Consider the following 108,290-nt stretch of genomic DNA (forward strand, 5'->3'; position numbering starts at 1 on the left):
GCTGGCACTTTGAATATGTGTATGAGGCTGTGCTTTCACAGAGAGGTTCAGCTCAGCAGTGGAACTCTTGCCTCCCTTCATCACAGAGCGAAGTCGTTCAGTTTCTCTTAAAACAACAATGATTTAGCTGCTGTAAACACCCTGCTCCCAACACCCAAAAATCTCCACAGCTCTCTGCACGCTGTTAGGAGGCGTACCTGCCACACTGACGAGCTGAGCTCCTTTCCTGCTGCTGCACGCCCTCTGTGCCTGAAAGAGAATGAAATGATTCGAGTTCTCACCTGAGCTGAAGCCAGCGGGGGGGGGGCCAAACCCCCGTGTGGGGTTCCCCTGCTGGGAGGCCTCCACTTTGAATAGCGTCTTTCCTCTAAATTGCGCCCTTGTAGCAGAACACACAAAATACCATTAGAAAAAACCCCGTCTGTGACTCACACACGCTCACTCACATCTGAGAGTCTCCCTTCAAAGAGCATCTATAAAGAAATGCTCCGCTCCCCCGCAGGCGTCAGCCAACCCGAGCCTTCACAGCAACGGAGCCGACCGCGGACCGAGGGTTATACGACGGGCCTCCTCGCTCCACCCCGACAACCCTTCCGTTCGTCTCGGGCAAACCAAAAGAAATATTTTGAGTTCTGTGATCAAAGGGAGCTGGAAGGCAGGGCTGGGAAGAAGGGATGTCATTTCTTTTCTGGCATTCTGGTGCTCTGCTCCGTGTCCATGAAGCCTTCAATATTCTCCAAGGGAACACCCCTGTCAAAATATTGCAAAAAACCTTTTCTTTCCCCTCTCTCTCCCTCTCTCTCTCTCTCTCTCTCTCTCTGTCTCTCTGTCTCTCTATCTCTCACTCTCTCTCTTACTTATTCTTCTCTCTATTCTTCATCCCTTCTTTTGGCCCTCTCTCTTTCTCCCTCTCTGCTCGTACATGCCTACCTTGATGACAGAGGCCAGTCTGCTTATGGAAGGTGTTTATCATTGTTCTCAGGTAGGCAGCGCAGTACCTGGCTCTGTCTTTAACTTTGTAAAGAGCTTACAGGAAGAAGTCATTTGGCTTCATGGTGACACTTGGCAGTAAAGAGTTACTATTTCTACGGTCATTGTGCTCCCCTATACATTTCAAATATTGAATCATCTTTCTTATTTTGTGCCAGCAAATCCTAAATAGACATTTGTTCTGTCATTCTTTAAAACGAAAACACTGCAAGCTTGCTTTACATGTGGTAGTACAATTGCTGGTTTCTGCGTGTGTGCAATAATGCTTAGAATTAGAAACAATTTCTGAGTAAAAGCAGAAATATATGATTTTACACGTGAGCTTTGCAACCCCTTAGCCAGAGGTGTACTCAACCATCAAAGTACGCCATCTGGCAGTGACAATGGCAGTTTATATGGCCAGGGATACGATTAAGAGTAAAAACACTCTGGTCAGAGCACCCCTGAGATCAGGGAACATTTGCTCCTTTCCAGTCCAAATGCTACACTACAGCCTAACTTACACCTGCTAGGGTGTAAAACTTTGTTTTTTTCAAAAACTCTGCTTTGAATAATTTATTCACCATTTTGACACATAATGGAATTGCATGTCTTTTGACCTTGGCAGCCCCATGTTGATAAAACTGTTTTAGTACATTTTTAATGGTTTGTTTTAAGTGATGAATAAGTAAAGGACAGATGGAACAAGATGTTCTCCAGGACAGAGCTTTTTCACAGGAGACTGTCACCAGATGCAGGGAGGTGTGAGCACAGTTTGTTACATTACAATCCATAACATGAAATAATGCCCGCACCAGTGCAGCTGTTCTCGGATCAGTCACATGCAGATCAGTCTCAGATTAACTGTATGCAGGTTGGACTGCTGGGCGCCCTGTCACCTTCACAAAGTCGGTCGCAGCACCCCACGGCTGAGCCTGTTTCTCTGGTCTTCGCTTTAGGAATGTGTTGCCCGCTCTCAAACTCTGCCACCTGCTGGCCGTCCTGCAAAGCGAGCCAGGCACCCGCAGTGTATTTTGTGTCCCATTTTGGGGAGGCGGTCTGAAACAGGGAGCTTTTAATGCATGGGTGGGATGATGGGGATTACTCTGCCCCAGCAGTCTTTTCTCTCTCTGTGGCCAGTTCCAGACAAACACCCGTGTTTCAGCGGGAGGGGCCAAATAGGACTGCCAGGCCCTGCCCCCTGTAACCCTCTCCCCTGTCATTACCATTGGAGCATTGGGCCGAGCCGTAATCCAGGGCAACACACCCCTAGCTCCATTGCGTCACCACGTCGGAGAGCGCGCACTAGGTCAGACGCATTCAGGGAAACAACAACAACCAGCTGCTGTACTCTGTAAGCTGGTTTTGTGTGGAGGAATGCATTATCTAATGAAATGAGACGATGGGGATGGAAAACAGTCAGGTGCTGTGTGTGAAAGTGTGTTTTTGGGCTTTGTTTTGGCCATTAATGTTAAACCCAGGGCACCCCCCACACACACACACACACACACACACACACACACACACACAAAACACGCACACATACGCCCCCCAACTACCACCAACTGGCTCAGATAAGAACAGATAACATCAAAGTGCAGTTGGGCCCCGAGCTCTGTGTTCTAATTAATCCCTGTAGTCAATAACAACCCCGAATCATACAAAAAATTTATTTAACAAGTACTGACGAAAGATTTTTCAGCTTTCATACACTGTCAAATAAAATACAAATGAAAAAGAACATTAATAAATTTTAGATTTTCTTCAACAGCGCACAGCAGAAAAATAATAGTGTTTTTCTGAGTTTATGAGTTTGTTGTCCTTTGAAGTTATTCTCCTTCAAGATATGTTCTGTGCGTGCGTGTGTGTGTGTGTGTGTGTGTGTGTGTGTGTGTGTGTGTGCCGGTGTGGGTGTGTATGTAGGCATCCATATTTCCACTTATTTAAACATGGGTCCATGTAATGTTGCTGGTGCCACCAGAGATAATCTTTTAAATCCATCAGTCCATCAGTGTTTGAAGCTTGTCAGAGAGAATCAAAGAGACATTTACAACCTCTCATGTTTCTCTCACTTGTTTCTTGTTTTTCCGAAGAGCCGTTGCTGTTGATGTTGATGAAGGGCATTTTCCACAGGTGTTCAGCGCAAACTAAGGTGTTTTCAGAGACAGTGACAACATAAGTACAAAGGTAACACTAAACAGTGCTAAATGCTAAATAAGAGAGAAGGAGAGGGAGGGGAGACAGAGAAAGGGAATGAGAGAAAGGGAGATAGAAAGTGATTCAGAGGGAAACAGAGTAGATAGACTTCACCTTCCATCTCTGTCAGTTAAAAAAAATCTATGTTTGCTTGTCTTATTAGAGTCACGCAAATCTTCAGATGTTCACATGGATGGAGAACTTTGCAGCATTATTAAACAGCAACTCTGCATGACAATATTCTCTCCACAAAATGCATCCCTGATATTGATGATGGTGTGAGTATGCTCCGGTCATTACATAAGTGATTACATTCCTCCCTCAGCGAGGGGTTGTGGGTTATTTTTTCACACGGGATTATCACATCACACCCAGAGCCCTGAACGTGCGATTATCCCAGGCCTCTGCTTTCTGAAGATGAGCCAGAGAGGAACATATTATACTGTGATTGCTGATGCACTCTAATTAGTTTTGATTCACCTGTAATGGAAAAGCCAATGGGGGGAACAGAGAGCTCAAAGCTGTGTCATTATGTAATTTCTGATTTCACCGACGTTGCTGTCGGTGCAAAAAAATACCATTGAGTAAAATCAACAATAATGCCCAGCTTTCCTGAATCAATTCACTGTTTGTTGATTGAAAAGTTATCACAAGGATGGCCGAAGAAAATGCAAGAGAGAAGGACAGACCATGAAAAAAACTGGAGCTAGTTATGAGATGCTGTTGGCTTCATTTTATGAGCTGCACACTATATATTCCCAGGCATTGAATAGTAGTTAGCGTTCCTGACGCCCGTTGCTGCCACTTTGGTAGTGACTATTCTCTTTACAGTGGTGTAGACAGGGACAGAATGTCCCTACCCCAGTCATATCTCATCGAAATTTATGCCACATCTTTATCTCAGACATTGCTTTCAGAGTAGTGCTAGACCTACCTGGCACTCATTATTACGAGTTCATGGTCGTTATTTTCCAGAGAGACACAGAATGCCTGAAACATTTTAGGTTGCCATAGTTTCTGCTCTGTTGAATGTGAAACAGAGAATAACAAAGCAATAAAAACATGCGTGTGCGGGTCTGTGTATGTCTGTGTCAATTTATATATGTGGTCTGTGTGCATTCAGAATATTTATTCATCAAGAATTCTGGTCTACATATATAGTACACTTTACCTTCTCCCATTTAGAAAACAGTGCAATTGCAAATTAATAAGTAACTTTCCTTAATTCTTTAATGAGTATTGGTCTAAGACTTAACAGTGGTGCTGGTTCCCCCAGAGCATATCTGAGATGTCCAATCCAAAGTCACACAAGCTACATAGACACAGAGGCCAGGGCGAGTCTCATGTTCAATGTGTGTATCTTTAAATACAAAAATAACAGCACAAGTATCAGAGTCTCAGACTATAAAACATAGCCTCTACCTTCCTCTGATTGGTTGACAGACTGTACATGTCCTGAATACGAAAGTCACTGACAGAACTTTTGTCAGATCATCTCAGCTACATTCTGGCAAGGATACTGTTGCCATGGAGAACTGCGTGCTTCTTTCGTGGGCATTGCTTTATGTTTGTCTTACTGACATTGTTAAGCAGGGCAAATTACATTGCTTGCAACTGCAGCATCTCATTCATTTATACAGCTGGATATTTACTGAGACAACTTAGATTAATCACTTTGCACAAGGGTACAACAATAGTGGCCTGCCTGAAAATTGAACCAGCAGCCAATAAGGTTATGAGCCCAATGCCTTACAGCTATGCCACACTACTGTCGCCTGCAGCTGCTTTGCGTTACCTGTTTGCCTATAGCCCCACCTGGTGGTAATATCTGCGCACTGACACCAGTTTTGATTTTATTTGTTTTGTCTTTCAATGTGGCTGGGGATGATAGGAGGTTTTCAGTCTCGTTATGACACTAAGGACCCGGTGATAATGTTTTGTTCATAAGATTAAGTCTATTAACCTTTTCACACCTAAGGTGCACCTGTGACTGATTTAAAAAATGATTTAGAAAACAATATTTCTGATATGTCTGAGCAGGAATGAATTTCATCTAGAAATGCACTTCAGCAGGAATGGATGAGCATGATAATGATAATAATAGTTACACTGAAAATCACATGTCTATCCCAGGGACAATCTGGAAAAGGACAGGACATCTTCAGGGTCAGTGACATTCAAGGAGCTTCAAGCTTTGTCATGGACACAGTACCCAAAGGACAGCTGAAGGACCAATATAGAAAACAATTCTTGAGACCAAATAAATAAGCAGATATCACATCCCAGCAGATGGTATTATTTTCAAGAAAAAAACTATTTTTAATTGACCAATTAATGATATTAATTTACCAAGCGAACAATTTACAAATTTGTTGAGAAACATGCCATGTCATACAGCCCTACCTCTTAAAATGGTAAGCTCTGATAGTTGCACTTATGGTGCACAGAAATGTTGGGTTGTGTTTGTTATCATTATCATCATTGTCATCATCACTTCAGTTAATGACAGAACCGGGAGGTGGACCTGTGGTAAGGGATTGCTGTTTGAGTGATGCTGCTGCCACAGGCGATGAAGCTTTTAACCTCTGTAGCTTAGCAGTGTGCACTTCAGATTTTTCCAAAGAGCTGATGAAGGGACTGAGCCCCGTTCGCACTCGGGGGGCTATCTGAGAATCCTTCAGCTTCCTCTTCAGGGGAAGGGTGTGAATGCCTTGCTTACTCCCAACCCAGCGCTGCAGAGTCTGAAGGTGGCCAGACCAGCCTGCCGCCGCGGCTAATGTTCCCCTGGGTCTCCGCTCGCATCACACCCTGTTCCCCAGAGCCTAGCTGTCGTTGGACAGCATTGTTGTCTTTGAAGAGGAACAGTGTGGCTCACTGGGAGAGGGGCTTAGTCTTACAGGGCGAGAGGTGTTGGTATTTGTTGAGTGTGGTCTGTATCCATGCTGTCTTCCTGGCAGTCAAGGAATGTCATGGCCTATGAGACTCTCTTATTCCTATCTATATACCTGTTACACATATAGCCCTGTTATACCTGCAACTCAGTTACAGCTGTAGCTCTGTTACACCTGTAGTTCTGTTACACCTGAGATCTCTTACACCTGCAAGCCTGTTACACCTGAGATCTGTAATACCTGCAACCCAATTAAACTTTCAGGTCTATTACACCTGCAGTCCTGTTACACCTGAGATCTGTAATACGTGCAACCCAATTAAACTTGCAGCTCTGTTACACCTGCAGTCCTGTTAAACCCACATGCCTGTTACAGGAATTATGCTGTACACAAAGTTGTGAGTCTTTTGGGAATGAAGCCATTGATGTGGTAATTTAATAAAATAAATACATTTTACTCTGTTTAATATTTTTAAGGGTATGTCATGTGTGAAGGGAATGTTTTGAATTTGTGAGTGATGTGTATTTCTTCCCTCGTTTTCAAAAATGCTCCAATGTAACAGATAGAACAGTCTGTACCCTCTCTGTCACAGTAGCTACCTCCCTGCCTCGGTGCTGCAACCTGATCACCCCTTCCTATATCTGGAGCAGGGCTCCAGCTCTTCTATTGGCTGTACTGCTAAAATTGGCATGTTGACCCCTGTGAAATGCATTCTGGGAATATCCCGTAACTCAGTTTGCCTTTTGGGGTCATTACCATGTGGTCTGTCATGATGGGATGAGGTCATAAAGGTAGGGTCATTTTTCCTGGACCCTTGACTACATTAGGCCATAGTGGCTTTCCCAAACCGTCAGCCCCCAGCGTCCACCAATGAGCTTGATTCGTTGCTCAGCTGTTGTAAACACAGCCTGTTTAGTGCTGTTGACTGTCCTGTTTTCAAACTGATTCTTGTTGTTTTTGGGTTGTTTGTCACAGCTGTGTCCAATGTGATGCCACCTTCATATAAAGCGCACTCTGACCAGTTATTGTGGCAATCCACCAGAGCTAACGGTACAGTCACTGAAAATAATCATTAAAATAATGACATTCACAATTACTACAGTAAAAGTAGAGTATAGTAAAGTTGTGGGAAAATAGTGTGATATGTTCACACAGTAAAGAATGAAGGCAGGTTTTTAAGACGAGATAGCGCTCATCTTAAGCAGATAGACCCCGTATTAGACAGAAACATTATATTGGCATGCATGTTTATTGAATTGGTTTGTGTCTTGTTTAGATTAGATTTATGTTCATATTATTGCCAGAATGGAGAGAACGTGTGACCTATGTGAGTAAACTGACTGAGGTGCACGTAGGGCCCTATTTAAAGGCAGGCGAATGTCCAAAGGTGCGTGAGAATGTGACTGAAGCTCAACCTATGGTGATGAACACCTCATCCATGGAGCCTCGTCCGTGGAACAGGAGAGCATGCATTCAACAGAGGGGACATTAGTCTGGCTGGCTGGGGCATAGGTGTTCTTGCAAAGCCCAAATCTGACCCGTCATTGTACAGGACAGTTAAGGCCATGAGTTCCAGCTGGCTTGGCCCGCGGCCGGTTTGGCTCAAGGTCAGGTTATCTCCCTTTTTTTCTCTATTACACAACCACTGTGTTCCCTATAAGACAGGCACATGACTGATTACAGGCTGGCATGGGGCGCTCGCTCGCTTGCTTGCTTGGAGTTGGACTCCACTGTCTGTCATGTCATCGGGTCGTAACTTCTTTCCCGGCGTGTCCCTGGCTCCTTTGCATCGGACGAGCGCCTGACACCAAAAGTTTATGAGTGTCGATGACAGGTATCGAGGAATTAATACAGCCCTCCATCTCACAGTGTGGTGTTAGTGTAGTAGTAATGCTGCATTGTAGCAATGATGTTAGGGTGGGCTTAAAGGTGAGGTGATGATTTATGATAAACTGAATGAGGATGGGTGGCCATACTGGGAACTGAGCATGTTGTAATGCAGAGGTGTCTTTCAGCATGCTTGTCGGTGTAACACACAGTTGTACCTGAAAGGAGAGTATTGCAGAGGAGTGTGTGTGTGTGTGTGTGTGTGTGTGTGTGTGTGTGTGTGTGTGTGTGTGTTTTAATACAGAGCTTGTGTACAAGTGGTGAAGGTGTGAAGTTAATGCTTTATCAGTTGAAGACGTGTATAACAGTGCATAAATCAGTTCCATTGAGACTAAAGAGCATCAGTAATATATACGGTGGGTATATACCTGGGGCATCTGCATGTACATAAAACTCATACAGGTATCTAACCACAGTGTGCAGGCGCAGCTCCTCAGTGTGAATATTACTGTGGGTTGCACTATGATTCTGGATGTGGGTTTATAGGGGCTGCAAGTCTTTGTGTCTCATCATTTACACAAAAAAACACTTAAAGGTCTCGATCAATTAATATTTATAGGTACTTAAGAGCTAATTCATCACAGTCAATGCAACTAAATATCCTGTCTGCATGAGTAATTTGGGGCTCAGATGAATAGAAACATCTTTCTTGAGTCCTTCTGATGGAGGAAACAGTTCTAGTAACGCGTATCTGTTACAGAACATGCTTCCGCGGTGATGTAACATCCAGATCAGAACTCTGTTAATTGCTCGGTCAAATTCGAGAGCTGAGCTGGAACGAAAGCCATCTTACACCGTGTCTCTGGGACCAGGGCTAGGAATCACTGCTCTAAGCGATGCCAGCTGGATTTGGGTTCTGAGGCTCAGGATTTCAGCCTTTACTGGGCCTATCAGTGCAGAATTTCCTGGGTCTCAAAGTGACACCGCAGTCTGAAGATGGCCCAGCCTAAATGTTAGTTGGGTCACCATGGGAGGGCGTGGAAGGGCAGCCATGTCAGGGGGCCACCTGACTGATCTGTGTCCTTTCAATTGTCTAAGATTTGTGGACCATCTCCAGAAATGTGCTCTCCTCTCCTTGTCCTGCCTATTTCCTGCTCTGGACACCAGTAATGCTAATGTACTTCCTAATGGTTACTGACTATTTTACTCTTTAAAGCTAGGCCTGTATACCACACTGTCTAACCGTTACATCCCTGCGTGCTTTGCCTTGTTCTGTTCTGTTGTGTTTCCCGTATGTTTCGGGATGTCCCGTGGGCGGATGGCGCCAAATTGCTTGCTCCTCCCGCAGACGTGCGATTGGGAGTTCCACTCTATAAAAAGGGCGTAGTTCTGTGTCGTCGGGGGCCAAGCTGCATCGTAGACACATCGTACTGGAGCCACGCCTCGCCGCCGTTGTCGTCACAGCCGCGTTCACCGTACTCAGAATGAGAGTCTGAGTTGACGGCCTGAGACGCGAGGCTTGCCCTGTTGTTGATTGACTTGCTCACAACCGGCAGTGGTTGTGTACTTAGTACTTAGTTTTGCGAGCCTTAGTTGTTTTTTTTTTGCATAATAAATACTTTAAAATATACCGAGCCTTGTCTCGCCATTTTCTTTTTCCCGGCAGTGCCGTCTCACCCCTTTTGTTCATGCTCCTGACCCTAGACAGGGTTGTGACACTAACGAAGAAGGAAGCATTAACATCTCCATAAGATGATGACCAGATCTACCTCCCAGCCCTTTTTCTGCTGGTTCTATCTTCACACATTACAGCTTCACTCTGAGTGAGCTTGTTCCAACACTGTGGGAAGTCAACCTTAATGTACACTTCTATGTACACAGTGTACACTACGGAACACGCATCATATCTACTGTGGAGTGTACACTACTGCATAAAAAAGAGTGTACAGTAGTTTAAACTGTAGCATTGTTTGATTCAATGTTTTTCTATCCTTGTTAAAAATTTCATCACTTTCTCTCTACAAATGTAAAAGAAAATTCAGATACTTACTGTACCTGTCAATAATTTTAGGATATAAGATTTTCATGTATTATAATCTATTAAAATGTTTAACATGCCTAAATTATATATAGTTAAAGGGAAATTGCTGATTTGTGCATTCTTTGGTCAACAGATGCCACACATTCCTGGGACTTTTGCTAAAAGTGTAACATATCTTGAACAATTTTAAAAATGCAGGGGTATATATATAACAAAGAAATTAATGAAAAAACATCACTAAGACAAGCAGAAGAATCCCCTCAGGGAGATCACGGTTTGATGTTATGGTGCATGAGCAACACGTAAATCAAATCAATGATGCTATAGGAACACAAAGTGATCTGAATGTGCCTTATGAGAAATATCCTCCCTTACACTTATCTGAAGCTTTCAGTTATGTTGTGAGGTAACATTTATATCACTGAATGCCAGTTAATTAAACTGACAATGCAGTGACCAATTTAATTTCTGTGTGCTCCCTCTGACACCAGTCAGCTTTTTAAAGACTGAAAACATGATTAACCTGAGATTGCAAAGTTATTATATCACTACAGGAGGAAAAAAGACTGGAATAAAGAACAATAATCATTAGACATTTTTACACACCAATAAGTCATTGATTCCTAGCAATTAAATTAGCCAGTTATAGTCACAGGTACCAGCTGTAAACATTCTGTCTAACATAGTTAGCCACATATCTCAGGCCCGTTTCAAAACCACTTTTGAAGATAGCAAGTCAAATAGCTACTCATCTTTGCTCATTTGAATAGAGGATAAAAGTTTCATTGTGCAAGCACTGATGAAGTAACATTTAAATGACAGCGATATTGATATTCTGCATTCTAGCAAGAGAGATTAACTAGCTAACCAGGCAGCCAGTAGCCATCTGCCTTGCAAACAACAAGCAACCAGCAACTACATACTTTACTGGCTGACACTTTGTGCTGTCACCCAAGAACCAATATAATGGAGAGATAAAAAAGGACAAATTCACATCAGTTCATTTCTAGCCGCTAGGCATGTGCAGGGAGTGAAGAATCTGATGGATGTGAGTCTTATTCTGTCTGGAAAAGCTGATAATGGGCATGAGTGATTAGGTCTGCTCCTCCATATATAATAAATTAGCTGATTTGAACAATTCCTGCTCAAAAATTATGTCTTTACCTAAGTAAAACAAAAAGGACACAATCATTTAAAAGACACAAAAGTGTCTATTCACAAGCAGGAAAGAAAGGAGTTAAAAAAGAGAGAGCGCTCCCTTTCATACCATGGGGAAAATTCCACAACATTTACACCTCAAAGGGCACAGGAGGGGTGTGGTGGGGTAGTTGTTTGGAGGCCTGGGGTGGGAGGTTAACCCCCGATGTTCTGTTATATCACATCGGCATCGATCGGATTACAGTCAGGTATGTCTTCGCTGTTATCCTGGGGTTGGTTGTAAGTGTGTGCTTTCGTTAACGAATAAACATGACCTTGTTTGCCGTTAAACTTTGCTCTCTGTCGAAGGTGGGGCACAGCCATTCCAGTGAGGCTGTTTGTGTCGGCGGTGCATTAACTACACGCCCACCGAGTAAGCAACACTGGACAAGATGTTCCTGTTTTTGGGACTGCTCAATGACAAAATTTCCCTTATTCAAGATAGGGGGTGGGGGGGGGGGGGGCATCACCTGATTTATAGGCCTTTTGGCTTGTCAAACCGTGTAATGGATAACTGTTAAGTAAGTGTACATGTGTGCCAACAAAGATCAAATTAAACTGCATCCCCAGTCTCATATGATGAGCCAGGTAATCCCATGTTGACAGGAATGAAAATTCAGCCAAGGCTCTTCTTTGGTGAGTTTTTGGTGCGCCGGGACAAGCGTCTCTGTCAAATTATGTGAGCATACCCTTGTGTTTTCTAAAAGCGGGGCAACACTCGTGACTGGGGAGCTCAGGAGTCCAGCAGTGCCGAAACCATGAGGACTATTCCATGAATCCCATTGCACCGGGTGGTGGGGCTCTCGTTTTGCAGAGCAGGGCGGACAGATTTAGCAGGGGGATGAAGCGTGTCATAGCTGGAGTAACCCACCTGAGCCAGCTCTGCACACAGAACAAGCCTCTCTCTGCTGTTTTCCTGTTATAAATGTGTATGTGACAAATAAAGTTTGTGCATAATTCACAGAATAATCGACACCAATCGCGTAATTAGAATAAATGATTATGCTCGCGAAACACCGCAGATTGTCTGAAATTTGTGTGCTATTGCGAAAACTACAGCATGAGATTGTTTAATTAACAAGGATGGCAATTTGAATAATTAAGTGGCAAGTAATTCCAAAGCTTTCTCTTAAATGTTTCACATTATAGCTTTCTTGTGTTACAAAATTCAAATTACAAAACAGAGCAAAATCTAGTTAAATTGATTTAAATTACTGAGAATAAACTTTTAGGTTAGGTTGAATGCAATGAACAATAACGTTTAGAACACAGACCTCACAAAAGCTGTGATGTGTCATAAGCATTTAACATAGTTTAAATCGATAAATGTCATCCTTGTTAATTAAACAATCTCAAGTTGTAGCTTTCGCAAGCACACAAACTACAGACAATCTGTGCTGTTTCGCGAGCGTAATCATTTACTCCATTGTGAACTCTAATGTGAATTATTTGTTTTATTGTTAATCAAGGAGGATAAAGGGGGACAGGTTGAAAGTAATGATAGATTTAAAGGTAATGTTTGGGCTTCCCCTGTTTCCAGCTCACCAGCCGCCACTGATTATTGGAATTTAACAGGCTCTCTAATCACAGCAGGTTACATTGGTTACCGTTTTTTACAATGTTATCCATTTATACAGCTACATATTTACTGAGGCAATTGTGGGGTAAGTACCTTGCCCAAGGTTACAGTAGCAGTGCCACGGTGGGGAATCGAACCTGCAACCTTTCGAGTCCTGCTCCTTAACCACTATGTTACACTGCCGCCACAAATTAATTTATCATTCAGCACAAGGTTTACGAGTATGTGTTGCTTTATAAAAGTTAACCACCCCAGATGGGACTCGAACCCACAATCCCTGGCTTAGGAGGCCAGTGCCTTATCCATTAGGCCACTGGGGCGCACACATTTGCTGCATTCATCATAATAGTTGCAATGTGCAATGGGAAGACAGTGGTTTTACCCACTGCAGGAGTCACAGGGCTCATTTCTGGAGAATTCTTCCCCAATGTACTCCTACTTTCTGTAAGCTTACACATTCCCATGTAGTAATGTTGTGCAGATGATACAGTGTCTGTACTGAGTTTTGGGTGAATACATGGTTTAAAAGATAAGTTTAGTATAAGTAAGTTGCCTTGCGTATCACCCTCGTCGCTGAAATCCAAGGCACATTGATAACAGAATGGGAGGCAATCTTTTATGCTAATGCTAAATTTTGACTGTTGAAGACCACAGTTTTCCCTGCACCCAAGTGGTTCTTCGCAGAAGTTGGGGAATCAATCATGCTTCAGCTTCTGCTGCTGAGCCCACTTCTGTGTGGGCTAGGGTGGAGTTTGCCCCGGTTTGTTTGTGTGCAGGAAGAGTCATCGAATAAACACGACCCAAATTTCCTTCCTTCAAGAGGTGGTGACGTGACACCTGGAAAATGCTATGAACTGAAGAATAATGGTCTGCCTTGGCTTCATGGTCACACTGGGAGCTTCACACATGTAATAATCATATCTTCAGCTTTCCCAGGTTCTATCAGTTTAATCATTATGAGGTTAGCCTTTAATTTGTAGTTTAATTCCTACACTAAGTTGTGTTTTTGACCCTGAATGACTGCGCATTACTAGAAGGCCAAAAGACCATCGCGGTCAGTGGGGAGGTTGCCGCGCCCAATGGAAAATGCAGTTTCCAGGGCCAGATTTAGAAGTGTTTCCTTTGGTGCTGGCCGGGGCTGCTGTAACCAGAGCCAGCTGACCATTGAATGGGTCCCTCCCAGGGTCCACAGTTTGAGACATACCGTAGGGCTATTTGAACACATCCACATGCTGTCATTCAACACCTACACAAGACAGATTCATAAAAGAAAATGGACATCCTAATCTAGCTCTCCTTCCCATTTGAGAATCTAAGTGAAAATGTGACAATGATATCACATTTCTAAGCTTGTTTAATAATTTTGTAGTTATGTTGTATACTGCTAAACAGATCGTCATGCTGGGATGGTTACAGCAGTTTTCTAAAATGAGAATGGACTCTACGTTGATGTAATATCAACTACTCCTTCCAACCCTCATTTGGCCAGGCTATATAAATGGCATGGTCAGTAATGCCTACATGTACATTTGATAACTAGTCACTCTTTGTACTTTTAAAGTTTCAATCAAGCCACGCAGTACTGAAATACATGAAGGATTAAATATATTCCATTTTGATGGTTGCACTTAAGCTTATATTTGTGGACTCAATAGTATAGCAGGAAGAAACCATAAGTAGTGAGCCCCTTGTCTTGTGATCCCACAACGGCTCCTGTGAGCTGGTGTGTGTAAATGGAATATGTTACAGCTCATAAGCCACAGTGTGTGTAATGGTAATGTGTCTTAGCCCCTGTGTGCTACAGCGTGTGTAATGGTAATGTGTCTCTTAGCCCCTGTGCGCTACAGCGTGTGTAATGGTAATGTCTCTTAGCCCCTGTGTGCTACAGCGTGTGTAATGGTAATGTGTCTCTTAGCCCCTGTGCACTACAGCGTGTGTAATGGTAATGTCTCTTAGCCCCTGTGCACTACAGCGTGTGTAATGGGAATGTGTCTCTTAGCCCCTGTGTGCTACTGCGTGTGTAATGGGAATATGAAAGAGTTCCTGTGTGCTATAGCGCGTGTAATGGGAATGTGTCAGTGAAACCCCACCCACTCTGGACGCGAATGCAGCCGAGGCCTGAGGAATCCAGCACACAGAGAGGGACAGCCGTGATATCCAGAGCGTGACTGCCACCCGTGACAGCTGCAGCTGGTGGCTCTGTTTACAACATCACCGTGCGCTGCATCGCCAAACACCAAAGCTTATGTGTGTGTGTGTGTGTGTGTGTGTGTGTGTGTGTGTGTGTGTGTGTGTGTGTGTGTGTGTGTATGTGTGTGTGTGTGTGTGTGTGTGTGTGCGTGCGTGCGTGCGTGCGTGCGTGCGTGTGTGTGTGTGTGTGGACTATAGTGAGTCTGAAGTTGGGATCCCTTCTCCACAAAGTGCAAATGTACGGGGAGATTGGCTCTAGTTGGAGCAGTGATGCTGAGCAGAGACAGTACAGCAGGAACAATGCCCTGTGGAGGAAATGGGTTTACTGTAAGTTAATGAGTGTTTATCAAAAAGTAAAGTTCAGTATTAATTTCAACATGGCTGGTGCTCGATCTTGAGGTGTTTGTGTATGCAGCCCAGGATATCGATGTCTACATAAACACGGCCTGGTACACTGAGGACTCGTGCTTCCAGTATTCTCACAAACAGGGACCGCATGCACACTGAAAAATCATTATAAGGGAAAAGGGTCTTGTTTTTGTAAACTGACACCACCTGACCTTTCAGACACCATATAGAGGGAAGAGGCAATGCTTTGAGTTATGAGCCAACGCTCAGCAGAGGTGGAGCCAGCACAGGGCGTGCCCAGAGAGTGAAGGGTGACGTAATGCCAGCTCTGTCAATGTCCCGGGAGCTGGGTTCTGCACCAGAACACTCACTGTTATCTGTGGAACCCACAGATAAATTTCACATGCTGCAAAAGGCTGACCACTCCTTGAAGCCCATGGCAATCAATGATTGTAACTGTATAGTGACACTAAGGTTCACTCTGGAACACTCTGGAAAATCAAAATTACTGCAGATGCAATCCGTGCCTCATTATAGTCTACATGTAGTCTGCTATCATTGTTGAAATACCACAGCCCCTTTGGCCTTTGGAGGACTGTCATTCTACTGAGGGTCAGGCTCACAGTGCCACCTCCCATGCTTATCGCATCTCACACGTCCCGCTCTGCCTTTGGCTCAGTGATGAAACTTGCATTCACAGGCTGTTTATCATTGTGGCCAGGGTGACACCGGTTTCTCACAATTCTCCACAGATGAGAGGAAACTGGCCCCCAGCCTGTGCGTGGCTGTTGCAGGCAGGAGGAGCCCAAATGGCTACCTTTGACCACAGACCATTCTGATTTCCTTGTGCTTACCATCAGGAGCTGCCACTCAGCTTTGGTGGATCGTGGGTCTGTGGGAGCTGGTGCAGCAGGTTTGAACAGGCCCTGATGTGCCGGAGCAAGAAGGGTCCATCCTGGCTGTGGGTGGCGAAAAGTTGAGGCAGAGGTCAGGGTTACTGCTCTCCCTACTGCTGCTGGCTAGGCAGGGTACAGAGACATGAGGCATGTGAGCAAATGGTGGGTGGGGCCTGACTGAGGCCCCAGAATAGCCCCACCAAGGGTATAAAGAGACCCATCCCAGCCGGCAGGACTCCCCATAATTGAATGTAGAGGGCACTGCACAGCTTGAGAACCATCGGGGATCGGCGAAACACCACGAGAGAGATTTTGTTTTTGAACTGTTTGTTAATCTTGTGGAGAACTCAAGGAATCAGAGAAACTCATTAAAAAAAAGCAAGACTCAAGACTCTGGGGACTTTACCCCGACTGGATTGTAGTTTCCAAGGATTTTTCTTTCTTACTTCTTGTGGCCTGGTCGCCGAAAGGACAACGACCATCACCAGCTGTGGGAATGAAGTATAATCTCCAGTCCTTAGTGTCGCAGTACACACGATCCAGTCATTACACACCTACACACTACACACCTACACATTCCACAACCACGCACTACACATCGGGGCGTTACACGCCAACATATCACACACCTACACATTACACACCGACATATTACACACCTTCACAGTACACGCCGAAGCAATACACGCCTAAAAATTCGACATCTACACATTCCGCGACAGCACGTTACACACCAACGTCGTTTCAGGCCTCCAAGCAGTATGAGCCCGCGAACTACACGCCTACGCGCTGTGTGACTTCTTCCGTGCTGCTGAAGCCGGCTCGCGCCGTGCACTTTCCCAATGACATAGTGTTCCAGGACCACGTCCGGCACGGAGACCTGGAGCAGATCGGCCGTTTCCTCAGAGCCAGGAAGGTCCGGCTGGACACCATCTTCCACTCGGGTGAGTGAGCTGGCTCCCGCCGTAGGCAGCTCGGGAATGTGCAGCCCTGGGGTCCAGTGTTCAGAAAGTAAAGCATTAGGTGACTGTCCTCAGACACTGATTCCACTTGCCTCAGCAGTCACTGCATGGACTGGAGGGTTTGTCTCCTAAATCTCCTGCCTGTCCTGGTGTCATCACATTACTGTATACTTTCAAGGGCATTCTCCTCGTCTCCACACGCTGTACGTGTGAAGTGCGGCTTATACATTTAGGTGGCATTGATCAAAATGCATTTATTTCGAGAGACTCTGAGATACCTCTATGTGATTCAAAAGGCAGAATAAGCTAAAGGAAAAAAGCTAAAGTGCTGGTGTTGTTGTGCTGTACTGTGATCTATGCAGTGCAAATGGGCCGTACCCTAATAAGTGTACCCTGGTCAGTGTAGCTGTATGGTACCCTGCACGTAGCTGTCACGTAGCATACCATGAACCGCGCTGGTGTACCTTTGCTGACCTGTGCTATTCACCAGAGCCCTATCCTAGGCTTTGCAGCATTGTTGTGCTGTGCCCTGTGCGGTACTGCTGTAGCTGTGAAGTAATCCGATCTGCGCTGTGCCCTTCTCTCTGCAGGCATGACAGCGCTTCACGAGGCCGTTCTCTCAGGGAACCTGGAGTGTGTGAAACTGCTGGTGAAATATGGCGCAGACGTCCACCAGCGAGACGAGGACGGGTGGACAGCCCTGCACATGGCCTGCAGCGACGGCTACCCACACATCGCCCGGTGAGACGCCCCCGCACACACAGACACACGCCCAGTGAGCCAGTGTAACGTCCCGGTGAGACAACCACACACAGTTTTTTTAGTAATGCTTTTTGAAAATAATTTATCAAAGATGGACTGTAACCATGTCTACCTTTTTCATGATCTCAGCACTGTGTTTTACACTGACACTTGTTTGAATATGCCTATTTGTGTCCTTGTTTTGTAGAACATTTCATACTGTTGTGTTATATGGACTTTGCACTTGCACTTTGCAAGTCACTCTGGATAAGAGTTTTTGATAAATGACAAAGAGGTCTGAGTTCTCTACCTTCATCTTTTCAGTAGTTGTGAACCACAACAAGTCACAGCACAAGTATAAAGAACAGGGCTTTTCAAAGTGGTTTGGCCTGCAGTTGACCAGCATGACTGCAGTACATAGTGAACGGTGTTGCTTTCCCTGCTGTAGGTACCTGCTGTCTCTGGGGGCCAGTGTGGAGGCAGAGAATGAGAGCGGGGAAAAGCCTGCCGACCTGATAGACCCAGAGTGCAGAGAGCTGGTCAAGCTGTTTGAGGTGGGCTGTGTCTAACCCCACCTGGAGGCACTTGGATGACTGCGTCCCCTGCTGCAGCCTCCCTATCACCACTGGTAACAGAACAGACAGGCATGAGGGACTCGCCTCTGGACCAGGACCACGAGCAAGGTCCACTGGGGTGAGCGGCCGCATCTTGTGCCACACTGAGCTGCCGTTCTGATGAGCTGTCTTTCCTGTCACCGCCTGCACTCCTTTCTGCTGTCTGCAGACAGCCAAGTAAAAGAAAAAAGCTAGCTTTTTAGTGTTTATACTTGAAAAGGCTCAATGTGTTAAAATGGCAGTGTATGATTTATGTATGGTGCTTTTCCCATACTGCTTTGCACACGTGTGCTGTACTTAAATGGTGGACACTTTTGTAAAAGCTGTGTAAGCCTGTTGCAATGCCCTGAGACCTGAGGCCTGCTGTGATGTCATTTCCAAATTTGTACAGTGCACCACTCCAGCCACCAAGCTCCCGTTACACTCTGCGTCACACACCGACGCACCTGCAGGTCCAGGGTGTCTAAAGCGATTATCTGTCAGGGCAAACTTGGCCCAGCGCACAACGCCTGGCTCACGCTCTAATGTTATCTACACAGGACCCGCTGAGTTGCCCACGTCTTAATTCTGCTGTAGGGCAGAACTAATAAAGGACTTTAGAATTCAGCATTTGGGGGGGAGGAGTTTATTGGTTGGTTTATATGTGTTTATTGGCACTTTGCTGTGTGGTTACAACCAGCCCAATGTCTGTCCCCAAAATGAACATGTACTCAGGACTGACAGGCCCGGAGCTCCTGACTGGCCATGCCTTCAGTAGAAAATGGAGTGTGGTTCCGCTCTGCTGGGCAGACTGAAAAGAGCACTGACATTTTTCACCGTGGGCAACAGTCAAAAGCCAGCGACATGCCGTATTGCTCCACAGTGGTGCTTTGTTGTTCACAAATACAACTCTCCTCCTGCACTGTGGCTGTTACTGACTGGAAAAGTGACAGTATCACTGAAGTGTATATGGTGTGTGCTGAACTGTATAAGTCTTACTGTTTTTTATTTTACAAAATACACTTTTTCATAAATAAAGTTGTGTTTCTAAATAATCAGTCGGAAATATGTGGTCTCTATTTGTTTTCTGATAGATGCCTGATGTCTAATTCATGCACTTGGTCTCAGTCCTAACATAATGATCCATAGTTTTTTATCTTACAGTTATCTTATCTCAGAGATACCCCATATGTAAAAGCAGCATATTTTAAGTTAATAATTTGTGACCTACAGAAACATGAAACAGTGTGAGATACAATCTTCAAAAATGATGTGTCCCATACTTAGCTAATTAATCAGCTATATCCAGTATTTATATGAAATGATCTGTCTCTAAGCACAGCAAAACCAAAACAACTGAATTGCTTCTGTAAATATCAAAAATGAAAATGTAATCATTTAAAACTTTTGCCTGAAACAAAAAACATAAAATATAAAGTAATTGAAGAGAAATAATGTGAATAATTTAAAAGTAAGTAGAAAAACACGCACACACACACACACACACACACACACACACACACACACACACATACACACACACACGCACACACACACACACACACACACACACACACACACACACACACACACTTTGTGTAGAAACGTCATTCTTTGCTATTATAGTGTTATTGTAGATTCTTGTAAGGGGATCTTTTTTTTTGCTTCATAAACTTCATAGGCTTATATCCTCTGTATGCAACAAGGGGTACACGCTGTCACAACTCATGGAAAAAACAGGAATTATTCATACCACAGTTTCATCCTCTCCAAAGATGTTGTGACTAGAAGAAAAATATCAATTTACATTTCAAATAAATTCTAACCAACGCTTTCAAACTCCACATGATTTTCAAGGCTGGAGAGTAGCGTCACCTTGTGGTACGCTACATCAGTTTTATTCTGTCTGTTTGCAGTGGGTGTAAAACAAGAGTATGGCTTAACTATTACACGGTTAGCTATAGTTATGACACAACATAATGATAACTTGTACGTATAATATCTTATTATGCAAAGTCAAAGAGAGCGGGATTTTTTTCAAGAGAGATAGTCATAAATCCATGTCTACACTGGCCCCATAAAAGCGTAAGCAGCATCCATCAGATCTTGAATTGAATGGCCTGTTTTCATCATTACAAAGGTACCAGATCAATATTCTGCAATAAAGCTCTGCAAAAAGATGCACAGGAGACTATGGTCCAGGTGGAAAATGTGTCTAGGCGGTGATCCATTATCAGCGCCATTTTTTAACAATGCAATATACTGATGTCACTAAAAGTGAATCGAGAAATGCTGAACATACCAGTAAGCAGTGTAAAATATGTTTTATTTCTGTTGCTTAGTGTTGAGGTCTAGGGAGAGACACATTTTTGAAGCAAGCACAGCTTACTCACTGTATAAGAATAGCGTATGCAACATTGTATTCTTTTGTTTTCATTGTGTTATTGTCTAATATCCTCATTAATATGTTGTTATCGCCAAAGTAATGGTAAGAATTGTGACAAACACAATTATCCTTGAACAGCTAACAGGATCGGCCGGGTGCTATGAGCCTCAAAATATGGCGAGCCGTAGCGTCAACATTGGACGTTACCTACCATTCCAATAGGTAAATGAATATCGGTAGGGACCACCAAAGAGATGGATTTTTGGGACCACTCATAATCTGCACCTGTTTTCTCCTTCCGTTCGTTTTTCCCGGAAGGAATTGGTTGGCATTGGCAACGTTGCGGCTGGCGGAGGCCTATGCTACCCCACAACAGGCAAATTCAAATAAACGGAGACAAAGACGTTGTTGGTGGCTAGAATCAAACAAGAAAATTAAACGGTTGTCTTGCTTTAACTTTAATCTACGGCAATCTCCTGACTTGCGATCTGGTGAGGGACAGGACCAACTCAGCACACTGTCTGCAGTAAGAAATAAGTAACGTTACAATGTTGCTTGCTAGACAACGTGTCTTTAAATTCAGTTCGCGCAGCTGGTTAGCTAACTAGCCGATTAAACTAGCAATGTTTATGTGGCTGGCTAGCTACAGACCGTACAGTGCCGGTCAGGTAGCTAGTCAGCACCTGAGAGACTTAATGCAAGTGGTCCTCTTGTGAGAACATGCTGTACGAGATCCCTCTCATCGTTTACGGCTGAATGACTAGCTTGTTGGCGAACTGTTAGCTAGCTAATTTATTTGTTTAGCTAACAAATCAGTATTCCAACTGTGTTAGCTAACTTGCTAACATTAGCTGGCTAACTCCCGCAGCGTTTCCCCTGTTCATATGTAGACTGATGCTCAGCTAACTACGTTGTCATTCACGCTCATAATTAGCCAAGTTAGGTACCGATACACAAGTAGATAATTCAGTTTAAGAGTGGCTAGCTGGATGGCATGACACTGCCTGGTGTTTTTTTGGCACATAGCGTAAATTAACTGTCAGTCAAATGTCGTGCTTTGTTGTCAAGCTACCAGCAACCATCGTTTTACTAGTTAGTTAATGCTAGTTAACATGTATGTAATGTTTGAATAGCAAGCTTTTAATTGAGTTTGTCGAGTTTCAGTGAATCTGTGCAGTTGAATTAGCTAAATAAACAGCTAACAAGTGAATGAAATTTTACTAAACGTGGCGAGCTGGCTAGCTACCATTAAGAGTTGTATCGCATCACTCATATAGCTGCCTGGCTAGCTAGGTACACATCAGCATAGATAATTGTACTTGACAACTGGAAACAACACAAGCATTTGGTAAATTTATCACCAGTTATTAGACATGGGGTTAGAAACATTTTTGTTGCTGCTGTTATTGTTTGTTGTGTAATGCATAAATCTGTGGTTGTTGCTTTCCACCAGCAGAGAACGATAAAAAAAACAAAGAATAGCCTGTTCTGTCTGAATTCCCACAACCCCAAGAAGCGAGAGGAGACAGGCCAGTTACAGATATGACCAGGTGAGGAGAACAATGTCTGCATGGTTATGTAGTTAGACAACAATATTAATTTCTGTATTCCAGTGTGCTGTGGAAAACATTAATAGCCAGTCACTTAAAAAATTCCAAATAACTTGAAATGTTCATCATAGTATCTAACCATTGGAGTTAAGGTTCTGCATGCCCTTCCATTGTATAAATGTATAAACCATGATACTAACAGAAAACATTTTAGGGGTCTCCTCAGGTTTCACTGTTGATTGCTGATATCATTGTACTTTTCAATGATCAGGGGGTGATTGAATTCTTCTGTGTTCTCACAGCTCCTCAGCACCCAGAATGCTTCACAATTACAGACGAACGTCAAGCCCTCGGTCCCCCACAAACATGGGAGAACTGTTCACCCCTGCACATGAAGAAAACGTGCGGTTCATCCACGACAGTAAGTCAAACAGGGACAGGAAGTGTGATTCAGTCAGAAACTAGGACAGAATGTACAATTCTGTCAGAAACACTGTGTTGTTGGACAAAGGAGTTTGTCATTCTCATAATTTGTAAAATGCACAGGTTAAAGTATTCAGTTGTGCTACTGAAAAGACATGGGACAAGTCAAAGCTTATGAGTTAAACCTTGAGTCAAGGTGTTTCTGCCCTTTACTGGCACAGCTGTCTCACTGAAACGTAAAGACCCGTCAACAGGCAATTGAACAGCCAGTTTTATTCCATTAAGTTTAGGGCAAAATAAATAAGTCATAAATAATATTCTTAAAGTCTTTTGTTGGCACAAATACCTTCCCACATGCACATTTCTTTAGAAATGCCGGTATACAGAAAGGCTCATGTTTTCCACGTCTCCCCAGCCTGGCAGTGCGTGCTGAGGGATGTAAGGTCCGTGCAGAGCTGTGAGCGCAGCGATCGAGGCCCCCAGGAGTACGTGGAGAAGAACCCAAACCCAGCCCTGCACAGTGAGTGCTCACGCAGGGGTGTGTGTGTGTGCGTGTGTGTGTGTGTGTGTGTGTGCGTGTGTGCGTGTGTGCGTGTGTGCGTGCGTGCGTGCGTGCGTGCGTGCGTGCGTGTGCGTGGGGGTCTGTCTCGACATATGCATGCATGCATGCTTGGCTCTTTAACTGTGAAACCACAACAGCAATCGTTTTTAGCACAAGCAATCAAGATCAGGAAATGCCCCCTACTTTATTTAATACTGTGCACTGTTGAAACTGGGGCTCACAGTACTTTGTATACAAAACAAACAAAAAAAATGTGTGTGTGTACATAAGTATAAGGACAGCCAGTATGACAAGGATGTACAAATACAGGTTATAAAGTGATTTTGTCATGTTTTTCTTTTTATGGTGCAGAAATAGCCATGAGATGTTTGGTTTTGTGTGCAGTTTGTAATTTGGTTTGCTTGTGTTCATCATAATCCACCTCCTGTTCTCTCTGCAGCATTCACACCAGTCGATTTGAGTGACATCAGGAAACGGAACTCACAAGACTCCAGGAAGTCTTAGTCCTCTACGTTTTTCTATGTTTCGGCCACTTCTTTTCAGGAAAATGCTCTTCCTTCATTCATCCACCAGCCAGCCAGCCTGACAGCCCAAGCCCAGAAGGCCCTTCCATCCTCTGCCTAGCAGGCGAATGGCCTTCCCCTGACCTCCTCCTCTCCCAGCAGATTGCCAGCCATTACCCCATTCTCAATACCTCTGGAGGTGTCTCTCCACCTGCCCCTATCCACTACCTCCTTCTACCAAACTGTCTGTCTGTGTTCTGGCTCTGCCCCTGGTTTTGTCCACTGGGGAAGTAGGAAGAGCTGCAAGGCTGGCATGTCATTTTCAGGGACTTTCACTTCTCTGTGTGATTTCTTAAAAAAAAAAAATAGGAAAGATGTCAGTGGGACAGAAGTGGAGACTCATGGGAAAGTAGCGCCAATTAGCTGATAGTTGAGAGCAAACAGTAAACCACACACAACCAGACAAAACAAGGATTGCAGAATCTTGCAATAGGTGGATTATAACTGGGAGGTCCACACTTTTTTAGAAGGAATTGTGATCTCATCTCAGTATATGTTGCTAATTTCACTATTCCTGAACAAAAGTATGTTTCCCTAGTATATCGCCATCAAGCTTCTCTAGCCACAAACAAAAATCAAAAGGTAATGCACACAGGTTTGTGCAGTTGGACTTTGGTGTGGTCTAGCACAGGGAGGCGCATTCAGCAGAAATTCTAGTTAGTCCTTAGTGAGGAATGGAAAAGTTCTGGTCCGGGTACACCACTCATCCTGACAGATTACCCACACTTCCAGGATATTTTGCCACAGTAGAGTTACTTTGGTTAGGTTTGTTGTTCAGTTGGACAACACTGATCCCTGATCAGAGCCTTCTGTCATGTAAACATTTACTGTACTCTTCTTGTAATTTAACCCTAAATATTTGCCCTCTGTCCTGTCAGAAGAGTCTGTAGTCCCTCAGATCCATTGAAAATTGATAATTTAACCAAAGTACAAATTTGTCAGTGACTCCTGAGTTATGTTACCCTGGGTTCATTGTCCTCATGCATGTGGCATAAGGCTCGCAGTTCTTAGTTGCATGGTGTTGGCTGTGTTGTTTGACTCTGTTGTTTTGCTCAACAAGCACTCCCTGAATAAATCTCCCCTGGGGTAGCTGAGTTCACCCAGTGTTCTCTCTGGGTCCATGGGACATCCTCACATTTGTGTGCTGCACGCTTCTGCTCCCAAACCATGCAGGGTTCCCAAAGGCACTTCATTAAGTGTGTGCCTCCCACTGGGACAGTGCCAGGACTACCGAAAAATCTGGGAGAGTCTGCCAGCACCGTACGGTTTGAGTTTCCACAGTCTTTTAACACGAAGTGTGGCAGTATACTGACCTACATGAGGTCACATGTGGAAGGGATCACGCTTTAAAAAGTTCTTGATTCTTCAGAACTGTGGCAGTATACAGCATTGGTGGAAGAAGTGGTTCTTGATGTAGTGGTCATGTTTTTTTTATTTTTATTTTATTTTGTTCAATACATAAAAAAGGAGAACAAAAACAATCACTGCTGGTAGCAGGTAGTAATTCAAACACATGTCAAGGTACTTCATGTTGTAAGGTAACCCCCGTCCAAGGCCTGGTCTGTGGGACCAAAGCCACCCAGATTTTTCTTGGATCACAAGAGATAAAATTCAGTGGAAACACAGACCCAATGAGCATTACATTTGCCTGTCAGATGCTTTTATCCAGGGAAATGTACATTTTGACATGTTAGTTGTTTGTATGGCAGGATATTTACTGAGGCAATTTGGATTTTGTCCCCCAGGGGGAATCAAACTAGTACCCTGTGGATTTTCCAGCCCTCCTCCTTACCACCATGCCACACTGATGTAGAAATGTGCTCGTACAGGTTGGTGCAGAAAACGCTACTCAAGTGTCAGATAGGATTACTCCCATGTGTGCTGGAAGGAGATGGAGAGGTGTGAGCTGTAGGATCAATACTACATGCAAAACAATCCACTTGCAGGTACTAATTGCAGATGTGAGCTTAAGTTGCTGCTTCCCAAGTGAGTCCACTGACCTGGAAATGTCTTCATCTTTTGGGAAATTGCTTTGAGCCACATCCATCATTCATATATGTTTAAAGACTGTTTAGGAGCGTACTATGAAATGGATGTGATTCCAGCACATGACCCTGAGATTTTCTTTCCAAATGTTGGCATTCTGTCCACAGAAAATAAGACGAGAGGTGGAAGTTGTAAATTTACACACTTTTCACTGTCCAAACAGGAAGCCTTTTATTTGGAAAGAAGGACCAATGCAATTGGGAAAAAATGGTTTGTAACTAGGTTTGTGCCCTGTAAATAAAGCTTTCTTAAAATGTTGTATGCTGTCGTCATCCATAAGTTATTTTTTTCTGAAATGTGTGTGAAATGTTAACATTTACTTTCTAATTTATGGAGAAAGTGAGGGATATTTTAGAAAATAAAACATATGCCCCTTATGGGTAACTCGATTGCTCCGCATATTTCACAGTCTGTACCCTGTTCATATACATGTTCGTGTGTGACTCTTTAGCCCTCGATCACGTATTGTCTTGTCAATGACTTGAATATCCACGTTCTTGACGCCAATACCTAACCACCCTAACTAGTCGATCCAGGCATTGTTTAAACTGGAACTTCCTGTATAAATACCGTGATTGCCACAGTGTGCCACGTTCGCTGCTAAGGAGAAAAAAAGGTTGAATCACAACATGGCCTAAACAATATAGACATCGTGTTCATAACTGAGGGCTATCAACTTGCCTAACAAAGACGATATTCTCCCTTTTTCTTGGTTTGGTCTGATTGGCATTCTTATGTCTGTGGTCACTGAATAGTCACTACAAGAAAACATGGACTGCTGACCCTTGTTCAAAAGAAACACCACTATAAAATATCCTATTTAACTTGGTCAAGAAGACCATCTAAGGGCCAGACCGCGAAAACACGGTCATGGTAGACAAGCGGAAGCTGTGCCTTCATTTTGACGTAATTTCCAGCAATTATAAAACCAGCTACAGCGCCCATACCGTCATCATTCCGTAGTTTAGCACGACCGCGCGGAGAGGTGTGAGCGATAGCGACTGTAGAAACAGAGTAGCTGAGTGTTTGTCTGGGGTTAGTTAGCTAACTGCAGTTTAAGCATTAGTCTAGCGTCATCATGGCTGATAAGATGGATATGTCTTTGGACGACATCATCAAACAAAACAGGCAGCAACGTGGGGGTGGAGGAGGCCGCGGAGGTAGAGGGGGCCGCGGCCGGGGAGGTTCGGGCGCGGGACGTGGTGGCGGCGTCGGTCGACTCGGAGGCGCCGGCGGAGGCTTTGGGGGCCGAGGCGGAGGATCAGGCCCTATGCGGAATCGACAGAACCTGATCCGGGGCAGAAGCAGACCAACGCCGTACAGCAGGGTAGGAGAAAGAAAGGAGTAGGCAGAAAGAGGAGAAAATCGTGCCACCTGAAAATGCCTGGGTGAAGTCATTTTTTTTACTCTGGCTAGCTGAAACGATAGCTAGCCAAATCCATGTAGCTAGCTAACCCTGGAATTTCTCTGGAGTCTTAATATGAAGGAAAATGTCTGGCTGTTAAATTGATCACCTTGAAGGATATTTAATGCATAACGTGTTCCTTTCCCCCCCAACCCGTTTGTTTTATCCTAACTAGCTAGCTATTTTTTACAACGCATCGAGGAGTGATTAACGTTAGCTAGCTGGCGTACGCAGTCTGCAGCGCCATTTTGAAATCTGGATCTTCAAAACAACCGGATCTGTTCTTTAGCATGCGATACATATTTTTTTTTAGTTCTGTCACAAGTTTGTCCACTACAAACCGCTGCTTCGGAGAGTCATTCATCTTATTTCATAACATTTCGGTGCGAGCACAAGTCCAGAGCTGCCCTTTGCAACCTCTTGAATGAATGAATGCCTTTGTGCAGATTTCGTGATTCACAACAATCTGCTTTTCAGAGGCACCAGTTCGGCTGTTACCATTTAGCAGATGATGGCTAAAAGGACTTTTAGAACCCCACTATCAAGAGGTGAACGGCATAGACCGAGGCTTTTCTGTAAGGTCTGCAAACAAAATGGCGTAGCCACAAAATGGACGCTCAGACAACTGGCCGCCATTACTGAAGACGGCAAAAAAGTGAAGTGCCACAGAATTCGCCAAATGCATTCAGAAGGTTTTTCCCAAGAAAACCTTAAAGGACTTTAACGATTCGGCCAAGTATGCTGGAGCCGAAATTTGACGCCGGCGCATGGAATCCAGGAGGCAAGACCTTGCTGCAGTGAGATTGGGCCCGGCAGGAATCTTTTTTTTTTTTTTTTGCTCCCAGTGGATTCCCCTCGATCACGGAATCTACACCCGGCGAAGGAACGTTCGCGGCCTTGGCTTGGCTCCTGGAGTGCTCGTGGCTGATCGGGCGGCAAGCAGTTTTCTGGGGAAATTGGGTACTAAGTTGGGAGGGTCGAATTGGCAAATGGGCATGAATGAGTAGCGATGGCACTAACGATGTACAGCCTAACCGCACCGCGTAATCTGCAACCCGCGGTGCTCTAGTATGATTCTGATGGCAGATATTTTTAGATGAGATGATCTAGGGAGCATGTTTCTTAGTTAATACCTTGGACAGCTGTCTAATCTTAATCCAAGGTTGTGTGTAGGTGATCAGAACTATCCTGTACAGCGGTAGCTAGCACAGGTGACACGTTTTTTTTCTTAGTGGGTTGAATTTACCGCGATATTATTGGCAGTGTGGTTTTGTTTTGTCTGATTTGTAAACCTGGTCTAATGTCTAAACGTGTTTTTTTGCTCTAATGCTTGCTTGGGTTCCTGTTCCTTTGCATTAGCTGGGGTGGGCAGGGCTGCGTGCGGTGTGGGACAGCCGTGTTCCTCCCGTTTGCACCTGCCCACGCGGGCCGGCTTTGTGACTGGAATGGCCCGGGGAGCCCGCAGTCAGCAGGTGCGTTCTGTTTGGTCTCTTCCAGCCAAAACAACTCCCGGACAAGTGGCAGCACGACCTGTTCGACAGTGGCTTCAACACCGGCGCGGCGGGTGGTGGCGCAGGTGTGGAGACGGGGGGAAAGCTCCTCGTCTCCAACCTCGACTTTGGCGTCTCGGATGCAGACATCCAGGTAAATTGAATGCTGTCTGTGCTCACGTTTGGTTTCCTTTATAGTAGAGTTCGTGCTGTGAGGTTGATGATTGGAGTCCCTGTTCTGTATTGATTCCTGTGGTAAACGTATCACAGTGGCCAGTAGGTAACGGTGCTCTTGTCTTGATGCAGGAGTTGTTTGCAGAGTTTGGCACTTTGAAGAAGGCAGCGGTGCACTATGACCGGTCGGGCCGCAGCTTGGGCACCGCAGACGTCCACTTTGAGAGGAAGGCGGACGCGCTGAAGGCCATGAAGCAGTACAACGGCGTCCCGCTTGACGGTGGGTCTAGCCCTTTGAAATAGGCGCTTAAACACGCCTTAGGCCATGCTAGCTACGAGAAGCAATCAAGTGGAAAAAGCCTGTAATAGTCCTAACATTCTTGTTTCCACAGGGCGACCGATGAACATTCAGCTGGTCACGTCGCAGATTGACACACAGAGGCGGCCTCCGATGCAGGGGTATGTTCCCTGGCCTTCTGCGTCGGCCGTGCCTGAAGTGGGATCGTTCTACTCGCCAGGTTTTGAAATGTGACCCTGTTTAATTGCCTTTCTGTCCCTGTAGTCTGAATCGAGGGGGTGTGGGCATGAACCGGATCCGTGGAGGCGGATTCACCGGGATGCAGAGACGGGGTCGTGGAGGTGGGACCAGGGGCAGAGGAAGGGGCGGCAGGAGCAGCAACAAACAGCAGCTCTCGGCCGAGGAGCTGGACGCCCAGTTAGATGCCTACAATGCCAGGGTGAGGACCGTCAACTGTTACCAGGCCAAGGGGGAGCTCTGCATTACCCCATTTAAACCAGTTGAAGGGACCTGGTCTAACGCTAAGCCTTTGGTTGGCGAAAGTCGTCTAAATGGATTGTATGTGAAATGGGCATATGTGGGTAGTATTAATCTGAGGAAGACAGTAGTCTAATCTTGCAGATCTGTTTAGAGTGACTCAACATGTCAGTAATGAGCCTTAACAGATGCACACCTGTGCACAGTACAGCATCAAAGGGATGGTTAGTTTCGTGTGAGCGGTAGCAAGTCCCTTATCTTTCAATATGGATAGATTATTTGTAAATCCAGTTGTCAGATTGAGTGCTTTCCATTTGATTGTAGACATTGCTGCTTGCATTGTGATTTAAGTCAGTGCTGCGATCCTAATAGCCAAATCCACACAGTTGTGAGAATGGACTGCAGTGCAGATAGAATGTCTTGCACAATGGCATTCTTTGACCGTCAGTTGTCACTCTGGTGCCCCCTTGTGGAACCGTTAAATTAAAACCCTTTAGCCATACTGCTTCCTTTGCTTCCAGTGGTTTGTGTCTTGACCTGTGGCATCCTGATTGTTTTGCAGATGGACACCAGCTAAGAGCCCTGTCTCCAACCGCTTTTCTCCTTGGCTGCCATGGGAGGGGGGGGTCATGAGTCTGCTGGACAGTGGACGGGGTTTTTACTCTGCAGTCTTCGGAGTGTTTTAAATTCATGTAACATTCTTTTTTTTTCTCCTTTTAAATGCTCTGACGTTTTTGTACGGAATTTTTTTGGAAAAAAATGTATTGGTTGTCTGACTGTAGGATGGAGGGGATGGTTGTGTTGCTTTGCCTTTCCTCCTGTAGATTCTTGTAATAAACCTGCAGTATACATTAACCACACACTGACTTGCTCATTTTTTGTGTAGAAGAGGGGCTTTTGAAATTGGGTGGATTTAATGACATTAAATATTCAGTGTCTCCGTTTTGGGAATATTTCTGGCAACATCTCTGCTTGTGTAACTTCTGAAGCAGTTTAATGTTTAAACCTATGTGAGAACCATTAGTAAATTAAGCCAAGGTTGAGAGGGGATGCTTCCCATTCAAACTGGCCTTAGATGTGCCAGATAAAGGTGCATTTCTGCTCTGTGGGCCATGTCTGCAACAGGGAATTACTGGTATTGGCCCTGCGGTCATCTGCTAAAATACGGGATTGGGGGGGGGGGTCTATGAACTATGAATATTTTGCCTTTTGAGTAGTAATGTGTGAACATTTCATGTATATTGTGTCTGTTCCAAGGTATCGCGTATATTTTTGAAGATTCATAGGACATTAGGAATTCTCAAACCCATTCTGACACTGCTTGAATTTCACTTTTTCCACTAGGGGTCACTACAGTCAAGCATTTGTTTATACCCCAACGGGCACGTTTTTCAGCACACTACCGTCTCGTTCTCTGCACAAAGACCTGTTTTGTTTAAATCTTATGGCACTGACCACCTTACCGTACCAGTCACACCCAAGAGTGCTAATAAATGTGTGCTGCAACTATTGCACAATAAACTGGTTCCGTGCGAAAGTTCAGTCCTGCAGTAATGCCTTCATCCGAACTCCGCCAGGATTATTTCCATTGCAGTAACAAAGTAAATATCGTATTCTCCAAGTATCAGGTGGTGCCGTAAAGTGGTGTTGCTTAACGACGTGAAACTAGACCTATGAGTTAGTATATGAAGTTGGCATTTTTCACCCATTTAAGTCTATAGATGGATCTCGTTGCCCGATACACCTGAAAGTAGAAAACATTGCCTGCGCGCGTTCGTGCAGTTGGGGGGGGGGGGGGGGTGCTGTAACGCGCTGCGCGTCGCCGATCCCCCGTCCGACAACTTTGCAGTGCACGTCGCTGTTCCCGGAAGCGTGTGGAGCGGGCGGCTCCGTTCTCTCATCGCCATTCTTGCACGGTGGAACGGAGCAGCAGAGGCGCAAACACGTAGAGCAGCCAGGTTATTACGGTAAGCACGGGAGATCATCATCCCTGCGTAGAACCATAAGTTGTTACCCACAGGCAATTTAGCATGCAACTTTAAACTGCTTAATTGGTCGTTTTCACAGCGCTACTAACGATGCTATTGAAAGATACAACTTGTTACAAACTAGCTGGCGAGCTAGCTGCAGCTAGCTAGTTGTAAGATGCCCCAGTTATTTCTTAATGTACTTGCTGTTATTCATTGTGTTGCACCACTACCAGCTAGTTTGCCATATAGCTGCATTCCTGGCTCCTTTCTTTGTTCTGCTGCGTGTATTTTGTCACCAGTTCGGCTAGATGGTGTCTGGTACTTTGATGTCTGTCAGTGAGCTAGCCCACCAGCTCGTACTACGTCAGATAGAACTCTCACTCATGAAGTTAATTCCTGATCGTCTCCACGCTGAAAATCTAGTTGTCTGACTAGATGGTGAGGCATCGAGACATTTTCTTTATTCCCGATTTGTGAGACCACGTATGCAGAGTTCGCTTTCAAAAGAATCGAATGTCTGGTCGTGTTTCAAGTTGGACTTGACATTGGGCGTCATGACAGGATGTGCTAGCCTACACCAAGTCGTCGAGCGTGTGAGGAAGTTGAATTTGCTGCTGGAACAGCGCGATGCCGTGAACTGATTCGAAACTCTTTCAGCCGTTGTGTTAGTTTGAATGTAGTCACCACGGCATTCTGCCGATACATTGTAATTTAAACATATGATGGGACTCAGTATTTGCTTGGTTCATCAAACGTTCTTTTCTTGTTACACTGATTTGCAGTGGGTTCGTTTGTCCTGGAATGCAGCAAGTTGGAACCAACGAGAATAAAACAGACGAGATTCAGTTGTCTGGTTAGCTGTCTAATGGATCGGATGACGAAATGGATAGGAATATAGATATTTAACTCAGATTACTTAAAACATGAGAAGAGAGCGTGCAGCCACCCCAATGTGGAAGCGTGGTTTCTGCGAATTAGCACTTGGACTTGCGCTTTCAAATAAGTAAAATCGGAATCTCATTGTCTTGAAGCGGATGTGACTTGCTTTGTAAAACTTAATGCTGCATGTGTAGCGATTACCATTTGGTGACCTGGCTTGACGGCGTGAACTATTCATCAAATATGTATTTGCTTGCTAATTGCCTCGATTCATCGCATCTGTGATCTTTGATATTTGGTCAGTCGGCGCTAGAGCTAGCTACATTGTTGCATGTGTACGGTATGGGTATGAACTCTAAGCCTCAAGAACCAAACATTAATCCTTTAAACAATCGACTCAATTGCTTCATACAGCCCATAAAATCTCTCTTTGAATGTGCGGATGGCTCAGATTTGAGACTTTGACGGCTTTGGGCTATGTTGTAGACTGCAATCAGATTTGAATTCTCTTCCTTCCTGTGTGGGGCGGGCGGCGCGGTGGAGTTTCTCGGTCCTTCTCTGTCCGGCAGGGCGGTGGCGACAGGCCTCAGGCGGCTTTGAACCTCTATTGGTCAAATGTACTCTTTGGCCAGCATAGTGTTGAGCTAATTAATACCCCGCTTAGCGAGTTGTTTGTTTTTTAGGCCAGGTTTATACTTAAATTAATTGGAAAACTGTAAATTAGTCAATCCCATGCAGTGCAGGTCTTCAGAGGGCACTATTTTGAGAAGTGTAAACTTAAAGGCTGCTTGTACCTGTTGACTTTTTAACAAAGCATACTTTGTTGCTCAGTTAATGTTTGGTTAGCAGCAGAAAAGGTCTTGTCAGATTGGCTAATTACATAGTGATGTGATTAGACTGAGATTTATGTGTCTTTGCCTTTGTCATTTTTGAAGATGTTCATTCCTACTGTCTTATAGCCATGTTGCTTAATACCGTGATCATTGGAGCTTGCCTCCACAGAGGATTCACTGGGTTCTACTTTGCTGACATTTATTCGCTCTGTGGTACAAAGGCTGTTGCCATTTCAACATGTGACGTCACAGATCACTTCTAAGGAGGTTAAGGTGCGGTTTCTGCGCTGCAGTTGGTGTGCAACGCTGTGCTACAAAATGACAAAGCATGCACCTTCATAAAACCAACCAAGCCAGGCTGCACCTTAGTATAATCGTGCTGCTTAATACAAAACCACAAGTCAGAGATAAAGCTTTAAATCAAAGTGGCGTCATTAAACAAGATGTCTGACTACCTCCTTGTTTTAGTGTTACGTTTACTTGGGGGTATTTGAATGTGCAGAATGTGATACCTGCACAATGGTAATTCCAACATAAATGTAAAGAGGCCCCACATAACATTCCAAACAATACGTGTGAGCCAAATGTGTCCTGGATAAATCATTTTCATTTTTCACAAAATAGAGTGGTGTTTTTTTGTGCAAAATACCTTGCTCCTACTAAAAAACTACTTTGGTGCTTTTTAAGGTAAAGCCTGCCAAGTTTCTGTGATTTGTGAGATTCCTGTGAAACGTCATGTTCCCGTGATTTGTCAGAGATTGACCCAGTTAGGCCGAGGAGGATCTTAGGTTTATATCTGTAGACGTTGGATAGACAGGCGCTTAAAACTTTGCCGAGTTTCAGTGCTCCCTCAAATCCCCTTCCCCTTTATATCAATGTGATGTCTTTTTATGATTTGCACAACAGATGTTTGGCAGTCCCTGACAATAACAAAAAAGTTTTCTAATGAATGGAAAAAGTAACCCTGGCTGATATTCAACAGCTAAAATTAAGGAGACACGGCAGAGAGAGATAATTAAATAGACCCTTGAGCCTGCCGCATGCACATACACACACACACACACACACAAACACACACAGAGTACTGAATATGGAAGCAACATGGGCAGTAAGAAACCTGGCAGTCAGTGAAGTAGCAATGTAACAACAAATGAAAGGTATCCAAAAACAGAACAGATTACTTCCAGCCAATCCATGGAGACAAAAGGTTTCAATCTGACCTTTTGTCACGTTTTTCTCCACCATAAACCTGTCATCATTGTCTGCCTCTGCCAAGGTCTTTAAATGCAGTACAAGACTGCCTTATATACCAGTTATTTACCACCTAGTGTGGCTTTCTTCCTGGCGATGGTGAAATATTGATTTTATTTTGAATTTGATATTGGAAAGTGACGTGAAATTGATTTATGGAAGGAATATAAAGCAAGAAAATTTAACGGTGGGAAGGGGGAGGGGTGTTGGTGTAGCGACTGCAGCACTGTTGGGAACCAGACGTTGTGGTGAACAGTCAAAAAGGCAAAACGCGGAGCAGAAGTCAAGATTTTACTAAACTTGTATAATGTCATAGCTAATTTCAGTTTCAGTCAGGCTGTGTTATTGACCGATGTTCACATGGACGTGAGTTTGAGAGCTAAGGAAATGGGGAAACTGAAAGAGGCTGTAGACAGTGGTTACACCACTGCTCATCTCCATCGTTCAGTGTTCACTTCCGTCTGTACCAGCCGCTATACTCGAATTCTGGTCAGCTAGCAGCGTTGCCAGTTTTACGTAATTAGTATTTGAGGGCGGTTTCACAATAGCGAGTTTGAGATCTGTTCTTTTAAGGAAGTTAAGGGAATTAATGTTGGGTGATTAGCTGCATTAATACTGTAATGCACAATGTTTTCCCCATCCGCATGAGGATGCATGGTGCAGCTATGCCCTGAGTCTGCAGACACCACAGCAGCAGCACACCCGCAGAATAGCTGCTTGGTATCTCCACATGTGTGAATGCAGCTAGGTTTTAAGCAGCTCCTAGCACTCTGATACAGTGGAGGGGAGGCATCATTAATTACAGGGCTGCCCTGGAATGATAATAAAAAAAAAAAGTTTTTTTTTTTTTTTTTTTTACACAATCACATAATAAAACAACACTAAGACCTCTTATTGCTGCCCTTTTTGTTAATGGGAGGCATGTGCCACTGACTAAAAAAAACGTCACGGTTTTAGTCATGTTAAGAATGGTATCATTCGGTGAGGTGGGAGACTGTGGTCCCAGCCTGAGCCAAGGCATACAGGAAGGTAAAGCTAAGGTGACAGATAGTCCCGCAATGCTGAGGTACAGCTGAATCTGGGCTAGCATAAAGACACCTTCAGTCACAGCACTAGGAGGCCCAGGAGGGATTTGATTGAGGTATTTAAAAATCTTAAAAGGGATTACTGAGACAGACAAAGGAGGCCATTTCAGCAGCAGAGGGAGTTCTCTCATTGCTACAGCGTGGCTCCCTGCCTCCCGAGACAGAAGGTTCTAGAATGTAAGTTTGGATTGATTCAGATGCACAAAATTCTCCTCATTCTAGATTAATGCAGAAACGGAGCAGTCGTCATTGACGCTTAGCCGAGTTTAGTGTTCTTTCTGAGCAGCGCATTCCTGACATGAGACAGGCCTCTCTGGCATTTTGTGCTCATCCTGTTGCGCTCTCAGACTGCCCGTCTGTGACACAGCTGTGGCCCCCGGTGTTATCTCAAATCATACATGACACAGAGCAGGGACACTCTCCCGCGGTGCCAGTAAGCTGAACTCACTCCTCCTGTCAGTCCAAACTGAGGAGGTCTCGGCGTACATCTGCGTCGTCTTCAGCATGCAGGAGACTCTTCTCGTGCCTTTAGTCGAGGGGCGCCGCCGTCCTCCTAGAACATTCCCGCCCCTGAAAAGCTAAGCCGCGTTTAGCATCCCGTTGTCGCTCCCTCGCTGTCGCTGTTGTGTCGCGGTAGGCCAGGCTCCCCTAGCTCCTGGCGCGAGCGTACGGGGAGGACGGTGGAGGATCGGTGCCTGAATCTGAAGAGCGGGCGAGCGTGCGGGCCACACTCGCTATCGCAGCGGGTGCGTTCCGCCCCATTACCGCCATGCACAATCTGAACTGCCCTGCTAGAAAGAGAGAGAGAGAGATGGACAGACGCTCTGGAGTGCTGACATCCCGGCTGACCCCGCGGCGCTGGCCTCGGCTCTCCGCGAAGCCCACAGGAAGCCCCCGCAGGCACTTCGCTTTGTGGCTCCTTTCCTGAGCTGAGATGGAACCCCGCCCCCCCCTTCCCGTTTGGCCTGGGCAGGGGTGTAATTAATCGGAAGCCTCTAGCTGCGCCGAGCCATTGTAGTGAAGAACTCTCAGATCAGAGCCAGGTTTGTGAGCGCGCCTTACGAACCTTAGCTTAGGGCCACAAGCGCTAACACTGTCAGAGACGCTGGAAAGCAGATCAAACCCAGATGGTGTGGGCTGCTGCAGAGCAGGTCAGACCCCCGTGGTTTGGAGCTGCGTAGAACAGGTGGAGAACAGCACAGAACGGAACAGGAAGACAGCGTACTGGAATGAGGTCGTATTGGAAGTACCTGGATAGTTGGTATTGTCATTTTAAACTGTCTGCCAAGTTTACGTTGTACATCCTGCCAGAGAGAACTGGATCAGTGAACACTGTGAAAAGGACTACAGAGCCCAGGAACACAAAAGGATTCAATTAATGTTTGATCCTCTGACAGCGCTGACAGCAGCCATAGGGGAAGTGCTTGAGCATTGGTGCAGAAGATCTGCTAGGAGAAGAATATAAGAATTTAAGAAATGGTCACAACCAGCCAATCTTAAGCAGTAATGCAGCAATTTAAAGCACGCGAATGGCAGGGCTTTGATGAAGTGCTAGAGGAACTTATAAAGAAAATAGGCCACAGGAGCCGTAACAGCAGTCATTACCGTGTGTCAGCTGACTTGGCAGTGACCACGGTCTTGCTCTAAATCTCCGATGCTCCCATTGGGGAAAAGATGATCTCCGCTCAAAGAGCAGACGGAGGCTGTAAACAGGCTAACGCTCTTAGCTGGGGGGCGGGCAGGGTTCAGACCAGACAGGACCACAGGCGAGCGGACCCTCACGCGAGAGAGCGCCGGGCCACCGGGAAGAAGAAAAACATTTTCGTTCAGAACGGCGCTGGGGCGGATTTGGACGCGAAGGACTCTGGCGAGTCGTAAGAAGCTTTAAGGTTGAAGGAGGATTAGCCTGAGGCGCTGGATCCCTATCCAGGGCATTATCCAGTGCTGATCTTCCACAGGGCCTGAGCGGGGTGAGGCCGGGTTATACACACTGTTTTCACAGGGAAGGCAGCAGTGTAGCATAGGCGTATGGTGCAGGGCTTGCAACCAGAAGGTTGCCAGTTCATTTCCCCACTGGGACACTGCCGCTACTCTACCCATGGGCAAGGTCCTTAACCCACAATTGCCTCAGTAAATATCCAGCTGTATAAATGGATAACATGTAAAACCATAACATATGTAAATCACTCTGGATAAAAGCACCTACTAAATGACATTAGTGTAATGGAAGGCTTCAGCATTCCTTCTGAAGGGCCATCAGTAAGGTGTGACTCACGAACCACGTAAATTGCCCTAGAGGAAGATGATATCCAGAATTTAACTTCAGACACTGTTTAACGTGAAGCAGAATGCAGGAGTCAAGACAGGAGAATCCTTGCTGAGGTATGAAGGAACAGGGTGGGGGAGTGAGAATTTTCTGAACATCGTTCGGCAGCATGTGTGGTGGAGCGAGCAGCAGGCTGAAGATAAAGAGGGAAAACTCTAAACGATGCACAGGACCAGGTTTAAGGACGTAGCAGGAAGACACAGAAAGTATCCGGGGTCAGTAGAAACAAGGAGGGCACTGTGCCTCTGATAGGTTGGGACACAGCTTGGGCTTTGGGCTCTGACCATCCAGGAACCTTATCTACAGCAGCATGAATAGAAGTTATACAGCTGGATAATTACTGGTTCAAATCAGATTAAGTACCTTGCTCACAGATACAACAGCAGTGGCCCCACCTGGGATTTGAGCTGGTAACCATTGGATTATCAGACCTGCTCCTTACCATTACACCACCACATAGTCAGGAACAGGTGAGGTGATATGATGCAATACTAAGGTTGTGCTGGTAACGGTCGGCAAGGTGACGTTGGCCTGTAGTCATCTGCGTTTGTGTTGTACCTTCCAGTGACAGTTGCCATGGTGATTAAGTTCAGTGTGAATTCCAAATCTGGGTTCAGAGCCAGACATGACATAATGAGGGGCTTTCACAATACCCTCAGCCCCCTTTCGTGAACCCCCCACCAAACATAACAGCCTTCCAAAATGCAGCTGATCCACATTAGGGAGGGTATCAGAGGGAGTTTGGAACAGAGGGGCGCAGGGAGGTGCAAAGGGTAGGTTGTTGCGTTTAGGATGAGCGCCAAGGTCACCTCCTCACTGGGACTTTAAGGAGTTGTTTAAGATTCCATTGCATTACATTATTCTCATTTAGCAGACACTCCTATCCAGAGCAACTCGCAAGTTTATTCGTTTATAGAGCTGGATGTTTTCTGAGGCAATTCTGGGTTAAGTACATTGCCCAAGGGTACAACAAAAGTGCCCCAGCAGGGACTCGAACCAGCGATTCCTTTGAAAGTCCTGCTCCTTACTACTATGCCACACCAAATTTGGCAAAGTGAGTAAGAATGGCACATCCTCAGTGAGATAAGATCACAGGCACGGGTGTCTCGCTGGCCATAGGAAGCTGAAGTCATGCAGAGTGGTCTGTAGGGCCCGGGAGGTAGGCACTGAGGCACCATGTTAGTGGAACACCTCTCATTTCCCGTTCATCTCTCATGTGTCCGGGCCTGCTCGTGACTCATTGCTGTGTAAGACCCATCCCAGTGCACCTCCGATGTGGTCATGCGCGGCACTCGGATGCCTTTCGTCTTAGACTGTCCAGCTGTTCTCTCCAAAGAAGATTGTTTGTGTGGGATGTCCTTTCACTCTCCCAGCTAATGTCAGAAATCATTAATTCTCTGAGGATTCGGTCTGACTCAGTGACACCGTCCTCTGTACACATGGACCCAAACCCTCACTGATACTAATCTTGGACTCTTAAAGCTTATAGTGGTAAGTCCCTCTAAGGAAGGTGTGTAATCTTAGCCTTTGACACCTCCGGTGTTTGGTTGTTGGTGGTCACTCTGGAAGCAGTTAAGAATGCTAGCTGACTAAAGATAAGGTGGTGCACTAAAGTCGGGACTGATTAAAAAAATGTGTAGTTTTTGTATTTTGTTAAAAATAATTTTAACTTCAGGTTCAGTTGCAGAAACTGGTTGGTTTTGTGAAAATTTCAGTTAGTTTCTGCTCCTTTAGTTGTTCAGACATCTGAGGGAGCTTAGACGGTATTCACTCAGGCTGGAGGGGACACTGGTCGCTTGCAGTCTCTCTGTCTCTCGCTGTCTGTTCTCTCTTGTTCTTGGCTTCCGCTCCCTCTTTTTGTCTCCCAGTAGCCAGCTGTATTTGTGGCCGAATCTGCCTCAGCACCGTTGCGTCAGCCCTAAGGCCACCCTCGGGGGAGTAAGTGAGGGGATATTTACTCTATAAGGAGCGAGGGGGATGGGTCGGTGTTTACGTGGTAGCGTCCGCACCTCGACCATTTCCCTCTCCAAACACTCCTGCAGCCCCTCTCACGTGACGGACAGGGTGGCCCTTTTCAGAGAAATGGTCCTCCAACATCCGGCGGCGCCGCGTACAGCGTCTGAAGAACGTTCCACTCTCCTTACTTTGAGAGAGGTCAGCGCGATTCACCGCAGTGCAGTACTTAGACGCGCCAGGCCCTGTTCTGTATTGTACCTTGAACTCCCCGGGTCAGTAGCAAAAGTACATTGTGTGAGCGCTGAAGGAAAGCTATGTGGAACAGAAAATGAGGACAGCTGTCAAGAGCAGAGCAGCAAAATAAAGAAGGAAAGTGTTTGTCATGCACTGGTCTGAGTTCAGCGCTTGCTGGGGGAGGATATGTTCCCGTGTTGTTCATAAACGGCCCTTCCTGCCATAGAAAAGCCCTGCACGCCATTTTGCCTAATCAGGGACATTTCTCAGCAAGGCTGTCCTTGGGCAGTATTCTTCTGGAAGCCCTCTCAGCTGACCGGAAGTATACTAATGGAAGTGTATGTGTGTGTGTTTGTTTGTGTCTGTGTGTGCTTTGTACTTGTCCATGTATGCGTTTGTTCGTGTCTGTGTGTGCTTTGTACTTGTCCGTGTGTGTGTTTGTGTGTCTGTGTGTGTTGTGCTTGAGTGCGTGTGTGTGATATTTTACGTTAGTGCATCCTGTCTTAAACAGGCATGACCGTCGCCAGTGTGGAGGCCGTTTTGTTACTGATAAGAATCAGCCCGTCAGAGTTTAGAGTTTACAGCAACCCGCCCGCACTTCCCTGACCTTTACAGCACCTCGGCCCCCGCCGGTCTCCATAGACGCGTGCCAGGGCATGCCAGCGGGCAGGTCACACGGCCTGGCTTTGGCCGATGCCCATATGAATTCTGGCCGAGCGGTGGCAGGGACAGCGCTGTCGAGGGGGGGCGGAGACCAGAGCCATCAGGGCCCGCTGAAGCCCAGACCATGTGGAGCTTTTTCAGGGATACACTTACATTCCATTCCCAGCAGCTCATTTACCACTGATGTGCCGGAGACCAGTGTGACTGCTAAAGTGTGGATAGGGTCAGAGGTCACTGTGACCCTCCTGCCAAAATGTAGCCAGGGTCAGAGGTCACCGTGACTGTCCTGCCAAGTGCGGGGATGTGAAAACTGCGCTCTGAATGCCATTTTTACGCAAGCTTTCAGCTAAGAACTTCTCAAAATGGCGCCAAGTCATGCACTTTTGAGGGTGACTCATGGTTGACAAAGAGGAACTTTCACTCAGCTGCGATTGCTCCATTCAGCCCAGTGTGCATGCCTGTATGCTTCATTGTTGGTCTGATATCCCAAGATTCCTTGCACCGTATACCCCAAAGTACACATTTGCACGAGGCCTTTCTCTATGAGGTTTATGACGGTTCTTGTCAAAAGCAGAAGCACTAGAACGCTCCATATTTTAACCAGAATTTACCACCCATGGTGCTGAATTTTACAAATGAACACCTCTCGCACACCATCACAAAACAGCGGGTACATCATCAAGTGATTTCAGTGTGAACAGAAACTGTGACGCATGACTTTGTGGCTGCATTCTAAGACTCAGATTTGTGTTTATCTGCCTTAGACTAGTTTGACCGAAAACATTAATTCACCTTTTCAAATCTGTGGGTGAAATTGTTTTAAATAAGATCAACCAGGCTACCATCATATCATATCCATGTAGTTAGGATGTCTGTGACATTATGACCAAAACAAACATCAGTCTGGCTGGATCTAAGCCCATAGTAATGTGTACGTCATCAGTATAGTTAACTTTATGATTGCGTTGTGGTTTTCAGATGCCACTGCATTTGCATGGTTCTGTGAAATTATGTGCTTTCATCTGTCCCAAATGCACTTCCAAATAACTCCCTTATCCTCCATTGCCAAGTACATACTTGGGTGATGTCACATATATTTGCTTGCTTACACTACAGTTAGTGCGCTTGGATGGAGACGTTGCCTTAGCCCAACAGGGGCAGGGGTTAGAGGTTAGCGTGACCCTTCTGCCACCCCGGGTCGAAGGTTCAAGCTCAGCGTGACCCTCCTGTCCCTCCTCCCTCAGAAAATGGCAGAGCAGGAGCCCACCCCAGAGCAGCTGGCAGCCATCGCTGCGGAGAACGAGAACACCGAGGTGGTGAACTACCGTCCCCCGGCCCAGAAGAGCCTGCAGGAGATCCAGGAGCTGGACAAAGACGACGAGAGCCTGCGCAAGTACAAGGAGGCGCTGCTGGGCGCCACCGTCGCTGTCGCTCCAGGTAACCCCTGCACCCGCACACACAAACGCTCACTGCACTGCACTACACAGGCACGCGTACTCGCGCACACGTACAAAAAGCACTACACAGGCACAGGTACCCCAGCTGGGAATTGAACCTGCAACCTTTTGGTTACGAGCCCTGCTCCTTACCGCCACACCGCACTGCCACCCTGCCTAACTGTAATCCAGGTTTCTTCACTGGCGGTGAATGAGTGTAGGGCACTGTTCATACTAAAACGTCTGCTCTGCAGAGGTCAGAGAGACTGGGACAGATGGATCGAAGGGTCAAGGGTTAATGTATCAGCTGAGGCTCTATCTCTGTTTTGGGTTTCATGGTTTCCTTATCAGCACGTATGCCTTGCCTGTGTTCACCCTTGTGCCTTCCTTCACGTGTTCCTGACATCCTCTCAGTACTCCTGTCACACCGTCATTTGAGAATGGAGAGGAATGTTAAGTGTTGCTGGTTTGACTCCCGTTGACCGCGGTTCCGTGTTTCCACAGACCCCAGCGTCCCGAACGTCCAGGTCACGCGGCTGACCCTGGTATGTGAGAGCGCACCGGCCCCCCTGGTCCTCGACCTGCTGGGTGAGTAACAACGGCGGCTGCTCGCCGCTGCACCTGTGAAAAGCTCTGTCCGTGTGTCCGGGAGAAGGCCCTCACGCCACACAGTGCTCTTTGTCACCGTAAATTACCATCCGCGAACCCGTTCTCTCGCCTGTCCGAATGGCCCAGTGTCTGCGAGCCTGCGAGCGTAGTACCTCAGCTCCCCGTCTCACCAGCGTTAGACTGCGTCAGCGATAACAGAATCCTGGCTCGCTCTCAAACAGGCACACGCTCTGACAAAGGCCCACCTATTCCAGCAAAGCCAGAAATCCACAGCTGACACCTGGAAGCCCTTAGATACTGTTGTGGGTACAGGCTTGTTTGTAGGTATTGATGACAGACAAGTGTCAGAATGTACTAAATACTATCTTTTGAACATAGGCATCGTTGATAAGCAGATTTTACTTTTTTAAATGTTGCACCAAAATCAGATGAGCATAGAGAGGGTAATGTTGAGAGAAGGGATATTCTAGAGGTAATTGGTAAGAAGGAGAAATTCTTTTATTACCACCATCATTACTTACAGATGTAATTGACGTATTGGCTGGCACAGTGGACTCTTGGGTATTCCAATAAAATGTGTACTTGGGAACATATTTTATTTGAAGTTGCCTTTTCCTTAATTGGCGCGAGAGGTTACTGCCCCCATACGGCCCATAGCAAAATGACAGAGAATAACCAGGTGAAGCTACAACGCCCCCACCTAGTGGACACAGTGACAAAGTGCAATAGTGTAACGTTTCCATGGCATATTCAGCCACTCTGCTCTCTTGCTCTAATAGGGGATTTGGAGGCCTTTAAGAAGCAGGCGTTTGTACTGAAGGAGGGAGTAGAATACAGGATAAAGATCAGCTTCAAGGTAAGAAACATGGCCTTGCCTCTCTCTGCTCTCTCGGATTCTGGTTGTGTGTCCAAAAATCATACAATAATTTCAAGCTGCAAAATGTCAGTGTGTAATTTCCAGTTCAAGGAATGAAGTGCTTGTATGTCCTCAAAAATGCAGATAAGGGACATCACTCTCTTCATTTTCTTCATGCACATTGACTGTATGTACAGTATGTTCTAAATACATGTTTTAGAATCGAGGGCGTGATGTTTAATCCACAGCTTTCCAGCAAATTGTGTGCAGATATTCAGCATGTTTTGTGCAGTTGTAAATGCATTGTGTCTCCATCACAGGTGAACAAGGAGATTGTCTCAGGGCTGAAGTATGTTCAGCAGACCTTCAGGAAAGGAGTAAAGAGTGAGTGTTCAACATCTGCATCCCTATCTCTTCCACCTCTCAGAGTCCCAACAAAAACAGCAGATCAGATCACTGTTGAGCACGTATGATTACATGTGAAGCAGTTTACAATAGAGCAAAACATCTTAATTATGTGGCTTACGTGTTTCCCGTAAGCCACATAATTACGGGATGTTTATCTTGCTCAGTTGTGACAAAGTGTTGATTTTTTTTCATCATTTGTCTGAAAGCAGCACCTAACATTTGAGGTGTGGTCATGCATCGCTGTGATGACCACTTTGGCTGGATGAAGGGTTAAAATATGCCATGAGCCGGTAGTAATTGTAATTCTCATGTTATATACTGATCCTGTGATATATTGCACTTCAAAACTAAGTACAACACGTATTAATGAGTAATGAATACTGTGAAACTGCCACACTTATCTTTGGACTTCCTGTTCTTAACAAGTTTGTACACTTCACACTGTTTCATGCATGAAAGACTGGCAAGATTTAGAGTTGTGAGTTTCTTATCCATTGTTGTCTGATTATGCAGAGACAAACTGTAATGTTGTAAAGAGATCAGCTGGTTAATATGCCACTGACCCTAACCTGACCCACTGCAGATATTACGTGTCCCCTATGTCACTCTGTCCCACCGACTGGGATGGGTGGAGTCTCTGAAAGTCACCCCTTCACCCTGTGTACTATAGTGACAACACTTTCTTTGCCGTCTACTCCACACCTGTTTCCCTCACAGCATGTGTGAACAGCGGCATCTGTTTTGCTGTGATAGTGGCCCTGGCTGTGAATTTGCCTCTCACTGGTGTTATGTATCTGTCCCTCCCCCGCCCAGTCGACAAGTCGGACTACATGGTGGGCAGCTACGGACCGCGGCCGACGGAGTACGAGTTCCTGACCCCGCTGGAGGAGGCCCCGAAGGGTATGCTGGCCCGCGGGACGTACAACATCAAGTCCAAGTTCACCGACGATGACAAACACGACCACCTGTCCTGGGAGTGGAACCTCAATATCAAGAAGGACTGGAAAGACTGAACTGCCTTCATAGCTCCTCCACACACCCACCCACCCCCCCCCCCCCCCCCCCCAAATCATTCCTCTGTGCCTCTCCCATTTTCTCTACTCTAACCCCCGCCTCACCCCTTCCCTTCTTTCCTTTACCATCGGACCAGATGCAGGAGTGGCATCAGCTCTCCGTCCGTCCAGTCAATCCCACCGTTTTACTCTCCTTCATGACATCCCTCCCTCCCTCTCCCCGTTCCCAGCCCCATCTCTTGCTCTCTAAATTCCCATCCCCTCCCTCCCTCTCTCCATTCTAATCCCCCTCTTATTCTCCCCAACCCCTCCCCCACCCCCCCCAGTTGAGCAGCTCAGCAGTATGGAAGTTTTTGGAAACAGAAATGTGTGGGAAAACAAACAAAAAAAGGTGCACAATCCAACGTTTGTGTTTTGGTTTGTTTGTATATAAAAGTAAAAAGAAAGAAAAAAAAAAAAAAAAGTTGAAATGTCGACTGTGGCACTGCTGTTTTTGGTCTTTTTGGCTGGTGTCGTCATTATCTTCCATCAGCCTCCATTCTCGTTGTATCTATCAACTCCTCTCCCCTTCCAGAATATCCCTTTCTCCTCCCTCTCTCCTTCCTCACATCCCTTTCTCCTCCTCCTCCTCCTTTCCTTCCCAGTATCCCTCTACCCTCCCTCCTTCCTTCCCGGTGTCCCTCTCCTCCTTGTGGCATTCCGTTTATCCCGTCCTGTCAGTGGTTAGCGTTGACCGAGTTCTGCCTGGTGACCTTTGGAGTGGATATGACGCAGAGTGGCTCTCTGTCAGCTGCTCGCACTTGCCATCTTGTTTCTTCTGTGTCAGGGCCCTGAGAGTTTTGGGTCTGAACGGAAATAAAACACTGGAGCTCAGCTCCGCCTCTGCCTTATACTGACTGATTAGAACAGGGGACATGAGAGTGAGAGCCCCTTTGGGTGTGATAGAGTCAGGGGCTGTTAGTCTTTGCACAGCTTGTGGGATCTGCACAGCTGATGCATTCTGGGACATCCCTGCCAGCATTCTCTTCATTGGTTCTTACGTGGAGGGAGGTGCTTGTGCCTGGCTCCATCTGTCAATCAGCCTGTGCCCCCCTCCTCCTTCCCCTTTTTCTTTTTTAAGGATGAAAGTGTCACAGGTCGACAGGTAAACTCACCCCCTCACCCCAACCATGACACCCCCCCCCCCCGAACTACAAATAATCCTAAAAAAATAAGTACCTCCATTAAGTGATTGTTTTTCTGTCTATTTCTTGAAGCCGTGTGGCCTTATAGGTGATCCTTACTGTTAAACAGTCTGAGATAGGATTCAGCAAAGAGCTTCCTGCCTTTGAGTTCTCATGCTGAATAGGTTTAGTGGGCCCCTCCCCGAACTACACTCCCTTCCATAACGGGCGTGTGGTCAGGACCTAACTGAAGCCTTTGACATGGGTGGATCTAAGCTAGTCTTCTGCCCCATTAACACAGAGCCTACAGGGCCTTGTAAATTAATTGCAGTGGAAGATGGTGATGGCAACTGGGTCGGACCCATCTGAGACCAGCTGACCCTGACAAGGAGAGCAGTTTACCCTGATTCCCACTATGGACCTATGTGCCCCTCCCCCTCCAGTCCTCATATAAAACATTAAATAATGTGCTCCTGATGTAGTTGGTGTTTGTAGTGATGAATGTGTGTGTGTGGTGGAGCATGCTGCCTGAAGTACACGGATGGGGTTTGGGAGGGTGTTATAGGTGCCAGAACCCCCGAAGTTCTGCTCTCGCCACCCCTGGGGGTGGGGGAGGGGGGAGGATCACTGTTTGTTACTGAAACAATAGAAGCAGAATCACTAAGGATGCCTCCAAGTAGTGGTAGGAAATGAACTACTTTTCATCAGACAGCTGTATGAAGCGCTACACTCACCCCGTCTGTGGGATGGACCTCTCACTGCTCCCCACCTTCACCACTTCTACGTGACCCCGGCGTTCAAAAGCCTGTCAACTTTAAGGACGGCGGGGTGAGAGTGGCCTAAATGAGGTGCTTTGGTGAGATGGGTGGAGACTACACAGTGTTTATGGGTAATGGTCTGTTTGTAACTGTATACTCCTGAGCTGTAGGTCAGGATGTGTTCACAGCTGAGGCCTGTGCCCGTCTGAGCCCAGGAAACAGTCGCATTGAGGCTTCTATCTATGTAACCTTTTTATACACTCCATTTCTTTCAACATGATAGTTTGCATATTATTGTTATTATTTTTTTAATGGATGATTATTGTTTGTTTTTTGGGATTTAAACTATGTGCTACTCTCTGTGATATTTTGAAATTGCTGTTTGCCCTGGGTCGCCATTAAAGAGTTCAGACTGTACATCACTTCCTGTCCTGCTTCCACTCCGTGTGCCATGTCATGTCACATCCTGTCGGTTGAGGTTTCGGTGACCACTGTCTCCTCCACCTTTCTGTGGACATTCAGGGATCTCTCCCTGGAGAGATGCATCTACCTCCATTCTACCACCCTAGACTGACCCCATCTAGCCTACAAAATCCACGCAGACTGTCTGAATCCCCGACCCAAGTGGATAAAAAATAACCATTTGACTGTAGGATTCCTCTACTTCATTGACAGGTGTAACTGCTCATCAGACATGCCTTCAATGCTTTGTCATTTTGAGACTTTTTTTCATTTCTCCCTTTTTTGCAATTGTTTGGCTTTTATTAACTTGTTTCTCCTTTTATCCAATTCTGTTTCAGTTGTGTGGTCATAATGATTTCTCCATGACGCCTTCACAAAGCTGTGTGTGGACATTTTGCAAAGGGCCCTGTCGCCCTGGAATGAATAAAATGGCTCAGAAAAAAATGAAGTTATAAGCTGAGGTTTCTGTTCAAATCAAAGTGAATCATATGTGTTTTATGAAATGTTTATACGCCACGGTTAAGGTTAAGACCCCTCTCACCGTTAGGGTTTACAGAAAACTCATGGTTCCATATGAACATTGCAGCTTGCAGACTTTTACTAAAGTACAATGAAGGGACTGTGCTACAAGTCTCAAGAGTAACGCATGCATCCGAAACGGAGAGAGAAAACTAAAGCAACGGGAAACGTTAACTTAAAACTGTGACCAGACGTTATAGATAGTACATGATATGTGACCAGAACACTATTTTTTTTTTTACAATGGTAAAGCAATCGAATCTCCTGTACTTGCAAAATGAGATAATCCCGTTTCACATTTGAGAGCGTGCATAACATAGCTTTGCAAATAAACGGGAGTTGCCTTACTTCTCCCTTTCAATGAGCGAATATCCATCCGCCCCAAAAAGTTATGATTACTTAACTACGAAAAATTGTTGCGTTGTTGCTTGTGGTGTTCCTCCTTGGAAAGGAGCAGAGAAAACAACGTGATACGGGCCGTCGTGATCGCTCTCATCTGCATCAGTCATGGTGAGACAAATACTGCACAAATAACATTTCTTGAAATGCATTTTAAAATAGTAAGACAGAATTTACAACTTAATAAAACTGCGTGCTGCTTGATAGCTCTATAGTGATGATGTGTAATCAGTGTCGACTTCTGGCTGAATGCAGTTCACATTTTCCTTTTAGCCGTTGCATTATGTATAAGAAGCAGGTATCGGGAGTAATATGTAAGTAGCAGAGGATGGTTTCGATCCATCGACCTCTGGGTTATGGGCCCAGCACGCTTCCGCTGCGCCACTCTGCTACACATACGTTACATCAGAACGGGAACTGTGTTGAAAGTGCGACAGTTATAGTTAAAGAATTTCATGTTTTGGGCGCAATGTAAAGTTCTAAATTAATTTATCATTCGGCAGAAGGTTTAAGAGTATGTGCTGTTTTTTTATAAAAAAAAAAAAAAAAAAAAGACAGCCACCCCAGATGGGACTCGAACCCACAATCCCTGGCTTAGGAGGCCAGTGCCTTATCCATTAGGCCACTGGGGCACACATGAGTCGGTTATGGTGTTCGTTGTATATGGCTGTCATAATATTTTTGATGTTACACTTCTTCTGTCTTTACGTTATATTAATTATTGGAAGCCTACAGGTTCACGAAACACAACCTACGTCGGTGAGAAACTGATAGATGACGAATATTATCTTTTTTGACAAGGAATAAATTGTCCGACACCAACGAACAATAGAAACACGCCGCGGAATTAGCCATTAGCTAGCGGGGTAGCTAAGATCCTAGCAAGGTTTCTTATTTACGGGCATGTTTGTTTTGGCTGTAAACAAACTATATAATAATCCGAGTATCTTACATCTTAAAAAGAATCTCTTAATGTTCATATTCCATTGACATGTATAAATAAATCGTTTGGAGACATCCCTAATTGTTCCTCACGTTGCATGCTAGCTAGGTTTTGTGGAGAAAGGCATGTACTGCATCCCTGGCAACGCAACGTAATGGGAAAATAAACGACCACGAAGGGACTCGAACCCTCAATCTTCTGATCCGAAGTCAGACGCCTTATCCATTAGGCCACGCGGTCTTCGAGAATGTAATGTAAATTTTCCTCAATCTGAATGTTGCCTTTGGGTAAAAGAAGGCGTTCAACGACATAAATGAGACAAGTTTATTTTATACATCGATCTTACTGGAAGAAAAACCAATGAGCGCAAATCATCGAATCAAGATACGCTATAGCCAGGATAGCTCGAGAGAAAGACGTATGATTCGCTGGCAACACAAAAACTATTGCCTGTAGGCTACAGAAAAAAACCTAACTTGCAAGCTAACTTGGACAGCGGATAGAAAAGCTTAATGTTCCGCTAACTAGGTTAGTGGCTACCTAGCTAACTGGAGTCGTCGGGTTTCCTTAATAAATAAAGAGCTGGCCTCTTTTCAATGGCCAACTATTCGATGTCAGTACTTATTTAATTTTTTGTTTGTTTGTTCAACGCTCTTGTGCTGTTAGAGGTGTTTATCTGCTGCACGTTGGGGAGAGGTCAGAGTGAATGTGTGGTAGTAGGGAAAGTCACACCGACCTGATGGCGAGCTTTAGACCGCTCACATTAGCAAGCTAAATGTTTCACGTGGAATTAGCGCTGTGCATAGTCAGAAATTCCACCACCTGTCCCCTTGCACGTCCTGCACAGAGCTGCTGTTTTCGGCGTGAAGTCTGCAACTGGCCTTTAGCCTCTTATGTATCTCCTTTCAGCGTTTCGCTCATTGCAGAGCATCCCCGTGTGGAGCGAGTTCAGCCGGGCTCCTTACGATCAAACAGCGCAGTCGCTGCCTTACGATGGCCTAACGCTGGTCAGAAACATCATGTGGGGCAACGTAACATCCTCCGTACATTCGCCCAACACTGGCCCTGAAGGCAGGTCAGTGCTGGCATTTTATTTTAATCAAACTGGTCGTCAGCTTTCATTATTATTAATGCAACATTTGGTCCGCCATTATCATTGGGCCTATATTGGCGTATTGCTATCGTTGCAACGACATTGATATTCATCGTGTATCAGCAACGAATTTCTTTAAAATATGTGAACTAGTCTTGAAAAGTAAACGTTCGTATTATCGGAGCCATGACAGACGAAAGAAAGGCGCGAGTCTCACGGCACAGAGTTTAACGAACACTGTTTTAAGCAGAAGCGCCGTGCTAAGCGTGCTCAGTCTATGTCAAAGGTCATTAGTTACCAGTGTTTACCTGAGCATAGCATGGCCCGACGCACAGGTGCGTTTGTGGCACTTTAATCTACAGATTATCCACTGTTGGTATACTGGGCCCAGCTCCAAATGAGCTAATATGCATTATTCTAATCCAACCACTGTCGCAAACCCATAAAAGATACAAGAGACAAATGGGGTAGTGAAACAGAAGACGGGTTCATCAGCTTTGTTTTAATGTCTTGCTTATTACTGGTTGGACTGACTAAAATAAAATGACCAATGCTGTTTATATAGAAATACTAGAAGATCTCACTGACAGACCCTACGGGCAGTGTAAGTACTGATATGAAGTGCGCATAACAGTGAAGAAACACAGTAGAGATGTGTAAAACCTGAACATAAAAAATTAGACACAATGTTAAAATGCAAGCTTTTTATTACGATATTATTTGTACTGCGAAATGGACATGGACATCTGCAAAACAGCAGTGCCATAGCCCTAACATAACATGTAACATATTGACTTCCTGAAACACAAACACTCCGGAATCCAACGGCGTCCAGAGCGTTAGGGTTTCACGCCGTTAAGAGTCATTCCTTACTGCCCGTGAGGAGGAAAATAATCACAGGCTGGGGACTGTAACACACAAAGCTGTCATAGCTGACATGCTGTATGGCTGAGAGCAATGTCAGGTGCAACATGGGAACAGATCACAGCATGTCACTGAGCACCCTCCAGTCTAAATCCAGCCATTAATGCTGACCATGACCCCTTACCTCTAATAGTATCAAAACCACTGTTACAACTGGATTTTATTTCAGAATGTTTTAGTATTTCCATTCCCTTTCCTCCATAAAGAGAATATGCCACAAAAAGTTGCCCACATTCCCTCACTCTGTGACCCCTGAGTGACCCTAGGAGCACCGACCAATAGCCCACAACTATGGGCAGACAGCAGGTAAGAGCTAAGAACTGGTCTGGAACTAGTTACAAAAATAGTCCATTTTCATGCATAAATACTTTGGACCAGTATCAACATTAACTCTCGTTCTCAGGATAGTCTAGTTGTTAGTACATTTATACCACACAAAATTCCTTACTTATTACAGCTAGTAGTGTTATCTCACAGGTGCAACACTGACAGTGTTTACAGACAACATCCTGGCACATGAGGTGAGTGCACTCATCATGTGTGCTTCCACTGGATGTGAACTGGCGTCTCTGTAAACAACCGCACTGTCAGTGTGGATCACAAAGCAGCGGCTCTAAAAAGTCTGCGACTCCTAAAGTCTGCACTGCTGTCAGCTGAACTGCCTAAAATCTGTACTGGTGTCAGCTGAACTGCCTAAAGTCTGTACTGGTGTCAGCTGAACTGCCTAAAGTCTGTACTGGTGTCAGCTGAACTGCCTAAAGTCTGTACTGGTGTCAGCTGAACTGCGCTGTCTGTATGAATCACAAAGCAGCAGCGCTGCTTAGAGTCTGTACTGGAGACAGCTGAAGTGCGTAAGGCCTACACTGTGTGCTCCTCCTACTGTCTGGAATTCCACCTTTTATTCCTCCACATCACTGTTAGTAACTAAAGGATAACATCAAAGAGTGTATATATATATATATATACGTATAAAGAATTTCAAAGTAGGAACATGACTGGTTTTTGCTTCTTTATAGCTATAGTGAAAAGGAAGGAAGAGCCTAAACTGAGTCAGAACCAAACATCCACTGATCAGTCAGGGAACACAAATGTTTATTAAAAACTGGCCGCTCTCTTCACAGTGAAGTGTGTCGGACTCAGCAGTGCTGTGAGGAAGCGTCACTTGCTGCTTTTGCCGGCTTTGGCTTTGGAGGATTTCACGTGGGTCTTGGTCTTCTGGATGCGGGAGAAGATCTCCTTGAAGAGGGCCTTGTACTCGGGCGTGTTCTGGCCCAGGCGCTTGTCCACCGCCTCCACCTGGTCGCTGATGCCCGGCGGGGGCTCGGCGGGGCCGGGCAGGGGGGTGGGGGCGGGGCCGGGGAGAGCGCCGGCGGCGTCCTTCACGGACGGGTCCCGGGAGATGGGGCGGGACGTCTGCACCCCGGCGTGGCGCAGGCTGTCCTCGTGCCGCCGGCACTTCCCCAGCAGCTCCTCGTACTTCTCCAGCAGGGCGTGGTACTGCTCGTCCACTTCACGCAGGATGGACATGCCCCGCTGCGGCCCGCCGGGGGCGTGGAGCTCGTAGCCGCCGGCGCCGCCGCGCCCGCCGTGCCCCGCCGCGTCCCGCGAGCCGATGGCGTTGAGCGCCGTGTCGCTGCGGCTCTTGCGCACGGGGCTGGACGCGGGCGGGGCCTCGCCGCCGTCCTCGCCGCCCGGCGCCGCGCCCTCGGGGGCGTCGGTCTCGGGGGCGGCGCGCAGCAGCGTCTGGGCCAGGCTCTCGTCGGCGCCCAGCACGAGCACGCGGGGCCGGCACAGCTGCTGCATCTCCTGCAGCTCGGCCTCCAGCTCGCGCACGCGCAGCCGGCAGCTCTCCGCCGCCTGCAGCCGCTGCTCCAGCTGGCCCAGCTCCTGCAGGATGGCCGCGCACTCCCGCTCCGCCCCCTCCCGCCGGCCCCGCTCCGCGCTCATCGCCGAGCGCAGCGACGACACCACCTCCCGCAGACGCTCGTTCTCCTCCTCCAGGGCGGAGCGCTCCATCCCCGGCTTCTTGGGACGCCGCCCCGCGGAGCTGTCCTCGTAGCTACGGAGACAGACCACACCTGTATCAGCCCACACACACATCTGACAAAACAACCACAGAAATCAGTCTACAGACTACAGACTGTAAGTGAAATGAAATCAATTCACACCTAAATTCATGTGAATTCTGAAGCACATGGTGAAGCCCTGCCCCACAAGGAGTACCAGCAGAATGGAGGTGTCCACCTTTCTGCCTGCAAAGATTTTATAACTGTTTATATAAGTATAGTGTCATTCTGTAGTAGGAGACAGGAAGTAGCCAGCAGGCCCGTGGGAACAGAACTGCAGGTTAGAGTGAGACCTTGAGGAGGAACTGGAACTCAGTTCGAAAGCCCTAAACTTATCTAACCGCAGACGCAAACTAATCCCCCTGAGCGAGCTCAGGCTGGGCCTCTGTTGACTCGTTCTGCCCCCCCCCCCCCCCCCCCGCGCGGTTCCGGCTCGGTTCTGACCTGGGCCCGCTGCACAGCTCCCTCGCGCAGGGGAAGGAGTGGATGGTCCTGCGGCGCTCCCTCTTCTCACGGCGGAACCTCAGCTGCTCCAGGGAGCGCAGCTCCTCCACCTGTGCTGTCAGCGCCTCCACCTGGCCCTGCAGCATCTCCATCGTCCCGGTCAACCTGCGCACATGGGGGGGGGTCAACACCAGGTCAGCATCCAGAAACAGGGGCACGTACATGTTTGGCTATATATTTTATAGATGAAATATTGGTGCATTTTCCCATTCCTATGTATGGAATGGGCAAATTGATTGTGATATAAAATGCATGATTTGAGACATTTAAAAACTGTACATGTAAACTCCCCTGTTGTGATTTTCATTTATGAGGCATTCTAAGTGAGAATATGCTATTGCAATTGTAGGTGAAAATACACAAATACTGAAAGATCTTCAGAAGTGAAATTCATTTCACTGTGACAAAGATCACAATATCCAGCAGAAGATGAAATAACTCAGGCATCTGAAACATTCTGTTGACTTCATCTCAGGCTTCAAAAATGTAAATTCTCAGCCAGTCAGCGGAGTACGCCTTTGCACATGAGAGCCATATTCGCCATGTCAATACAGACACTACAAGCCAGGATGAGGACGACGTTCAGGGTCCCGCCACACATAATGCTGCACTGGTATTCAGTGACAGGCATCAGGATCAGCTACATGCATGTGCACTCTCTCTGCCCACAAGACTCCGCCCACCTCTCAATCTTCTCCTGGGAGGCCTTGCTCTCGTGCTCCAAGCTCTGATTGGTCAGCTCCAGCTCGTGTGCCGTCACGTCCAGCTGCTCGTAGACTTTCGCGTGCTGTTCGTTCATCTCCCGCAGCATCTCCAGCTGTTTGGACAGGTACTGCCACGACATTGAGGCGTGTTGATACACACGCAAACACGCGAAGAAACTGTTTCTTCATAATAATGTAAATAATAATTATTGGAATAATAGATATTTAGGTTTTGTTCTCTCCAAATATGTTACATCAGTATGCAGGTGTGCAGATAAGCTCAGTGTATGGTATATCAGGGCCCAGGTGTGCTGGTGAGCTCAGTGTATGGTATATCAGGGCCCAGGTGTGCTGGTGAGCTCAGTGCATGGTATATCAGGGCCCAGGTGTGGAGGTGAGCTCAGTGTATGGTATATCAGGGCCCAGGTGTGCAGGTGAGCTCAGTGTATGGTATATCAGGGCCCAGGTGTGGAGGTGAGCTCAGTGCATGGTATATCAGGGCCCAGGTGTGCTGGTGAGCTCAGTGTATGGTATATCAGGGCCCAGGTGTGGAGGTGAGCTCAGTGCATGGTATATCAGGGCCCAGGTGTGCTGGTGAGCTCAGTGCATGGTATATCAGGGCCCAGGTGTGGAGGTGAGCTCAGTGCATGGTATATCAGGGCCCAGGTGTGCAGGTGAGCTCAGTGTATGGTATATCAGGGCCCAGGTGTGCTGGTGAGCTCAGTGCATGGTATATCAGGGCCCAGGTGTGGAGGTGAGCTCAGTGTATGGTATATCAGGGCCCAGGTGTGCAGGTGAGCTCAGTGTATGGTATATCAGGGCCCAGGTGTGCAGGTGAGCTCAGTGTATGGTATATCAGGGCCCATGTGTGCTGGTGAGCTCAGTGTATGGTATATCAGGGCCCAGGTGTGGAGGTGAGCTCAGTGCATGGTATATCAGGGCCCAGGTGTGCTGGTGAGCTCAGTGTATGGTATATCAGGGCCCAGGTGTGGAGGTGAGCTCAGTGCATGGTATATCAGGGCCCAGGTGTGCTGGTGAGCTCAGTGCATGGTATATCAGGGCCCAGGTGTGGAGGTGAGCTCAGTGCATGGTATATCAGGGCCCAGGTGTGCTGGTGAGCTCAGTGCATGGTATATCAGGGCCCAGGTGTGCTGGTGAGCTCAGTGTATGGTATATCAGGGCCCAGGTGTGGAGGTGAGCTCAGTGCATGGTATATCAGGGCCCATGTGTGCAGGTGAGCTCAGTGTATGGTATATCAGGGCCCAGGTGTGCAGGTGAGCTCAGTGTATGGTATATCAGGGCCCAGGTGTGCAGGTGAGCTCAGTGTATGGTATATCAGGGCCCAGGTGTGCAGGTGAGCTCAGTGTATGGTATATCAGGGCCCATGTGTGCTGGTGAGCTCAGTGTATGGTATATCAGGGCCCAGGTGTGCAGGTGAGCTCAGTGTATGGTATATCAGGGCCCATGTGTGCTGGTGAGCTCAGTGTATGGTATATCAGGGCCCATGTGTGCAGGTGAGCTCAGTGTATGGTATATCAGGGCCCATGTGTGCTGGTGAGCTCAGTGTATGGTATATGAGGGCCCATGTGTGCAGGTGAGCTCAGTGTATGGTATATCAGGGCCCATGTGTGCTGGTGAGCTCAGTGTATGGTATATCAGTGCCCAGGTGTGCAGGACTATACCTCGATCTCCTGCACTTGTTCCTCGCTGGTCATGTACATCTGCTGCAGAGAGTCCTCCAGCTCCCTGTTCTGCTCCAGCAGCGTCTTTCCCAGCTCTGCTGCCAGGTGCAGGTCTGAGAGAGGGAGAACAAGGGCAGCTTTTAACTTCCTGAAAGATTAGGCCATCAAGATTAAATTTAAACTCCATTCAATGACACCCACTTTCATCGACCGCAGACATTTAGAGCCTTTTCATCTGGAAAGTCTTTACCGAAGCATTCCGTTTGTCCCCGTGAAATGAGGATGCATTTTGCTGCGACTCCTAAGTCATTAATTCTGTCCAGTAAGGGCCGATTTTAAACAGCTGACCAGTGTGGGCTCCGGACACCCGTGACGAAGCTGGGGGGGGCTGTGGCATTTAATAAGGCCATCCTCTACCGCTGGGGGGAGATCCACTCAGGCAGCTCCCACTGCAGGGTGTTTTAACCCCCCCATTTTTCTGTTAAAGATTAACAGCTGTTACCTCAGTGAGGCAACCTCAGAGAGCTGTTCTGTGAGACCAACACAGGGGAACAGTAGAAAATAGCACTGGTAGTCTCACTTCTCTCCAAAAGAAATCCAAAGTAAGGCGAAAACATGAATCCACAAAACTGAACTAAAATGAAACCGCTGTTTCATTTCACGGGGTTCTGTTTTTACTTCAGTCACCATTGGCTGTCTGCTAATATGTACACTGGTACTTTATACAATATGCCCTTATCAGCTATGTCTTTCACAGCTATCACAGGCAATATCAGTCTCTCTCCTGCCTGCTAATCAGTACAATAGCACTTCACATAATATCTCAGCTCAGCTAAGCCTCCCTCTACATCACAGACAATACCAGCCTTTCTACTTTACTGCAATTGTACAAAACTCTACTCCCATTGTACATACTCTGTAACTCTACCCCCAGTCTACACACTATATTTCTACTCCCACTCTATGTACTATATAACTCTACTCCCACTCTACTCTACATATTCTATATCTCTACTCCCAGTTCTGTACTTCAGCTGTCTCTCATCGGAACCATCCCCTCATCCTGCCGAGAGACAGAGCAGAGGATTATGGGTTGTACAGAGGCAATCTGAGCAGCAGTGTAAAGGAACAGCCACACAGGACATGTCATCTTCCACAGTATCAGACCTATAAAGAGACAGAAACAGCATCTTCACCATCTCCTCAGCTTCAGACTGAGACCCACCCTGCCCCATTGCATTATGGGTGACTGCATTATTCTGGTCCACACGGGGGAAGTAGAGGGCTGCTGACACTGAGTGGAGAGATCGACGACAAAAGTACAGTATAGGCTGCTTTAAAAAGCACTTTATATATCTTGACAAATCCTAACACAAGGACAAATGTCAAGAAACACAGACACACACACACAGTAAGAGCCCCCTACGGGTACAGCTCTGTGAGTGTCATGCCTGCCAGTTTCAATTTTTGGTTAAATAGGTTCTGCAGTTTGAAAAAGTAAAAAAAAAAGGCACTTAAAATGCTAACTGTTGTCTGCAGCAGTAAATCACCTCCTCCTGCTCACCATTCCTATTCCTATGTAAGTTCTTTCTCTGGCCCAGCTTGTTACTTAGGCTGGTGGTCACCACGCAGAGGGCCAGGTGCCACTCTGAGATGTCAGCCTGCCACTGTGCCAGTGCCGTTTCTCTGTCCTCTGATGTCATCTTTGCAACAGTGCGCCTCCTTGCCGTCATGCCACTGCAGCATCGGACCAGCACAGAGACGGGCGCAGCGGCCAGCATAGAGGAGAGGGCAGCACAGGTGACCCCAGAGACCAGAGCAGAGGTTAGAATGATGCTGCAAAATTTCTCTGCACAGGGGAGGTTCTTGCCTGCTCTCTCTCTCTCTTCTCCCTCCCCCGCCCCTCCCTCCCACTCTGTATTTCTACTTTATAAAGAGAAGTGAAGGAGACAGAACTTGCCCTCTCTCTTACTATCTCTCCCGTGCTCTCTCTCTGTGCTACAATACAGATTTTCTACAATAACAGACCACTCTGGAGCAAACCGGTGAGTGATAGATGAATAGGTGGATGAAGAATGAGGGAGAGAAAAGAAGAGGAAAGAAAGTACTTGGACCTAACACAGGCTCTATCCAGGTCTGGCAAGTTAAGTCCATCATCCTACAATGCCACCAGCTCATTCTAATTCTGAGCTAAGCATACCCTACAATTACACGAAAAACACCAACAACTACAGGAGTTGCCTGGGTCCTACTGCACACCTTCTAACCGATCTGGACTCAAAAGAGAACATTACACGTATTAATTACTGTGTACACACGAGTTTATTAATAACATTAAAACCAAATATATTTGAAAACTATGAAAGTATATGATTACACATTTTTAAAGTTTTAGAAACAATAATTACCTCATGTATGGCATTTCATACGATTTGTTTTAAAAACAAGACAGGACCAATTGTTAGGTCCTGTTCTGGCCAGGACAGGGTGGCTTTATCGAAAGTGGAGCGACAATCACCACAAGGACTGGGACTTTACTGTAGATATGGCCGCATCCGTTCTCCCGCATCTGAAGATGACGACACACTTACTGATATTTTCTCTGGAAATCTCCACAGTACAAAATTCTGAATTAACTGCAGGATGGCGTCGTTGCAATAGTAGCAATACAAAGCCCTAAACTATATATTTATTCCGTTGACGTTAAACTTTTATCAGCCTTATGAATCTTCCACTTAACGATTGGAAGTTTACCTGTAACCAGTCTTTACCAGTGGGCAAATTACTGGCATCACTTTGGGATGCATGCAGCGTTAGCAGCACCGAGGCCCTCTACTGTACTTAAACATTACATCATTTAAACCAGATAGCGGTTTTCTTGCTTAAATACAGAATGATAAACGTTTTCCTTGCAAACATGATTTATCGATGCATCTTCGTTTGAATAAGTAACCTAATGAGCGCTTGGAGATTTGCCACACGCAAGAACCGATGTAGCTAGCTATCTACTGTACAGTAGCTGTAGCGGGTACCGGCGCAGAGGGCTGATTCGGTTTTACTCACCCTGTTCCAGGTCTCTCTGATCGTACCATGGCTCCTCTTCCTCAGTCTCGAACTCCTCCATCCTGCCCGGGCTCAGCATCTGGACCCCGGTCGGTGTCGGCAGCGTCCCACCGTTTGCGGGACAGCTATCACAGACGGTTAGCCCTCTATTGTTAGCCTATTCCCTCAGCGAAGAAAAACAACATTCACCCGCCTCTTCCTCCCTACAACACTCGACCGCTGGGATCGCATTACGCTGATGAAATGGAAGAAAGCCCGTACGCGAGAACGATGGGCGTTATGGAAGAAGACAGGAGTTTAACGGCGGCAAATTAATACCACAGCGGCTCCGCTCGAAACCCGTTCGCGTTGTCAAAATGGGTCACATTAATTTGAATAAATCAGATGCACTCGTGGTGAGCACTTTTCAAGTAATGTAAATCTGCAGGCAAACTAAGAATAGACGCGCAAAGTGTAGCCCTGCTCCATGCGATGCTGACACACTGAAGGAGGAGACTCCCTGCTCCTTTCCTCCTATCGTGAGCTTGGATGCGGACTGGACCAGACAGCCGTACGCCGGGGGTCAGACTTACCATTTACGGTCAGAAGATGCAAAATTGTGCATCTAACGCTGTGCGTATTGGCTCAGCGGCTGTTGCTTACACCCCTCCCGTGCCTGGCACAGCTTTATCTCGCCTCTGATCCCCTCAGTCACCCCCCCTCTCCTCCACGGAGAACACCCCGACTTAACAGTACAGACGTGGCAGCTGTAGGCCCCTCCTTTCTCTGTCGAATGAGAGAGGGAAGACTATCCCAGCCACAAACGAGAAATCCTGCAAGAACCTAATATCACTATCAAAAGAATGAAGACACAGTGATATGATGCGATGCTGTTTTAGCACAGAACTTTAAATCACACGCACACAGAAAAGATCAGTACCAACTATTTATTGTAAACAGCATGTGCGCACAGGTTGAGATAAAACTTGATGCATAAAGCTACAAGGCGCTATGACCACCGATATGTCACAGGGTTTTTGGTCATCACCGTGATCAAGCTCTGCTCTCTTAGTCACCAAATCACACACCTTCCAGTGTCTCCATCTGAAACTAACCCTCGCAGTCCCAGACAAAATAAAAACAGTCAAGCCCAACTGCATCTTTAATAATCTAAAGTGAATACAAAGGTCCCTGAGCAAGTCATGAAGCAAGACAAAGACAACACAGAAATGCATAATTAGGTTATTTTTAAACCATACGGGTACACTGTATATGATGCAGCCAGCGGACGCATGGCCATGTCGATGCGTTATTGCGTCGGCGACCGTTGAGTCTTCCTCAGTTCCTCATATCCGAGGGACAAGAGGGGTGACCACTGTCAGAAAGTAGGAATGCCCTGTCCCGTGGTGGCTGTGATCTCCTGTAGACATTGGCAGATTGGCTAACTGTGGCCTCCAGGACAGGCTGGCCCGCAGCTGGGCTATAGCTGTAGTGTGCTATTGTCAGCCCTGTGTACAGTCTGAAGGGGGAGGGTGTAGCAGTGGTATTTCGGCACCAGTGTCAAGGGTGGAGCCCTAAGCCGCCTGCCCGTCCCCTCTCCTGTCAGCCCCGCCTCCCGGGCCTTTTAGGTGAGTCCAGTCTCTCTCGCTCTCACAACGCTGGACGCTGCTGAAGAATTTCTTGATCAGGCTGCGGGCTTCAGATTTCACTGGGGACACAAATGCAGCGGTGAGGAGAAGGTCTTTCTGCAGCGCACAGCTGTCAGTAATGCAGAAGTACACCCTAATTCCACCAGCCCACTGAACCTCTCCCCCCTCCCCTGCTCACTCAATCCACAATCCACAACCCCACCCATTGGCTCACCTTGGGCCCTCCCCTTACTCCTCCCCTCTGTGAGTAGGTGGGACAGGAAGCGGGCGAACGACTTGAATAGGTCCTGCAGGATGTGGAGGGAGGAAATGACAGAAGCACATTAGATGGAAACACAAGAAAGTGCTAGAGGAACCAAATGAGATTATTTTAATACAGTCTGACATTCCCTAGCTTTCTGTATGAACTGTTCCCGTACAACTCCCATCATTAATTCCCTTTCTCACTCCATTTCTTTGTAGCTTGCACTGACATGTATAGACAATACAAGACTAAATCCATCAGTTTTGATGTGATTTTCTAAAAAAAAAAAGGATATCAGTGAGCTGCATGTCCTACCCGAGAAGCATTTAAGTAGAAAATATTCCCCTGAAAGTCTTAAGCACCAGTGTTACAGTCAGAGGTCTGAGACATACTGCTTGTATCACCAATCTCTTGTGAGCTCTACATATCTCTGATAAGATTTAGACCAGTGGTTTCTCTGCTTGATTTCTCAGCAACCCTCCATGCTCTCTCACCTTGGTGGCAAATTTCCCCTGAGAATAGAAAGGATCCAGGCAGTGAACTACGATGTCAGCGGCCTCCTTCAGACTCACAGCTTTCTCTCTGGGTCGGAGTACCCCCTCATTCCCCCTTGCCCGTTCCTTCAGACTCACAGCTTTCTCTGGAGGTTGCAGTACCCCCACTCTCCCCCTCTCCTGATTCTTCAGAGTCACAGATTGCTCTGGAGCCCGGGATACTTCTACATTCAGCCTCGTCCCCTCCAAATTCACAGTGTCCTCTGGAATGTGGAGTACCCCCACTTTATCTCCCGCCCCCTCCTTCAGAGTCACAGTGTCCTCTGGGGCTTGGAGTACCCCCACATTCCCCATCTCCCCATCCTTCAGGTTTACAGTCTTCTCTGGGGCCCGGAGTACCCCTAAAGTGTCCCACGCCCCCTCCTTCATGGTTAAAGTTTTCTCTGCAGCTCTGTATTTTTTCACATTCCCCCCTGGCTCCTTCTTGCTTTCCTGTACACTGGAGTCAAAGGTCACTTTCTTCTTTTTGTCCTGTAGGGGACGCTGCCGCTTTGCAGCTGGGGGGCCCTCACTCTCCGCTGGGTTGTCCTCCAACTGGCAGAGAAAGAGCAGACATACAGTCACCTCTCCCACTACCACTAACCACTAAGACAGGTCACTTTTATACCAGATTCCTTATTCACACTGTACCTTGTGTAATGGCCTTTTATCCAGAGTAGCTTTGACCTCACATTCATCCTCACTGAGAGAAAGAGAAAGGAAAATGCTCACACATACTGTCAGACACACACACACTTACATGTGCACATATACATGATTGCATACACATGCACATTTGTAAACCTCACACACACACCACAAGGACTACAGCAATGAGAAGAGCGGAACATAGTGTTCCCACCCCTGCAGTTCAGAGACTGACTCCAGGTCAGTCTTCTCCTCCCCTGCCCCGAGATCTTGGCCAGCCTGGTCAGGGAGGGAGGGGTCAGTATTGCCGCCCTCCTCTTGCTTCTTGCTGAAGTACTGGAAGATGGAGCGGGACGTCTTGGCTGCCTCAGCCAGTTTCTGCTGCTTTTTGCTGGGTGCTCTGCCGCCCCCCTTGGTCGGGCTAGACAGGGAGGCGGGGGCCACGGAGTTAATGGAGGACGAGGCTGCAGGCACTGCCACAGTCGATTCAGTCTTGCGCCTCTTGCCTTTCCCTGCCTCAGTAGCCGGCTGAGGCCCACAGAGGCTGTCTGCGTCACACCCTGCCCCTGGCCCCTCGCCCTCAGCCCCGCAGGCCTCTGGGCTCTTGGAGGCTCTCAGCAGCTCGCCGGCTGTCTGGAAGGGGTTTGAGGAACCACGCAGTCCAGCCCCCACTCTCTTCCGCTTCAGCTGTGGAAGACACACAGAGGTATGATCATTAGAGACAGAGTGTATGTGTGTGTGTGTTTGAGTGTTTATGTGTCAGACTTGATATGTCAGTGCATGTGAAGAGTGTGGGTGTGAGGGCTCTTACAGAATACAACTCAGAGGCTGGTGTGAATCCCTGGAGCTCTCCACCTGAGGAGGAGGAGGAGGAAGAGGAGGAAGAGGGCGCGTCTCCACCACTGCTGCAGCTGCTGGCCTCTCCTCCGCCCACAGGGGCGACCACCACCCCATCAGTGCCCTTCTTCATGTCCGCCACCTTGACACCAAAACGCAAGTCAGACAGATGCTCACACACACATTCTGTATATCCCAGCCCTGACACATACACACACACACAAACATACACACACACTGACTCTCCAACATTTCCTCAGACACCCTTTACGCACACACACAGACACACACACACACACACACACACACACACACACACACACACACACACACACACAGAGACAGTCCCCTTACCATGCCCTCTCCTCACCTTCTTAAGCACAGATGCCTTGTACAGATTGGCAGACTTGCTGCTCCTGAACACTTCATACTCAATATCCACCGCCAAGGACCGGGTGTCAGAACTGCACAGCATGAAAAAGAACATAATGACAACATGAAAGAACATTAAAAAAAAAAAACTGTACCCATTTTAAGTCGTAGTCTACATTATGTGGAAACGTGTCTGTGTGATCCTGCCATAGGCAGTACCTCTCCATGGAGCCTGCTGCCCCCTGGTGGTTGTCCAGTGTTGATTGTAGGAGGGCCAAGCAGTGCTGTCGCGCCTGAAACACACAGATACCCCTCAAACTCTGTGTTGTCTGAATAAGGCACCACCCTTTGTGGTTGCTTAAGATTAAAGGTGTGACAGGAATAAACTGAACAAAGACATACTGAGTCATCTAGAGCATTTTCCACATTGTCACAAGGTTTAAAACTATCATAGAGCACTCAGAAATTGAGTCACTTCATCAGATGGAAATCAACAATGCAGGGCCTCAACTGAAGTGTTGACAAAAATACACACACACACACACATTTCTGTACGTATATCTGCGTGCCACTAGGGGTTAGTCTCAGCCATCCTCTGTGACTGCAGTCTCTGCAGCCGAGAAGTACTCTGCTCGACTGCCTCTTTGATGCACATTGAGCGTGACATACATGTCATTACTGAGGGCGGATGAGGATCTGCAGTGCTCTGTGGATTGTTTCATTTCAGTCAGAAAGAAAGGGGGATCTGAGGTGTGGTCAGTCCCCAATCCAAAAGGTTAGAGGCTCACAGAGGCGCCGTTTGCAGTTCTGTGTGTAAATACATGCCTGAGACAGAGGGGAGAGGGTTACAACGTGAACCTTAGGGTACCTTGACCGTGAGTTTCGGGATTCGCTGGCTGCTGGCCTCTCTGAGGGGGCAGTCAGCATCTGTGAACAGAGAAAGAAAGCACGGGTGCCCCCTACTGTTATACAGTGAAACTACATAGCTTAAACTAAACCAGTGAAAATACTATCAGCAACAGAGGCGAAAACCAACTGATTGCCGAAAGAGGCTGAGGCAGCCCATACATGCAGGTATGTTACCTGGGGGGACGAAGGTCTCTTTCACATCGGAAGCCTGGCGAGAGGAGAGAGACGCACGATTCACAAAAAAGGACCAAAATCACACCACTCCCCTCTGCATGACAAAACCTTTTTATGGGCTGTGAAAGCTGGAGAGATCAGACACAGCGGGTGACTCAAGCCCCCCTCCTTGCACACTCGCACCTCTCTCTCTTTCTGTCTCTCTTTCCCGATATATAACACACCTCTTCCTCATGGAGTTTGTCCAACATCTTTCTCTCCATGTGTATCGTTTTATACGTGTAACGTTTTCAGCTATTAAAATGGTAAACGTGAGTCACAGTGAGGCTCACCACTGAGTCAGTGCAACACTATTTTGGTTCAGCTCACTCTGTGAAAACACGGGCTGTGTGATTCCACCCACCTTACGGAGGCTCATCTGTTTTCTGAATAAATCTCTGAATTGCTTCTTTCGTTTTTCCGAGTCATCCTCCCCACCACCCTCCCATTCCTCATCATACCTGTGAAACACACAGATAGGAGAGAAGGGTCAGAGAGGGAGCGAGTGAACAACAGAGATTACACAGCAGGGACATTCACAATCTCAAAAACACAGAGGAGAGCACAGGCAAATAAAAGCAGCTTACTATATGACAATGCTGTAGTCTGTGTGAAGACATCAACATAGCAGTTCACGGAGTCTGGTATTGTCACAGACCGGTCTGATGCTCTGGGACACCCACACGGATCCTCACCTCTCAAATCCATACCCCTTACGCCCTCCTGCGTAAAGCTCAGGGTCGCACCCGAATGGACCCCTGGGCTCCTTGCTCTGGGCCGGGCCGGTTGTGGTGCTGAGGCGCGATGCGGCCTCCAGCTGGGCCCGGACTGCTTTGGGGTTCTTGCAGAAGTCACAGGCTCCATTACAGTTTGGCCGTGCATCCCCGAAGAACTGAGAGATGGTTGCATGCCGACACCTGGGGACAGGAGCCACACGAGTGAGACAGAGGGCACCTTATCAAGACAGTTTTTAAAAGAGTGTGTGAGAGAGAGGGGAAAAAATTGCTTTGGCAATAATGTGCAGTAATACTGTGTAATAATATCAGCTTGCTTGAATGCGAATTTGAGTTCAAGAGTACAAGTGAGTGACTGAGTGAGTACATGAGAGTAAAAGTGAGTAAGTGAAAGTAAAAGTACGTGAGTGAGATAGACAATGAATGCATCACTCACGCCTCCTGCTGACAGAAGGCCACCATGGCCTCAAAGTCTGTGATGGCAACCTTGTCCTGCTCCTTCTGTGACCCCCGCTTCTCCTGGAAGTTACAGGGGAGTATCATGTTTATTATTACTCATTTACAAAATTCCACACATCAAGAGCAATCGCAATTTCAAGTTTGTGTTTTTTAATATATATCCATTGCTTTAAGCCTTTAACAATAAGTCATGCTAATAAAATATTTTAAATTAACATTTCAGATGTATATTTATTAACACCAAGAGAAATGAAAGCAGTCAAGAACCTGTCATACTTCTGTACATAGCACACCATCACAGGGCTTTTCCAGTACAGACATTGTGGCTTTGGAAGAGAATCAGTGACTCTAAAAATCAGGACATTTATCTGGGTGTTTACAGAACTGAAGTAGACGGGTGTCTTGTCAGTTTCCCATAATGCCCTTCACCTGGGTGCGTGCAATCTCCTTCCGGATTAGGAAGTTCATTTGGTCTCTATCTCGAGGTGAGTAGTATATTCGGCAGGAGGAGGGCAGCCCATCTCGCCCTGCACGCCCCGATTCCTGGTAGTAACTCGCCAGCGATTTGGCAAGGTTCCAGTGGGCAACAAACCTGTGAACCAGGGTGCGAGAGAGAGGGAGGAACTGAGTCTCGTACAGGCCCACCTCACTTAGGCCCAAGGGGCGAAGACCCACCTGACGTTAGGCTTATCCACACCCATGCCGAAGCTGATGGTGGCCACGATGACCGGAACTTTCTCCTGCATCCAGTCATTCTGCGCCTGTGTGCGATCATCTGCCTTCAGCCCTGACCGGGGGGAAATGAAACAGCCTTCAGTCGAAAGCCCCCATCAGCCATTGTGTGAGCCATACACCTCAGCCGACCGTCTACCTGCATGATATGCCCTGGCCGACACCCCCAGAAGCGTGAGGCGGTACGCAACGTCCTCACAGCTGTCCCTGGTCCGGCAGTAAACTATCCCACAGCCCTGAGAGACAGACACGGGCAGAGGAATCACGAGAGAGACAGACAAGACAAACAAGACACGCATACAGCAGGTTCAGGAAACCGGAGAGAAAGACAGGCACAAGCTGGGAAACTAGAGGAGAGGAGCAGTAGGAAGGATTCAGGTGTAAGTCAACCACTTCTGCTCTTTTAAACAGGTGTACAGAATGAAGTTTGAAGTGAGGGAGGGAGAGGGCACACAGGTAGCAGCAGAGCTCACCTTGGCGACGGGGCCGTCCCCCAGAGCTTTCTTGACGAAGGAGTGCAGGTGCACGTACGGGTCGGGCAGCAGCTCCCGGAAGATGACATCATAGCGCAGGTTGCTGCGGAAGACGGGCATGGAGAAGGAGAGGGGCGAACGGAGGCGCAGGGAGCGGGCGACGTCCTCCTGCACCCGCTGGGGGGCGGTGGCGGTCAGCGCCACGCAGGGAACGCCCGGCAGCCGCGCCCGCAGCTCGCCCAGCTTCAGGTAGTCCGGCCGGAAGTCGTGCCCCCACTGGGAGACGCAGTGGGCCTCATCCACCGCCAGGCGGGCCAGCAGGCCCCGGGCGCACAGACCCGCCAGGCAGGGCTGGAAGGAGGGCGAGGCCACCATCTCCGGGGTGACGTACAACAGCTTGAGGCGGGGCGACTCGCTCTCCAGGTCCTCCATGATCCGGCGGCGGTCCCGTGCCGGCAGCTTGGAGTTGATGGAGCAGGCAGGGACATTCCGCGCCTGCAACTGGTCCACCTGATCCTGTTCCACAGGAAGGCTGAGGTTACACTGCCTATCACCACCACTCACAGAAAGGTGCAACCATTTCTATTTCGATTATATAAAAACATTTCCTCACAACAGCACATATAAGCTTGTAAAAAAAAAAACCTTTCCCACTAGAGTGAGACGACACTTTCGGCCCAAATTACCGTGGATCAGAAAATTTTACACAAATGACTGAGGGTAAAGGCAGGGGGTGAGCAAACTGATCTTAGATCTGTTATCAAGAGCAGAAAGCACCCCAGGGGTAACACAAGGCTGACCTGGATGAGAGCGATGAGTGGCGACACCACCAGTGTGATGCCTTGTGCCAACACTGCAGGGAGCTGGTAGCACAAGGACTTCCCTGCACCGGTGGGCATGCACACGAACACATCCCTGTCACCTGAAATCAAACATAACACACCTCATCAATTGTCTGTTTCTCTCTCTCCCCTTTTCACTCTCATACACATATGAACAAGAGAAAGAGCATGCTCTACATTAGCAGCACGGTAAAATATACTAAAATACCATTGTTTTTGTTTTGGCATTGACAAAGATAGCTAGCTAGCTTGCTATCACAACAACGCAGATTGAGACTTCCGAATTCCTCTGGTTGCAGCTTCTGACAGCGTTGATTTTTGGGGGGCAAATGTTACCTCTAGCGACCGCATTAACAATGTCCTCTTGTTGTTTCGACCGGAACTTTTCAAACCCAAAATGAGTTTTTAGAGCCCGTTGAATCGAAGTCATCGCAATCACAGCGGGGCTCGCAACTCGTCCACAAACTTATCCCATCGTCCAAAGAGTCTTACTTGGGCGCATTAGGATGACATCACACTGAACGAGAAGCTGTAGAAGTACCTAATACGTGCAACGAGCTCGCAGGAACTGTTTTACAAAAGCACATTGTCCTGGATTACAGTATTTTTACATACGTATACTGTTTTACATTAGAATTATATGCATGTTTTCTTTCAACTTGATGACGTACAAACGAATGTAGGTTCGGTCAATGGGTGTTACATTAACACTCAACGTATTCTTCTCTGATTAGTTGAGATATTTTAGGTCGGATCAGAGCCAATCATAGTCTGATGCGTTGAGGAGTAATCGTTATATGTGCAGAAACACACTTGTTGCTCCCTTGGGATTTCTTGAGATGACACCATCAGCGAGAAAAGTGAATCGCGTTCAATGCGTATTTAAATTTAGACTGTGTAGAAGTTACGGTTTGCAAAGAAAATGGCCGTGTGTTCAGGAGTTAGTAGAGGGATTCCACAGTTACCGCAGGTTCACAACACAGTAATTTCGCTTGGATCGAGCTCAATACCTCTGTAGGTATAAACGTTGTTTAAATGATACGTCTGTCGGTCCATTTTATAATCCAGTGAGTTTGGGAAGTGCTGGTCAAATGATTGGACTTGTAACCAGGCGGTAGAAGATTCAATTCCCAGAATGTGTGTTGTGCCAATGAGAAAAGTACATAAACTATATTGGATAAGTACAAATACAGCTTTGTCGATGAATAAAAGCTGCACAAGCTATCCTTATCCAGAAGCATATCTCCACCATGTCACAGATATGTGATATATACGATATATGATATCGTTCATTTTGTGTACCATTCATTTCTCTTTGTGCACTTGAATCCCATATTCCCCTGCTGTCTACAGACACCACGGTTTATATAAAGTTTGTCAGATATAGTGTAGATCATTAAAAAATCTTAATAAATTAATTCATGAAAGGATATAACCAACTTTCTTAAGAACTGCAGCTGAAGTATAAAAATTAAGAGATTCTGGAGCCTTGATCCTTCCAGGGAAGTCTTCTCCTTTACTCTACATTTAGAATGAAAACACCTTTGTTCAGTCCATCTTAATTCCCATCTGGGCAGGGTGTAAAGATTCAGCTGAAAATATACTGCTGTTATTAATTATATTATTTTTTCTCACATCTGTCAGTGATTGCGTCCTGCTGCTGGTCCATGCGTCCATGACAAGCATGGTCTTGATAACCTTCTGCTTCTCCTTAGCCCATGCACCAGTGTGTGGATATAACCATTGGACAACTTTAAAAAGACAGAGCAGACACACTAAGCAAACGTCTTTCATTTGGTCAGTTTATTAACCACATAAAGTGCATCATTATTGCAGGATTAAGCTTGCACAAGCCAACAATAACAGGGCAGTAGTATTTTCATGTTAGTTTACCGTACATGAAAGTGTACATTATGAGCTTATAGTGGATTGTGCTGAGCAGGAAGCTGAAAGGGTCACACAGAGGCAGTAGTGACAGAGTGGACTGCTACACTAAAGCATGCTGGTCTTTACAGCAGTGGGCCTCTGGCCTGTTCCTCACAACTAATAAAGGCTCTGCTGGATCTACGTCTCTGTTGAGAGACGGGGGGTTGAGGGCACAGGGTAGCTAGGCCCAGAGACATAACATAGAGCAGCAGTTGCGCTCTTTGGCCACCGCAGGCCTGATGACCAGGTCTTTGATGATCTCCACGGTGCCGAAGAGAGGGTAGAGTTTCTCAGTGAAGGTCTCGCTGTAGGTGTAGATGTGGGAGTGGCACTCCGCGTCGTAGAAGGAGAGCTGGCCCTCCTCGTAGTCGAGGTACACGCCCACCCTGCGGGGGATGAGACTGGGGGGCAGGGAGGTGAAGGGCACCGTCAGGGCCTTCAACTCTGTGCCCCTCTCCAGCCGAAGGGTCAGGTAACCCGTGTATGTGTTCAGGGACTTGAAGCCTTTCCTCAGGGCCGACTCCTTGGCCACACCCAGCCGCCAGTCCCTCTCGCCCACCTCCACCTCCCAGTAGTGCCGCCCCGAGGTGAAGCCGTCCACGCCCACCGCGCACCACCAGCCGTCGAAGCGCTGGTGGAAGTTGGGCACCTCTTTCCTCTCGAAGCCACAGCGCATCCTTTTGTCGTCAGGGGAGATCAGCAGGTCAGGGTTCGCCGTGTCGGCGTCAAGGGTCACCTCCACTAAATGAGGAAAAGAAAGAAGGGACGGAGCAGAGAGGAATGCATATTTATAATCTATATTTATTAGTTATACTTATGATAATGATATCACATTGCATTTGAACAGCATCTTTCAATAAACTCAAAAAGGAGAAAAGATACCTGAGGCCTCACGGATCCAGTTCCACACTGCAAAGTCAATGAGAGGGGAGATTTAAGAACTACAGTAAACTGTAAAAGTGTACTAATAGAACTAGTAATACTTCCTCTATATTTCTAGCATGTCTACATTGCTACACTGTAATATTAAATTAGCTGGCAGTATAGACAAAGTTGTTTAAAGTTGCAAATCTCATGAAGTGTTTTTCTTGTTGCATCATGTACACACACACACATACACTCACACTCCTCTTTCTCACTAAGAGCATTTCTAAAATGCAAACGAAACTGCAACGAAAAAGGGAACATGATCAATGTCAACAGAGAGCTTCACCAACCTGTAATAGGGATATACTGGGCAGCCTCTGAAAGGAGATGAGAGACAGAGAATCAGGAGGGCAAAGCTAGCCACTACACTCTGGTTTTTCCCACTGCAATCTGTAACGGTCCAAACCAAACTATCAGTTTCTGAACAGTTTAAACAGAAACCCACCAATTTTCTGCCTCCTCTGCTTTCCAGTCAGCCACAGCTGGGGGACAGCTTCCTGTAACAGAGACAGTAGACTGTCAGTAGACCTCAATCCCTTAGTGAGGGCTCTCACTTTGTGACATGGCATGGTATCACTAAGCAATTGATCCACAGACCAAGGGAATGAAGGACCAAGGAGTTGTAAAGAATGGCATTTTGGAATGCACCTGCAAGTCATCTTCAGTCAGATGCCACTAACCTCACCTTTGCCAGTGCATGGTGTGACTATAGTACATATCTCAGTAGACATTTTGGAATTGTAGTTTTGGGCATCATTACCTAAACACGTATTTAGGCACAGAGATACAGTGTATGCATTTGCATTGTTATGATTAAATGACAATACAGTCTGAAATGTATAAATGCTCTACTTGTAGATACAGTAAATTGAGGACAACTTCTTGTTAGGACTCTGAGCGAGTACAAACCAAGTGATGACTGCTTCCTGTAAGTACAGACTAGGCCCCCAGCCCAAGAGGAGGAGGCTCACCTTGTCTGGGCTCTCAGTCAGCAAAGCGCACATGACCAGCTCCATGGCAGACAGCAGAGTCGGCATCCTGCCTCTCTTCCACTGGGCCTCCAGATCATCCAGCGCCATGACAACAGACTCCCCAGGCCACACACTGAGCTGCAATGGATTAAGGGGGCAGGGTGGTCAAGAAGAGAGAACATGTGACTACGTGCAATTTGCGTGTGACAGACAGTGACGGACTGAGAGAGACTGCACACAATAATGCATACTAATATGTTGATAACAGTTTAATGCATGAGGTGCATAACAGCTGATCATGGCCTGTCTCCTCTCTCTACCCAGCATGCTCTTCCCTGCTGACCTCAGCCTGGTTCTTCAGCCCCCTGGTCCAGCCCAGGATGATCTTCTCCGCCCACTCCACATCTTCCTCCTTCTGGTCCTCTGTCAGCTTGCACAGGTCACGCTTCTCTCGCCCACCTCCTACCTACAGACAGGAAATGCACCCACACACCTCATTTCCTGCTGTGACTTGAAGCGGCCTCACTTATGCCTGTTTGCCTCTTGTCGTTTAAGAATACATTACTTTGTACAGGTTAAGTGATGGTTAAGGAGGCAGTCAGGTGAGACAGCTGAACCCCTGTGCTCTACCTGATTCTCCAGCTGTGAGGCCCAGTCCAGGATAAAAGCCCGGCACACGTGGGGGGGCCAGATGTCCTCACAGGACCAGATGTGTTTCAGAACCTCCGTCCTCTGCGGTGAGAAAGAGAGAGAGTTAGTATGTGAATGTGTGCACCTAACACAAGGTGTCTGGATGTGTGTATGTCTGTGTAAGTGTACCTGTAACAAGCTGCCTGTGTGCATGTGTGCTGTGTGTTATCTGTGTTGTGTACTTGGCACAAGCTGCCTGTGTGTTTGTGTGTGATTGAGTATTTGTGTGTGTGTATTTTGTACCTGGCACAAGCTGTCTGTGTGTATGTGTGTGTGTGTGTGTACCTGGCACAGACGGCTGAGGTCCCTGGCTAGCTCCATGATAAACAGCTGACTCTCCACCAGTGCCTTTTTCTTCTCATTCTCTGCTTTCTCACGAGACTCCTGCCAACAGAGTGGGAGAGAGAGAGAGCCAAAGAACTTCTTGAACAGACAGTTTTAAAAAACTACTTTACCAAGGCAACAGGGGAGGGCACCAAAAATAAGAGCTCAAACTGCCTTTGATTTATTCAAATTCATAGCATGTTCTGCCCCAGGCGAAGAGAGAAAGAGAGGGGGAGAGGGTCAAAGGGAGAGGGGGGGAGCGAGACATAGAAAGAGGAGGGGGCAGAGACAGAGAAAGTCCCCCTCACAGCAGTCCCAAGGTCAGTGTTTATGAGATGATATATGGGCAGACCCTGACTGGAAACGTTTATTCTAAGTTAAAGTGGCAGAGACGTATTCGTGTTGAGAGGCTGAATTTTATGCTTTCGTTTGGCTCTATGAGATCTGGATGATTGTGGCATGCTTCCGCTCGCACCTTTAGTCGGATTGTGAGCTCCTTAGCTGGCTCAACGAGGAACCGCAGACACTCCATTGCCATGCAGTTCTTCCCAGTTCTGGAAAAAGCGCCAAAACACAGCTGATAATGAACCTTCAAAACAACACCATTGACCATGAGTTACCTGTCACGCCCTCTGTCTCTCTCCCTGAACTTTAAATCCTGTGAATTATGGCAACACAACAGGACACAGATAACATCACGTGACAGAAGGTCTGGGCGGACTCAACAGAACACAAACGTGACGGCTCTGCATGCTTTGAGAACGGTGCCAAGTCGGACGTGTAATGTTTTTTTTTTTTCTTTCTCCAAAAGCGTAATCGGTAAAACGCTGAATCGCTGCTATCACAAGTCGGGCTCAATGGACACGTGTGCCAATGCTCAGTAAACTGTGACCCGATTAGCGAACGACCCGGAAAACCCGATTACTTTATTATTTCGAAGCAGTGCCCTCTGAATTTATCTACCGACGATGCATGCTAAATGTACACAAACACTGGTATTAAACTGCTCCGCATAAAAAAGGCATTAATGTGGAGACAGGGAGGGGCGAGGGGATGATACCAAACTTTATATTCAGCCGAAGGTCAAGCAATGCATTCGGATGTCAGCTATGCATGAGGGATTTCATGCAGCTGAATATCGTTGGACAAACACACTGGGAATGAAATCTGTCTACCCAATTTCTTAACACTTGAATAAATTGACGCCGACTGCATTTCAGAATATGTATAATATGTCTAACCAGCAAGGTGCCATTTTAGTAGTAAAAGATCATCCTTACTTTGTAATGCAATTAGAATGATAATTATTTGGCATCGGTTACATTCCTTGCAAACAAAAAAGAAAACCTAACATCAAAGTCTGCATTTGACGCAAGACTCTTTACCACATTAAAAATAGGCTAAAATACTGACGCGAGAAACGAACTGACGGGGGTTCTGCACCCATCTGTCTCTATGTGTGTACTGTGGTACAACTGCGTAGCGGACTGCAGTCCTTTTCACGTTCCAGCCCGCAAGGTTTACAGTTCCATATATATTATTCAGAGGAAAGAAAAGCAAGACTCGATTCAGCTCTTGAATAAACCACCAACAAGCGCCGTCACTTACTCAGCAGACCACCACACGAATCAATAATATTTATGTTCAGCAATTATGATGAGGTCGTTTGACGTTTGATTTAGGTCCTCGATTCTTGGTTCCGACATCGCCAGCCCAAACTGGTCTACCATCATGCACACAATAACAGCAGAGAAGGTCTCGCGACTTTGCTGCAATGCACTAGGTGACAGACGTCCTTTAAAATCACAGCAATGCTTACTACATTACCAGATCCTTTATTCAGATCACGATAAGGCACTTCGTCAGAGTTGCATCTCTGCACTGCTTCCTGCATTTTACTGTTTGTCAACACTGCCATGTTCAGATATGTGTCAGATATGTGACTGTTCAGATATGTGACTCTTCCCCAGCGTATAGTAGCAATTATCTGGAAAATCGTGACCCTGTTTTGTGATAAAATAGTAAATGCAGACCGTGTTACCTGAAAAACGGATGCAGCGCAAGTCGGCGGACTTCTTTATCTACTGTCCTTTGACGAGGACGCGGCGTTGTCTGCGGCAGCGTGTAACTGACCTTGTTTACATACCAGACTGTCGGAGGAGCTGTGTGATTCGGACATCTCCGACACGAACACGGACGAAGCGAGCGGCCATATTTGTTGTGGACTACTTCATTAGAACGATGGATATACTTTGTGGTCCCACACAATTCAAATAGGATTATTTAGCTCCTCATAGGGAATACCGCTAATAAATCTCTTGAGGTGCCGTCTGCTCTTCTCCTACATGTGAAATGTTGGCATGTCCTGTTAACATGTTCTGCTAGTTGGATATAGTACCCCAAATTTCTCATGACCAAGTGCTGAAAGTTTGAACTGCTTTAAACTGTATTTCCTTGTTAATATTTGCACAGTGACGCCACCAATCCGCCTGAGGATTTACGGACATCCGTGACTCGCGCCCACCCGCAGCATTAAGAATGCAGCGCTGCAGCCTCGGCTCGTTTGACATTGAACTGACCTCGTCTGCAAGAATGGCTGTGTGAAAACAACCAGTGCCATGGGTAGCATAAAAATGGATGATTAAACTACAACCACCACCCGACCAACCTAACCAGTTGTGGTTACTGTGCAGCATGCATGTAATGTTTTGGTTATAACTGTTGACATTTTTATATAGATTTAACATGGCAACATGAGTTACTGTGAACTTTAGAAAAATATTTCAAAATGTGCCCTTGATCAGAAACATCCTGGCATAAAGAAAACCATAAAATGTAGAAGGGAAACCATATAATTTTGTGCTTCACTGGACCCTTGTAATTGTGCATTTTAATCAGTTTATTCCAGTCAATTCCATGAAATGTCAAAACTACTCAGATCACTTATCAAGTTTGCAGTATTCAGAGTATAGAGCTCCAACATTTAACATGGCCGAGCGACCTCAAACAGCAACAGGAGTTGCTGTACCCTGGTCAGTATTTTTAGGTGTAATGACTCAACTGCTCACATCAAAAGCTCCTCAGTACCTGTTCCATGACACAACTCCAGTGCCTGTGTATGAAGACTAAGATGGTCCTGCATGTATAATCAGTTCCCCTAAGCATTACTCGCAGCTTAACACCAAGATTTACCAACAGTTGATCTACTTATATGCACCACTGCATAACCGGGAGCAGAGGGTGTTAAAACTGCTGCCAGGCACAAGAGAGAAATGAGAGCACGCAAATACTCAGAAAGTTCTTTAATACAAAGACTACAACATGACAGAAAAACACTTCAGTGTTAATTGTAGCTGCCAAGGTTTACACTGGAGTAAAAAATATAAAAAGCAGGCCAGAATGTCCAAGTGGCCTACACATTCCACAAAGACAACAATCAGTGATTCTGGTGTCTGGCCCTCCCCAAACAAGGGGCAGGATTATTGCAAGACTGGGTGGGTTTTGGCCAATCACCTAAAGACAGGGAAAGGAAATGAACCCAACCCTCAAGATTTACATGACCCCAGCCAGGACCCACAGACCAGCTGCTCCTGGAGTGTCTCACAGGAGAAGACAAGCGAGATCCCTGCAGTTTTACCTCTGAAGTGAAGGGGACACTGTTCAGAATTGAGGAGTGGGAAAACAAAAAGCTCCTGGAGTTAGACAATTGAAAACAGGGCGTTCTGCCCATCCTGGTTTGCCATCTTGTTTACATCTATAATAGCAGTAGTAATATTAATATTAACAGTAAAAGTAAAAAATAAAATGCATTTACTCCAGCTGCTCCAGGGCCAAACCCAACTCATCCTGAGTCAACATTCTGTGGAATGGTCTTAATTTTCACCTCAAAATTCAACATTACAAAAACTTAAAAGAAACTGAACACACATCCAGGGGCAGGGAGGGGTAAAGTCTGGTACACGCTGCCCCCTCTCACCCCCACCATGTCTAGGCCCGCTCTCCCCTGATCCTGCGGGCCAGCTGGATGTCCTTGGGCATGATGGTGACACGCTTGGCGTGGATGGCGCACAGGTTGGTGTCCTCAAACAGCCCCACCAGATATGCCTCGCTGGCTTCCTGCAGGGACGCAGAGAGATGGCACGTCAGGGTTAGAGACAGATCATTTGTGAACGTTGGCCATGTAACTGTGAACCCACGGCCGTGCTGATACGTACCTGCAGGGCTCCGATGGCGGCGCTCTGGAAACGCAGGTCGGTCTTGAAGTCCTGGGCAATCTCCCTCACCAGGCGCTGGAAGGGCAGCTTGCGGATCAGCAGCTCTGTGGACTTCTGGTATCGACGGATTTCCCTCAGTGCCACTGTGCCAGGCCTAACAGGCAAAATAACCCACACACTTAGACTTCCTCCACTATAAGCTATAAGTAAAGTGCTTCTGAAAATTTAACCAACTTTATGGAATCTCATGTAAGGGCATATCTGATGGACATGATCATTTCAGATGGGAATGGCCCTACATTATAACAGCTAGTGAGTACAGTAACAATGGCAACTTCCTGAATTTGAGCATACCTGTAGCGATGGGGCTTTTTCACACCGCCGGTGGAGGGCGCGCTCTTACGAGCTGCCTTGGTCGCCAGCTGCTTCCTTGGAGCTTTTCCTCCGGTTGACTTACGGGCAGTTTGCTTGGTACGCGCCATGTCTAAACAGGGAAAAGGATTAGCATTAACTACTGGATTACAGCTTTTGGCGAATACCTCAGTAGGTTATGTTCGAATTGACGTATCAAGAGGAGATTCGAACTTCTTTTGACAGTACTGAAATACGCCAGAGCAATGATTCGAATCGTACGCCTACACTACGTCACAACAGTGGAATACTCGTAATTACGAGTTCAGTGCTCTCACGCCCCGTCCCTAACATTTCAATCACATGCCACTAAGCGGCGCTCAAAGTCCATCGCCATCACCACCACCACCTTCAACACAATACATTAATTGCGGTCTATTCAATACCTCTTCCGCCATTATTTTGAGGCCCATATCCCAGTTCTTTTAGTTAATTAACAACTTATGTAGGAAAATGGCAACGATCACGGCGATAGGGAGTTGATTAACTGACTAATGCGCCAGTGTCAGGAACGAAACCGGATAATGTTCGCACCATTTTCTGATGTAACGTTAGCTGGATAGCTAAATTTGGTTCTCATTCCAAAAATTCTAGGCTAACGTTACCTGGTTTACTAGCTATCTAACCTTATCTTATCTTATCCTTTCGAACACAGCGCTGCCTAAATTTAACCACAACCACCTGTGAGTATTAGTAGTAAGAAACAGACGACAAACACAATCCGAAGGTCCCTGTATAGCATTAGATAAATCGGCAGGCCTTGGTTTAAAATCGGTCCTAAGAGGCCCAGTGTAGAGGGCTATTGGATTAGCTTGCTAGCTAAACAACCTTAACAAACTAGTCTACAATCATCGCTTCTACCATCGTAGCCCGTGATAATGTTAAAAATAATGACAACACGCAGCTAATGTAACTGATTAATTTACCTTCGAGTAGTTATATCCGAAAATCCGTCCACTGAAACAGATAGTATTCCAGATCCTTCAACCCTTCACAAAAGGCCTTAGAATACAAATTTACGTCGGCCAGTGTAGACCACATGGGTGTTTATAGTTTTGTCTGACGTCACTTATATTTATACTCGTTAGTGATTGGATTGTCCTCAAGTCTCCATGATCTGATTGGATAAAAATTATGAATATTTATTACAGTCAAGTGTCTACACAGTAGCATGCGCCAAATTTGAAACCTAGCACAAAATGATTTTCGTATCAAAAAATAAAATGTTTCTTCATAGAATGTTTCACACTCAAGTTTTCAAAAACAGACCATTGCAGACAAACACAACACAAATGAAAAGTAAAATTTGGCTAATACATGTACTAAAAACAACAAAACAAAATGATTTGGAATGAAAATATTACCCCTTTCCTTGCACGAATAGGCAACGTACAGTATTTTCTGTGGGTGCAATAGTGGTCACTGTCCCTAAGGCTACGGCAGGCTGGTGCTGCCAGTGCAGTGCGGTTATTTTCCTACCAAAGAGGAAGTTTTTCTGTATTTGTTTGGGTGAAACTGAGTAATCTGTGGGAAAAGATTTTTCCACTTTCATGGCTGCATTTGTTGCGTGTTTGTTAGCTAATGCATCTTTCACAACCTCCTAAAGGTGACAGAGTGAGCACAGCCTATTCTCTGTAGAGCCAAGTCTGTATGTGTCACTCAATGGCCACACAAAATAGTTCTTAGTTTTTACTATTAGTTACTACAGACAGATAATCTACCATAATTTAACCTTCAGGGCCTGATGGCAGAGAAGTCTATGTTGTGCTTTGTTACAAAATTGATGATATAACATTGTTCTTGTTGTGTTATCATTTGGTTTACTCTAATTGTTTGTATGTGAATGGGACTGTTCTGAGGCTGTATGTACTCAGAGAGGTTTGGCACAGCGAGCCTCCCGACCAGCTCATAAAGGGGACTGTTATCTGGGCTCATCTCCTGACATTGCAGGACCTTCCTGTGATATGAGTGAGGTCACTGTGTTGTAGCTATTTCCAAAACATCCAAAACTCTTTTTAAAAATTTGTCTAATAATAGATTTTTACTTGGTTCTGCCTTGAATTCACTGTTTGGAGTTTTCCTTTGTATTTGTTGTATGGTTTTACAGAGCTCTGCGTGCAGAGTGTCTGTGGGGTGTTCTAGCGCTTTAGCTAAATCTTCATCTCTAACAGTACTTCGCATTTTGCTGCCGTATAGTGGGTTCAATAACTGAAGCAATGATTATTTAGCCAAATTCTAGTCGGGGTCATGACCAGCACTTTCGCATTATGGAATAAAGTGCACAAAATGTGTGATTTCTTGTGATAGTTAATTTGCAGGCAATTTGAAATTCTTCTTTACACCAATTTCCAGATCAGAATCTCAGACAATGTTGTCCTGTGCTCAGAAAGTGCACAAGAAATTCTAGAAATGTTGTGATGTAAACAGAGCTCTTTCCTACACAGTCTGGTACAGACTTACAGAGTAAAGGGCAGACTCACTGCAGCCCAGAAATGTCACAGATCAGAGCGAGTGGAGGGCCTTTCTTAAGTGCTGGCTGGCAAGGGACACTGTGTTCTGACTGTGCGGGAGGGTGAGAGGACATGAAGCACTTTCTGTACCTGGTATTGCAGGACTGTACCTTGCAGCGTAGAGCTAAGTTTATTGTTCTGTGCCTGATCCTGCACACCACTATTTTTTAATCATAAGCTGCACATGTCTTTTTGGTTGAAATTTTTAAAAATGTTAGAAAGTTTCTGGAGTTTTTATGATAGTGGGGTCTGACAGCATGAAAGAAAGGAGAATGGGAGCATTAGCAAATTCAGGGCCTGACCCAACCCAAAGGAAACAGGTCCGGTTGTAGTTGCGAGTCACTGTGACTGTACCTTCCTAAATGTCAATAATCGTAGTGAGGAAAGGTTACCATGATCTCTTCATAATTTAGATGTGGCTCCCAACTTAGAGAAGCTGTCAATACAGGCATGTAAATCAGCCCTCATCTGGACAGTCTGTCCTGGAAGAAAATGGAATCCATCCAGTCTGCCAGTTTAAGAGGAACTTTTTCAGGGTGAGGGAATAGGGTGAGGAACCGATCATGTTACAGGAGTGAGTTCTCATTTTATGGCTATGCACCAATGTAGCGATGCTGGGGCTTGTTTGGTTAACGTACCTGTCTCATAAACAAAAGGTTCCAGGTTTGAATCCCAGTGGTGCCCTATTATGGCTATTGCTCTTGTAGTGGTTTTATCAGGGGCCAGCCAAAGTATCAAACCAGTTTTGATCTGTGGACCATTCATTCCAAGAGCATTGTTCTCCTATCAAAAGTATGGGGGTGGGGTACATATCACAACGCACAAGGCTTCTAGCTGTGTAATTTATGCATTCTGACATCAGTCCTTGAACTTTAGTCATACCATTCTACAAATCACAGATGAGACATTTCCTCCCCTACACCTCCCATGCCTTGTTTCATTCACTTTAATGGCAGCAGTAGGGTTGGGTGGGTGGGGTGGGGGTGGTTTTGTATTCTAGAGCAGTGTATGTAATTAAATAAATATCCAGCTGTATAAATGGATGACATGTGAGCAGTGTATGTCATCACTGGTGTGCAGATGTGAGCAGATTAGAATTACACACGTCCACTCCCACCAATAGATTTTTTTTGTTGTTAGCTGCTATGAGAAATTAAATGTCAAAACGGATTACTTCTGTTATTTACACTATCAGAGTGAACGCCTATTGTACTGTGTATACTCGAGAAGAACAGACTATTTTCGACTGTTGTTCTCTGCAATTCACAACCACTACTGTTTATTTCCGTACCGCTCTAATAAAACATACACCGAGCGGTTGAAGTAAATACCTTTTTACTACGGAAAGTATAGTGTCCAACTAAAACAATAAACTCCGTCAAGAATCCAAGAAATTGCAGGTGTGTACTTTTGCCACCGTATAATACTTCTGTCACGTTCTGTTGGTCCCCCCTGTCCTTTCTCCACGAGCGATGTGCGAGATCTGACTGGTGATTGGTCCTTCCTTCTTCCACCCGTAAAAAACGTCACTCTCCTTTATAAATCGCCTGAGTTTATTTCAGGCTTAGGTTCCAAGATTTGTAGTGAGACGTGGTCTGGCGGTCACACTGTCCACATGCTGGTCAGATACTTCAAACTGTTCGGGGACGCACCGTGTGCGACTGGGAACTGACAGTGGATAGACTCGTGCGACAATAAAGAGTGTGTCACTTGGGAAGACGTCCATAAAAACAGAAAGCTGAAGCTTTTTTGGCTGCTGTTGAGTCACTAGAATGTCCGCTTATATGTAGTGGAATTGATTATTTCTGTTTTTTTCTCTCTCTCTGAAAAAAGGACGATATTGCAAGTGGTAAAATTTGTAAGCATCGCTTAGCATCTATCTGAAAACAAAAAAAAAATGTCCTGCAAACGAGAGTATCTTCGGCCCAGACTATGTGTGCTGGAAAAGGGTTCAAACGGATACGGGTTCCATCTTCATGGAGAGAAGGGACAGATCGGACAGTTCGTCCGGCTGGTGGAGCCTGACTCCCCGTCTGAAAAGTCGGGTCTACGTGCGGGGGACAGGTTGGTCTTCGTCAATGGGGAAAGTGTGGAGAACGAGAGTCACCAACAGGTTGTGTCACGGATACGAACCACCACCGGCAAACTGGAGCTCATCGTTGTTGATGTGGACACCGATGAGTACCTGAAAAAATACAACATGAGGTGTCTCAGAGAATATGTCACTCAAGGCATCCCACTACCCAACAGCGACCCACACCACGGGAGCTCCAGCAAGAACGGCATAGCGAAAGAACCGGCACTCTCCATAGAGAAAAACGGAGACGTCCACGTTGGGACGAAGCAGGGTCTTGGGTGTGATCGGGTAAGTGGAATTAATGGAAAGTCGAGTTCTTGTGCATTATTTATTTACTTAATTTCTTGTGCGCAGAGAGGCAAAAAAGTCAGTTTCACGAACCTTATCGTCAGACCTTACTGTTGGAGCTTTGGCATGCTCATGCGCCCGTCATGGATGATGCTGTGTTCAGAGGCTTCCATATGCTTTGCTTGGATGTAGGTGACAAAAGTTGAGGATTAAAGATGGTTGTGATGGTTTCACATAATGAGGAAATGCAACAATAACCACGTCGAATAAAAGTTCTTAATGTCAAGGGCTAATGTTTTGTATATTTTTTTCAGTGCATAGACATACGTATGGTCTCTGAGTAGTTAAAGAGGAATTACGAATTTTGGCTGCTGGCCCAGGCACTGCACGTCCAAAAATCCAGAATTTATGGCTGGACATTCTGACGCAAACAGATTTTCTCCATTACGATTCTGAAGCGCTTGGCTGGGGTAATGCGCCCCTCTAAACTCTGAGCTGTATGCGTGGGGGAGTAATGTGGGCTTCTGCGCCGTGGGGGTTCTGTCCACGAGCACAATAACACGTCATGCAATGCACACTGGTCCCTTCTGTCAAAGTCCTCTGCCAACATCCAAAGTGAGAAGTCACGAGGACCGACAACCCATGTACTCTCAGTCCACGCAAACCAAGGCCCACCTGTGAGACTACAGATGAAGCATTCATGATATTAGTGAAATTAATGACAAATTATTGAAATCTGTAGCCTGTGTTTTAGACAGAATTCTACTTCTGCCCTGTTTCTCTTTTCCCCTTATAGTTTTTCTTTCCGTTCACTCTGTATCTTTTGCTTTCTCTCTCTTTCTCCAGCACGGCATTAATTTCTTGGTGGGCTTAGTTTCTCTTTCCGCTAGCCATTTCACTGAGCTCAACAATGATGGGAGAATTCAGTGCTGAACATACGCTGCAGTGAGTTTTGCTAGGTAATCTACATCAGCTATTTGAATTTCATTTATACTATGCAAGGTTTTTCAAAGCAAACAGTTGGAATGTGAGAACTGACACCTCAAAAAAGGGCTGAGTGCCTAAATTTCTGAGAAGAATTAATGTTTTTGTTCTCTGTTGAGATTTCAGTGTTTTAGTCAATGTTTCTCATACACACAAAACAACTGTTGAGATATTATTCAAACCACCTGTTGAAGGAAACTGTGGTTTCTTGTGTCCATGCACTGTCTCCACACATGAAGGGACTAACCACAGTCATTCTCATGTCACACTGGGTGGCCATGTTAGTGACAGATGCATAACTTTGGGTTACTGAAACCTCAGAGAACAGACAGACACTTTGCTACATGTAGCAATGTTATGTTATGTTTATGATGCTGTTTACTTACACTTCACTCCAAGGCTCTGCCACCCCTCTCTCTCCTTTTGAAAGAGCATCTAATTATCCACAGTCCTCAGCAGAAATGGCACCTTTTCTTTGCATTCAAATCTCCTTGATGTAAACCAGGCATTCTTGTTTACATGTCTCTGTGGTCAGAACCAAAGTCAGCGTTGTCTTTTGTAGCTATATATTGTGTTACACGTTTTAAGGGGCTATCTGCATTCTGCCCTGTAACATGTACTGTTCTGCCATTTTCCGTGGATGAGGGCATGTGCCTAATAAATCTTTTATATTAATCATGAACAGCTTTATTAACAATTTCCTGTAATGGTCTGTGTAAACACTAAGCCTTTACTACAAGTGTATGCCCTTTCACCTGCACAGAGCCTTGGTGTGTTTATTCTCTAGACAGAACTGTCCTCCCAGGTCTACTCCCACATCAAGGAGAAAAGAGAAGAGGAACCCAGACAGTGCAGCACTGAGTACCATTGTCTTCTGACAGATAGTGCAGTAGCTTACACTGATCTGTCTCTGATTTGGCAAAGTACTGTCAGAAGGAGAAGTAGTTTGGCTTCAATTTGGTGTCATTCAAATGTAAATACTCACTGTTTCCATGGTAATTTCACTTCTTCTTCTGTGTCAGTAGCTCCAAAATAGGCAACATGGTATAAGATGCCACTGTGAGCTTACTATTCATGTGGTGGTGCAAACACCAGTTTCCGCACGCATGCAGTAATACTCAGCGTTAGGAAACTATTTGTGAGTGGAAGCAGCAAAATATATGATTTTACATGAGCTCCACACAGTTTTAGGCAGATAATTGTCAACATTGACAACTGTCAACATACAGCATCTGGTGGAGACCTTGGGGGAAAACAGGAGAGGCACAGTCACATGTCTGAGGGTGTGTCTCAGAGGCGTGTCCCAGAGTGTCTCTCAGGATGTGTATCTTAATGGCAGTTTTCCCCTCACATCCTGTCTGACGGTCCCCAGTATTGTCACTGCGAGGGTGGCTCCAGCTCTGGAAGAATTCAGTTGGCCTTCGACTCTATGTTTGAGCTGTTTACGGTCTCAGAACATGGACAGGCTGGCCGCCCTGGTTGCTGTGGTGATGTTGTGGTGACATCATTGTTGTGTCAGTGTTGACATTGTGATGACATTGCTATGGTGTGTGACGGTAATGGTGCTCTCTCTTATGTTTTCCTTATATGTTTCCTATGTTTTCCGCTCTTTACAACACGAGTTGTCACAAAGCAGCTTTACATTGTTCCCAGGCCTGAGACCCCCTGAGAGCAAGCCTAAGGCAACAGTGGCAAGGAAAAACTCCCTACCAGGAAGAAACCTTGAGCAGAACCCGGCTCAGAGGGGGGGCCCATCTGCTTCTGGCCGGCACTGGGCAGATAGAGTTAAAGACAAGTTATACAATGTACTTTAAGACATTTATATTTGATAGACAATAGTAATTAACGGCAGAGTGATTATAAGAATGTCTCCTAGGATGTCCGGTTCTTGGAACGCAGTTGGCTTTGATGGGCAGGGCAGCGAGGTAGCAGGACTGGAAAATGGGATGAGACGCTTGGGCTACAGCTCCGGACAGGAGCCCGGAGCAGGGATAGGAAGCACACAAGATTCAAGATCCATGCAGTCGTGTGGGTTTTTCTTGCAAATAGAATAACATGGCTTTCTGCACCTAAAGTAAAATAATAGAGAAAGCAATACACAATCTCTTACATTGACATGGGACCTAAACAAGGCCAGTGTTTGCTCATACCTGTCCCCTTCTCTCATGGAGTTGGTATCTGCTTGCCTGTCACATTTAGATCAAGATTGGAAGATATTCTCCTCTTCACCAAATAATGAGTATTGAAGCTATTCATCAGCACATAGTCTTTATGGCTGATTTTATGTACCCAAATTCCTCAGAGTCCTTGAATGGAACAGCTGTGGCGTTTCCCAGCTGTGGCGTAAGATTATACGCTTGCCCACCTGTACAGGATTGCTCCTCTTTGAAACTGTTTTTAAAGCAGACAACTGGATCAGAAGACTCATGTTTATGATGTAATCTACTGTGGGCCTGAATGACAGAGAGCATGTCTTCCATAGTCTTGGAGGACAAAGTATTAAATTCAGCTTGCAGACAGAGTCATTTTCTACTGGTCCAGAGATATAGCATGTACACTGTCCAGTTCAGAGATTTATACTTCAGATACAAAAGAATGACAGTTGTATCATTTTCCTTTTATTATTACAGTAAAATTTACGTACATATTTTTTTCAACTTTGTACAACTACATTGACTGCATGTGTTTGTATACAGACCTGGCAAAAATCAATAAAAAGGATAATTTTAAAAGAAAGAGAGAAACAGTAAGTGACAGAGGAAGACAGTGATTGACAGTGAGGAATAGAGTCAGGTACTCACGACGAGGGACAGGGATGGATAGAGAGACAGTGATTGACAGTGAGGGTCAGTGACTCACAGCGAGAGACAGGGACTGACACCAAGGAGTGGTGAAAGACAATGAGTTCCTAATTCAGAGGCAGAGGCAGGGAATCCTGGGTTGTGAGCCCTGACTAGGAGCAGCAGCACGGAGATCCGCACGCTGAGCATACACGTTTTCCATGCCGTTCGTTCCCTCAGGCTACAGCAGCGAGTGGGAGTCAGAGCTCAGCTTCCTGCCATTGTGTTCTGTGGGGGACAGAAGATGTATTCAGGCTGACCTTTGACACACACACCCCCAGCATCCCCCCCAACCAGCATCCCCCCTCATCCCTCCTGGTTCCCTTCACCCCCCCATCCCTTCCATTCCCCCACCCACTCCCCTGCCATCACTGAAAACCTTGCACTTGAGCCTAGGGCTAAACACATTTCATCCTTTCTCCCCCATCGGGCAAATGAAATAACTGACTCTCTGGTTACACTCCATATGGAAGCACAACAACAGTTCAGAAGCTGACTCAAACACTAGTCCTGTCAGTGTAGTGTTTATTGGTAAATATTGGTATAAAGTTATTTGAAACGACAGTGCTGATGAAGAAAGCAATTCATATTAGTGGTTACCGTTTGCATTGATCGGACTTAAAAGCTATTTGTAAGTCGTCCTTTCAGCAAACGTTCTGGTTGTGTTCTGTCGTCTCCTGCATTCTTTGGCCAGAGTGGTACGGGATGTGCCTCTCTGACCAATCGGAGTCCATCTTAATGAGCGGAACTCCCACGGCATTCTGGGCAGCCGTTGCCGGCGTGGGTGGTCATTGTCCGTGGCACTGCCCAGGAATGCTGGCTTGGCTGTGTGGCTCACAGCTTCGAATGAGGAATGAGAATAACTCAGACTCCTAATGTGCGGGAGCCCCTCTGCTCTTAGATATCACAACAGCCTGAGGTTCAGTCTGACACAGTTCACATGTCAGTTCTAAACTGACACTAAGTTGCTACGGCACTGAACCAGGACTCACTCACAGTGGTAGCAAGCTGAGACTCAGTTGCTGTGGTGTTGAACTGAGACTCACTTGCTGTGTTACTGAACACTGCCGTTGCTGAGTAAGAAAAATGGTGGACTGCAGGAGGACTCCGGAGAAGGTCTCCACCTTCAGGCAGCAGTTGTCTGCGCAGGTATTGAAACCAGAGTCACTTGCTGCGGTTCTCAGCTGAGACCCATTTGCTGTGGTATTAAACTGAGACTCTCACTGCGGTTCTAAACTGAGATTCACTCGTTGTAGAACTGAACCGACACTCGTTCGCTGCGGTTCGCTAATATTGAACAACATTGTATAACACAGTGCTGTGTGGCCGTTCATGAAAAAAAAAACTTCTAAGCCATAACTATGAGATGTATCAGAATGTGCTCATAATCTTTCTTCATCCTTCAGATTACGTAATTATTCAGCAATGTTGCATTAGCAGCTGTGATTGAATGTAGCTGGGTAATTGTTTTGGAGCTGTTGTGGCCTCCCTGACCACACCCTGGTCGCTGTGTCTGTGTCGTCCCGGTTCGAATGCGGTCATCTCTTTCCCAGGACAGGATGTGCTCCCACCCTCCCCAGTCACAATGCCTCCCTTACGGACGGTGGGAACAAGCCTAACAGACCAGAATGAAAAAGCTTTCAAAGGCAGCGAACTGAGACCGAAGCGAAACCGCTCCTCACGGCATCGAGACCGTTTGAGTGTCACTCAAGCCAGGCTTGGCTCTGCCAGCCACCAGGCAACATGGCCTCGGGCCACCAATTCATCATCCCTCTCTGAGACATTTTTTTCCTGCTGTGGAAAACAGACACTGGCTGGAAATGCAATCATTTCCTCACTGGAGCGGCGAATGTCACGGCTAAAATGAGGCAGGATTTTTTTCCCGTCATTCCCTCTCTTCCAGCATGAAAACTACTCATCCGTGCAGCCGTTTCAAAGATCAGGAAACAGACTCGGCAGTCGGGCGGCTTGTTTTTGGATGTTGAGTCAGGCTACTGCTGCTGCTTAGCTGAACTCCAGCGAAAGGTGACCGTGGTAGTGAAAGGAGACTCACAGGCTCTCTCAGTGAGCTGTTGAGGCTCATTCGTTGTGGCATTGAGCTGAGATTCACTTGCTGATGGTACTGAATCAAGGTTGCTGTGGTACTGAACTGACCGGGGTGCTGTGGGAGTGAACCTCTCTTCTTGTGTGGGCGCACCAGATTCCACAGATTCCACAGTCTCACAGAGTCCGTGCCATTATTTCTACAGAGTTTATTTGCTTAGCAAGCAGCTTCATTCAGAGCTACCTACAGATCACATTTTACATTTATCCATTTGTACAAGGGGATACTTACTAATTCAGACGTAATTCACATTACGTCTTTTGCTCTAGGGTCCAACAGCTGCGAGCCAATTAAGATTCAAACATGCAACCGCCTGGTTAAACGTCCGGTTCTGTAAACACTGTTCCATCTGTGTCCTCTGTGGATTTGACGGTTTTCCTGCTCGGTGGATCGTCAGGCTCACAGAGCACCCCGGCTGCTGTGATAGACGGGGTGAGATGCAGCACTGTGGCCCTGACAGAGAGAAATGGGGAAGCTGTCTAGACTAGCCTCTTCACTGAGCAGGTATGGGACCACTGCCAGCTGGCATTATAAAGTGTGACACAGTCCCAGAAGAAGGGCCAGTCAACTGGCTGCTGGTTGAATACTTCCCTTGATGGCCTTCGCTTGTTTTCTGTTCAGCAAAAGTGATTATGCAGGGCTGTTTGCAGACTGTTCCCCTGTTTTCTGCTGAGTTTGTATTTGGTAAAATAGAGATTGCATTTTCTCATCTTGATTTCTAAAATGCACGGTATTCAACATAATTCAATGCAACCTTAGACACAATCCATAGGCCTGCTCTTCAACTGAATGTCGTAGCTGGTGTAGGGTGGAGAAGGCAGAATATATGAATGAGATGTCTCAGACTGATGCATGGCATTAGAGTAGGAAGGGATCTTAGGGGTCGGTCAGACTGTTTCCTGAACTGTTCTATCCCCACACTGGCTCTTTCTGAAGCAGGAAGTGGGTGGAGTCAGTAGGAAATGATGCACTTCTGGGGCTTATGTCAGCAGAAAGAATGTTCGGAACAAATGGATGACTTATTGTCAATACAATTTATTTATGGGAAATGGGAGTGGGAACACAGCATAACCAATCTAGTGTAAACGCCCTCTAGCTCACCAAAAATAACTTGATAAAATAACGGAAACGCTTTATTTGACTTTTGTCTGAGAGGCTGAAATGGTTCTCACCCCGCTGTTAGATTGCCTCCTGTCGTCCTAAGACTGAGAGAGGTTGTCGGAGAGTGACCTCACCATTGTCTTCGTCTAGGTGGAGAGAGCCACAAAGGAGTAAAAACCCTGACCTTAGAATCTTTCCATCCTTCTTCCATCTCAGTCTGACCTCTTGCCCCCTCTGTGATCACATGATCAGAAAAGACACGTGTGCCCCCCCCCCCCAGCAGCACAAGGAGCGAACTTTGTTGGGAGGGAGCTTGTCACGTTTTGTAGAACAGAGAGAACACGGAGGAGTGAGAGACAAGGAGGAGTGTTTATGCACCAACAGTTTCACCACGGCTATTGCAACAGTTCAAAGCTCCTCATGGGTCTCTACCTGATGAAATTCTCAAACCGTCCTGAACAAGCATGGTCTTTGTCTCATGCCATTATTTATTTATATCAACAACAGAGGGGAACAGAATACAAATCTGTCTGTAAGGAAATAGTTCTTTAAAAAGGAAGCAGCTTTGTGTGACATAGACAATGGTGCCCTCACTGAAACTTCTATCGATTTGCTGATTGGTTGGTCTTGGTGTTGAATGATCGAATGATCAGCTGTTTGGCTAACTGACTGATTGGTTTTTTTTTTCCCACAGGGCTGTAAGCGTGAGCTGCGTCCTCGTCTGTGTGTTATGACAAAGGGAGCTGATGGTTACGGCTTTAACCTGCACAGTGTGAGGTCCAAACCCGGCCAGTACATCCGAGTGGTGGACGAGGATTCCCCTGCCCAGAGGTCTGGGCTTCTGCCAAAGGACAAGATCGTGCAGGTACCACCGCCCTCGTCGATCAGCTGACCAAACCACCCGATGTTTGCAATCAAAGAAACCCAGTGCAAACAGTAACAGAGACATGTTGCTGTTTTTCTCAACCTGGGTACTCTTTCTTTATGTGTGTATGTCACAGTGACACTTACTCACTCTGCATATCTGTACTCTACACTGACTCCCTCACTCTGTCTGTACTCTACACTGACTCCCTCACTCTGTTTTTTTGCACACTGACACTGACTCCCTCATTCTGTGTATTTGTACACTACACCAACTCCCTTACTCTGCTTATCTGTATACTACACTGCAGGGTGGCAGTGTAGCATAATGGTTAATGAGCAGGACTCGTAACGCAAAGGTTCGATTCCCTGCTGGGGCACTGCTACTGTACCCTTGGGCAAGGGTCTTAACCCAGAATTACCTCAGTAAATATCCAGCTGTGTAATAAAGTTGGATATAAAGCTGTAAAAAACTGTACCTGATATAAGTCGCTCTGGATAAGAGTGTCTGCTAAATGCCAATAATGTAATGGAATATACACTGACTCCCTCAGTCTGTGTGTCTGTACACTACACTGTCACTGTGCAGGTGAACGGAGCTCCTGTGGAAGGGAAGCAGCACTCGGAGGTGGTGTCGGCCATCAGGGAGGGGGGCAACACAACGTCCCTGTTGGTGGTGGACCCTGACACTGACGCCTTCTTCCAGAGGTGTAGAGTCCAGCCCACGGAGGTACACCTCACAGGTGAGAGCAGACAGAGACACATCTTCTAACACCATTGCAACATCAGCTACTCCGTATTTCCTGATTTCGTTCATGTGTGGTCCACAACACACACTATGGTGGACTGATTATAAGGCAGGGCTGGTAACCACATGGCTGCAGTATTTTTACCCAGGTGGGGAACTGTTGTTGCATTCTTGAGCAAGGAGGTTAAACTGAATTTCACTAGTAAATATCCTTATGTAAGTGCATAATGTATGAAATATAAGTCTCTGCAGACAAGTAAATGAATAAGCAAAAAAGAAATAGTAATGAAGGATTGGTGGTCATGTGACCCACACGTGGACCAGCATTATGACCTCACTGAATTGGTTACATCTCTGAGTGGATTGGTGGGTTATTCCACCTGCTTGATGGGAGTATAAACCCCATGATGCAGATATTTGGACATATATCTCTATAAACCAAACCTTGCAGATATACATGTCTGTTTCTGTAAACCTATGGATGCAGATGTACAGACGTCTGGCTGTCTTCTTGTGCCATGAGGAGGCTTTTCTGCCAATGTAATTACTCCTCACGATCAGACTGTCGAACTGGGATTGGTGGGTTTGGGGTTTAAAATGCCCCACAGGAGCAGAATTCCTCTTCTGTCGCCTGGTTACCACACGCGCACACACACTTACACAGACCCGCACACACACTCGCATACTTCAGGTGGCGCTTTTGTTTGGTTACCAGGGCGCTCGGTCATAAGTGGTCCTTGAGCTCTTATGAGCTGAGCGGGGACCGGGGGGCTTTGCCTCTCAGCTGGAGTGAGACAGAGAAGAAGACACAGGGAGAAAAGAGAGAGAGAGAGAGGCAGAGAAAAGCACAAGAAGAGGCGAGGAGAGAAAGAAAGCCAAGGTGACAGACAATCTCCAGTGTTTGGAGATATCTGCTGCTAGTAGCGGAGGTTGTGTGCAGGAGAGGAGCCATGGAAGGTAAGTGTCAGCTGTAGGTCCACTTAGACACGGACGCAGGAAGGGCATGAGTGTGTCTCAGCTGTGAGCTGGGGTTATTTCTCCCCCCTGTGGGGATTACGAGTGAATTCATGCACACATCTAGCATGAAACCACGGTTACCTTCCAGGCTTAGAATTCTGTTATGCACGTGAACATCCGGACTCGGTTCAGCGTGCATGCATGACCTAATGCCGGACTAAATGTACGTGCAGGACTCTTCCCTAATTTTATGCGAGCAACTCTCCCATGACTGTGCACGGGCAGAAAGAGTCCCCCCTGCCTATTTGTCAGCAGTAGCTCAGAGCAGATGCTTTGCAGATCCATTAGCCTTCATGCTATACACTGGTGTTAATTCGAGTATCTTTGTCCGTTGTCAGAAGTACGGAATCAACATCATAACCTAAAAGTGCAGGACTTTTGATTGGATTAACGAGCCACTGGGAGCTGGTCCATGTGTTTATTTCAGTACAAAGACTTCAGACTGTGCTAATGAAAACTCAGATATCACAGTAAGCATGCCAGCAGATTGAATATGTGCGCTGAACAGACTGACGTGACGATTCATACCTAGGTGTTTACCTCAGAATTCAAAGATGGCTCCAAATTTTTATATATGAACATGGTTCAAGTCCACCTACCTGGTCTCTTTACCTGAGGACTGTAGGTCTCAATATCTCCAAGGTTTCTGCTGTTGCACCCTTGCTCATGATATTTCAGCCTGGTTACTTGGGCAAAGACAAAATTTACAGAATGGGTACAATCGTTAGCACTGTGAATTCAATATTGCTGTTTCCAAGTGTAATAAAGAGTGGAGTAGCCTTTGTCCAGTTTCTGTGGAAGTTGGCACTGATCTGGAATCTTTCATTAATCTGTACCTGCCTTTCAGGACCACTGCCTAGGAATGGGGATCTGGAGGAGGAGGTAAGACAGCAGCTGAACTACGATCAGCGCTATAAGCCATTCCTTTTCTGTGAAAAAGAATAGAACAGCACACTCAGTCACAGCCGCCGGAGATACTGCATCCGGCCTGTTGAGAGAAAGGCATAAATCTCTCTGAGGTCTTTCAGTATAATCACCTTGTAGGTGTTGGGCCTCGCAGAAAAATGTAGGTATATCTGCAGCTCTGGCACACACTGACACCTCTCATGTCCATTCAGTGCTGACACAATGAATCTCTGCTGCATTGACATGACTTTGGCAGGTCAAAACTACATCAGGAAAATAACCTCTGAATCTATCTGCAGCACAGCTGTACAGAGAAACATAAATCTGTGCACGACCTCATTTGCTGCGTCTGTGCAGCACGAAGGGTCGAAGGGTTCTGTAGAATTGTGCCCGTGTGTGCCCCCTAGTGGAGCACTTGTGTTACTGCAGTGTTGTCTGTGCTCTGAGGTTTACCCTCACATGCTGAGGAAAGGGCCCTCTGACCACCCCGCTCTTCCTCCTCTTCAGGTCAACGGCAGAGTGTCCAAAGAGAATACAAAGGAGACCAAGCTGTCTGTCAGTCAGTCTCCATCCAGCGGGTCCCTCACCACCCCGCCCACCTGCACTCCACCACGAGAGGTCAGCCTCCCTCACCTACCTGTGCGAATCAGTGTGTGCACGTGCGTTTTCAGGTGACATCTAGTGATGTTCAGCACTGCGCGTATTTGAAGAATACTAACATTTTCCTCTCCTTTCACACACTGTCTCCCTCCCTCTCACTTTTGCCATTTCTGTCTGCTTCTCTTTCCTCTCTGTCCATCTTCTCTTTTTCTTCCTCTCCTTTCCTCCACACATATATGTCTCTTTCTCTACCTACACCCTCCATCTGTCTCCCTCTCTCCCCCTCGCTCTGCTCCCTCTCCCCCCTCTCTCGCTGTAGGTGACAGAGGATCTCTCTCTGGGCTTCAACCTGTCCCTCCAGCAGGTGAAGGAGCGCGTCCACCTGAAGCGATCCAACAAGAGGGCCCCCCACATGGACTGGAGCAAAAAGAACGAGCTTTTCAGCAACCTATAAACCACTCCCATTTTATAAACCAGTCCCCTTCTATAAACCACTCCCCTTTTAGACCCTTCAGCAGCCTATAAACCACTCCCCTTTTAGACCCTTCAGCAGCCTGTAAACCACTCCCCTTTTAGACCCTTCAGCAGCCTATAAACCACTCCCCTTTTAGACCCTTCAGCAGCCTGTAAATCATTCCCCTTTTAGAACTTTCAGCAACCTATGAACTGTTCCCTTTTTAGAACTTTAAGAAGCCACTCCCCCTTTCAGCTCCTCCAGTTGCTTATGGATGCTTTTATTTTCATTCTGTTGGAACCATTTTTAACTTTTATGTAAAACACAAATTCTGGCTATCCATGACAGATAATGAAAATATATGATATATATTATTGAATTTATATTATCTCCACTAACCAGAAGTATTAAAATCTGCATTTGTTGGGGAGAAGAAAACTTATTAAGAGACAATTGTCTCTCAGGAGCCTGTAAAGTGAGAAATAACGGAATTTATCAAGCTCAACATATTGTTATTTCTCATTTTATAGGTACCTTCTCCGATCTGTTTCTTTTTTGATTTCTATTCCTCCATTTTCCAGTGCTCAGTGGTTGCATAATATAAAAATCTATATGTTTTTAACTGGAATGTGTGCTTGTCCATGCAGTGTGTGCATCTTTGTGTGTGTGTGTGTGTGTGTGTGTGTGTGTCTGTGTCCAGAACACCCTGAATATCACTGCTGGTCAGAGAAATCTATTCCTGAGGATTGTATCTGTTTTTTTATCATCTTCTTTGTTCTGTCATCTGTAATTTACACTTTATTGAGATGGTTTTAATAATGGTATTTAAAATCTATATTTAAAATATTTTCTTACTCTGACTCGAAGCTGTTTTTCTATCGTACAGGACACAGAGTTTAACGTAGCCCTGACCATTGGCCCACCTGCAGTGTTATGAGGGACTTAAGCTAGGTTTGACCAGAGTTTGCCACGCAAGTGCAGTGGCCACACTGTTGCTGGTCTGTCAGCCGATATTAAGCCTTTATCGCGGTCATCACTGTTGGAATTTGACTTTTGACGGTTCATTTTGTTGGTTATTATGTTTGTGCTCTTCTACACTTTTAGTACACTACTCTAGTAGTCTCTTCGTAGATGATTTACACATACATATACGTGTGGCATAATTTGATTTTCTATATGCTATTTAAAACCGTAATGTTTTGTATGATTTTGCTTTGTGTTTGAGCAAATCTGAATTCTTAACACAGCATTCCTCTTTGACAGTTGCACTGTAGTGGGATCTGTGCTGGTGTGGCTGTTTTATTCTTCACTGTAATAAAATGTTGAATCGGATTCATGATGGATTCAGTGGTTTCTCTCCCTCACTGACTGAACTGTCACTGTGTCAATGGCAATGGAGAAAGTAGTTCACTCTTACTCTGTTAAAATGACCTTTTCCCATATTGTGTAGTTCCGTATGACATGACAACCATTTAAACTTTAAACACCCAAAGAAATAGGAAAAACACACAAAAATATAACCATGAATTTATGAATTGCTGTAATGAATAAAATTAGTTTTCAACAGTCAGTTACAGTCAGTGCCATTTCTTACACAAATAAAACATCTTGGTGGCAAAATGCAAATCTTGGTGTTTTTGTATATAATGTAAAATAAAATAAATCAGAAATGGATTCAATTCGCACCGTTGGCACCAAATAATATCAAGAAAAACAAAAGCAGATTTTTAAAAGTTATCTTTTCATTTAATTTAGTATAGTTTATTAAGTGCACAACAGAATAATTGCACCAGATTTAGCTGTGTAGCTAATCTGCATCTGCAGTCCCCGGGGTTATGGTTAACTGTTTTTTTTTTTTTGTTGTGGTGCGAAGTAGTTCCAGCTTTTCTGTTGATTAAGAGTATGAGCCATGTGCTCTTTAGCACGTATGAAATGAAGCGTTCAATGGTCTCTCATTGGACTGAAGGCGCATAAAAACTAGTTTGTTATATCTTGTAACAATATAATATAATGACATCATTGTACATAAGTGTCAAGTCATTAAATTTTTGAACAAAGATCTGCTATATTTAACAACTGAGTTCTCACACCCTTAGATTAAGGAGTAGCACTCTGCTCCTCTCATTGATAAACTGTTGCTCATATGAAAGCATGCTGGGAAATACCAATCTCCACAGGCGCTGCGTGAGTCTCTAATCTTGCTGACTCACTCTGCAGCGGCGGTTTGCGTATCTCAGGGGGAGAGAGAGGGAGATGAGGGCAGGGATAAAGGGTAAGAGCACGTTGAGGAGGACAGGTCCCGCCCCCGCACTGACGCAGCCGCAGAGAGCGCAGCCCCGTCCCCCTCAGCTCTGCGGGGCTGTGGCAGCGGTAATCCTCCGGCCAGTCCAGAATTCCGGAGGAGCTGCGGGAGTGTTGAGACATGGCTACCACGCCGCGGTCGCAGCGGAAAGGGTTAGCGCCCAGCTTCAGCGAGGCCTGACCCAGAGCACTCAGCAGGGTACCATTCCCTCCTGGCAGGTCGTTGCGGTCCATGCAGAGGAGAGCGTGGAGGGCATGGGGATTTCAGCCAATGAGAGGAGGTTATTGTGGGAGAGGAGGAGCTGGGCCAGAGCCGTCATCTTCGCAGTCCTGTCAGTGAGGTGATGTCGCTGAAGCTGAGGTCCAGGACCTCCAGGGTGGGGGGGCGAGGCGGACAGCACAGAGCTGGGGAGCCCATTCTCCCTCAGGACCAGCCTGCGCAGGCTCCGGGTCCAGCGGCCCCTCAGGGCCCTGTCGTAGCGCCACAGCTCGCCGGTGACCAGGTGCAGCTCCGCCAGGTGCAGGCGGGACAGGGCGGGGTGGCCGGCGCCCGCGAGGGACGTCACCCCCGCGTTCCCCCACCCTCAGCACCCGCCGGCGGGGCAGGCCCATGCCCCGAGCCGCAGGCACGCGTACGCCTTCCCCCTGATGTCCAGGTGCACGAGGGAGGGGGCGATCCGCAGGGGCACGGCAGAGACGTCCCGCAGCCCGTTGTGGGACAGGTCCAGGTACTCCAGGGGGTGGCGCAGGTAGGCCTCTCTATGGATGGAGCAGATTTCATTGAACTGCGGGTGGAGCTGTCTCAGAGCACTGGCCTGGGAGAAGTCCAGGCGGGATACCCTGATGAAAGCAGTTGTGAAACAGTTTCAGAACGGTAACCCCGGGGTCCACAGGACAGGGGACAGTGGTGTAGTTCAGAGAGGAGCAGTTGACCGTCCTGCCCGATATGACGTCAGCCCAACAGGAGAGCAGCACAAAGCCCAGCCGAAGTAGGACTGCATGAGCCACCATCAGAGCAAGCACCTGGTAGTCTGTCAGTACTATCCAGCAGTGTCCTCCAGCCAGAACATGGAAAAGTCAGAGTCACAAAGCGTTAACATGAAGACCAGGCTGTTCCGTGCAGAGAAGGAGTTCTCAGTTTGCGAAAACAAACAGAAGACGTCTCCTGTTTCTATAGAGAGAGGTGCTTGTGAGGAAATGAAAAACCAACATTAAGCCACTAGCTCTAAATTCTGCACCTGCATTTGCAGAAGAGATAAGGATTGGAGGATCAAAGATGCCAAGGCAACTCCCCCTACACCTTCACAAACAGACACGCAAACAGCTGCAGTCGGTTAACAACAACGCTGCCATTTCACATCGGGTTATAACAGACATTACAAACTACAAGCACTTTGAAAATGGACTGAATTCAGGACTGAAATAATGACTCATAGAATAAACAGTGACCGTATTTCATGTGATTTTATTAACCAAATAAATTTTTATTTATGTTTTGTAAATACAAAAGACAGACCCGTTATTGACTAGCGGTCAGTAAAAAAATAATTCCGTTAGGAATGGACGTGGATCACAGATATTAAGAGACTACTGATGTTATGTGCACAAAGGACATTACATTTCTGAGAAATACATCAGCAGACCTTTATTAGTGTATAAACTATTCTATTTAAAAAATACTCTCACACTCATTCTCTTACTCCACTCAGTCCCTCTAGAAGTCTTCCACTCTCCTATGCCACATTCTTTGTGCCTCTTTCTCACTCTGCTATGTCATTGTATCACTACTCATTCACTCTGTATCACTCTTTCAATCTCCTCAGTCACTTTCTCACTCTATCACTCTGCTCTGTAACTCTCTCAGGCATTTTCTCATTCTCACTCCACTCAAACATTGTATCACTTTCTCAGTCTCTCCTGTCAGTGACTCAGTCAGTCCCTTGCCATTGAGCCCGCTGGCCCAAACTCACACACAGCATTGCACTGAGACTCGCTGACATTCACAGTGATTAAGGCCACGGGAGCAAGTGCATGGTTCTGAGGGATACGGCCCCTTAGCACGAGCACCGCCTCTCAGCATCAAGACAGAATCCAGAATGTTCCAGGAGCTGAATTCTAATGGAGAAGCGCTGTGTGAATGAGCCATTCTCCACGTGGCGCAAGTACAGGGGAGGTTCTCTTAAATTAGCTGGCTCAGAGCGGGCTGGTTGTCAATGTCTCCCAGCCCCCGAGGGTCCTGCACTCCCTGCATGCCTCACTCCTCCGAGGGCCTCTTGAACAGCCACAGAACCTTCCGGGTGTGCAGCTGCTCCCACAAGCGTGACTCCATCTGCATGTCATGGTTGGCGTAGAAAACCAGGGGCTTCTTCACCATGTCGAAGTAGTGGTCTGAGAAGTCCTTGTAGTTGTCTGTGATGAAGCCATAAGCTGACACCTGGACAGAAGGAAACAGAGGAACTGGGATGAATCATAAATCCTTAGTGGAATTACAATATTAATATATATTTATGCAAGGGGTTCTACGTTAGATTATCTTGGAGGTGTTTCCTTTATTAATATCACTAAATTATGCTGATATCTTTAAAATATTATCAAAATTTGAAGGACCAACTTTTTTTATTGAAAATCAATAAAAAGGAAAAAATAAATAATCTCAATTTTAAGCAAACATTGTTTAGGTTCACTTATGAGTGTTACATTCACTTCTATAAATGCTGTTAAACAGCCTCACACATATTTTATGTATGTATGAAATATATATGCATATATATGTATATTTTTCTCATATACAGGATCACACAGAGACAAACAGAGGAGACAAGAAGGTGAGCAGAATGTGTTGCTGGTAACAAACAATAGTTAAAAAATCAAGAGCTCAAGAGGGCACTGTTTCTGTTTCCTTCAGATCATATATTTATGCTAGTCTGGTACTGCCGGTCCATCGCATACCTCACAGGAAGTGGTGAAACAGGTAAAAAGATGGTCTGTACTGACCTGGTCACAGGTGTGCAGGGCAGTCATAAGCATCAGTGCACCTGTGCTGGGCATATACAGGTGACCATACATCATCCGCAAGAGTGGCGACTTCAGGAACCTAAAGGACGACGCCATTTCACCATGTCATAATGACTCACCATCATTACTGCACGACATCATTATAACAGAATTATTCTTTCACGTCATAGTGGGAATCAGCACGCTCATTTCCAAAGTACAGTGACTACATTTTGATTGCAGCCAAAAGTCTGAATTTAACCTGCTTTTGTCAAAACAATCAAAAGTTTGCCTTGAAATCCTGGCCCAGAAATAACAGAACAGCAGTCATACCTGTCCTTCACATATGTGATGAAGTCTGGGTGGAGCAACTTAAACTGGTGGACTGAGGGATTCTGTCCAAAATATGTAGATGGTCTGGTGAGGAAGAGGAGTTATATGACAAAATTCAGTCCTTTCCTCTTAAAAAATGGAACAAACCAAAAGCAAATCTACAAAATCGGCATTAAATTTATTCTGTTGTTGCCCTGTCATCTGTCATTGTCTGTCATCAGCAAGAGAACAAGGACTGCTGAACTCCAGTTCAAGAGATAAGCAGTTTTTTAAAGACGATTAGGACCGCTTGCGATCCAGAACCAACAGAGACCTCTGCAGGAAATTTATTGTACTCTCTAACATTGGATGAAGCCATACTGATAGGACATGCACAGAAATGCAAAAACACCACCCTGTGGGCCTGTTGAGAACTGCAGTGGCGGCGAACTGTAATGTTGAAGAGGCGTGACCATGCAATCACAGTTTTATTAGAACATTACAACCGAGGTTGTAATTTAAGAGAATCAAAACCTCGGATTCCACAAATCTGTAAATCACAATACTACCAGCATTGTTGAAAGAAATGTATGTGTGCGTGTATGTGTGTGTGGGTGGGGTGAGTGACAGCGGGTGCATAGAACTGCCAGGCAACCTTGACCCCTCCCCGACCCCCGACCCCTCTGTGAGAACACTCACAGGTCGCCTCTGTCCTCCCCTGAGGTCACCGGGGCTCCCCTGATCGCCGCGGCCAGCATCCGGTAATCCCGCATGTCAGAGGGGATGAAGATGTAGTGAATGCCCTGCAGGAGGGACACAGCAGCGGACAGGGGAGTGACACACAGGGAGAGCAGACACATCCCATTAACATCATACAGTGCCATGTGCTCCATTCATCCCCAGCTCTGGCTCACAACATCTGCCGCCATGAACAGCAGCTGACATGGAGGAGAAGTGGTATGTGGGATTTTTTTAGTCATGGAAGGGACCGGTTTGTCTATGTTTGGCTAGTTGCTTAGGGATCGCCTGAGAATTCTCCTCCCAAATCTTTGTTTGGACTTTTGGTTAATAACACCCATCTTCTGCACACCTGTAAATCCTTTGAAGCACATGTTGCTCCCATTCTTAATTTTTAAAAAGTTAAACCAGGAAGTTAACCTCAAAGTGACTCAGAGTTAAGCAGGAAGAAGTTACCCAAAACATCCAGCGACCAACAGGGCCTGCGTAATATGCACCAGCACCACTTACTCTCAGAGTGACACAAACATGATGGCCCAGTGTTTCTAGAATTGCCATATACAGTGTCAGGCTCCTCCATTACCTGGCCTTGGGGGACCCTGAGAAACCCCGCCGCCCGGTATGAGATGAGCGAGTTCTTCATGGTGTTGGTGGTAAAGCCGTAGAAGGAGGTCTTTGTCCCCACGTCCTCCTCAAAGCCCTTGGTCACGGCACCGTTCACCCTGAAATGGCTCACTGTTATGCTTCTGAGAGGATCCTGCTTAGCCCTGAAAGGGCAAGAGGGCTACTGATTGTAACGGGGGGGGGGGGGGGGGGGGGGCAGTGCCATGCACCTGAAGACATAGTGGTGGGCGTCGATGGCCCCGCCCTGCCCAGAGCCTCTCAGGATTCCGCCATTCCCAACCACCGCGCAGCGCACGCACGGCCTCGGACCCACATGCTCCAACAGCCGGCTGCTGCTCTGCGGGTCACTGAGTAGGGCCAGAGTGGAGTTCACCACTGGCACACACCACACACACACACACACACATATGCACACCACACACACACATATGCACACGCACAGGCACACACACACACACACACACACACGCACACATATGCATACGAACACACACACACAAACACACACACACACACAATCACACACACAGGAAGAGAGGGGGAAACAGACACATATACATATAGACTTTATAGAGGTATGGACATATCCTATTGAAACCAAGTAATTATCATCAATCATTTATAAATTTATATCATTTATACACACCGAACACACTTGCACAATCAGTATGCAAAATAGATTTAGAGCATAAAACCTTCTGTATTCTAAATGCTGAAACTCTTTAAGCTGCACATTGAACTGTGGTGGGGGAGGATACCGTCCCAGGGCAGGCCCTTCCAGCCGTATGGGGGAGGGTACAGCTGCAGACGCTGCCATTCGCCGACGCTGGAGTGCCCTGCCCACTGCAGGACGGGCACGGAGAAGTTAAAGCGCTGCTGGAGGAGGGGATCTTGCTGGACCGTCTGCCTCAAGGAGCACGGCATCACCTGCTGCTGGGGAGGGAGAGGCAGAGCTCAGCGAGAGACTGCAGGACCACCCGTCCCCTACAGAGTCAGAGGAGCTGAGCTACACCTGCACAGAAACCTGCAGCTCCACACAGCCTGGCCTCTTCTTTCATTTACACTTACATTTGCATTTATTCATCTGGGAGACGCTTTTATCCAAAGCGATTTACAAGTGAGGCAGCGTACAACATAAGCAAATAGCCACACAAAGAGTCAACAATATTACATACGCTGCATGAAGAAGTTTCAATAATTTCAATAGTTGGCCAGACAAGGTACAAGCTAGCTAGTAGAGAGACAAGGGCATGAAACCACAGACTGATTTTTTTTTAAAGCAAAACAAAGATTAAGACATAAGAAAGTGCTTCAGGTGGTAGTGTTTCAGGTGTTCAGGTGAGTGTGGAAAAGTTGTGTCTTCAGATGATTCTTGAAGTATGTAAGGGACTCAGCAGATCAGATGGAGTGTGGAAGTTCATTCCATCATCGAGGGACAATGAAGGAGTAAGTTCTGGATAGTTCTTTTCACAGTTCAATGCATTTAAGTGGTGGCATTGTAGCATAGTGGTTAAGGAGCAGGACTCATAACCGAAAGGTTGCTGGGTCGATCCCCGCTGGGACACTGCTGCTGTACCCTTGGGCAAGGTACTTCACCCACAGTTGCCTCAGTAAATATCCAAATATCTATATGCATGTATAAATGGATAACATTGTAAAGAACTGTAACCTATGTAAGAAAAAAAGCGTCTGCCAAATGAATAAATGTAAATGTAAATTTAAGTGTTGCTTCAATGAAAATCTGCTGCTGATGCCTTCCACCACATTCAGAGTCTCAAAATCTTGTAATATGAGAAGATGGGACCACCCACAATGGTCATACCCACCTCATCCTCTGGGGGTGCTGTGGTGGCCTCCCCACTCTCCTTATAGAGGGGTAAGCTGCTATCAGTCACTGTGAGTAGTCTGAAATGGACAGAAATGTACAGTGGTAATGGCAACAAACCCAGGGCAGAAAGCTGGACTTATCATTTTCCAAACCTTTGAGACTTCATCCTGAGCAGAAGACAGCATGCTGAAGCTGAAATAATGACCAACAGAGGGCAGCATACTAAATGTGGGAGCAATGGCCAGTAGGCAGAAGCATGCTGGAGAGAAGACAGCAACTAGTGGTGGGTGGGGGGGGGGGGTAATGTACGAGTTCAGACAATAACCAACTGTAAATACTTCAGCCAAGCAGTGCCTCAAATGAGTTCAATATTGGTCCACAATATTTTGAAAGATACACCTTCCTTTTTTTGTCCTCAAAGAACGGTACTCTGCTCTGAAGGGAGTTTGGGGGACACCAGGTGAGAGGGAGCGGCTGTGATCGGTGCGTGCGGGTGGAGCAGCGGGCAGACTGGAACCCTGAGGGGCCCACATGTGCCGAAACAAGCCAACCACATACCTGCCATTCCCTGCTCTCTCTAATTTACGCTCACGCAGCAGAACGATGAGATGAACTGCACTCGCAGCACTGGGAGACCACACTCACGATACTATACACTATACTCTGAGTATAGTGAGCCCATGAGCTGGGTGAGCACACTCACAAAGCTGCACGCCGGACACCCCCCTTCACTGCGCATTGCTTGCTGTCAGTCCCGGAGCCTCTGCAGCCCAGCATTTCATAACTGCTCTGCAGATAAACGCTGCTTTTAAATAACAGCTGCTTAGAGAGGCAGTGATCTCTGAGACCGGCCGAGGGCCTCCCTCTCACGGCTCCAGCCCACATTTCAACAACACTCACCGCACCTGACTGCTTCAGACCAGTGCCCTGAAAAGACAGAGACATCATTGTTTCCATGACAATGGGGGGGGCCCTCAGCACCCTGGGGTTTTCATTTCTTTTGACCTCGTTTTATTAAAGAGTGGTTATAAACAGAAGCCACTGACAGAACTGCCCAGCCTTGCACAGGAGTGGGTAAAAGACCAAGTCAATGACACTGCAACGAGGCTAACCTGTAGAGCTACCCTGGGAAACGGCTGTTTTCTAGCTGAGAGCAAGAAACAGACCCCGGGTCAAGAAAATGCAACAGGAGGTTAAAATAGTCCTGGAAATGTGAGAGGGACAGGAGTGCCCCACAGCCCTTAACTGAGGCAGAAGGGCGTTCCCCCACCCCACTGTAATTCAAGTTTTGGTTCCACTTGATTACAGACACTACGGAGCCAAACTGACACTTAACGTGTCCTGAACAATCGCTTACAAATCTCCACCTGTAAACACATCATTGAATTCTTTGCGCTGTTCAGCATGGAGTGTGTGCAGACAAAGAGCTGCCCAAAGCTACGGTGGGGAGAAACGGGAGCGTTCGCCCGTCCTGAGTGGGATGAACATAAGGGGTCCAATACACAAGGGGACCGTGCAGGTCTTCAGAGGTGGCGTCAGCTATGGTGTTCTGTTCTGAAATTGCATATTTTAAAGCAGGCAGATATGAAACACCTGTACGTATAAAACTAGATAAGGATTTGTTCATGAGGAGAAAAAAGTTCTTTTTTATTTCAAGCGTGTGTGTGTGTGTGTGTGTGTGCGTGTGTGTCTGTGTTATAAGGAATGCTGGGCTAGTCTGGTCATGCTCCAATACGTGTGCGTCTGTAAAGGCTTGAGTCATTGTTCTCTTTCCCAGACAGCTTGTTAGAATAACATACAATAAGGACACAGTTCGCTCAAATTTACCGTGCCGTCGTAGATTATAAACACAGGTAATGGCCATGGAAAGTGTCACTCTGAAAACAGTCGTTAGAACTCCGTATACAAAGCAGGCGGCTTGCTTCAAGCAAACTGCATGACACCGATTCATTAGAGGTGTTAACTCTCTGGCGGCGAGGTACTCGTCGCGACACTGGACAGATAACGACAGCGCGGGGATAAAAGACGAACATTCTTAAAACCTGGCCCCAAAACCTGGTTAAACAGTTTTATTGCTTGTGCGAAACGATGCACTTTCGACTTGCCAACCTCAGCAACACGGTATCAGTAACTTTCCTAAGATAGCGACCATATCCTTGAAACAACATTCATTGAACACTTTCAGTGTGGTTACCTTTGCTGGATGACGCGCCCGTCGCTGTATATGAAATCCAAGTCATAGCGTCCATAGATTAAAGCGCTTAGGGTAAAAAATGCAGCCAACAATAGAACAACACACTTCCACGGACAAGTTCTCATGCTCGCTGGAAAGTGAAAAGACCGTTGTGAATATGAATGGGATCCACCTCGTGCATTAACTTGTCTGTGTTACGTTTGATAGAGATTGGGGTAAAATAAACGCCACGAATTCCCCAAAAATGTGAAAATCGGCTTAAATCCACGATCCCACTTAAAGCGTCTTGTTCAGCGCTGCTCCTCTTCACTCGCGCTCTCGTGTGAAGAGGTGAGGAGAGGGGGGTGAGGGGGTTGGTTCAAGTACAGTCGTCTGTTGTGCCAACCTCACACGCCCTTCACAGGCGCAGCGAACAGTCTTGCATCTTCGATACATGATAACGTTGTATGATAAATCTGTAAGTATGTACAGTGTTTGTCACAAGGACGACTGGACAGAAGTTATTATTGGTAATGCCAGGTGTAATTGTCGGTTTTATGTCCTATGGAAATCCAGATTGTTGTGTTGTGCGGTAACACAAATTATACGCTTGAAGTGACATTGTACATTAACTGCAATGAATAAATAAAGCCTACATAAGCTATAACCATTGCATTAAATATTCATAAAGCATTGTGCATGAAACATGACACACTTCATCATGTCATAACTAGAGTTTTCGGTTTTCCTATATTCTTTTCTTGCCTAAATTTCAATCCCCCGACACCAAGAGGTTAATTCAGGTTTTTTTTTCCACGCCACTTGTTAAACCATTATCCGATTTCACCTCCCCAATCATCCAAGATGATGAAGTAATTACCACGCACAAATGACCCCGACCACCGACCGCGTTTATTATTCCGACCACTTATAACCGGACAATTTCGATGTGTGTGAAATGTTGTAGGGGGGCTCGTCGGCAACAACCAGATGTCAGTGCATGCCTTTAACATACTACAGGTCGCACTGTCGGACACAAGCGCACACGTTATTAAAATCGACCTCGAAATCTTGCAAGAATTGCCTGATTCCATTCACGACAGAGGAATTCATGACAGAAAGGTACAGTGCCAGCAAGTATGCCCTTCAAATTGTGAGAAGTGGATTTTTGTTGCAAAGCAAATAACAAGTGTAGGCTAAAACATAATGGTGTTTTCCATCTTTTGATTCGCACGTGGCTATAGACAGACTGTCATGATCAGTTCTTTTAATTTATTCATTTAATGCAAATCGTCGATAATTCTGTTGAGGTCGACTAGCTGATGGAATTGTCTCACTGTTTATTGCATGTGTGTTCAAAAATTTCATGCAGGTTGGAATCATACAATCTTTAAAGAAGAATCCAAGTTCTGCTATAGGTAAAACATAATATAACTATACTGTATATGCACAAAATATGTAGCCTAATGTATGGTAGATTTTTTTGTTATTTTGTGGATCATAAATTTGCAATTCATCGTTTTATTAGTAGCCTATCAAATATATCACCAGAAGGTCAGTATGATAAAGATATGTTTTACAAACCCTTGACAATTGCGCTGAACTGAGATGCTGTGTAATGAATATACGGGTTTGGCCACAACCGAATTTCGCGCTGAGTTCCGCATGCGATAGGCGCGCGTGCCATGGTAAGCCTTTGAAATGGAAACAGTAATAACTCAATTCAACACTATTCACTTATTTTAGCTCTTTAACTTGCATAATTCATTTTGATTGTCAATTCCTGAATATCAAAAATAAATAGACTACTAATTTCTCTCTGCCCGTTGAATAACATAATTTGTGCTGTTAGGCATCTGATAGTATAGTCAGATTAAATGTTCCCTGTATGCAACGGTTAAATACTGATGATTAGGCTCTTTGACATAGAATCTCGCCAGGCTGTAAGCTGATAAAGTCACTGTCCTCCATGCCCCTGCACAGTTTTAGTTAGACCTACCCATTGGTAGGCCCACGTGTTGCGGACTCTTCGTAATAGTGACAGACATTGTTAACTGTAGTCTTTGATTTCAGGCAGAAGCTATAGACATAGCGACGAGTGCTGTTCTGTGACTGTAAATGGCTGCTGTGACATAATAAACAAAAAGATGAACAAAGCCCAATACAAAAAAAAAAAAAAAAAACTTTCAAGGGATGGAGCAACGCAGATAGCTGTCTCTATAAATTGCATGTTTAGGGTGTTTTATGTCCATCAAAATGGCGCGATTGAAAAATTTCCGTCAGATTCGGTTGACTGAATGTAATTGTCGGTTAACGGAAAGCATGGGGAATATTTACACTTACAAACGCATCTGTCGATTCATGACTGACATCCATCCTTCATTCAAGGTTATCTTTTCCCCTGCATTTCCTGACAAATGATTCCCCTTAGTGTTGTTGATTTTAGACTTTAATTGTGTGTGTATTTATTCGTTATTTTAAATGTCAGTCTAGGCTATTGTCGTCTTTTGCATGCGATTTATTGATAAATTGCAAGCTGTGGAAAATAAATTAAGTCAGATACTGTTACACTCTTTTGCTCAAAGATACGTTTGTTGTGGACGTCTTTCCACCTCCCGTTGACCAAATGATGCTTTATTAATTCTTATATTTAGTCAAGTGACTGTTTGTACGTTACTGATAACTGAGTGCCTACAGCGCCTCCTGGAGGGTAACGGTTGATATAAGTTGAAGTTCCTGCTGGTCCCGTGGTCTAAAAAATCCTGAGGGCGCTAGTCATGGCACACAGTATACCCAATGTCAAATGGGCAAATGCCGGGCTTATGTAGGCTTTACGTTGTTGCACTTAATCCACAATGTGACCATCTAACTCCTGTCTTGCTAACAAGACATACAACATACATTACATTATAGCCTAATGTAATGCTTTATTATTAGCCTATATTAGTAGCACCTTTATTGCAAAGAACAAAAATGTTCCTTTTTTTTCCTGTGTGCAAAAAATTCATGTGCATTTCTGTAAAATATTTGTGCAACTTCAAGGCTGTGTTAGTGACAATTAATGCATTGTTAAAAACCCCTCATTCAACATAGCTTTGAACAACCTTAGCCCTGGTTTAAGGTGTCTGCTTATAGAA

The 108,290-nt window shown here is 46.2% G+C and overlaps 10 protein-coding genes and 4 non-coding genes across 18 annotated transcripts; 5 read left to right on the forward strand and 9 right to left on the reverse strand.

Annotated features, from left to right (window-relative positions):
- Window positions 1-12,947: 12,947 nt before the first annotated feature.
- trnar-ccu lies at window positions 12,948-13,020 on the reverse strand. Its single transcript has one exon. It is a non-coding gene; the product is annotated as a tRNA-Arg (tRNA).
- Window positions 13,021-16,395: 3,375 nt separating this feature from the next.
- Window positions 16,396-19,488, forward strand: LOC118794875 (protein phosphatase 1 regulatory subunit 27). The gene is made up of 3 exons (XM_036553163.1): window positions 16,396-17,078; window positions 17,687-17,837; window positions 18,286-19,488. The coding sequence occupies exons 1-3, from the start codon at window positions 16,631-16,633 to the stop codon at window positions 18,404-18,406; spliced, it is 720 nt and encodes a 239-aa protein (XP_036409056.1). The 5' UTR covers window positions 16,396-16,630; the 3' UTR covers window positions 18,407-19,488.
- A 1,634-nt stretch (window positions 19,489-21,122) lies between these two features.
- Window positions 21,123-26,156, forward strand: mcrip1 (MAPK regulated corepressor interacting protein 1). Of its 4 annotated transcripts, none has more exons than XM_036552738.1 (5): window positions 21,123-21,342; window positions 22,270-22,366; window positions 22,669-22,787; window positions 23,205-23,309; window positions 23,791-26,156. In XM_036552738.1, the coding sequence occupies exons 2-5, from the start codon at window positions 22,359-22,361 to the stop codon at window positions 23,853-23,855; spliced, it is 297 nt and encodes a 98-aa protein (XP_036408631.1). In that variant the 5' UTR covers window positions 21,123-21,342; window positions 22,270-22,358; the 3' UTR covers window positions 23,856-26,156. The 4 variants fall into 4 exon arrangements, with proteins under 4 accessions (XP_036408631.1, XP_036408632.1, XP_036408633.1 ...); XM_036552739.1 differs by having other exon boundaries at window positions 22,273-22,366; XM_036552740.1 differs by having other exon boundaries at window positions 21,123-21,307; window positions 22,273-22,366.
- A 737-nt stretch (window positions 26,157-26,893) lies between these two features.
- alyref (Aly/REF export factor) lies at window positions 26,894-30,664 on the forward strand. Its single transcript, XM_036552742.1, has 6 exons — window positions 26,894-27,287; window positions 28,863-29,009; window positions 29,162-29,309; window positions 29,422-29,488; window positions 29,592-29,766; window positions 30,367-30,664. Exons 1-6 carry the CDS (start codon window positions 27,039-27,041, stop codon window positions 30,379-30,381), a joined length of 801 nt encoding a protein of 266 aa, XP_036408635.1. The 5' UTR covers window positions 26,894-27,038; the 3' UTR covers window positions 30,382-30,664.
- Window positions 30,665-31,658: 994 nt separating this feature from the next.
- LOC118794696 (rho GDP-dissociation inhibitor 1-like) lies at window positions 31,659-45,609 on the forward strand. The gene is made up of 6 exons (XM_036552947.1): window positions 31,659-31,771; window positions 42,246-42,438; window positions 42,942-43,025; window positions 43,826-43,902; window positions 44,223-44,286; window positions 45,124-45,609. Exons 2-6 carry the CDS (start codon window positions 42,249-42,251, stop codon window positions 45,321-45,323), a joined length of 615 nt encoding a protein of 204 aa, XP_036408840.1. The 5' UTR covers window positions 31,659-31,771; window positions 42,246-42,248; the 3' UTR covers window positions 45,324-45,609.
- A 3,334-nt stretch (window positions 45,610-48,943) lies between these two features.
- On the reverse strand, window positions 48,944-49,015 carry trnam-cau. Its single transcript has one exon. It is a non-coding gene; the product is annotated as a tRNA-Met (tRNA).
- A 168-nt stretch (window positions 49,016-49,183) lies between these two features.
- On the reverse strand, window positions 49,184-49,256 carry trnar-ccu. Its single transcript has one exon. It is a non-coding gene; the product is annotated as a tRNA-Arg (tRNA).
- A 478-nt stretch (window positions 49,257-49,734) lies between these two features.
- Window positions 49,735-49,807, reverse strand: trnar-ucg. Its single transcript has one exon. It is a non-coding gene; the product is annotated as a tRNA-Arg (tRNA).
- A 1,585-nt stretch (window positions 49,808-51,392) lies between these two features.
- On the reverse strand, window positions 51,393-60,117 carry LOC118794744 (cerebellar degeneration-related protein 2-like). Its single transcript, XM_036553003.1, has 5 exons — window positions 59,604-60,117; window positions 56,541-56,653; window positions 54,838-54,986; window positions 54,095-54,259; window positions 51,393-53,643 (listed from the first exon to the last, which is right to left on the reverse strand). The coding sequence occupies exons 1-5, from the start codon at window positions 59,680-59,682 to the stop codon at window positions 52,743-52,745; spliced, it is 1,407 nt and encodes a 468-aa protein (XP_036408896.1). The 5' UTR covers window positions 59,683-60,117; the 3' UTR covers window positions 51,393-52,742.
- Window positions 60,118-60,551: 434 nt separating this feature from the next.
- recql5 (RecQ helicase-like 5) lies at window positions 60,552-69,089 on the reverse strand. Its single transcript, XM_036552744.1, has 19 exons — window positions 68,564-69,089; window positions 68,186-68,307; window positions 67,386-67,901; window positions 67,052-67,148; window positions 66,856-66,967; window positions 66,610-66,772; window positions 66,158-66,240; window positions 65,683-65,904; window positions 65,352-65,448; window positions 64,949-64,982; window positions 64,734-64,792; window positions 64,085-64,158; window positions 63,864-63,957; window positions 63,468-63,635; window positions 62,871-63,343; window positions 62,660-62,711; window positions 61,970-62,563; window positions 61,446-61,518; window positions 60,552-61,290 (listed from the first exon to the last, which is right to left on the reverse strand). Exons 1-19 carry the CDS (start codon window positions 68,655-68,657, stop codon window positions 61,157-61,159), a joined length of 3,261 nt encoding a protein of 1,086 aa, XP_036408637.1. The 5' UTR covers window positions 68,658-69,089; the 3' UTR covers window positions 60,552-61,156.
- Window positions 69,090-70,000: 911 nt separating this feature from the next.
- LOC118794772 (E3 ubiquitin-protein ligase TRIM21-like) lies at window positions 70,001-75,202 on the reverse strand. Its single transcript, XM_036553037.1, has 10 exons — window positions 75,107-75,202; window positions 73,541-73,619; window positions 73,027-73,125; window positions 72,682-72,783; window positions 72,395-72,517; window positions 72,052-72,189; window positions 71,526-71,577; window positions 71,371-71,397; window positions 71,036-71,062; window positions 70,001-70,894 (listed from the first exon to the last, which is right to left on the reverse strand). The coding sequence occupies exons 2-10, from the start codon at window positions 73,601-73,603 to the stop codon at window positions 70,335-70,337; spliced, it is 1,191 nt and encodes a 396-aa protein (XP_036408930.1). The 5' UTR covers window positions 73,604-73,619; window positions 75,107-75,202; the 3' UTR covers window positions 70,001-70,334.
- A 1,150-nt stretch (window positions 75,203-76,352) lies between these two features.
- Window positions 76,353-78,723, reverse strand: LOC118794854 (histone H3.3A). Its single transcript, XM_036553139.1, has 4 exons — window positions 78,617-78,723; window positions 77,634-77,763; window positions 77,280-77,433; window positions 76,353-77,181 (listed from the first exon to the last, which is right to left on the reverse strand). Exons 2-4 carry the CDS (start codon window positions 77,759-77,761, stop codon window positions 77,053-77,055), a joined length of 411 nt encoding a protein of 136 aa, XP_036409032.1. The 5' UTR covers window positions 77,762-77,763; window positions 78,617-78,723; the 3' UTR covers window positions 76,353-77,052.
- A 3,196-nt stretch (window positions 78,724-81,919) lies between these two features.
- LOC118794613 (Na(+)/H(+) exchange regulatory cofactor NHE-RF1-like) lies at window positions 81,920-94,426 on the forward strand. The gene is made up of 6 exons (XM_036552869.1): window positions 81,920-82,565; window positions 90,289-90,459; window positions 91,048-91,201; window positions 93,071-93,105; window positions 93,637-93,747; window positions 94,049-94,426. The coding sequence occupies exons 1-6, from the start codon at window positions 82,098-82,100 to the stop codon at window positions 94,181-94,183; spliced, it is 1,074 nt and encodes a 357-aa protein (XP_036408762.1). The 5' UTR covers window positions 81,920-82,097; the 3' UTR covers window positions 94,184-94,426.
- Window positions 94,427-98,005: 3,579 nt separating this feature from the next.
- On the reverse strand, window positions 98,006-105,491 carry st6galnac2 (ST6 (alpha-N-acetyl-neuraminyl-2,3-beta-galactosyl-1,3)-N-acetylgalactosaminide alpha-2,6-sialyltransferase 2). 2 transcript variants are annotated; one of them, XM_036553298.1, is made up of 9 exons: window positions 105,175-105,491; window positions 102,979-103,057; window positions 101,911-102,082; window positions 101,362-101,527; window positions 101,112-101,250; window positions 100,490-100,593; window positions 99,812-99,895; window positions 99,479-99,578; window positions 98,006-98,918 (listed from the first exon to the last, which is right to left on the reverse strand). In XM_036553298.1, the coding sequence occupies exons 1-9, from the start codon at window positions 105,297-105,299 to the stop codon at window positions 98,739-98,741; spliced, it is 1,149 nt and encodes a 382-aa protein (XP_036409191.1). In that variant the 5' UTR covers window positions 105,300-105,491; the 3' UTR covers window positions 98,006-98,738. The 2 variants fall into 2 exon arrangements, with proteins under 2 accessions (XP_036409191.1, XP_036409190.1); XM_036553297.1 differs by having other exon boundaries at window positions 101,911-102,085.
- Window positions 105,492-108,290: the final 2,799 nt, after the last annotated feature.

The sequence above is a fragment of the Megalops cyprinoides genome, chromosome 19, assembly GCF_013368585.1.
Source record: "Megalops cyprinoides isolate fMegCyp1 chromosome 19, fMegCyp1.pri, whole genome shotgun sequence".
NCBI lineage: Eukaryota > Metazoa > Chordata > Actinopteri > Elopiformes > Megalopidae > Megalops > Megalops cyprinoides.

Excerpts from the sequence above, each read along its gene's own strand:
- LOC118794875 (XM_036553163.1), top strand. The coding sequence starts at position 16,631 with ATGAAGTATAATCTCCAGTCCTTAGTGTCGCAGTACACACGATCCAGT. Across the intron at positions 17,079-17,686 it reads GGACACCATCTTCCACTCGG|GCATGACAGCGCTTCACGAG; the intron begins GTGAGTGAGCTG and ends TTCTCTCTGCAG. Across the intron at positions 17,838-18,285 it reads GGCTACCCACACATCGCCCG|GTACCTGCTGTCTCTGGGGG; the intron begins GTGAGACGCCCC and ends TCCCTGCTGTAG.
- mcrip1 (XM_036552738.1), top strand. Across the intron at positions 22,788-23,204 it reads CGTGCGGTTCATCCACGACA|CCTGGCAGTGCGTGCTGAGG; the intron begins GTAAGTCAAACA and ends ACGTCTCCCCAG. Across the intron at positions 23,310-23,790 it reads CCCAAACCCAGCCCTGCACA|CATTCACACCAGTCGATTTG; the intron begins GTGAGTGCTCAC and ends TTCTCTCTGCAG.
- alyref (XM_036552742.1), top strand. The coding sequence starts at position 27,039 with ATGGCTGATAAGATGGATATGTCTTTGGACGACATCATCAAACAAAAC. Across the intron at positions 29,010-29,161 it reads TCTCGGATGCAGACATCCAG|GAGTTGTTTGCAGAGTTTGG; the intron begins GTAAATTGAATG and ends GTCTTGATGCAG. Across the intron at positions 29,489-29,591 it reads AGGCGGCCTCCGATGCAGGG|TCTGAATCGAGGGGGTGTGG; the intron begins GTATGTTCCCTG and ends CTGTCCCTGTAG.
- LOC118794696 (XM_036552947.1), top strand. The coding sequence starts at position 42,249 with ATGGCAGAGCAGGAGCCCACCCCAGAGCAGCTGGCAGCCATCGCTGCG. Across the intron at positions 42,439-42,941 it reads CACCGTCGCTGTCGCTCCAG|ACCCCAGCGTCCCGAACGTC; the intron begins GTAACCCCTGCA and ends GTGTTTCCACAG. Across the intron at positions 43,026-43,825 it reads CCTGGTCCTCGACCTGCTGG|GGGATTTGGAGGCCTTTAAG; the intron begins GTGAGTAACAAC and ends TTGCTCTAATAG.
- LOC118794744 (XM_036553003.1), bottom strand. The coding sequence starts at position 59,682 with ATGCTGAGCCCGGGCAGGATGGAGGAGTTCGAGACTGAGGAAGAGGAG. Across the intron at positions 56,654-59,603 it reads TCAGAGAGACCTGGAACAGG|ACCTGCACCTGGCAGCAGAG; the intron begins GTGAGTAAAACC and ends TCCCTCTCTCAG. Across the intron at positions 54,987-56,540 it reads AACAAGTGCAGGAGATCGAG|TACCTGTCCAAACAGCTGGA; the intron begins GTATAGTCCTGC and ends ATGTCGTGGCAG.
- recql5 (XM_036552744.1), bottom strand. The coding sequence starts at position 68,657 with ATGACTTCGATTCAACGGGCTCTAAAAACTCATTTTGGGTTTGAAAAG. Across the intron at positions 67,149-67,385 it reads GGGACGGCCCCGTCGCCAAG|GGCTGTGGGATAGTTTACTG; the intron begins GTGAGCTCTGCT and ends TCTGTCTCTCAG. Across the intron at positions 66,773-66,855 it reads GTGGATAAGCCTAACGTCAG|GTTTGTTGCCCACTGGAACC; the intron begins GTGGGTCTTCGC and ends CCTGGTTCACAG.
- LOC118794772 (XM_036553037.1), bottom strand. The coding sequence starts at position 73,603 with ATGGCAATGGAGTGTCTGCGGTTCCTCGTTGAGCCAGCTAAGGAGCTC. Across the intron at positions 72,784-73,026 it reads ACCTCAGCCGTCTGTGCCAG|AGGACGGAGGTTCTGAAACA; the intron begins GTACACACACAC and ends TTCTCACCGCAG. Across the intron at positions 71,398-71,525 it reads GCAGAGGAGGCAGAAAATTG|AGGCTGCCCAGTATATCCCT; the intron begins GTGGGTTTCTGT and ends ATCTCCTTTCAG.
- LOC118794854 (XM_036553139.1), bottom strand. The coding sequence starts at position 77,761 with ATGGCGCGTACCAAGCAAACTGCCCGTAAGTCAACCGGAGGAAAAGCT. Across the intron at positions 77,434-77,633 it reads AAAAAGCCCCATCGCTACAG|GCCTGGCACAGTGGCACTGA; the intron begins GTATGCTCAAAT and ends TTTGCCTGTTAG. Across the intron at positions 77,182-77,279 it reads CCGCCATCGGAGCCCTGCAG|GAAGCCAGCGAGGCATATCT; the intron begins GTACGTATCAGC and ends GCGTCCCTGCAG.
- LOC118794613 (XM_036552869.1), top strand. The coding sequence starts at position 82,098 with ATGTCCTGCAAACGAGAGTATCTTCGGCCCAGACTATGTGTGCTGGAA. Across the intron at positions 90,460-91,047 it reads CAAAGGACAAGATCGTGCAG|GTGAACGGAGCTCCTGTGGA; the intron begins GTACCACCGCCC and ends GTCACTGTGCAG. Across the intron at positions 91,202-93,070 it reads CACGGAGGTACACCTCACAG|GACCACTGCCTAGGAATGGG; the intron begins GTGAGAGCAGAC and ends CCTGCCTTTCAG.
- st6galnac2 (XM_036553297.1), bottom strand. The coding sequence starts at position 105,299 with ATGAGAACTTGTCCGTGGAAGTGTGTTGTTCTATTGTTGGCTGCATTT. Across the intron at positions 100,594-101,111 it reads TCAGGGTCCCCCAAGGCCAG|GGCATTCACTACATCTTCAT; the intron begins GTAATGGAGGAG and ends TCCCTCCTGCAG. Across the intron at positions 98,919-99,478 it reads CCCTGCACACCTGTGACCAG|GTGTCAGCTTATGGCTTCAT; the intron begins GTCAGTACAGAC and ends CCTTCTGTCCAG.